This window comes from Aythya fuligula, chromosome 19 (assembly GCF_009819795.1).
Source record: "Aythya fuligula isolate bAytFul2 chromosome 19, bAytFul2.pri, whole genome shotgun sequence".
In the NCBI taxonomy this organism is placed as follows: Eukaryota; Metazoa; Chordata; class Aves; order Anseriformes; family Anatidae; genus Aythya; species Aythya fuligula.
The window spans coordinates 4,577,474-4,701,918 of NC_045577.1; the positions used below are offsets into that span (position 1 = coordinate 4,577,474).

At 48.0% G+C, this 124,445-nt stretch overlaps 4 protein-coding genes across 12 annotated transcripts; 2 read left to right on the forward strand and 2 right to left on the reverse strand.

The window, feature by feature from the left end:
• The first annotated feature begins 3,972 nt into the window (after positions 1-3,972).
• Positions 3,973-17,494, forward strand: POMT1 (protein O-mannosyltransferase 1). 2 transcript variants are annotated; one of them, XM_032200467.1, is made up of 21 exons: positions 3,973-4,001; positions 4,533-4,653; positions 5,312-5,455; positions 5,743-5,849; positions 6,454-6,504; positions 6,853-6,999; positions 7,904-8,015; positions 8,616-8,681; positions 9,257-9,350; positions 9,816-9,971; positions 10,577-10,707; positions 10,956-11,051; positions 12,413-12,505; positions 13,556-13,652; positions 13,744-13,836; positions 14,331-14,451; positions 14,811-14,908; positions 15,417-15,530; positions 16,044-16,170; positions 16,812-16,989; positions 17,219-17,494. In XM_032200467.1, the coding sequence occupies exons 3-21, from the start codon at positions 5,334-5,336 to the stop codon at positions 17,391-17,393; spliced, it is 2,178 nt and encodes a 725-aa protein (XP_032056358.1). In that variant the 5' UTR covers positions 3,973-4,001; positions 4,533-4,653; positions 5,312-5,333; the 3' UTR covers positions 17,394-17,494. The 2 variants fall into 2 exon arrangements, with proteins under 2 accessions (XP_032056358.1, XP_032056357.1); XM_032200466.1 differs by having other exon boundaries at positions 3,997-4,114; positions 4,529-4,653.
• A 1,610-nt stretch (positions 17,495-19,104) lies between these two features.
• Positions 19,105-23,911, reverse strand: UCK1 (uridine-cytidine kinase 1). Its single transcript, XM_032200464.1, has 7 exons — positions 23,795-23,911; positions 23,552-23,711; positions 22,558-22,654; positions 22,292-22,434; positions 22,095-22,189; positions 21,040-21,088; positions 19,105-20,628 (listed from the first exon to the last, which is right to left on the reverse strand). The coding sequence occupies exons 1-7, from the start codon at positions 23,909-23,911 to the stop codon at positions 20,441-20,443; spliced, it is 849 nt and encodes a 282-aa protein (XP_032056355.1). The 3' UTR covers positions 19,105-20,440.
• Positions 23,912-24,201: 290 nt separating this feature from the next.
• On the forward strand, positions 24,202-25,578 carry PRRT1B (proline rich transmembrane protein 1B). The gene is made up of 3 exons (XM_032200511.1): positions 24,202-24,429; positions 24,541-24,675; positions 24,769-25,578. The coding sequence occupies exons 1-3, from the start codon at positions 24,202-24,204 to the stop codon at positions 24,913-24,915; spliced, it is 510 nt and encodes a 169-aa protein (XP_032056402.1). The 3' UTR covers positions 24,916-25,578.
• Positions 25,579-27,995: 2,417 nt separating this feature from the next.
• Positions 27,996-113,615, reverse strand: RAPGEF1 (Rap guanine nucleotide exchange factor 1). Of its 8 annotated transcripts, XM_032200272.1 has the most exons (27): positions 113,475-113,615; positions 111,638-111,877; positions 81,239-81,378; positions 76,407-76,585; positions 73,099-73,255; positions 67,813-67,901; positions 67,268-67,420; positions 65,656-65,779; positions 64,163-64,346; positions 63,086-63,589; positions 56,515-56,717; positions 53,586-53,744; positions 44,067-44,348; positions 42,711-42,803; positions 41,075-41,163; positions 39,607-39,718; positions 37,965-38,040; positions 34,856-34,940; positions 33,475-33,567; positions 32,906-33,091; positions 32,663-32,747; positions 32,356-32,450; positions 31,805-31,883; positions 31,560-31,661; positions 31,064-31,161; positions 29,911-30,039; positions 27,996-29,419 (listed from the first exon to the last, which is right to left on the reverse strand). In XM_032200272.1, the coding sequence occupies exons 2-27, from the start codon at positions 111,654-111,656 to the stop codon at positions 29,269-29,271; spliced, it is 3,666 nt and encodes a 1,221-aa protein (XP_032056163.1). In that variant the 5' UTR covers positions 111,657-111,877; positions 113,475-113,615; the 3' UTR covers positions 27,996-29,268. The 8 variants fall into 8 exon arrangements, with proteins under 8 accessions (XP_032056163.1, XP_032056162.1, XP_032056161.1 ...); XM_032200271.1 differs by lacking the exon at positions 111,638-111,877 and having other exon boundaries at positions 53,586-53,741; XM_032200270.1 differs by lacking the exon at positions 111,638-111,877.
• Positions 113,616-124,445: the final 10,830 nt, after the last annotated feature.

Consider the following 124,445-nt stretch of genomic DNA (forward strand, 5'->3'; position numbering starts at 1 on the left):
GTTTGTTTCGGATTTTATTTTAGTGACTGCCAAACACGCAGTGAAATGTAAATCATGGATTTACAAAATGTAAAATCTTCTAAGCGAAATCTCCTCATCGCACATGGGTCAGAAGAGTTGGCTAGCACCAACGGGTTTGTTTGGACTACTTTTTGTAGTTGTGATGCTCTCTTATGCTCCCTACCTTGGCCGCTCTAATTCTTCGTGTCTCCTGAGACTTGTTCTATATTGAGCTCATCCCTTGGGGCTGCTCTCCTAAGCTTTGTTCTTCTCCCTCTTCCCTTGGTCGGTCTTTCTGTTCCTGTCATGGCCTCTTGTAAAATTTGCATAGAAACGCATTAGTAAGGGAGCCCCTCTGCAAGGCAGCCTTTTTAGCACACTTGGAACCTCCTTTTTTCGGTTGGAAGCGCATGGTTACAGAGCCAGTTTGGAATCATCCTTTTGATCTCCTTCCCCAGGTGAACAGCAAAGGGTTCTTTAGTTTTGATGTAATTGCATATAGCACATACACGGTGTCACAACCTTACACTTCCTCGCCAGTATTTGATGGTATATGAAAGGAGGGTCCCAGTGGGAGTGGGTTGGGTTTTTATTTCTTCGGTTATTTGGTTTTCGGTTTGTGTGCTGCGTGTGTGTGCGCGTGTGTATGTAGATTTTAGGATGGACTTGCAAGTTCCTGAAAGTGCTTGGAGTCCTTCAGCTGATCGTAGTCTTAAGTATCAGCTACTTTCAGCTAACCTGGTTTGTGTTGTTTAGCTCTTTCAAAATGTGAAGTAGGCTGGTCACTCTGAAATGATGGAAAGAAAACTTAATTTCCACAGTAGGTGATAGCTTGCTAACTGGTTGTGCCGTCAGCATCTGCTAGATGGCAGCAAGTCATTTGGTGGTTCCAAAGAAGATATTTTGAACAAAGAATGTATTTGGGAAGGGATCTGAAAGGTGTTCTTGTTTCTTTTCTTGTTGCTTTTTTCCCCCTTTCTTGGAAAGATCCTTCATAACTTTCTAGGGATGCATTTGAAGTTTTAAGCTAGGTATAAATAAGAATTTTATACAGTAGCTTTAAAAAGAGCTTAGAAACCTAAACTAACTTAGAAATAGTATGTTCCCTCTCCACAGGTGTCCCCGTTGACTGTGGCAGAGAACCTGAAGGGAAAGGGATAGGATGGTACTTTTAAGGAAAAGTAAGAGCTCTTTTTTTGTTCCTCATGTTTTATGGATTTTTAACTTCAGAGCAGTGTGTGCCAGAGTACCTCCCTAGAGTACAGGGTTTGAGATTAAGCGACAAATATTTCCTTAGCTTTCAAACATCTCCCAGACCTGCTTCCTCATCTGCTAGTCCTGCTCCCGACATTTTCCAAAGATTGCTCCACTAGTAAGTCATCCCACCCCCCTTTTTTATTTTCTTCCTTGGAATATCATGAACAACAGAGTTGTCTTTAATTCTTTTTTTTTTATTATCCTCCTGCCCAGCTGGCCCTAGCTAATATCAGCTCAGAATCTAACTGTAATGGCTAAAGAGACTTATCCAGGCTCCCTTCTTCTCATCTCTTTCCTACCCTAAACACACTACTTAAGCTTTACAAAGACACTAACCTCTTTCCTCCCACCTATATGACTTTAAAATGGTCAAATGTGTTGGAGAAACTGGGTTATTGATAGATGCAAGATATTGCAGTCCCTCTGGTGTAAATGCCATCAGAACTACGATACTTCCTGTTGAAAAAGGTCACCCTTCTTTCTAACTCCCCCCATCCTTCCCCCAACAGAATAAAACACTAGAATTTATTTATACGTATTTGATGTTGTAGGTCTAGGTGAAAAAGTAATTGTTTCACTGCTCTATTTATATATTATGTCTGAATTATTCTGTGCAGGAAAGGCCAAGAAATGCATGTGAGCTTCATTCCATTCCTCTCCTTTGCGTGACTGTCAGCTGCAGTTGGCAAGACGCTCTTTCACTTAATGGAGTTTTGTGTGTTGGAAAGCAGTTTTAGAGCCCAAATTTCTAAGGTGCAATATCCTTCTCTGGCATGTATTTTTGTTTAAAGCTAGCTTGAGGTTACTGCATTTTGCAGTGCTCTCAAGTCGCAAGGAAGGTCTCTGATCCTCAACATGCAGAAATGCCAGGGGTGCTGGTGCACTGATTAAAAGGTCAGCTTGGGGAAGAGGAGAATGGAGATGTACTGAATGTTGAGATGGTTTATAGGGGGATACTTCTGCTTGCCGTCTATATTGCTGAAGGGTAGGGTCCTGATGATTTATTCCTTTGCGAGTTGCTTTTGCTTTTACTGGAAATCTGGTACTAAATTGCAGGCTCCTGCTGGAAAGGTGCAGTGTGCAGTGGGAGGGAGAGGTGGGATCCATATTTCAGCAAAAATGGGTGAGGCAGAAATATTCAGAGACTGACTTTGCTGCTTTTTGTGCAGATGAAGGCCTGAAGCACGTGCGTAACCAGCTCTGTATGCAGTGATTCACGGCCTAGCAGCTGCGTTCAGTGCTGCTTTCCTCTCAGCTCAGCCTGCTTTTGGCTCTTGAGAGAGAAAAAAAAAAAAAAGGTTAGGGGAAAAAAGCAAATGACAGGTGGAAGCAGCACAGTCACCAGTGAAACAGGTATTGTTGATCTCTCATAATTCACTCCTGGCTCTGCCAGGTGACAGCTCTACAGTCAGTAGTCAGTCCCTCTGAATGTGTTTGCAGCCCATTGAACTCCACATGTGTTCGTGCTCATGCAGAGAGGCACTCCATTTAACAGTTTCCTTGCAAGAATGCTGCAAAGCTACAAGCTGCCCTGTGGTTCCTGTGTATTTATAGATATATATGAAAAAACGAGCTTAGCATTTTTGCTATGTCTCACCTTCTGGCAGGCTACTATATTCACTTTGAAGCGAGCACCACTGCATGCGAAGGTCTTGTTCTGTTGCGTTTTGTTAACCTTCTGTTTTGCTTCTGGCTAGTTAAGCACAGGTTAATTCCTTGTAGCGTGGGTTATTTTCGATATACAGCAGCCTAGTTTCCTTACAAGAGAGATGCACTTGTAAGAATTACCTTACAACAGGCATTGGGATACTTGGTTGTGGCCCGGCAGTAGGAAACAAGAATTTTGCTGAAGCAGACTGCTGCCTGTGATGCGACAGCAGCAATCCACCGACATTTATTTGTTTTATTGTTGTTTTGATCCAAAGACCACCACATTTTCCTAGCGGCTGCGGGCACCCACTTGTGTTTGCTGTGTCCCCGCCAGCTCAGGAGGGCTGCGGCCGCCCCCGTGACCCTGGAATCACAGCAGCAGCAGCGAGGCGCTCCCCCCTTAGCATGTCTCAAGGCGTCGTCCTTAGCTGGAATCCTTCCTCTGGTTCTGTATAAATTGCATTTGTTGTTTCTCAAGGGGATATTGTACTCCTTACAGCTTTTAACCTCATGACCTGTATAGTAAATCTTTTTTGGCCTTTCCTCTCTTTGTCTTTTCATGTAGACCAGATATTTGAAAGGGCAGACGATGGATAATTGTGTAACGTGCAACCTGTTTATATTTTTTGGAAACTTTTACTTGGACCGGAACTCGAATCACGGCATCACCAGGCCAGTTGCGGCACACTCTTTATTGCCCTTTTTCCTCGTTTCAGTACCTATTGTTTCTCCTTTCAAATATGTGATTGTATTAGCTCTTTCCATATGAAAGAATTCTCCTTATTTAAATAAAAAAATTAAAAAAAAATAAAGCAGGTTATGCTTTTCTCAAATTCTTAAGGCCTTCCTCTCGTTCTTTTAGTTAAAGGTTTTAAGGCAAACGGGGTTATTTTTAAGATTTTTGAAGAAAACTACGTAGCCCTGCCAGGACCCAGCGCCGTGTCCCGGCGTGCTTGTACCCTGCCAGGACCCAGCGAAGAGCCGCCATGACAGCGCGGTCCCTTCCCCGTGGGCAGGCGTTGCCATGGCAACGCGCCCGGCCGCCTTCCTGCTGCGTCTGACGTCACATCCGGCGGCGCGGCACCGCCCCTTAGGTGCGGAGGAGGGGGCGGGTGAGGGGGGCGTCGTCTTCTCGGGCCCGGCTCCCGGTGCCGCCGCCGCCTCCCCTTGGGGCTGGGGGCCGGGCTCCTGCTGCCCCCACAGCTCCGTAAGGCTCGGGGGGGCTGGGGGCGAGGCCTGGTGAGGGCAGTGGCCCCGCTCCCCACGGCTCGAGGCTGGGTCCCGTTGGCCCCATAGAGCTCAAGGGCTGCGTGTGGGGGGGGTCAGGGGTCCCGTTCACTCAAGGGGGGGGGGGCGAGGCCTGGGGCCCGCTGCCCCCCTCAGTCACAGGGCAGCGCCCCTCACAGGGCTGCGGGAGGTGCAGGGGCCTGGTGGGGACGGTGCTGTGCTCCTGCGGGGAGCGGGGAACTGGCCCAGAGCAGGGGCGTCCCCATCAGGGAGTCTTTGGGGTGCCAGCGCCTGCCCTTGGCCAGGGGCGGGCAGGGGGAGAGCCCAGCTTGGCAGGGGGCTTCTCACCGCTCCCCAGGGCGATGCAGAGCTGACCAGCGCTTGTGTTTTGTAGGCAGCGAGGAACCAGGACAGTGGCACCGCATCTGGTGGTGGCGATGTGCTCACGTCCTGCTTTGTTGGCCCCCCCACCAAAGCCATACAGAAGGATTCATTCCAGTAACGTGCAGTGACGGTGAGGTGAGGACGTGCAGCACTGCTTCCTTACAGTTCCTGACAGTATTCCTCGCTTCCAGCAGTTCTGCCCGTACAACAGTTCCCTCCTGCGCCCTGCAGCACTCCCCCACTAGGCTGTGCTACACTCCTGCAGCACCCTTGCAGGTAGCCTGCTTTTTTAGCTAGAGGATGTTTGTGGGCTCTACTCCCCACCCACCAAGCAAATACACTCAATTTGTAAAGAAGTAACCATTTTTTTTCTTTTTAAAGTTACCCAAGCAGTCTGGTGTGTGAGCATGTGGCTTGCCTCTCAGTAACATCAGTGGGCATGAAGTTTTGCCTAGCACAAACAGTAGAGTATAGGTTTGAGTTAATCTCTTGTGTTTCTGCAGAAGCAATGTAGGAATACACAAAATTTCCAGCTTACTGTTGATGACAGAAAACTATATGAATGTAGAAGTAGGGCAAGTGAAAAGTTAGGTGTATGTGGGCAGACAGTAGTTTAGTAACTTTGTTTTCAAAGTTGCTACTGTAGATATAGCAGAAAACACATAATTGTGAAAAAAAAGAACTTCAGAAGATCAGTTGCCATGAGCTGCTAGTAGCAGAGTTGTGCATGCTGGTTGTCAACCAGGTTTTGAGCCAAATGGTGACTGCTGTGCTTCTCTGCTTGTCCTTGAAGGTTTGGACAGACCTTTGACAGGATGTTGGGATTTCTGAAGAACCCAGTTGTGGTTACGGCGGAGATAAATGTGAACCTTGTGGTGCTGACTGTGATGGGGTTAATAAGCCGTCTCTGGGGGCTTTCCTATCCCCGTGCTGTGGTGTGAGTAAAACAGTCTGCTTCCTACTTGACCAACGCAACTTTTTTAACTATTTGTGAGTAAGAATGCAGGAGTGGCAGAGCAGAGCTGATCTGTCAGTCCCTGTGTGTAAAGTGATAATGTCTCCCTAATAGAAACCCCTGAGGGGAAGGTAAGGGGGCCAAAGCTATGGTGCTTCCTTATATTCTTAGCCTTCTGCCAGTGGATCAGTGTTTTCTGCCCTAATCTCTCTGTAACCAGCAGGATACTTCTAGTTGGACTTAATGTGTTTCTGTCTCTTGTGTTCCAGTTTTGATGAAGTTTATTATGGCCAATTTGTTTCCCTCTACATGAAGAGAATCTTCTTCGTCGATGACAGCGGCCCACCTTTTGGCCATATGCTGCTGGCTTTGGGAGGTAGGGCGCCTTCTGAAACTGAGAACTCTCTAGTGCCTGCTGCTCTGGTAGGGAGAAGTGCTGGTTAGAAATGAGGTATCAGATCCTCTCACTGGGGAAAAAGCACAGGGCAGCTGAGAGATCCTGAAGCAGAGAGAATTAGGATTTCACTTACTTAGTATTGTCACAGGGCTATTGCATGAGGACTAGGGAAGTGATGGAGCCATGTATCCATTACCTCACTGCTATCCAGTCCTTTGGATAAAGAGGAAAGTAAGATGAGAATTGCTAGTGACCAGAAAGAGTAGAAAACAAGCAGAGTTTCAGGCCTGAGTTCCTTTCTGTAGCTGAGATATGCACAACATAAGAGTGTCTGTATGGGAAGGAGGGATTAAATATATATATATCACTGTGTCAGTGAGAATTTGTCGTTCCCTGTTTATGTTTCTCATGCTATTCTTCATCAAGCTCTGCTGCAGGCAAAACAGTACAAAAGAGGATCCTTTTGGATCTTCTTTTGGGGCTTTTATGACCAGTGTTTAAGAAATGGTTCCAGAACTAGTTTAGCACTCATTTTTATACTTGTTTGGACACTGAAAATTCTGAATTGTTGCTTATGTTGCAGGTTACCTAGGAGGATTTGATGGAAACTTCTTATGGAACAGGATTGGAGCTGGTAAGAACTGATCTTCACTGCCTAATTCTTTTGGGGAAGAAAGCAGTATTTCAGCGGCTGGCAGACTACTTTTGCCTGAGTAGTGGAAATAATAATTTATGTGATTCCTTCAGTTACTCTTAAAGTAGTGTTATGCTGGTTTCTAGCAGAAGTTTAAGACATTATGATTCTATAGCACACACTTTTAAAATCAGTTTAAATAGTTTAAGCAGTACAAGCCTGTCAATAATGTACTAAAAGTAGAAATTAAATTCAACTTGTTTAATGTAGTTATAGTCGTAAGGAGTTCTGTACTGATCAGGCTTCTCTGCAATTAATATCTTCCAAATCTGCTATCTCTGATTTCAGAATATAGCATGAACGTTCCCGTTTGGTCCTTGCGACTCCTGCCGGCGCTGGCTGGTGCTCTCTGTATCCCTTTAGCATACCAGATCTTGGTAGAACTGCAGTTCTCCCACTGTGCCGCGCTTGGAGGTGCTCTGCTGATTCTCTTAGGTAAGTTTATTCCCTGGAACCCCGTTCTTCATACAGGGGGAGAACGGTCCCGACCTGTGTCAGTCTCTGCTGTGCCTCTCTCATCCTTAGAGCTCTGTGGCTGCCATTCTGGGCTGAGACTTTCTACAAGATACTGTTAGTTCCCTTCATTATTGAGCAAAGTGTGCAGCCTTAACAGCCTTGCAGAACCCACATTTCTTGCATCCAAGGAGTCCTGTACTCTGATCCTTAGAGGTTTACTGGTTTATAACAGCAGGATGACCTCACTTACAGTTGGAGCTCATCAAATTTCTTCGTCTCCAAACTGCTTGTGGCCTTTGCACCGTCATTTGACACTGTTCTGGTATCTGTGTATCTTGGTTGTTGTTTTTTTTTTTTTTTCTGAGATTTTGCTGGAAGATGCCTGAAAGGGAAAGAGCCTTTCATCAGCCCTTTAGTGCTCTGGAGGAACTAGGAGAGACTAGGAGAGCTAACTGCTGCTCTGGTTCTGGTTTGGGGAATCCTGCACAAAGCAGTTCCTTGCAGCTCCTTTTCTTAAAGATTTGTCATCATGCCTGCTTGGGTCGCTGCCTCAACTCTTGCTGCCATGAGAAGCACGTGTCTGGATCTCCCAGCATTGATTTTCTTTGCCTTTGTAGGCAAGCACAGCAGCTTTATCTGCCTCTTGACAGACTCTGCTACTTGTCCATCACTTTGTCTTTGGAGACAGTTATTGGCCATGTACTTTGTTCCTGCTGGAAGGTTTTTATTGTTTTAACCCAACACCTCCCTGTTATTGCCAGTAGAATTGCATATAAATTGGCTGTCCTTGAAGGGGCAGGCCCAAGCATAATGATGTTATTGTCCGACCTGGCACTTGCCTACAGATAAGTTTCTCTACTTTTGTCTGTCTCTTTTCCAACAGAGAACTCTTTGATCACTCAGTCAAGGTTCATGCTCCTGGAATCCATACTGATTTTTTTTATCCTACTTGCGGTTTTGTCCTACCTGAAGTTCTACAACTTGCAAAGGCACAGGTAAAGCTGGATTGCCTCCCATCGTTCTGGATAATCCTGTGGTGACTCCTTGTTACAGACTGTAACAGTTTTAACTGGTAGCAAGGTTGTCATTTTGTTATAAAAAATGAAATCGCCTGGGAGTGCTCCTTTGCCCACCCAGATCTTACATTGTAAAGTTTCCTTCTACCCACAGAAACACTGAGGATAATAGGCTATTTATGCTCCTTTGTTACTAATTACAGGCACTGAATCTAGAGATCCTTGTCTCTTCTTGTGATTTCACACATTCTCTGATCCTTGAAGAGGTTAAACTAAAGTAATCTTTAGTGAAATAAAATCTTCTGTAAGCAGAGGCCAGCAAGTGACTTAATGCATTTCTTTTATTTTTAGTATCAGAAGGCAGGTAGTGTTCAGTGTTGCTTTTCAAAATAAAGAGAGGTACATTTGAAAACATCCTGTAGGGCAGGGCTGAGAGTTTGTGGCTTGGGAGGTTCAGAATGAGATACCTCAGAGTAAGGAATAGAGGAGCTTTTTACAAGTCAAATTACCTAAATTCAGGATCCTAAGAATGTGCCCAGATGCTGCCTTAACATTGTTTTCTTTGTTCTTTTATTTAAGTTCCTTCTCTGCAAGTTGGTGGGTTTGGCTTCTGTTGACTGGAGTGGCTTGTTCTTGTGCAGTTGGGTAAGTGATGGCATGTCTGTCTGTCCTGCCTGCTTTCCTGCCTCCTATCTGAGGTATTGGTGGGGCTTCAGATTTTCAAGATTCTTTCATGGTGCTTTTCTGAGTGGACCTCTTTGTGACTTTTTACGAGTTAGACTGTTTCTATAGAGAGGATGTCAATTCACAGTGAGCAATACTGGGCATAAGGAAGTTCAGGAAAGAGCAAAATATGTTTCTTGGAGATAGCTTTATGTTTCAAGTTAGCATCAGCATTTCACCTCTCCCTCATTGTTACCTGAAGCTTCAGTAAGTCAGAATTTATAGACTCTGTGCTTTGTGATCTGCCACCTTGTTATCAAGAGGTTTCTCTGTCACTGCAGTTATTTAATGCAATGAGCAAATAAATGACATCATCTGGTGTTAAAGCCTTGAAGCTTATTTATGTTGTTGTACCACACTTATCTTGAATCTAAGCCTTTGGACTTAAATGCATCCGTTCCAAGAGAAAGTTTGAATGTTTACATCATGCGTTAAGTAATAATAGTAAATCTGTGTAGTTTTTAACCCTGTTCAGTTTTTATGTGTTCTCGTTTCAGAGTGAAATATATGGGCCTGTTTACCTACATGCTGCTCTTGGCCATTGCAGGACTCCACTTCTGGCAAATGTTAGGAAACCAGAACTTGTCAAACGTAGGTGGTGCAACATGCAAATTATATTGTGTGTAACTTTTCAGAACAGGAGCCAGCTGGATGCCCTGCAAGCCCTCAGATAACGATGCTCTCTGTAGCTGTTTTTTGCGCTAATGTTCTTTGTCATGGCCTGCAAACCCTCATGCCATAAAACAGTTCTCCAGCTCAGTTGCTGGGGAAGATGGAGTTAAGTTTAAGAAAAACATGCATATATGACTGGCTTTTCTGCTTTTATCCACCTCTTGGTGATTTTTCACTCAAAACCTGTAGTGTTTCACAGACCTCCTGCTGGCTCCAGTTCAAATCCTCAGCTGAAGTTATCCAGCTGTCCTCAGAGTTACAGCTGAAGGAGGGTGGTTAGGGAAACTTAAAAAAAGGCAAACAAAACAAGCTAAATGCACTGGGATTTTTAGGATTTTTAATATGTGGAGCATGAAACTAGTGAGTTCTCTGTGTTCTTTTTAGGTTTCTTTACTGTGCCATTTTCTAGCTAGGGGACTGGCCCTCATCATCATCCCCATGGCAATGTACCTGTCCTTCTTCTATGTTCACTTGACTTTGCTGTATCGCTCTGGGCCTCATGACCAGATTATGACAAGTGCTTTCCAAGCCAGCTTAGAGGTAAATGAACCGTGGTCGTGAAACTAATTTTTAGGGGAGATGGGAGGATGATCTGTCTTGTGTTCACATTTAGAAGAAAGGTCTGCATTCTTGTTCCTGTAATCCTGCACATTTATTCCTTTTATGTCATTTTACTGCTGGTCTAGTACTTGCTTTAAGTTGAAGCAATGAGGACTGAAATCCTAATAGCAGATGAAAGCTTTTCCCAGTGAACCAAGAGCAATATGTCCAGTCTTCTGCTGTAGGTTTGTCCTTTCCTACAGGAAACTCCACAGAAGTAGATACAGTGCTGAACTCTTAAGTGATGACTTTATAAACTAAAGGAGGATTGTATGATTTTGAGTAGAATAGTGTTTAGTCTGTCTCTTAAAATAGTATGGCTTTAGGGATATTTCCAAAGACCCTGTAGGGGTTACTTGCTTTGATGTGTTTGCTTTCTGGTGAGTATGGTGCTTCAAGAATTAATTTTCCTAGATAACACCAGATGAGAAGGCATTATACTAAGATACAACTATGTTAAAGTAAAAAGTGACTCTTAATAGAATTTATACAGCCTCTGGGTTGTTTCTGCTTCTTTCAACTTACCCTTTCATTATGCTTCTCAGGGTGGGCTGGCTCGAATCACTCAGGGTCAGCCCTTAGAGGTGGCCTATGGCTCTCAGATCACTCTCCGGAATGTGTTTGGCAAGCCCATGCAGTGTTGGCTCCATTCTCACACGAATACTTATCCCATCAGGTGAGAAATGTGGTTGGTTCTGTACTGTTAGGGTGAAAGTATGGTTCTTCATCTGACAGTGCAGGTATCTCAGTTTGGGTCCTGCAAATGGCTTCCTTAAAACTTCAGAGAACACTGGAAATGCACAGATTCTCTGTGCTGTGTAGGAGTGGAACCAGTGATCTGGTGCTGGTTTGTGTTGCAGTGACTGTTGAGCACAGAAACGTACTGTTACACACGTGTGTTTTTTTAAAAAATCTCCTGTAAAGGTATGAGAATGGCCGAGGCAGTTCCCATCAACAGCAGGTGACTTGCTATCCCTTCAAGGATGTGAACAACTGGTGGATTGTCAAAGATCCTGGAATGTGAGTATGCAAAATATTTAAATGCCAAGCTGCTGTAAGCATAGCTTCAATGCACTTCCAAAACCTAAATAGGGCACAGGTTGGACTGGACGTTAGTATTCTCTGCGTATGGATTTACAGGCCATTTGTGATCATGAACAAGTAATTTCAGCTGCAGAGTTGGTAAGGGTGCCTATTTGCACAGTTCTCAGTAAATTAGAAGCATTATTGAGCACTCAGAAATTCTGTCTGAACTGCATCTGCCAGAACATGGGCTGTGCTTTGCACGAGGGGAACTTTAAAGAGTCATGAGGCTGATGGAACTCTTTAGGTGCTTTGCATGAAAGTGAAGTTCGGCTTTTTGAAGTGTGGGAGCCATGGCAGTAGAGTGTTTTGATGAATTTCATCAAACTTGAATGGGTCTCAGAAGACAAGAGAAATCACTTTTGCAGATTCAGTATTCCTTTGTAGTGAAAGTGTGAGATAAGCTGTAGAGTCTGCCACATCAGGAGAGATTCCAAGTGGGTGTCTGTGCCTGAGAGAGCTTGGTTTGTGCTAAAGTGTTTTGGCATTGTAACTGTCAGCGAGGAGCAGGACTCTTTGTTCTTGCAGTTCTGCCAGTAAAAGCCCTTGTGTGATATCATTTTATACTGATGAAAAAGTTGCTTTTGTAGGTTTCTTATGAGAAACTGTGTAAACAGTCCCACCAAAAGGGCTGTGTGCCATTATAAATCATACCCACACTGGGGAAGTTTGTCCATAGTGCAAACCTTTCATGTGGGGACTCTCCAAGACTCCTTGTGAGATCCACAGAAACCCAGTATCTTCTTAGCTTCAAACTCTGGACTCCCATGAACCTTGGAGGATGCGAAGTTCTTCTATAGAACAACAAAGTGTAGGCAGCAGTTAGGTGAACTGCAGTGTTCCCCCTTGACAAAACATGCACTAGCCCTGTCCAGAAGCAAGATGAGAGCTTGGTCTCCGTGGTGGAAATGGTAGTCATTGATCTGTCTTGTGATCCTGCCAAAAGTGCCGTCAGCTGTAGTAAGAACACCTGTCAGACCTCACTGAGGCCACCAAACAGCTGTTGGGTGGGAATAATCTGAAGTTGCTCCTGACTGACCTAGATTCAGACCACTGACAGAATGGCTGGGGTGTCGGTATCCCAGCACTGATCCCCTGAGTCATTCTGCCCTTAACTTGCCTTTGCCACGTTGAGCTTTCTTTCCATTCTGGTACAATCTACAAATTGTCTGGATTTCCCACCTTGCTGCCTGAATGTCAGTCCCTATCTGCAGCATCTTGACCTAACGGTTTGTTCATGACAAGGTTGCATTATTTAGAAGAACGTGACCACTTCCTCTTATGTGTCACTCCACCAGGCAGCAGCTGGTGGTGAGTAACCCACCCCGTCCTGTCCGGCACGGGCACATCGTGCAGCTGGTCCACGGCATCACGACTCGGTACCTCAACACGTGAGTCCTTCCCTTATCCTTTGCTCTTCCAAAACCTGTGGCTTATTCTGCTTTATTGTGTCTCAGAATAACTGCTCAGGGGTGAAGTACAGTGACACTTGCATTCAGATATGCTGCACACACCCTTGTTATTTATGGATTCTGAAAATGGTGGGGCTAGGAAGGTCCTCGGTTAGCTAGACAAGCAATCCTTTGGCCCCAGGGAAACAATGCCCTGTGCTTTATTTATTTTTCTGCAGTTAATTTGACAACTGGATTGTCAAGTCAATTGTGTGTGTCACTGAACACACCCTGTTCAGCGCCTGCTTGCTGTTTCTGGTCTTCTGTACTGGTGGCCTTTAGAAGGGCTAATGGTGGATTCAGTCTCGTTGACAATTTGTGATAATTCTCAGATTTCTAAATACAGAGTGCCCTGGGGGAGCCATCATCCCTCCTCCTTCACTGCCTCCTCTCCAAAATAGGCAGTATTTTGGGTGACTTAACGCAAAGTCATGTAATGTCTCCACTGACTTTGGTGGCATACACCTGCACATAGGGTGCACTCTGAAAGTCAGGAGGATGTGTATGTGCAGGAATTCATTGTGCAGTGGCTCATTGGCACAGATTCTTGGCTGTTTTGCAGAGGCTGCAGCATGAAATGGTGCCCTGACTGCTGCCCAGAGGGAGTCAGCCTGTACTTGAATATCATGCACACCAGGAAGGGGGGCATCCTGAGCTTGGGCTTTTGCTATGCCCCTTCCAAACCTAGTCTGTTCATTTTTGGAAACCCAAGTGAACAGCATCTCTGTTTGTCACAATCGGTGCTTGTTCTTCAGCCCAGGATGGCAGTTGTCTGCATTGGCTTCCTCTGTGCCTGCTGCTGGCAGCTCTCAGCAGCAGGGAGTGTTCTCCTTCCGCGTAAACAGTGCAGTCTGTATGAATGGCTCACTTGGGTTATTTGCTTTACTACTGAATCTGCTCTAAGCCAATCCAAGACCTTTATGGGTTAATTTATTTTTAACAGATTTGGAAAATAGTACTGGAGGAATGTTGATTTTTCTTGTCTTACAGGCATGATGTTGCTGCCCCTCTTAGCCCCCACTCCCAAGAAGTTTCCTGCTATATTGATTATAACGTCTCCATGCCAGCACAGAACCTCTGGAGAGTGGTGAGTAGTCAAAGGGAAGGGAGGAGCTCATCGTTCTCCAGCAGAAACAGCTGAGACAAAATACTAATCAGAAGTAATCTCACTGTTGTAGGAAATCGTAAATCGGGAGTCTGACACAGATGTGTGGAAGACAATTCTGTCAGAAGTGAGGTTTGTTCATGTTAACACCTCTGCAGTGCTAAAGGTAAGTGGATTTATATTTATTTGCCTACAGCTTTTCCTCCATGCAATTCCTAATCTCATAAACTACTGATCTCACTCCTCCAAAATGCCTAAACCACATAAAACAAAGAAAACAATAAACTTGCTCAGTATGGTAAAAGGGCAGCATGTGTTTCAGGTGAGTGTACTCATGGCTTCATTCTTTCACAGCATGCAGAGCTGTCCTGCTTCTGAGAAGGCTGTGACCATTGTGTACAACTGAGCCTTAAATATTGCCTCAGAAATTGAGGCTGAGTCCGTGTAGTACGTGACAGCAGATGGAACAGTGAAGAATCTCTTCTCAAAGCTTGCCAGAATCACTGACTTTATGGCTGTAGCATTTGTTCAAACGGTATTGCATGGTGACTCTTCACATATTTCCTAGCTGTGATCAGCTGCTCAGTCAGGGCCTAGGAACTTCCAGCCTGAGGTTCAGATTGGCAGGACTGTAAGTTTAAAATCATCTTTCACTTTCAGCTCAGTGGAGCATCTTTACCTGAGTGGGGATACCGGCAGCTAGAGGTGGTTGGAGAGAAGCTGTCCAAAGGCTACCACCAGAGCATGGTGTGGAACGTGGAAGAGCACAGATATGGGAAAAGTACGTCTCAGCCGTGTTCTCTAAGCTAATTTCTGTGACTAAGGCTAGGGCTTCCTGCAGTGGGGCGTTGGCGGAAGGACTCAGTCTGGTGGAATTACCTTGGAGACAGAGCGGGGATGTTCCCAGGATCACTGACATGGGGATGTCCACACTCAGACACAGTAGTGGGTCTAGACAGCCCTTCAGTGGGCTTTGATTATACCCCGATGTCAGAATCCTTACAAGTCTCTTCAGAGAGCTCCCCCAAATGTAGTGCTGAAATCCTGGAGTGTGAGGAGCTAAGGGTATATCACATGGGTGTTCCCCTTTCTCGGTTTCTAGCTGTTATGTTATTTCTGAGACATAGTGTTTTCTTCCAGGCCAAGAGCAAAAAGAGAGGGAAGTGGAACTCCACTCTCCCACACAGATGGACATAAGTAAAAACCTCAGCTTCATGGCAAAGTTCACAGAATTACAGGTGAACTTCTATTCCCTTCATCCTTTCTTCTGCTGTAGTAACCAAAGCATTTCTGCAGACTCTGAACCTGAGAATTCCTTGGTTCTGCCTTGCTGATAGAGTAGTTTGGCTTCCTCACCAGAAAAAAATAAATAAATTATGAATGCACTTGGGCATTAGATGACAGCACAACTGTCATTACTGTTAGAACTGTGTAAAAAAAAAAAAAAAAAGGGGAGGAGGAGCAGTTGGGCATGCTAAGTTCTCTGCAGCTGAACTGCAGCATTGTGTTGTGTAAGGTCAGTAGTCTCAATGCCCCTTACTAACATTTCAGAAATTCACTAAGAAAAGTTCATTATATAAGAACAAATAAAACAGTTTTATGGATAAATATCCAGTAAGAAATATGAAAAATAATTCTCCAATCTCAGGTTAGGAACTTACCATCTTAAATCTGAAGTTGTTCATCTATGCCTGCTGTCTAGGTCATCGTTCTAATTCCGAAAGCCTTCTGTTTACTTTTTGCTAGTGGAAGATACTCACACTGAAAAATGAAGACACGGAGCATAAGTACAGCTCCTCTGCTCTTGACTGGATCACAATGGATACAAATATTGCCTACTGGCTACACCCGACCTCTGGTGTAAGTACAAGAGGTGGGAGAAAATGTGAACCTGGTGAAGGAAGCAGACTTCAGTTCATGTATGAGTGCGAGCAGGGTTGCAGTTCCAGCCAAGGAGGTGATACTGTGCCAAGAATTTTTAACGTTTCAAAGCAAACATTCTTTTTCTGAGGGGTGGGAACGTGTTTTTTGTTTGTTTGTCTTGTGATACAACTATGACTGTGATTTATTTTAATTAAACCATGTCATCTTGCACTTTTTTAAAAAAGGAAAACTGCACTTTAATAGTTTTCATTACTAATTCCATTTAGAAGATGATTTCATCTCCAGTAGTATATTTTAACTGCTGTACTTCACAAAAGAGTCTTAAAGCAGCAAAGTTTATCTGCTTGCTTCATTCCAGGAAAGATCAGACTACTAGCCAGGCACAAGCTGAAGTTTAATTTAGCAAGTATGTGTAGGTAATATCTGAACTTACCTAAAAGAACTGCAGCATATTCCTTCTTCTGGCTTAGACCATCTTCTATCCAACAGGCCCAGATCCATCTCCTTGGGAACGTTCTCACCTGGGCTTCAGCTAACGTTGCTGCTGTGATCTATGTGTGTCTGTCCCTGTGGTACTTGGTACGACGAAGGAGAAAAATTTATGACATTCCTGAAGGTCTGACTCCACTGGGGGTGGCTTTTGATCTATTAAACTTTAACAGACCCAAAACCACATTTTTTTTTTCAACTATGTGCTTGGCAATTACCTTTTCCTGCCCTTTAACTCTGACATTTTTATTTGGGACACACAAAAGTATAAAGCATCCCCTTTTTCCCCCTAAAGCCAGCATAGCATTTGAGTCATTCCCTGGACGTAAAAGAGCTCCAGGCATCAGATTTACTTTCTACTGAGATCTTTTGTGCCAGATATAAAAATAATAGAAATAAATATTGGCTGTATGGGGAGGGATTTATTTTAGATACGGTATTTCCAACGGAAGTTCCATCTCCTCCATGTGGCCAGGCAGTTTTATGCTGACCTTTCTGGCGGTATATTCTGTTGACATGCTGTGATTCTGCTTCATGTTGGCAGTACTCTGTCTTGATGGGTATGTCATAAGGGCACGGAGAAAGGATTGTAACCATTCCCTTCAGTTTAAGTGTGGTAAAGTTAAAGGTCATACTACCACAAACTATTAAAAAAAAAACAAGGCAAAAGAAAACACACTGTAAATGGATGGCCTTTTAGAAACTTTAATTTCCAGAGTCTGTGCTGTGAGATGATCCAAGTCAGAGATGTTCTCCTGTCTCCCACAGATGCATGGCAGCTGTGGGTATCAGCTGGGGAGATCTGTGTTGGAGGCTGGGCTGTGAACTACCTGCCCTTCTTCCTGATGGAGAAGACACTTTTCCTGTACCACTACTTGCCTGCCCTCACATTCCAGATTCTCCTGATTCCCATTGTATTACAGCATCTCAGCGATTATCTCTGCAGGTATTTTATTTGTACAGATAGACAAGTGACATGTCTTTTCTCCAGGGTTGGCACCTTGGCAAGCTGCTGCAGGAAAGCAGTGAGTTTTTGAGTTTTTTTGTGTGTGTTTTTTTTTTCCCCCCTTTCATTTTCCTTTAGAAAAGATAAGCCATATTTACATCTTCCTTTTGGATGGAGCATTCAGCTAGCATCGGTGTAACTTGACTGCTCTTTCCTTCTCTCGTCCCAGATCGCTGCTTCCCAAGACCATGTTCAGAGCACTGATCGTAGCCTGGTTCTCCTCAGTGTACCTCGTCTACAGCACATTCAGCCCTGTGACCTATGGGGAGCCCTCGCTGTCTGTTGCTGGACTCAAGGACTTGCGCTGGAAGGACAGCTGGAACATCCTTATCCGAAAACAGTAACACTCACAGTCTTGTTACAGGCAAAAGGAAACACACCTTTTATGCAAAACCAAGAATTTGCTGTTAGTATTGCAGGTTTTCTTTAAAGGCTGATCAAATAATTACTAGTAATCTGCATCTAATTGGGAAAAAAATCTTTTATTAAAGAATACTCTTACAGATAGTAAGAGTAGCTCCCCCTTTCCCCCATCCCTCTGTGTCTGAAGGGTGTGGATTTCAGTCAACAGCAAGTTATCAGTATCCCAGATCCTTTGCTGGGCAAAGTACATTGTAAGGGGTTTTCCTCTTTTCTGCAGGTATGGTGATGGTTTCTTGCTCTGTGTCTCACTTGGGGCCATTTTGTGTGTTTCCCACCACCTATACACTTTGGTCTGCAATTCATTGTTGCAACAGAAGTCCCTACAAACAGCCACTCCTCATCATACTGGGTACTTTCCTATTCTCTTTGTTACTCCTGGGTTTTTGCCAGCTCCAAAGTTCACATTTTTAACCATCAGTAATAGCTGCTACATTCTTCAGCACCATACCATGCCTGTATTCCTCTACAGCGTATTCTGTGCCCCCACTTTCAGTGCCTTTGCTCTCAGCTGCATGATGATACATTTCTCTACGCTAAGAACTAAGGTAAGATTGTAAATAGGTCATTTTGCAGAGGACGTGTTAATTTTCTCTATGTATAATCATGTGGCATAACCATAATTTTTATACTGTTAAGCAAAAGTAAGATAAATTGGGCATTAGAAAATTGCTGTTAAATCTAAACAAGCTAAAACAAGGTTCCAGGGCAAGCCACAAAGTCAGACAAAGCCAAATACATCCAGAGGCCTTGCAACCCTTTTATTAATGCCTATGGCCTGCTATTAGCAGCAGGGTATTAATTCTGAGCTACAGGGTTACACCTCAGATCTCACAGGGAGAACTCTGAGCAAGGTAAACTAATCATGCAGGAAACCTGCTCTAACGTGTACGTGTGTTCAGGGTGAAACGGTGCAGGTAACTCAGCCCACGCCCTAACTTGCAGCAGCAGGGGAATTCATAAAGGAGCAGAAGGTGCAAATTAAGGACTGGGGAGGCTTTTTATGGGGGATATGTAATAGCACTGGACATGCATTCACTGAGAGACAGTACTGTTGCCACAGTTGTTGGTTGTTTTTTTTCTTTTTTGGCTGCAGCAGCAGGCTCTTGCATTCGAGATCAAAGCTGACCAAGAACATCAGCCCTAGACAGACCAGGGTGCTTTTTACTGTAGAGTTACTGCCATAACAACTGCTGTTCAAGGCTGCCTTGATCTTGTCCCTGTGAAGAAGTTATGAGCAAACACCTGTCACTGGAAGTAAGATTTAGTGACTACTTAAAGCTGCAGTATCCCATGCTCTAACTGTCAGTTTGACCTAAACAGCACCCAGTAGCCATTAGGAAATAGCCTTCTCTTGAGCATTACATTTTTATAATGCTGAAGCGTGGTGCTCTCTAGCTAACCAACCTTTACTGACATCCAGCATTGACAACACCAGGACATGCTGACAGCAGTTCTTATTTTTTTTTTCTCTAAAGCTTCAGCCAATACTGAACTACAACAATCCTGAGTCAATGTGAGAAAGAACTGTTGAGTCTAAGAGCATCTCCAGAGGTGTTCCTTTTTATACCTGTCTGCTGGTGTAGTAGATGTAGCACAACAACACTTTTATATAGAATGGTTACTTCTGTTCACTGTTGATTCATTTCTTTATTAGCCAAAGTAACACATCCACAAACAAGACAGCCAGACTCTGGTTTAGAAAAAACTATAATCAAATATGAAAAAATTAGTTTTCCTAACATTTTCCCCTCAACCCATTCTTAAAATTACTCTACGTACAGATTCAAGAAGGTTACAACAAGGACATTTTCAATGGCCCACCTTTATTTCAGATTTTTTTTCCAGAAACTTTATATTGCTGCAGTATCACTTACTTGGGGTAAACTTCAGAAACTTGGCTGTCAGTGTTTACACTACCAGCTTCTTGTCTGGTTTATGTTGATGGTGGTGGTGGTGTTTTTTTTTTGTTTGTTTTGTTAGAAAACCAGAACATTTGTGAGTTTAGTCACCGTGACGGTAGAAACATGTCCAGCCAGCTGTTTGTGCCATCAGGAGGGTCTTGCAATTCACAGCTTTCCCCCTTGCCAATTTTACCACCCAGCTCTGGAAGCGGACGGATTCCGCCCAGCAGAATCTGCAACCAGCAGTACAGAAATGCCCCAAACGACACTAATACTGACAAGGCCGTTTCTGTTTCCATGAGCAACTCAATCCAGTTGGAGCTCATACATTCACTGACATTCAAGGGTACAAAAATTGAAACCTCTGCATACAGCGCAGCAAGGCTCAGGAGCTTATCCTGAAGGTATCACTTAGGAATGAGAATCACACCACCTCTCGGGCCTGTCCTCAGTGAGCTGTAAGTCTCCCTTTGTCCCAGACTGGCTCTGTTTTATCCTGGGAGAGAGATTACCCTACAGGTGACTTCCTCCCCCACATGTTACAAAGGAGGTTGGCCAGCAGGAGAGCAGTGCCAGAACTCAAGGTCCCAAGCAAGGTGGAGAAGAGTAAGGGCTGCACCTGCTTGTTTGAATTAAGAGGGTGTGATCTAGTCTGGGAAAAAGAGACTGTTTAGGCAGTTGATCTCCCTGCTAAGAACCAGCAGCATCAGGGAATGGGGGTATCTTGCTAAATACCTGGTAACATTCACCTTTCACGTGAGGCTTCAGCAACAGATTCCATTTTGAAAATTAAAAAGTAAAAAGGCAGGCAGAACCGCCTTCAGCCAGTTCATTGAGTAACAGAACAGATCAGACATCTCGGGGAGACAGGGGAGGGACTTTTGAGGGGAGAGGGGCAGTAGTCCAACTCCTTCCTCTTCTCTCCGCAAGAAGTTTTGCACCAGCAGCCCCAATGCTGCTGTGACAATTTAAAGGGCACTTCACCAACCGCTTTGTTGAAGTCTTTCTTTCCCAAAGTTGTCTTCAGTGCTGGTGTGGACCAGAGGCAAATCCTTTGGGCTGACTGGTTAGTGCGGACGGCTGCTGGACTCCAGGTGGGACCGCTTGCCAGCTGCCAGCACGGTGCTGCTCTCTGCTTGCTCAGGGAACGGGCGCTTGTAGGTCCGACCGTGGCCGTTCATTGCCCCTCGCTGCCACTTGCAGATGTCTCCGTTCAGGATGTCTTGAATGTGCTGCACGATGAGGTTTATGGCAACTGCAGAGAGGAATGGGAAATACAGGACAGGCGTAGGCTTTTTTGGCTGAACTATCTAGAAAATGTGGAGCATCCAGCCCCATCCAACTCAAGTTTTAACAACCAGCCCTTAAATGAAGGCATGCCGACCCTCTGCAGTGAGGTCAGAGCCCAGCAGGGACCAGCAATTCCAGCATCAGCTTTAGAACTGGTGTCCTGTTTTGCATCTCCAATTCCTTATCACTTGGTTCCAGCCCTCCATAGCCTGAGCAGCTGGTAATCCAGGGCAGGCTCTGAGCAGCTCTCTCCCCACCAGCAGAACACTGGATGCTTAAAAGCATGCAAACAAGGCAGGGGCGTGCCATGTGCTCTCGCCAGCCCCATACGTGGTCTCCCCAGAGAAATCAGGCAAAGAACTGGATTCCCTCTTACCCATGTTGTCAACTCCTCGGGGGATGATCACATCTGCATACTTCTTTGTCTGCAAAACAGCAAGGGTGATAGAGACCGTTACTGGGGAAAGGCAGGTTTATTCTAAGAAGAACTTGCTAAAACCAGAAATTGAGTGCAGAGATGGAGGTTTTATGCTCTGGTCTTGTAAGTTAAAGTTCTCTGTCAGTAATTTAGAAGTTATGCTGGGTACCATACAGCAGATTTAAGGCTGGGGCTTGATCTTTGTAGTTTTTAACCATGAAGAAGCAGTAGGCCAAGCGTGGAGGGTACTTGCTTTTACACTTCAGAAGAGTGTGCTGTCACATTGAGGCTGAAGTCTGTAAAGAGTTGGATCTAATCAGCATTTCACAAGCCATTGCTAAATCTCTGCTGCAAGCCAAAGGTACCCAGTGCACGTGTGAAATTCCTTCCTGCCTCTGATGGCATTTCATTGATTTTTACCATCCACGTGGCCCCTGCTTTTCAATTTTTTTCCTACTTACAAAAAGGCTGGTAAGTCCAGCATTCCTAATGAGTACTTCTACAAACCCCTGAGCTACTCTTTTCCATCTTATTTTATCTACATACAGGATTTTGTCCTCAAAGGGTTTTTACAAATCAATTTGGTTCTGTGAACACCTAAATTGGTTTTCAGCAGACTCTCAACAGGGAACAGTGGAGAAAATCAGAGGTGGACCATTATAGAGTTATAAAGTCTGCCTGCTACACCACACAATGCAAGATCCATCTCTTCTTTCTTTCTGCAAGACTTAAGAATAAACGCAGAGAGGGAGTTTTCCCAGTTGAAGGGCCCTATGCTACAATAGCTATTGCCGCGAGCAGTAATAAAACACGCAGAGGTGCCGGAGATTTCCGTGGTGCTTACAAGAAGGGACATAGATGAGGCAAAGGGCAAAGCACAGAACTCATTCATGAAATGCAAATATCAAAAGGTGTTGCAACTGCTGCTGCATCTACAGTGCAGCCAATCCCCAGGCGACCCCACTCCTTCTCTTCCCAGAAATCACAAATCAGGTTAGTGAGACATTCGGTACCGGTAAACAGAACTCCTCGAAGGCAGGTTTGACAAACGTGGTGTACTGGGTGAGGATCTGCTCAAGGTCCCTCCCCCGTTTCATATCTCGCAGAACTACAACAGAAAAATTAAAAAACAAACAAAACCACATGAGTTTTGCTACATGCACATGGAAGGATGAGGAACACCAGCAGAACACTGACAGCAGTGCAGCACCTCTGCGGGACAGCCTGACGTCAGAATCGGTGTCCACAAAGAGCCGGAGATGGAACATGTCCCGAATGTCTTGGTTGTAGAAAACCAGGATCCCCTCAAAGAGAACGACGTCAGCAGGATAAACCACAGTCGTCTCCGCCAGCCTGCCGTGACAGAAATACCCAGAGCACGCTGTTACGTGGGGCCTGCACCACACGGAGCACTCTGTCCCCGCTGTGCCTGGGGATACCAACACCAGCCAGAGAGTACACAGAACTGGCACCTACCTAGAATGGGTCACGAAGTCGTAGGTGGGTACCTCGACTGTCTTCCCCTCAACAATATTTTTCAGGGTTGTGTGCATCAAATCATTATCAAAAGCGTCTGCAAGAGGAAGGTTTGAAAGAGGAAGAAGTTCAGATGCAGCTACATCAAGTGCTCTGCTCAGATTTCCTAGTCCTGTAGGAAAAGCACGCTGTCCAGTCACACTAGGAAAAAAGGAACTCACGGCTTATTCTTCCCTACCAGCAGGGGTCTGACACCCCCACCCAAATTACAATCGTTATATTTGGTTTCAGAAATGAGGAAGAGAGAATTTGCTGTTCTTAAGGAACAACAATACAATTAGTTTAAAAATCCAAATGTAAAGTTGCTAATAGTGCAATTTTACTCAGTAATTGCATAATTTTGTGCACCTCTGTTAGCTGAAAATTGTTTACAAAACCTCAGACATTTGTAACACTTTTCCAGTGTTATCCACCCTCTTTGTAGCAGGCACTAAACTTCAGCCAAGGGCAGATCATCGTTTCACTTGCAATTAGCAGTGTGCCCCAGAGGAAGGAGAGCAGTTCTTTATGTGGACAAGAAATACCAGGAAAGAATTTGGGAGTCGCTGTGGTTTATTACAGAGCCTTTCCACAGCCACAAACGAGGCGATGAGCGCATCGAGCAGGCCTGGGTGCCCTCCACCTCCCTGACATCGCTCCCTGCACGGTGCAGTTACAGGGCAGGCGCTGCCTGCAGCAACCTCCGAGGTTTCATGAGACTGGCAGGGACACTGGAAACACAAACCAGCATTTTGGTGGGGAAAAGCCCTTTCTGTGCCCTCCCACCCCTCCAGCGCTCCTCACTGACCCCCACCCAGCTCTCGGCTCCCTTTGGGAACACCGATGCTCGGGGGCAGGCAGGAGGCAGCGGGGCTGCGGTTACAACACAACCCCGACCCCAAAACCCCCCCAGACCCACCCCAAAACCCACCCTGACCCCCACAACGGAGCTCACCGGGGTGGTCGAAGTTGTACTGCCCCTTCAGCGCCTTGGCCTTCTGCTCGGCGCTCAGCGCCTTGTAGAAGCGGTCCTGGCTGAGGATCACCACCTGCCGCTGCCGCTGCTCCACCTCGTTCTGCCCCAGCAGCTCCATGATCTTCTCGCACACTGTGGACTGAGACGGGCGGCTTGAGGCGGGGGGGGGGGGGGACTGAGGGGAGCCTCCATAACCCCCCCCCAACCTCCCCCAGCGCTCACCTTGCCGCTGGCGGTGCCGCCGCTGACGCCGATGAGGAACGGCCTCGGCTGCGGCCGCTCCGGCTCCGCGCTGCCAACACCGGGCCCCGAGCCGGGGCCGCCACCGGCGGACGCCATCACGGGGAGGGGGGGGGGGACACAAGGGAAGGGGGGGGGCACGGGGCGCGGGGCACGCCGGGAGATGTAGTCCGCGGAGGGTGTGTGGGGGGGGAACTGGGGGGGGGGAGGCGCAGGCACGGCCCCAAAGGGGGCAGCAGGAGCGGGGGGGGCGGCCCCGCTGCCAGCCCCGTGCTCGCTCCCAGCCCGGTCAATGATTAACGCCGGCGGGGCCCCATCGCGGGGCGGGCCCCGGCTGCCTCCAGGTGCGGGCCCGGGGCCGCCCGCGGTGCCCCCTCAGCGCCCCCCGCATGGAGGCGGCCGGGGCCGGGGTCGGGGTCCCTCAGGGAGCGGAGCGGGGCCCGCGGGTGGTGGCGGTGGCGGTGCTCGGCGGTGGTGGTCCCCTGGAGGGGGAGCCGCCGCCCTACTCGCCGCCCGACCCCCGCAGCGCCCACCTGCTCTGCCCGCCCTTCGCCCCGCCGCCCTCCAGCGCCTTCCAGCCCTGCCCGCAGCCCGGCGCTCCCCCGCCCTTCATCCCCGTACGTGGCCGGGTCTCGGCACCCCCCCCCCCCCCCAACACCCCTCAGGGGGTCCGAGCCCGGTGGGTGCCCCCCCACCCCACCCTTGACGCCCCCCGTTTTGCCTTCCAGTTCGAGCTGCGCCCCGGCCCCGCTTCGCCCGCTTCCAGCCAGCGGCCGCCCAAGGACTACCTGGTGGAGTCGGTGCTGGTGACCGTCTTCTGCTGCCTGCTGACTGGCGTCGTGGCGCTCGTCTACTCCCACGAGGTAAGGGTGGCGAGGGGCAGCTCGCCCCAAACCCGTCCTTCATCCCCGCCAGGGCTCCGCTGACCTCTCGCTTCCTTCTCCCCCCTGTGCCAGACCCGCGCCGCGCTGAGCCGCGGGGACCTGGCCCAGGCCAAGGCGGCGTCCAAGAAGGCGCAGTCGCTGGTGCTCTTCAGCCTGCTCTTCGGCCTCTTCGCCTCCTTCAGCTGGGTCGTCTACGTCCTGGTGGCCCTCTACCTATGACAGGGCCCCGAGCCCCAGCGGCACGGAGCGTGCGGGGGGCTCCTTGCAGCCTGGGGGGCTCCGGGTGGGCAGAGCGGCCGCGGTGCCCATGTGGTGTTGCCGGGGCTGCTGCGGGAGGAGGGTGAGCACTGGGAGGAAGGTGACAACCGGGCACCATCAGGAATCGCCCTGCCGAGGTAGCACAGGTGCTCGCTGGCTGCCCAGGAGCCACAGCCCAGGCAGGACGGACGCGGACCAAAGCAATACTGGTGCCAAGCCCTGCCTGAGCTGGCAAGGAGCTGCTCTGGCCCCGCTGCACCGCAGGATCGGGCTCTGCAGCAGGTTATTTAGTCCAGCTGCCGGGATTGTCCCTTGGAGGAGCAAAATACCCGGCAGCGGAGCTCAGGGACGCAGCAGGAGGCACGCTGGCTGCTTGGCAGGGGGAGCACCTCGCAGGTTTGGGGCTGGAAATGGAGTAAATGGCCAAGAAGTTAACGAAAGGCCAAAGCGTGCGACTGCTCCGCACAGGCAGCTGCTGCTCTGGGCGTCCAAGTGCACCCTCCCCCTCCCAGTAATTAATAATGTGAAAAAATATAAAAATACGTATTTTAGCTTTTATGATCATTCTGCACACTTAACTATGCTGTATCACCACCTTCTTGCTGCTTCCAGTTTTAAATAAAATACAGGCACAGCCAAAGCTTCTCTTTTCTGTGCACACCGCAGACCCTTGACCGTGGCTTTTGTCCACAAAATTTAGCACAAACCCTCCTGTGAGCGCCCAACCTGGCATTTCCCCCAGAAGCAGCCACTCCCTGAGCCAGGCAGGGGGGAGGCTGCCGGGAGCCTCCGGACCATCACCACTGTTCCTGGGGGGCCACCTGGGCTGGGAGCGAGCGCAGCAGCTCCTAAGCTGGAGAATTTGGGGTCACGGCGTAATGCTGCTGGGAATGGGGGCCCCAAAACCTGGCCGGGGGCACGCAGCCTGCAGCCCCCGCAGGTGCAGCTGGGACTGCTGCGAGGAGCCGGCGTTGCGGGCTCGCTCGGTGTCTGGGCATCCTCCTCCCAAGCCTGCGGATGCCGATTATTTCCAGAGGAATTTTGAACCCCTTCCAGGTCTGAAATAGCGCGGGAGCGTGTGTGGGGGCCGCCCAGGCAGCCGCAGGGATTATTTATAGCCATGGGCAGTCAGCGTGAAGCCGCTGTGCTGGCAGGGCTGTGCCACGCGTTGCGGGGAAAGGAGCCCCTGGCCCCAACAGTGGGCACATCGGTGCCCAGAGGGAGCCAGACGTCCCCCTGAGGTCCCTGGGCTGTGCCAGGGGCTTTTGCTGGGGTGACAGCAGCTTGCTGGGAGGTAAGGAAGTGATTGACAGGGGAAACTTAAAAGCAAAAAGGGCCAACAGCAGGGGAAAACCTGGGGGGGTCATGAGAAAACATGAGGCCACACCAGCTCAAGAAGCGGATTTGATTGTCACTTTAATCCACAGACTGCTGCATGCACTGTAAACAGGATCGTTAGGCGGGTTCGTTACTGGTGTTTATTTGTCTTTAATATAAAAGTTACAGGTTTGAAATGTCTGCGGGAAGATGCCACCATCAGGACCGGGTTAGTGGGAAATCTATAATACAGCCCAACAGCTGGGGGTGGGGGGAGAGGCTGGGGGCAGTGCAGGGCGCTGGGCACTGCTTCCCCACCTCCCTGCCCAGCGAGGAGCCCGAGACCCCCGTTGCCCCCCGAGGGAGGCGAGGGGCTCGCAGCTGCACCAGCCGTGGCCGCGCTCGGCGCTTTTTGCTGGCCGAGGAGCTGCGGCCGTGCCCGTCTCGTGCCTCCCGGCCCCACGCTGTGAGCCGAGCCCCTGCTGCCCCAGAGCAAGGGGCTCTGGGCTCCACACGCAGGGTGAGAACTGAAAGCAGCTCACACACGGCCAGGGGAAGGGGAGCAGCCCCCTCGGCAGCAGGGGCATCGAGCCCACGCCACGCTGCGCCTCCCCACGCAGCCCGGCACGCGGGGAACTGAACCGATGGGGTGTTTTAGTGCTATCACCACACACGATACTCCTAGGAACAGCCTATGCTACAGCACACAGCGGTGGTAGTGACGTGTTCAGAGCCAGCAGAGCCCTGTGCCAGCCAGAGATCGGATTTTGCCTTTTCACAGTCTCGTCAGGTTGTTTTTTTTTAAAATCTTATTTACAAAGCAAAACCGAAGTACTACTTCCTGCTTCAAAGGCTGCGAAGCCTTCAGGGGTTGCAAAGCCTTGACCAGACGTGGCATGCAGCTCCAGGGCTGGTAGTGCCATAAAACAAAATAAAAAGCTTTTGAAGTGTTCTGACTCAGGTGTCGTGTTTGGCACAGCGAGAGCCCTGCTCCTCCTGCTCTGGGGACTGCGAGGGCACGAAGGGGAGGGCGGGGGAAACGCTCGAGAATTTTGCTTTGCTCTCAAAACCAGACTGCAAAGCCCATGCGGACGCACGAACTGGACGTGTTGCTTCACCGCGCCGTGTCTTGCTCTCACGGGGCTGCCGCTGTCGATGCAGGTGTCTCGGTTTGGATCCCACCACGGGCGTCTTGGAGGCCACTGCAGCAGCTTGGGCAGCATGGGGCGAGGTGCTGGGAGCCCGCTGCCTGCAGCTTCAGGGGCGCGATCGAGCTGGACACAGGCCTGAGGATGGGGTAACGCCACCGGTGTGCCCTGCTGCAGGCTGGCAGCTGGAGCCAGCACGTCCAGGGAGCCGCAAAGGCTTTGCAATCTGTAGAAGGAAGTGCTCGCACCTCTGATTCACCCAGAATAAACAGAGGCTTAGCAAACATTGACCTGCTATTGAGAAACAAATCAAGGATGCTCTGCAAAACATCCTGTACGAGCCACTGCTCTAAAACTGCAGGATTTTGTGGGACGAAGGCTTAAAAACCTGTGACCACGTGCCATGGGTCTGAAAAAGGCCTTGCAAGGCTGATAAAATCTACAGCAAATGCTCAAAACCACGACCCACCCTGTAAACAACTGAATGAGGACAGAAAGGAGGGAGGGGAAAGGGCCCAGCTGGGGCTGCACTGGCAAGGACACCCTGGGAGAGGGGACAGGAGGGGACATGAGGGGACAGGGAGGGGCTGAATAAGGCACACCGGACAGACGGACAGACAGACAGATGGGTTACGCTGGGCGGGCAGTGCTCACCCCTCTCCTGTGCCGGGCAGGGCTGGGGACAGGGCCTGGCTGGGGCTGCTTCCAGAGCATGGGGCAAGGAGCTCAGCACCGGGGCTATCCGGGAGGGGAAACCCCCGAGAAAAAAAATTGGCAACGACAGGAGAGGAGAGGAGAGGAGCGAGGCGGTGGGGCCAGCGGGCTGGGCTCCGTCCCTGCTGGCTGTCACCACCCCAGAGGGTCCCCAACTCCCCTAGCCCCACAGCCGGCCCCGAGCCTCCTTCCTTCCTTCCAGTACTTGAACGCCGTTGTCATGGGGTGGGAGTTTTATACATAATGTTTTGCACTTTTTCTTTCCTTTTCCTATAAACCCACGGGTTTTTTCGGACATGCATCAAAAAAAAAAAAATTCCTCACTGGATTCTACACACTAATATTTACAGTCGTATACTACAGAACTTACTGTGCAAAAGCTAGTACCGTCACTAACAGACACGGGTCCACGCACGGGTGGACCGCAGTACCTCGGGAAGTCTCTGGTTCAGGGTTTGGAGGGATGACCGTTTAAATAACGAGATCTAAGAGGAGGAGGGGGGGGTACGATGACTGGAGACGGCGGGTCCCTGCCCACGTTTTCAGTGCCTCTTCTGTATCTACAACCGGTGCCTTCCTCCCAGAAAGGAGGCGAGAGAGATCTGGGGTAAACCGAAGACCCCTGTAAACAAATGCAAGCTCTCCGAAAGCAGAGCTCCCCTGGCAGACAGCGGAGGCTCTTCCATCCTCGTCTCCTAGGGACAAACACGTTGCGAGGTGGCGGCGTGGGCGAGACTCAAAAACCTCTCCTGCCACGGCTGCTTGCGCTGCCGCGACCGGCCCGTGGGCGCCGAGCTCTTGCCGATTCCTCCACGGATGAAACCAAAAGCCCGGCTCTCTCCCAACACCACCTGTAACACGCTTTGCCTGGGACCCTCCTTCCACGAAGCTCTCTCCTCGGGGTTAAAGCTGCTTGATGGCACAGAGGGACGGGAGGAGGAGGAAGGCGAGTGCAGCGAGCGCTGGCTGATCTCTGCCCTCAGCGGCCCGACGCTCGCACGCCCAGCGATCGCTGCCAGCCGGGAGGGAGGGTGCGTCACCCAGTAACAGGTACAAATACTGAACTCCAGTCTCATAGCTGCCCTCTGCGCATCTGCCGAGCAATTCTCCTCGCTCGCACAGCCCCCCCCTCCTCCTAGGTTTTCTCCTCCCGGTCCGTTTTCCGCCTCGTGATGTTCCGAGGTTTGATTTTGAGGGACAGTTCCCACAGGGCCTCTTCCGCCAGGTGGTCGCTGAAGTCATTGAAGAAGGACACGATGTCGTCGTTCCTTTTGATGTCGTAATGTCTGCGGGACACAGAGAGAGGCTGCAGTCAACCACGGGGCTGCCAGGGACCTCCCCAGCCCGGTGCCACCCCCACCCGGCTCCAGCACAGACCCAGCACCGCGCTCTGCATGGCCTGAGCCCACTGCTTGTGGCAGGGGTGTGACACAGAGAAGGGAAAAACCATCACGCTCGCTGCTGAAGTGGGGATAAAGACCCCCAGCACTGAAGCTGGCAGTTGGATCCGCTGTGAGATGCCCTTTAGGAAAACCCTTCATAACCCGGAGAAGAACCAGCCATGGCACAGCCTGGAGCAGGAACTGTCGTGTGAAAAGGGAGAACAGGAACTATGCTGCTACGCTGGGACTCCAAGAAAAATGCCACCACACCTTTGTAGCCTTATCTAACCCAGAGAGGGAAGGAGACCACGACCAGAGCCAGTCTCCCTTCTTCTCTATCACGATGCCTCCACCCCCAGCAGTGCCCCCAGCTCCGCTCCCCCCGCTGCACTTACACTTGCTGGAAGCACCTCATGCTGTCCAGGATGTTAAACTGCTGCCAGCGCTTAGAGAAGTTGACTTTGCTGTCAATGTAATCTGGGTTTCCCAGATGAACAAAGGTCAGGTCCTGCAGAATCAGGCCTCTGAAAGAGAGAAAGGGGCAGCGGGCCAGGGATTAGGCAAACAAGTTGAGGTGTTTGTCACACACAGGCAGGAGAGCTGGCCAAAGGCAGCGCCACATCTAACTACCTCCTCCTGCTGCTGCCGGCAGCGTTGCAATTCTAAACTAGAGGGAAAAGTCTTCCCAGCAGCAGACATGAAGGTGTTCAGGTGCTAAGAACCTTTCATCACATGCAGAGCTGAGAGCGAGAGGGTCTGTGCTCCCTCCTCCCTCTGCCTCCCCAGCTCCTCTGCATCCCTCCTGTGGTCCCCAGACAGAGAGAAGCTGTGTATGTGCACAGCATCTTCCTACAGGACTTTTATGATGGAAGAAAGCAAGACTAGAAATTTTACTGGCATAAACACAGAGCAAATCTGAGCTCTAGATCAGAGGGCCCTTATGGAGAAGGGCAAGGGCTTCAAGCCTTCATCTAGAAACACGACGAAGCAGTCTGTGTTTGACAAGGAAGCTTCCTATTTTATCAGCTCTTAAGTCATCAGAATCAGAGCTGTTGCAGGGGAACACGAAGCAGCTTGAAGCTGTGGGATCCATTTCTCCTCACTGGAATATTTATTTCACAGTGCACAAGCCCCAAGTTGAAAGGCATCACCTAAAGATCCAGCCACTTGGTCTTCCCTTTGCCACAGCCAGATCACCTTTACAAAAAGGAAGCTGAGACACGGAGTGAAGCATCTGAAACAGCAGCAGGTGGTCTGAGCTTTGACTGATGGTTACAAAAGGGAATGAGATGTTTGGTGGTGACTGGAGAAATCCAGCCATCCTGTACCAGGAACGCAGTGTCAGTGGAGGAGGAGCCGTGCCAAGGGATGTCCCTGCTAGGGGACACATTGCTCAGAGCGGGCACAGGGGTCTGACGTGGCACACTGATGGGTTGTTTTACATGTAGGCCAAAAGAGGAGTGCTGAGCTGAGCAGAAGCTGCTGAGAAATTGTTGAAGGAACCACTTGAGTGTGCAGAAGAGCAGAGGAAAGGAACAACCAACTCACAGGTAAGGTATGCAGGGAGGCTCCACATCAGCCAGAGCTGCTCGGTAGGCTCGGAAGGACGAGGAGCTGTCGATCAGCGTGCAGTACTCAGCCAGGCCCTAGCAGAACACAAAGCCCCGGTCACTGCCGCAAACCCATCCTTGTAACCTCTCCCCCAAGGGTGTTAAGGCCGTCCTGCAAACACCTCTTCACCAAGCCTTCAATTTGCAGGGAGGAAGCAGGAGGCTGTTCTCGCAGCCTGTGACAGCGCTGGCACTTTGGCAGCTGTCAGGAAGCCCAGCAGCACTGCAGGCTGCCAGCACAGAATATTTGGGTTATGTGACAATTTCCCAGTCTTTTCCCACTGTGGCATTATTTCCACTGGAGAGCATTCATCCACCGTCTCTCCATCCTGGGATGTCCCTGAGCTCTTAACACCCACCCAGCTGTTTCACACTGCGACCACAGTTAGCTTTTTTCCCCCAATTAAGAGAGCCCGTGCTGTGCTGCTCCTCACCTCTGAGGTTTGTTTCTGCCACTCCAGCCTTCGGATGGGTGCAGAATCCAGTGCAGAAAGAATTGCCAGATAGGAATTAAAATTATTCAGCTTTCGTAAGTGCTGTAAAGAAGGAGAACATACCAATTACTCCAGAAATCTGGAAAGGCTTGGAGCATCAAACAGCTCTACCAACTGTCATGTCCCACTCTCCTGTTCTTTTAATGAACAGCATGTGTGATGCATAGCAAGAAACAAGCTGGTACCTTCATAATCTTTATAAATTTAAGGAGCAGCCTCTCTCGGTCTTGGGCTTTCTCTTGTAACATTATTATTGAACGGACCCTGGAAAATCAGACAGAAAAAAAACAAAACACAGAAAGATAAACCTATTTCAGCAGATCTCAGATTTCTTGCTGTTTCATTTACAAAACCAGTAGCTAATGAGGAAGGACCAACAATATTAAAAAGTTCATGGTATCTCCAACTTAAATGGAGCACTCTAATTCACAACAAAGACAGAATAATTCCAAGGATGAGAACAATAATCCTTCACAGACTGCATTCATTTGCAAGGGGAAAGTTTGTTTGAAGAGCTCAATACTAACAGTAATTCCTTCAGGTTACAGGGCCTTCCAAAACCCTCATGATTTTGTTTCTCTTGTGTTCTGGGGTCTCTGAGAGCCTGGCATCTAGTTCCTGGCCAAAAACATGTAGATGTATACTTAAGGGAACCCAACTCTGCAAGCATTGTCTTGAACTCTAGGACACTGGACGCTAAGCACAATTCATGCCTTGGTTGCCCTGAGCTCCTTACCAGTAGGACATGTTATTAAAGTGCTCTGTGAACTGTGTCAGGTTGGGGCTCTTCTCTTCATTTTGCTCTTTCGCCCAAAGCAAAACTTCTGGTATCTGCCAAGGAAGAAGAGAGGGGTGGGAGAATACCACACATTAGCACGGGATTTCTGCCTTAAGATTCCCAGTCACAGCCTCTGCTCGCAGTCTTTTGCTGACACGAGTTCAGCTGTCTCCTACAATGCAGCAGGTGTGCTGGGAATACCAGAGATTGCAGAGATTGTGTTCAAATCCTTCCCTTTGCCCTCACCCCATCTTTATCTCCGTACCTCGATTTTATAGAAGAGTTCAGCGTCTAGCAGGGTCAGCTGCTCAGCTATCTCGTGACTGTGGAAATCATGCAGGGTCCCCGGCCTGTAGGAGAGAAGGATGAAAAATAAAGGATAAGAAAATGTGACCTGATTTCTTCCCTTTCTTATGTTTTGGACTGAGAATAAACGTTGTGTCCACAACGAAGGGACACCTCGTCTCTCAGACAGAACCAAAATATGGTTATGTGCACACTTCCTCACCTGGCTGCTACCCCACGGGCTGCAAGAGGTTTGGTGGAATTGGCAAACCTTAGCATTTTCTTCTGATCTACTTTATCGAGGATATTTTTGCGTAACACTCTGGCAAGGCTCAGCTCCCCGTTGCAGACCAGCCGGAACACCAGGTCCATCAGCAGCTTGAGAATTTCCTCTGTCAGCTCCACCAAGCTGAAAGATGGAAAACCAATGGAAGGCATCAGCGCTACAGCTCCAAGCTCCGAGAGAATTTGTATCTGTGCACAGTCTCCTTGTCCCTTCCCACAAGCAGAACAGAGTGAATGAATTTCCTCCCCTTCCCAGCTCTTCCTTTCTTGAAGATTCCCCTTTCAAGGGTTATTTTAAAATCCTTGACCCAGACAGGACACACCCAACAAGAGGGTTCCCTGGGTATACTACGGGTATCTTGTTGGTCAGGGTAGGGGATTTCAGCTGTCATCATCTATAGGGTTTAAAACACACACATACACACAGAGATACATTTTTTAACTGGTAGGCTTCTGTATGGTTACTGACCATTCATTTCCCACCCCAAAACAAAGAAGGCAACTCACCACAGCTCATCCACCACTCTCACCAGCACGAAGAAGGTGTTCTTACTGACTCGCTTCTTGAACGTGTCTGGGAAGTGGCAAAACTTCTCATATGTGGGTTGCAAATTAAAGAATCAACTTATGGCAGTCAGAGCACAATGAACAGCTGCCTCGAGGAACATCAGAACAGAAACTGTTCGGTCTTGACCAAAATTGGTGTTCAGTTTCTAGGAGATAAGGGCCACCAATCTGGCTCTAATTAGCACGGTATTAATCTGCCCCCAGCTGCAGGTAGCAGGGATGTGAGGAGGTACTGGGGCCTCGCAGGATTGATGCTGGCAGAGCAGGTGTACCCTCAGGCTCTAATCTCTAAGGTGGAATTTAATGAGCAGCACTGCTACGCTGTCATCTCCCCCACTGGTCTGAGACATCTGGTCTGATAACAGCTCTCAGGTGTCACCTCTGCCTCTCTCATTGCCCAGTTTTCTGCGAGGGGAAGAGCAGTGAGGGAGACAGCAAAGGGTGGAAGAGCTTCCACCAGGTGCACAAAGGCAGAGAGAAACAGGGTGCCAGTAAGTCAAATATCAAGAAGGGCCGGCAGGAATGACCCAGCCAATATTTTCACTGACACCTGCTCTCCAGTGAGATTTTGCTGCGTCCTTGGCAGGATCCACTGATCCCAGCAGGAGCCAGGGGAGCAGCGGCTCTGCTGCAGATGGCAGTGATGAGCCGTGCCTTAGGACAGGCTGACGTCAGGCTCCCTTTGACCTGGGCGTACAGGAGCAAAGCCCACGAGGTCTTTGCACTGCCTGAACCGAGCTACTGAGCCACGCAGCTGATGGCAAAGGGAGCCACGAGGACAGAGCCAAGGGGAAGGAACCACAGGCAGGGGGCTCAGCAAGAAGCCTTCCCCATGTCCTGCCAGAAACACAAACGTTCACGCTGCCACGTACGAGCCCCGGCCTCATCAGCACTTACAAGCTCAGCTCTGAGCTGGGGTGCTAAGAGGACTGTGCTGTATTTCTTGTAGGAAGAGGGAAAAGGTGTCTTGGCAGTGTTAACCTACAGCTGCCCCACCGCCTGTCTGGAAGGCAGAACACACGATCCCCATTCTACAAACAAGATGTCCCAAACAAAAGAGCTCTTCCCCAGTTCTGTATGGAAAATCTGAACTGCTCTTCTCCCCTGCCAGGGTCCCCTGGTGACTACACTCAGATCCAGTGCTCCACTCCACGTGGATGTGCCCTGCAGCATCTCCCACCTGCAGGCTGCAGAATGGAGGGGGTGCAGGGCAAGCACGTTCCTGACTGCATCCTCCAAACTTGTCACCAACTCCCTCCATGATGCTCATGCTGCTCAGCCATGGTCCCTGGGGCAAGCTGCCTTTCATGCAAAAGGATATCTGTACTGCAGCTTCTTGATGAGCTCTTCAGGGGTAATGAATGTCCTGTATGTAGTCAGAAAGGCTTCACAGTACAGCACCAGATCTGTGGAGAGAGACAAGGAAGCCTCAGTCAAACATGCTTTCAGAAAAGTAAGCTTTGTACGAGGTTGAATCCAGCCTTGCAGAAAGAGGACACAGACACGGGCACATTTTGACCAGAATTCACTTCACAGAGAAGCTGTGCTGTTGTTTCTTACCAGCAGATGGACCCTACGGCACAAGAGCAGAAGTGACACTGCCCCGTTCCCCCTGGCCTGGCTCCCATCTGCAGCGCTCCCATTTGCTTCCTAGCTTGTGTGACCACCAAAGGGGCTGGTGGAAAACACCTGCTCGTGGGACAGGAGCTTTTAATAACAGGGCAAATTAAAACGTGCTGACAATGCTGGGGATAATTTAAAGATGAGAGGCGGGTGCCCTTATTGCTCAGGCAGCAGAGAGCCCTGCAAATGAATGTGGTCGTTTCCCTCATGATCAGATTTTTTTTTTTTTTATGTTTTGATATGTTACATGTTTTGATATGATGATATGGTGCTGCAGATCCTCTGCCCTTGCTGTGTTCCAGGAAACCTGCCCCAGGAGAGTGTAAATATAAATTATTTTCAGCCAAAAGAATAAATTGCACTGCAAAAACTGACCATGACCTGCCATGGCACAAACACTGACACAGTGCACGCTGCCGACTTCTGTTTATTGATCTGCAGCAGTGCTACAGGCCCCAGAACCACAAAGCTTTGGCTGCTGGTACAGAGGACGGCATCTGAAAAAGCAGGAACTCCAAATGCGAAAGATTTCAGGCCAGGACTGCAGCACACCCGCAGCCTAGGCAAGGCTTGGCCACCGTGGGCAGCAGTGGTCAAACTGGGAGTTTTATAGCCCCAATATTCAACCTCTCGGTGCTGCAGTCAGCATCTGCAGCAGGATGGCACGCTGCCCTTGCCTGGCCCGCTGCAACTGCTGGCAGAGGCTCGTTAGCACCGAGGGGAGAAAAAGCTCCTGCTGTGCCTGCTCGGGCCTGGCCCTACACGCAGAGCTGGCTGCGGGCAGGACGAGGAGCGCCCCACACCCTGTGCCGTAACACCAGCCCTTTGTGCGGGGAGGGTGGGAAGCAGCAGGGATCGCTGCGAGAGCCGTGCCTCTCCTCTACCTGCGGTGTTTCTCTTGGCAGCAGCCTCGTGGAGACGCTTCTTCCTCCTGCTCCTAAATCACAGAGCGCTGCTGGCTCCTGGCTAAGGACAGCTCTAAAGGCTGGGTGGTCACGTCGGGGTGAGCCCCAGGCCGTGTCCGGCTGTAATCCTGCGCTGGCGGCAAGCGCACGCGGCTGCGAGCACTTAACTGACCGTGGGTTTTGCTCGTAAAGATCCCATGTTCTCCTTTTATCCCTTATTCCATTTAGCTCCTTTAGAGAAGTCAGAAGGACAAGAAGCATCATGCAGCAGGGCGTGGAGTTACGTTTATTCTGGGTTCCCATCTGCCCAAAAGGCGATGTGAGGTAATACAGCTGGTCTGCTCTGGCACTCGAAGCTGCCAAGAAATTCATCTTTAAAGGAAAGCCTCTTAACTATACCCCTCTGTGCCGTTTGGCTGATTGATTTACAAGCCCTGAATTCTTCTCATTGTAAGCTTAATTCATTAACCCTCGCAGTCACCCAAACACTGGGTTAGCATAGCACAAATTCCTCCGTGCTCCATTCAGATCAGCGGCTTGGCAGAGTGTGTCAGGCTAAGCTCTGTGACTATTCTGAGACACGCACCGCGCAGATCCCCCCTCCGCCCATCCGCTCTCCCTGGCCGTGCTGCTGTGTATTTAAAATCCTGCTCTGGTTTTCCCCAGTCTTGAGAGGTTCTCCAGAGCTTTCGCCTCACTGCTTGCAGCCTCCTGTGAGCTCCCTGTTCGTGAGCCGGTGCTCTAACACACACCCCTTTATCCAGTGGCTGTCTTTAAGAGGGAAATTCTTCCAGTATGATGCTTGTTTTGGAGAATGGCAAGAGTAAATCAGAGATTCTCTATTTCAGTTTCAGCTTTTCCAGAAGGGGTATTTCCACCATCTCATTTCAACATATATATTTTTTTACATATACACACCTAAACATAGTGCAATGAACTGCCTGCTTTTCTCTAATATGTTCCTATCTTTGGTCCTTTGTGCCTGGATTTGCTGCCTGACGTAAACACAGACATATATCTGCCAGGGGAAGGATTTTCTCGCCAGCTGAATGGTGCTGGTAAGTAATTGAAAACACCTTATGCTACAGTAAAAAGGCAGCCATTTAAAAATGCACATGAAAGATATTTCCCCTTTGACTATCAAACCTCTGAAATATGAGAGCTGAGTGGCTCAGTGGGTTAGTGCATTCTGCCTTGCATCCCAGGAGATGAGGAGATCAATTCTGGTTAAGGCCATCAGCACAAATGCATTTGGCAGGTTCAGAATCACTCGCTGGAAATGCTGCAAGGGCTGTCTTTGTCACAGCGCTCGGGAAGGAGCTGCTTCGTGTGGGCGGTGTCTGGGTTTGGAGAGATGGCGGGGTTTTAACAAATATATAGCTAGGGGTTGCCACCCCCTGCTTCCCTCCCCCACGTCTCACTTCAAGTACTGTGGATTCCCTCCCTGAATGGGTCTGGGTGGCCACCAGCAGGCAAGCAGTACAGAGCTGCACTAGGCAGTGAGGCAGCAGGGAAACGAGGGGTGTCAGTAGCACCTGGGTAGCCTGCCCGATCCCACGGGCACTGCTTCAGACCCAAACCATCTCTCACTTTGATGCAGCACTGTCACCAACTCCACCGCTGCGCCTCGCCTCCCAGATCGGGGCAAGGCTGTGAGGATTTAACACCAGCCTGCTGTGAAATGGAAGGAGCAGGCGCTCATCCAGCTTACCTCCGTTCCACCAAAGCTAAGCATGACCCCCCCCAAAACTTGGGGGATCATCACTGCAGTCCTCCCCAGCCTGGCCCAGCTGTGGCAGTCACATCAGCACTGCTCACACTACAGGGACTTGGAAGAACAGCAGCAGCAGGAGCCCACACCAGGCTGAACTCCTCAGCTTTGCTCTGGTGCATCCACTGTACCTTTCCTGTCGGTCTCTGTCGCGTGCACTAACAAAATATCTCCAGATCCACCACGGACGTCTGGGCCGTCATCTCCCTGCAATGAGAGCGGAGAGGCGTTACGCGTGGTCCAAGCTCCCTTCGGCCTGGTTCACCACCTCGGGGGTTCAAACTTTGTGCTGACTGGCAGAGCACACAATGTTCCTGGCACCGCTCGCAGCGCAAGCCGGGACACGGTCTTAAAAGTGCTGGGCTAATCCGGGAATTTTAGGAAAACATTTGGTGTCCCAGATGAGGATCTGGGCTGATCTGCGCTCAGGGCCTCTGACTTTGTGAAGCCAGGCTGGGAAGCGCAGCGAATGCTGAACCTTCTGCCCACAGAAGAATGAACCCAAATGTCCCAGACTCCCAAACGCTCCCAGAAGACCATTAATGGAGCAGTAGCTCTGTGTAAACTGTCTCAAAGTGCAGGATCACGGACCACAGCTGCTGTGGGGTGAGAGGTTGTGCATTCAACTCGCATGTTTCCTGGAACATCATAACCTAGCGAGTTCACTCCCTGATCTGGAACCGCTTGGCTGGAGGTCACCTGAAGCAATCCGATGAGCAGGAGCAGAAAACAGCTCTGCTAATACTTGACCCCTGCCTTACCACTTTCTGACAACATCTTTCTTTTAGCTACTGCTGTTCACAACTGAAAATATGCAAAACTGATCTGCCACTCGGCCAGGGGTTCCCACACTGCAGGAGACGGTGCACAGAGTGGCTCTGTATTGTTTTCAACGCGTAGACCATAAAGCAAAAAGTTAGGGGCTGACACGAAGCTGCTACTCCCAAACGTTCAGAAATCACAGGTTAAAAAAAAAAAAAAAAGTTAATGGAGATATTCCTGCAGGGAAAACTGGAGTCATGCCAGGCTTTCTTTATAAAGGTCTGTCATTTCAATATGCAAAACACTGAAAAAAACCATGGATTTACAGTCATGGAGCAGCTATGTCTAAAATGTGAATTTTTCAGGTGACCCTCTGGCAAGATTCAGGAACTGCTACTTACAGAATGACTAATGGCTTCTCACTTTCTCCCCTGCATCTTCGCTCACCAAAGACCACTCCTAAAGTGCCAGTAAATGATAAATTCTTTCTGTTTTTCAAGCTAGCCCCCTGACAGGCTGAAAGGTTCAAAAACTTGCATATTCCCTCAAGCCGCACGTCAAAGGCAGCTTGGTTCAAAAGCACAGTGAGCAAAGCTGTCTGGGAGCGCACCCAAGGCTAGAAACAAAGCTGTTTCTCCAGCACAGAGCACTGCTTTGGCTGCTCTTGCATGTCAGTAATATAATGTCCTGCTCAGGAAATCTGCTGAACGTGCCTCCGGACCGAAAGGGCAGTGCCACAAACCTGCACCTGGATTACTTGTGCTTCATTTCGGACTGGAACAGGCTGACGACGTGGGAAGGAGCGGGCTGGGGAAAGGGCACAGGACGAACGGGTTCTTAGAGAGCATCTCACGCTTTCACAACACTGCACACACAAAGCTGCACACCACTTGTGCTGCAACCTAGTTTTGCTATCAAAGAAAAGCCGATACCTTGCTTGTGCACACAGAGAACCAGATCTCAGTGGAATATAAACCAAGGGGTATGGAAGCACACCCTGCAGGAACCTACCTCTTGCTTCAGCGTTAACCTAGCCATAATTTCACTGTGGTCAATAAGGGAGAGCTCATCTACTTCTTCCTCCAACTGTGACGATTCCAAAGCATCCGGTGACTGCTGCTGCCTGTAAAAACCACAGGCAACAACCATCAGTGCCATCGCCAACCAAGAGAAGAGACGCTGGGTCCAACCCAAGCTCTCAGTACACAGACCCTGGTTAACAGCAGTAAGTACACAGAAAGCCTGGAGGTAAATCTTTTGCAAACAAGCCCAAACGTCTAGCTTGAATTCTGTTGCTTTGCTCACCTCTTGAAAAGCAGAAGATGAACCTTTAGGACCTGAACACTCGCGTGCCTGGATTTCTGGCAGAAAGGATTTTACTGTGCCTTGCATGAGTGCACACTTCCACATCTCTTTAATTCACCACATTTTTCGTGCACACAAACCTAAGCCCTTCCTCAAATGCAGAGAGCCTGAACATCCTCTGCCTGTGTACACCTTTTAGGCAGCTCACAGCCCATTGTGCTGCTGCAAGGGGAAATGGCAGGCTCTCTCTGCAGGAAGCTTTAGCACTCTGACCCCTTTTTTAGTGTACATTCACAACCCTAGTACTCTTACCCCAAAGGCAGGTACTCTTACACCTGGACACGTGCTCTTTGTGCTTGGATTCCTAAAAAAAAATGAAAAAAGTGCCTGTCCTGAACAGTTTTCCCCAGGCACAGGTCAGAATCCAGCACATCAGTCTGTGCTCTCCCCTGACATGGGGCTTTGCAGAGCACTGCTGCATTGTCTCCTTCACTGCAGGGATTAAAACCCTGAGACCAACTGCAAGAAAATGGGGGAGGGAAGTTGACTATCACGCACCAAACAATGCTGTTCTCTATTTTTGCTTTAGAAATGCAATTGAAGAGCAATCTCAAGCAGCAGGGAAGCACTCACTCCACTCCTCCTGAAGCCCATCTGTTACAGCCTGCACCTCTTCATTTACATAGACAAATGATAGCTAAGAGCATTAGGAGGGATATAAAGCCTCCTGCTCTGGGGCCTCAGCCAGCCTCTAACTAGCAGCGTTAGGAAGAAATTCCCTTCTGGAAGACGATTTCCCAGCAGCAATACAGACTTTTTTTGCACGTTTCCCTGGAAGCAGGAGGGAGCAGCCAGCGTCTATGACAGGACTGCCAATTAGATGGACTTGCGATGACGACCACAGGCTGCATTAACCCCTGCAGGCTCACTGAGTTAAGTACTGATATCTTGCCTGGATCCTGATATCCTGCCTCCTCCTGCAGTAGCATCCTACCACTCATCCATTGTAGGAAAAAAAAAAAAAAAAAAAAAGGCTTAAAATCTGAAGGGCTTTGGGACGGTTGAGGGCCGAAGAGGCAGCCACAAGGACTGATTGCCAGGGGGTGGACAGAAAGGATGATGCTCTGTACACCCCGAGGTTGGGAAGCGTGTGCTCTGTGGGATTTGGGCTTACCTTTCAGCTCCATCTTTGCCTTCCTTCCCCATGGCACTGCTGTTTGAACCGGAGTCTTTGGAGTGGCCTTCTTTGACGGAGGGAGATTCCTGCAAAGAGAACAAGTTTCTCATTATTGCCTGGGGTCCTACAGCACTGCTAGGCTTGCATTTACAGTCTTACTGCCTCTAAACGGCCCTTTACTGTAAATTCCTACGGAGCGGTTAAAGATTGATGCAAGTTAATGCCAAATGCCAGGAAAACACAGAAGTTAATTAGACAGGAAATTTGGGACCATCTCTGGAGACTGGTGTAATTAGTATTGTTTGCTTTTAACATTGTGAAATGATGCTGAAAGTTACAACACAAGTCAGCTGTTGTCTTGGATTTTAACCCTCTCGCCACTTTTTTTTCAGCCCTTATTGTTGGATACACTCGTCCTTGCCTTCAATCAGAAGGGGCAAAGCCAGCTCCAGGCTCCCGTTTCAGTTCCCCTCTCAGATCCAGCCCCCAAAAGACCAGACCATCAGGGGGTGAGTGCAGACTGCCCTTCCTGCTCCCCTCGTGCCCATTAGAAGAGCTTCCACAGCGACAAAACGTTCCCACTTCACAACTCACGGCTGGGAAACGAGGCTAACGCAAGAAGCAGAGCCATCCAAACCCAGCCTGGGAGAGCAAATCATGTGGCATTTCAAATTAGCCATTTCAAGAGGAAAAGAGCCATGAATGGCAAATGGGAACATTGATCTCATGGTGCTGGAGGTCAGAGTCATTTAACGCCACGCAGAGTGGAACCTGAAGACTCAACCTGCTGAACACACGGGACTGAAACCACCTGCACTCAGATCCAGCCTGCAAAACGCAGCAGCGAGGTGAGGTGTGTCAGTGGCTGCAGATTTGTCCCGGACTGTGTCTGTAAAGCCCTTTTTCACAGTTCAGGACCAAACAGCGACTGCCCGAAGTGCCGGGCTTGCCTCGTTGTGTCTCCTAAGGGAAGTGATGGGAGCCCTATCTCTTCGGCCATGTAACGCCAGCACAGATAAAGGTCTTGGAGACATCCTGCAGGAGAAATGCCTTCCTAGGCGGGCACGGGACCAGCACAGACCTCTGCCGCCGTTGGCTCTGACACAACAGGAAGATGGCACCTCCCTGGCGTGGAGCACACCCTGCCCCCTCTAGGAAATTCCTAAGATAGGAGGCGTGAGGAAAGGAAGAAACAGCCCTAAATCAGTCCAGCACTTCGTACCCAGATGGGGCAGTAAAAGATTAACAAAAAAAAAGAGGAGTAGAAGGCTTTATTTATTGACACAGGAAAGCCAAAGCGGTTACAGGAGTGAGCCCGGACACAGGACCGTGCTGGTGAGAGCGCAGCTTTCTGAAGGGGAACCTCACGCAAGCAGCTCCAAACAAACAGCGAAGCGCAGGTGAGAGAGGGAGGAAGGAGAAGCCACCCCTCCATCCTGCCAGGGCATCCTGACAGCCTGCTCTCTACCCGAACCAGGAGGCCACCAAAGCCAGCAAGCCAGGAGAGGGCAAGCAAAGGGACAGCCGGCGAGGGGACAGGGCACCCCGGGGTGCGCGGGGCCGGTACCAAGCGCGAGCTCAGCATGCACCAGGCAGCCCCTTCCCGGTGCGTGGCCCTCTCCAGGTTACTTACTCCTGCAGGGTGAGGGACCTCCCCGTTGCTCTGGCCAGAGGAATACAGATTGACGTATTCACCCTCACCAGCCTCCTCGCTGGCGTTTTCGCTCTAGGGGAGACAGGACGAAAGGAGATAGGTGACGGTGCCCCTCGCCAGCTGGTAGCGAGCGCCCATGCCCATGCCTGGGAGGAGCGGTGCCCTGCGGCCGCTGCCACCTAGCCAGAAGCCCTGCCTCTGGCTCAGCTGGTGTTTTCTGGGTCTCCAGGAGTATCCAGAGGGCCCCGAGCTGCAGCAGGCACTGCGTGGCAAGAGGGGACTGCGCAGGTGCCAAGCGCGCACGAGGGCTGAAGGCTGCGGCTGCTGAGCGGTCAGAGCCTGGAGCACACACACCCGCCCTGCTGACACCAGGCCTGCTGCTAGGTGCAGAGCAGCCCCAAAGAGCCAAGTGTGTCCTAAAACTGCTTCACAGCACAGCCTACAGCCATCATGCCAGGCTGAGCCAAGCTCAAGGGCAACTGGGCTGTAGCAAGGACCCAAAGCAAGGAAGATGCAACAGCGAGGTCAGGTCCAAAGGGTGAAAAATGCTCATTGCTTCTGCCGTCTGTGTCCCTCTTCCAAGCCTTGTGAAGAGGCACCACCACCATGCACCCAGCTCAGGCTCTAATCCCGTCACCTCTGGGTTTTGCAGCGAAGAGGAGAGACGCTGCCCTGTACACGAGGTGCTCAACGAAGCAACCTGCCAGCTGCCTGCAAAAACTGCCTGGGACTTGGAGCTCACGGCAGCGCCCGCCAGCGAGGGAACTGCTTTAGTCCCACTCGACCGACAGCGATGCTTTGCACCGACTCTGCCACCACGTGCACAGCCGGTGCTGCTGGAAGAGCAGGAGCCTGGAGGAAGCTGCAGGAGAGCACGAGCTGAACCAAACCCACAGCCCCAGGGGCTCCCCAGGGGGAAGGGAGCAGGACAGCACTCACCAATTCCTGCCGCAGCAGCAGCTGCGGGACAGAACCCCTGCTGGGAGCCTGTGTTCAGAAACTACCAACCTCACACCACCCCTTTACCTTCCTCTGGCTTGTATCACAATTGCAGGAAGCTAGAGCAACTTCTCTTCCTCTCCCCTTCACCAGCATTTGACATTTTACGTTTCCAACACAGGCATTAACATTTTCTCAAACCCATGAGGTTGTTCAGGTTTTTTTTTGTAGCAATCTCTGTATGAAATTACCTCTCTGCATTCCCACACGAGTTTGGAAGCCAGGCTAGATCACATCGAGCTTAAGCACGTATTAATACAAGCGACATTTCTTTCAAACAAAACCAACCCCCAGCCTTGCATTAAGGTGCATTACAATCCCTTTGGATAGTCTCACCGAAGCCGTCTGGAGAGAATCAGTGAAAGAGGTTTCAGAAGGAAGGCAGACAGGAGCATTCCCGTTAAAGCTGCTCTCCTGCGAAGAGGAGTTTGGCACATCCCCAGCGCTGGGAGACTGGCTGGCCGTGGCTGGCACCGCTAGGTCAGAGCTCTGAGACGGGTGGACGGGGGGGAAAGGCGGGGTGGAGCAGGACGAGGAGGTAGAAGACAGGAAAGGAGGTATGGAGACTTGGTTGTGAGGCACAAAGTCCTGGGAGTAGGACCTAAACACGGACTTGTACTACAGGACGCGGAGATGGACGACACACAAACGAGGAAGATGGGAAAAGGAAGGAGACAGACAAAAGAAAAAGAGATTAGATCAGCAGCAGCTCAGCAGTGACAGCACAAGGCAATTCCAACAATGGTCGAGAGGCGAACCCCAGCAGAGGGAGCGTTATTTGATCATCCCCCCATTCCTGCAGGAACTGCTGCCTGGGCTGGCAGGCGGCTTTTTCATGGTGAGGAGAGCCCTGACACCAGCAGCAGCCGGGCAGGGGAGGTGGGCAGTGGTGTTTGTCTGCAGGAACCCAGCTTCTGCTGGGCAGCGGGGAAAGCCTGGGTTTAGCACTTAGTGACAACGTGCACCTGGAAGGCGCTTGGGTAGCTGAAAGGATGTGAAGCCATACAGAAACCAGGACTGCGAGCACGCTGGAAGCGTCTCAACAGAGAGAAGTACGCTGGGGATGGTTGCTTTTCTGGGATTTTCCACAGGATCCAAAATTAAGATGCCACTTGCTCCAGCCCTGTAATTTAACAGCTCCTGTGTCAAGTCTGTTCCAGAACACACAGCTCCCAGGGAGAGGTGACTGGATCCCATCTTCAAAGCTACGCTGAAGGATAAAGGAGATTACAACAGGAGATGCTTTTACTCCTTCCCATCTGAGAAACGTTGGGAGCAAAACCGATAATTGCCCTCCGGAGCAATGAATTCCTCATCAAACCAATCCTTTAATGCAGTGGCTCTAAAAGTCAGTTGAAGAGATGAAAAGAGATCATCTACAGAAAGCTTTATTCCACTATCTCTCCTAATCATCAGATTACTGTTCAGATAATATTAAGCAGGGTGCAGTGGGAGTATGTTGTGCCAAGAAAAACACGAGCAATCCTCTGTCTTTTAACATCTGGTGCTAGTAAGATTTACCACCAGGGTATCTCCAAAACAAGAAGAGAGCAAAGCCGACACCCACCAGAGAGAGAGAGAGAGGGGAAAAAAAAAGAAAGAAAAAAAAAAAAGACAACAATGCTAAACCTGCTGGAGAGGAGCTTTAGGAAGCATCACGTCACCCAAAAACACCATGCTGAAATGAAGCTGAGGTGGTTGCCTGCTCGAGCAACCTGCTGCAGGACAGCGCGCTGCAGAGCTCTCAGGAAGCACACGCACACCCTGCTGTGATGGTAAAAGGAAAAAAAAAGGAAACAAAGGCATGAGTTGGAAAATTCAGGCTACGTTTTTTATGGGGAATTAAGCAGGTGATGAAATCAAAGCTCCGTCCATCACCTCGGTGGTGTTTGTTGGTTTCCTTTTCCTACCTCTGAAATAGGCAATAGCTTAAAAATCTGAACGGAGAACTGTCTCAGGCTCGAAGCCCGGGCAAAGAAGTTTTTCCACTACAAGCTGGAAAGGAAACAAAGGTCCACGGCTAGACTTTACCTTCCACCACCCCAGTCCTCCAGCGGCTGCCCTCCGCCGTGCCTCGAGTCCGGCTGTGCTCTGGGTGCTGTCTAGGGGCCCCAAACGAATCGCGGGCCATAATACAGAGGAGCAGAGGGAGATGCTTTGGAAAGAGAGCTTAAAAGACTACTGAAGAATAATCAAAATGCAAATCCCTACCACATGCCCGTGGCTGAAAGGAGCCTGGCTCTAGGACAGGCTCCTCTCCCTTCCTGCTCGTCTCTTCACGGGTGAGCAGCCCCGGCTCCAAGGCCACCGTCCGCTCGTGGTGCTGCCTCGTAACAATGACAAGTCTAATCTCTCTATTTGCTTTCTGCCCAGATAAATGCTCTACATTTATTCATTTTCACTTGCATGGCACAAAACGCTAAATCCCTCGTAAGACTCCAGGCTCATGACATCACCTTGGCTCAGCAGATTCATTGTGCCTGCCCCGTCCCCCCGCTATTCCATGATCTCACCGCCGCTAACGCGCCAACTAATGCCCCGAGTCCCGGGCCAGTCCCCACAGATAGAATTGGAGCAGAGCACAAAGAACATGGACCTCCCACCACTCCTGTGATGGCTCGAGAAGGCAAACTGCTGCCCCAATGGTGAGATATAACACTGCCATAAGGGAAATGATTTTCTCCAAAACGGGTTGCGTCCCAGTGCCTCCGCTGCTGGGCTTCCTGCACCCTAGCAGGCACCCTGCTGTCCTTTACTTTGCAGCTGATGGGCATCTTCCACCGAGGTCCCCCCCAAAAGTTACCATCTCCGACTTGCTGAACCTGGAGAAAAAGTCAAGGTTTTGCAGGGAAGCAGCAGAGCTCCTTCAGACCATGAGCAAGGGGAACTCCTGGCCTCAACCGCATCGCCTGGGGACAGGCAGGCGTCCTCGAAGGGCTCACGCCGTGCCAGGGCAGCAGCAGGGTTAGTTCAGGCCAAACGGGGGCCGGAGGCTCGGCAGCTGGTGGGCTGCGTGGTGTGCAGCCTGCAGGCTCAGGGAGATGAATTACTGCTGCTAGGGAAGGAAAATCTGCACAGCTTCTGACTTGCAGAATTTCGGAGACATTAATGCCAATTCGAAGGCAATTTAGGCCTAAATATAGCACGACTTTGCATCAATTTTAAAACTCTGAATGTGGATACGTTACTACTGACAATCTGTACACATTCATCTCCCCTTGGCCTTGCCAGTGCGCCTTTCAAAACAATATCTTGGCACGAGGTGCGTAGAAAGTACCAGCTTAAGGCCCAGGTAGCCAGGAAAACGCATTCATCTTCATGATGGGATCCGTGATCCATCACTTCACGGTGCAGACACGCTCTCAGCATGCTTTTAACAAAGGGAACGGCCCAGGGAAGCCTTTGGTGAGCTGGCATTCATTAACCAGGCTGCTCTCAGCTCCCGGTCCCGTACAGCTGCAGCTCGGAGCAGGCAGCCAGGAAGAGCCCTCCTTCCTCCCCTCCTTCCTCCCCGGCAAGCAGCTCGGGAATTCCAGCTATGCAGCCATGCTGGGACAAGAGCCAAGAATGCAGCATAGTTGGAAAGTGGAAAAACACCCTGCGGTGGAGATGATGTCCATATGGCACCCATTCCTGCTGCGCCCCTTGGCCAGCCCGGCCCAGCCCAGCCGGCAGCTGCAGCAGGAATTGCTGCGATGGTTTCCGCAGGGTTTGGGCGGTGTTCGGCTCTGGGAAGCCGTCATCCTGTAAAATCCACGCTTATTTTGGGAGGGGAGAGGCCATTCAAGACAACTGTCATAAGCAAATTCGTCCTCCCCTGGCCCCACAAAATCACAGGCAGCGGTTTATCTTGGAAACTTATCAGTGCTGTTGTTTTTTTTTTTCATTCTGCTTCTTGGTGATTTTATTTTTTTGGGGGGTCAGTAAGGCCTCAGTGATGGCTGTACTGACCAAACCTCCTGCTCCATGGCTTTGCTTTAGGTGAAATAATTTGAAATAATTTTGGGGAAGCTAGAAAGCAACCAGATCCTTTGAGAACCGATGTTTTCCTCTTTCCAAACGCAGAGTATGCTGCCAGGCTCCTAGCAAGGGACCAGAGGACGGTCTCCCGCTGCGGGGGATTCTGACCTGCAACAGCAAATGGCCAACACAGGGAGCAAAGAGAGCAAAGAGAGATCCCTCTCCCCTTACCAGTAAAGTATATTTATAAAAAGCTCTCTGTCACTTGGGAAGCATTCCCACGAAGCGTGCTCTCAGCGAGAAGCAATCTCCTGAGAGCAGCAGGAGCCGACTTGCCCAGACCTGACAGTTTACGCACACTGACACCAGCGCGGCACACGGGGCTGCCAGGGATGGCACCTTTCAACATCCCCAAGCTGCTGCCTTTGATTTTTAGTTTTAGAACAGCTTTCCATCGTTAACAGGGGAGTCACAGGATGTCCCAAAGGTCAGTGACATTAGAGACGTTTATTTGGATTAGCTGGCAGGAGATAAACACTAACAGAAAACTTCTTATTTCAAGAGTGATGCTTCTCAACACCCCCTAGGCACGGCTGACCAAGTAACAGGGAGGAAGGGTGTTTATGGCAGTCACTGACTGCCAGCAACAGCAATCTCCATCCTAAATTCGGAGCTGAATTCAATTAAATGGCTGTCAGAGCATCTGCAGCATCAGCAGCCCCCGTCTTTACCTTTTAAGCAAAGCCTTCTCAGTCGCCCTACCGACTTCTGCCAAATTAATCTGCAATCTTGCCAGACACTCCCAGATCAGATAGAGCATCAGAATTCCAAAACACGACGCTATCAGAGGAAAGGATCAATCTTTTAGATCTCCTCTGCTAAGGCTATTAAGAGAGAAACGTGGGCACCGCGCCAGAACTGGATGCCCAGATTCTAACAGCGGAGAACTGTGCTCGCAAAACCCTGGGCGTTGCACAAACCCGAAGAATATAATTACACAGACAACTATTGGAAAACACTTCCTATCTCATGACACAATGCTGGACTTCCAGGTACTTTTGCTAATGAGGAAGGAAATGCTCCTACAATGAATGGCTGGAAACACAGGCTGCCAACAGACCGGCTTCAAGCACTGCCACAGGAAAGGCAGGAACCCCTCGTGCCTGAATGCTTCGCGGCGAAGCCTCTGACCCGGCTGCACGGCTGACCTCGCTATTTTTAAATAGTGGTCAGCACAGCAGATGGATGGACGGGGTTTCGGTTCCCTTGGGAAAGGGTCTCCTGGCTTCTGCTTCAAAAGCGCAACATCTGAACCCTCCTTAAGGGAGAATTTCTTAAGGGAAGGCTTCTTGTACAACCTTGCAGTGAGAATGGCTGGGGGGATGAGAAGGTTTGCAAGACTCAGTAACCATGCTATCGTGTATCTCTCTTGAAACTATCAGGAGAACTCAATCTGATCACAAACACAGCATCAGCTCCTGGCTGTCCTGTGAACAATACCACCACATCTGGCAGACAGATCTTTCAAAGGCAGAGCGTGGAGATGGAGACTCCCAAAGCCAGCCACATAAAAACGTGGCATGTGGCCTGTGAAACCAGCAGGCTGACTGTTTAGAGACCTATGCAGAGACAGAGAGTGCAAGATAAATGTAAGCACCCGGAGGAAGTGCCTTTCTGAAGCAGGATTCAGCAATGCTGGCATACAACAGCACTCTTAATACTGCCATGCAGGCTTGCTGCGGGCAGTGGAAATGAACAGAAATGCAAAAGGAACATGAAACAGGAAAGGCAAAACAATACTGAGCACTCAACAGCTGCTTAAATGGACGCAAACCTTGTTTCCCCTTTCCCTCTGCTCCAAACTAAGGAGCCAAATCCTGCTTAGGACAGAAAGGAACTAACACAGGGATCTCACGGTCCTGGTTTCGTAGTGGCTCCCACCATCAGAGCACCATATGGATCCAAAAAAACGCAGTCTCTGCCAAGGATCGGAGCTGAAGTCTGGGTTGCAGACTGGAACTGAGCTACACAAATAGGAGCAAGGTGGGGAAAACATGCAAAGCACATGTCGGCATTGCGTGCGCCTTTAAACGCTTATCTGACCCTCCTTTTCCTGAACATACATTAACACGCACACAAGAAAGAGAAACAGTTGCTGTGAATTTTCTGAGCATTTTCTCAATTTGCAAAAGAACTGTGGGAGCAAGTGAAAACAGAAGCGCTGAACTAGAGTTTTCATAAGGAAATCACTTATGCTTTCTGGTGGAAGCAGGCAGCCAATTTGGTTCCTTGGCAGTTACTGGAAATGGTTTTTAATTAAGAAGAAAACACAAGGCAAAACAGCATTTAGAGAAAGGTAAGACATTTCTCCATAGTGGAGAACACAGCCAAATTTCCACTAGTGCTATTTGCAGGACTCAGAGAAAACAACTGCATCCCTTGTTTCAACAAAGAAAACTTCCTAGCTGTGAGTGAATGCAAGTCTCTCTGCGGTCTTTGGTGGAAAATACGTAGACAGAGAGCAGTGTATCTTGTCTCCTCAATGATTTCTTCCATCAGTGCAGAGTTCCCCCACTGCCAGGAAGCCGTGAGATTTGATTCCTGCCATTTGGAAATCTGCTCACCCATTTCCAGTCAACAGCACAACGAGATGGAAAAGGCAGCATCTCTGTCTCACAATGGGAAGGGAGGGAGGAGATCTGCTGGGGAAAAACTTCTGCAAACCAAGTTTAGGATAGGAAGGAGGATGCATTCTTACTGCATACCTCCTTCCCCACTGTCTGGCAACAGAGAGTTGCTTTCAAAAGAGAGGGGAATCCCTAAAATGACTCTTGACATTATGATCCAGTTGTCCCGGCAATGTGAGATTTCACGGTGTAACAGCGAGGACGATGATGCTGTGTTTCCTTCCAGCATCGGCCCACACTACAAACATGACCCTTGCTGGCACAGAGGCTAGACACGAATCAGACTCGGTGAAAAACAGACCCAACTTGCCAAACCTATGAGGTTTGATCCAGTTGCTTAAGATCTGCCTCTATCCAGTAAAAGCTATTACTTCTGACACAATTTCCTGCAAAGAAGGGAAAAGCGCGATTAGTGGGTTCGCAGAGCGCTGGTGGCTTCTGGACTGCAGCAGCGTCTGCAGCTCTGAGGGGAAAGAAAAAAAGAGTCAGGATTCTGGAAAAGAAATTCACGAATCACAAATTAAGAGAGTAAAGATGGTCTGAACTACTTCACTTTTTTTTTTTTTTTCCTCCTTCCTTCAAAGCACCGTCTGAAAAGAACTTTTTTAAGCCCTATAAATTAGTAGTAAGGATGCAGTTGTTACTCCTTTGTGCATAGGCATAGTAAGCTACATGCAAAACATGGTATAGGCTTGGCTTTCCTGATGCCTTCACATGAATAGATTGGTACGGGGCTAGGTGTTCTCCTGGGACTGACTCTTGTCCATCCCAGGCCAGTCTCATGGGAAAAACAAAAGCACGGGGCACTTTCTGGCACTTGGCTATGATTGGAAATCTGCAGAGCACTGCTCACGTTGTGGTAATGCACAGCCATTTGGTTTATTAGCTCCGACTTCCTGGTATTGACCTAAGGAGGGTTTTTCTTCATGTACAGAAGGGATAAAGATTAACGCAGGAGACGTATCGTTTTGATGATCTCCACTGATTCTTTGGGTACGTAGGAGGCCAACCCCTCAGCTGGCTGGTGCACAAAAGGTGTGCTCTTCCTCGAATTAATTCCCCTGCTGGGACCGGTGGATTGCTAATGCTTAGCTCTTAACAGGTTTATTGCTCACCACAGTGCTCATCTGAGTGAAAGAGTGCAGAAAACGAAGGCATGAGAATGACAGGAGAGGAGAGCAATGCACACGAAGTGCTCCTGGTGCAGCTTGGAGCATCCCCCACGTGAGAGGCAGTCTTGCCAGGCAATGCTCAGGAGCAGACTGCAAGAAGGGCTCCGAGGTCCTTCTGAGTGCTGGAATGCAGGGTGTCACCCTGGGAGCCATCCAAACCTTGACAGCTGTTTCACTTCTCTGTCTCATTAGGGAGAGGGAAAATGGGATAAACCGTGGCTGTGATATTATATGGGTCAGCTCCGAAGCATGTAAGGACATTGGTATTTTGCAGCTCTGAGACAAAGAGTCACTGTCAAAGGTGAAAATCTCATTTTTGCCTGTGAAAAAATAAACCAGCTAAAGTCATGAGCGACCACGAGATTACCATAAATTAAAGGCATTAATGGAAAAGTCACCACTTTTAATTCAGTTATTTCCTTTGTGCATTTGACAGTGCATTGCCCAACTGTTCTCATTGTTCCTCATGCTTCATTCATTTTCCCTTTACCAAATCCTTGCAAAAATGAGTGAGGATTTTTTAATGAAGTTTTAACATTTCATAAAATAATCTATTCAGAATAATGTAGTCCAAAGCAAGATTAGAACAGGTCAAAATAATTAAGTATGCAGTAACCATTTCCATCTAACCAGGACACTTTTTAAAGTGAACGTGCCCACACATTTTTAGAATGTTATAGCATCATATTTATAGGCTCTCAATTAAATCAAAAATAGTGAAGTGCTTTTACCTGGTCTTACAGTTCTATTTTCAAGGACTGCTATCAAACAGAAAGCTGTACAATTCAGAACTTTTGCATTATTTCAAATTTTAAAACTGTTTTCCACAGACTCATGCAAGCAGTAACCTTACCAGACCTCAGCCTTTAACTATGCAGCCAAATGATGATACTGCTCTCTCTCCTACAAGTGGAAGCTGAAAGCTTTAATTTAGGGCTTGTGAAGTTAACTCTACTTGAATACTTTCTTCTTCAGACCCAGCTAATACCATCATTGCCATTCATTTTTAGAGAACGAGCAAGCGTTGAAATGCAAAGACGGCAGTGACAGCGTGAGGACACGGCTTTCAAACATTTAGCATTAAACTAATTGAAACACTCTTGGTTTTTCTTAACTCTTGCCTGATAATTTCTCCAGAATAAATCTAATTTACTAAATATCCAAGTTACTGTTAAAAAATAATCCATTCTCAGTTGTCATGAGGCAGACAATCAGCACATAACCACACAGCCCTACGTGCAAGCGCTCCTCACGCTGTTGAGCTGCTGGAATCCCATGGTTCGATTTAATTTCATTACATTAACACTTTGTTATTGCTACCATTTAATTTAAGCAGCTGATCACAGATTTAAGCGGTACTTTCAGATTATTATTTCAATTTCAATCATTTTCAGCTCCTCCTGTGGTTCTCTTTTCAGACCAGAGCTGTAGGAGAAGAAACCCTGCTCGTTCGCCAGCAAACCATACAAGCTTACTGGGATTGTTTGGGATCAGGGGATGCGAAGGGAAGCGGACAAGCAAATACGAGATGAAAGATGTGGGAGAGGCCATCTAGAGGAAAAAAAAATTAAGGAGCTGCAGCCACTGTTCCATGCATTTGCCTAAATCCGTGTACTTCAGGGATGGCAGCTCGTTATTTCTCCAAGGGCCAGATTCACGCAGCAGCATTTAATCGACTCATCCACATCGCTGACATTCTGCAGCAGAACAAAAAGACTTGGCAGTTTCAGCGTGCAGCCTGGGGAACATGTAGGTCATGGGAGTGTGCCTTCACACACAGGCCTGATCTCCTCTGCCAGTCCCTCTCCACAGATGTCACTCCAGATGTGGATAGACAGTAATGAAAGCTGCATCTGCCCCGCATTTCATTTAATGAGATTTACACACCAGTTTTATCACCTGGCTGCTTGCTACTGAGTCCCGTAGCCCCCCAAGAGCTTTTCTCTTTACCCAGAACATCAGCACAGGTTGGCACACGAGCATTTAACCACTGGCACAAATACACACACATTACAGAAGTGCAGAAAGCAACTCACCGAGTGCACAGGAAAGGAGCTGTGCCGGTTGAGAAAGGAGTTAGAGACTGACATAGTGAGGCCCTGAGTGGCACCGGTGTCCTCGGGGGTGAAGGGCACTTTAGTTTGCTGGACACAGTAGGAGACAGAAGGGAAAGAAGAGGCAGCATAGGAGGCCTGCTGAAGAGGGGGAAGAAAGCGAGAGACAGAAGAAACAAAGAAAGAAAGCACAGAAAAAGCGATGAATAAAGGCTAAGAAATTGCTAACTGTAAAACAATGAATACAATGGCCTGCTGAGCAAACAGCTATTTGTACAGTTCATCAGCACCAGACACACCGATACCCCCTTCCTGAACTCAGGGGGCACAACAAAAATGACAGTATGAATAATCTTTTTTTCACAAACCTCTTAAAAACAAACGCCCACCTCCCCCTCCCAGTTCACCTGTGGGCAGCTGCTGGCAGGCAGGCTGCTCCACGCGCCCTTTTCTCCCCATAACGCTGGGGACAGATGCCCAAAGGAGCAGGTATGGGCACGAACTGCTGCCCAGCAGGGACCTGGGTCTTCCTCCTGGCTGTTAAGCAGCCATCCCTTGCAGACTACTAGTTTTTTTGGCAATCTGTGGGCTGGAAACTCGGGACTCTCCGGTGGTCTACGGGCCTTCACGGATGCTGCAGGGATACTGGATAAAAACAATGCCCACTGAGTTTTCAGTCCAGCCCATATTATACATTGTTTGCACAAGAGGGAGATATTACGCAGTAAATAATAAATACTATCAGGAATTTCACCTGAATTCACTGCTGTAAGGGGCTGGGGGAGGCTAAGCTGGACCTAGGCTTTCTCAGCCCTGCCTTGTCAAATGTAACATGCAAATATTTCATATACAAGATACGAAACTTGCAAGAAAGGACTTCCTAATTATTATTTTAGGGAGAAGTCCGTCCAGCAAACCTTCCCTGCTGCTGGAGCAGCTGATGTCCACGTGATCTGCTGTTTCAGGATCTCCCTGGGCAGCAGGACCAGAGGAACAATGGAGTCTGATGGCTTTTACAGGGATTGCTGAATGAGCCATTGTCTGCTCACACCACTTTCCCAGCTGAGAGATGAAGGTAGGGGCACAAGGTTGCATTTTAAGAAACTTCTGCTTCAGGCAGAGCATCACCTTGATAATATCAAGCCTGCAAGACTACAAGAATGCCTGCAAGGCAAAGCAGTGACATTTTGGCTGCCCAGGTAATGATTAAAGGGCAGCACAGAAAAGCTTTGCTTCAGCTGACACACTCTAAAAAGGAGCTAGATTTCCCTTCTGCACAATAATGAGCACAGTAATAAACAATTATTAGGACCCAGCTTGAAATCTGTGCGTTGCTACTTACCCTACATGACCATGCAGAGACCATGCTATCATTAGGAACTGTCACTAGGGCATGGTCACCTCTAAGAGGAGGTAGGGCAAGGGACTACAAGGGACCGTGCAAGGATCTCTCTGACAAGGGGACCAGAGCCCCTGGGGAAGTGCCTGATCCTTCAGAGAGGAGTCCTGAAGAGCCTTCTGTATCCCTAAAAATTGGATGGGTCGGGACGTTTAAGGTCTCACCCCCACAAAATAATAATGCGTAATACTCAGTTTACTTAACATTTGGCCAGGAATGTTCATTTTTTAGGACTCCTATCTGTGTCAGAGGAATGTAGTTATGTGAATTCCCGCACTAGAACTCTGTGTAGCTTTTCCCAATTCCTTAAAAAGTAGCTCTCTGGGACAGTCCAACTTTAGCACAGATAAGGGCAGCACATATTGCAACAGTTGCCCTGATGATGGTAAGAGCATGGCTCTGCTCCAGCATCTCCTCCTGTTTTATTAAAGCCATGGCCGATGTCAGTCAGATAGCATTGACAAAAACGATGCATTTTAAAAACATTTTAGCTGTTCTTTAAAAAAAGGTAATATGAAGAAAAATATAAACAAGCCCTCTGAGGTTGGAGTCAAAAATGAGAAAGGAAAAAAAGGTCCGTAAAAAGAAATAGGACAAAATCTATTTTATTTCAGCCACTGAGGCTGGAAATAAAGCTGCTGCTGCTGCCATTGCTGAGGCCAGGACTTCATCCCCCACGTGGAAAATGGGGCTCATGTAGTGTTCAACTCTATGCACATACACTTGTGGACGTGCCTTTATGTGCCAGTAGGCTGAAATGGCCAGAAGATCACTGTGAAAATCCATTTTTCAGAAGGCAATTAACATTCTTGTTAAATGGCAATAAATGAAACAATTTCACCAAACAAGCCAAACCAAACCAAGCTAAAAAAGCACCACCAAAGCCCTGGGGCACACAAAGGCAGGGGTGCCACTGGTTCCTACGGCCACAGAACTGCAGAAAACAGGTAAAATCCTGAATCTCAGAAGGGGGCTGATGTGTGGAAAACAAGCACGAGTTAAATAATGGCTGGACCAAAGTTCTGTGGCTCTGGCAAAGATTGAGCCATAAAAGCAGTGATTATGTTTAAATGGTTATTATTAGTGGCATCCTTGACAACAAATTCAAAACAACATTGGGAACAACAGTGCAGCAATCTCTCGAAAATTGTGTCGCCCAGCGTGTCAAAATCTTCAAAGCACTCATCATTAAAAAAGCCTCCAGTCTGGCACAGATTCAGCTGTGCCATGTGGAAGGCTAACATCTCATTTTCAGGGCATTTCAGGACTTTGAGAGCTGACGGGGAATAGTCTGAACGCGGGGTTAAGAAAGGAGCACAGGAGCTCAAAGCAGATGATGCAAAACGCCTGAAAACGTGTTAACAAGATGGCAAGGAACACGGGGTGGGTAACACCACTGAGACATCCATCCTCCCACAACCACAGCCTGTCAGGAGGAGGAGCAGCAAACCCAGAGCTGCTCCCACCAGGCTGCTGCGCCCTGCTGGGGAGGGCACCGCGGGTGTCACTCACCAGCTGCCGCTGCTTCGGGGGGAGAGCGGGTGGAGGTGCCAGGTCTTGAGAGGGTTCTAAGCTGATGAAGGAGTCGTTGATGCCATAGACTTCCCTGAGGTGCTTGTTCTTCTGCTGGTAGATGTGCTCGTTCTGCGGGGTCTGGTAGAACATGGATGGCTGCGGCTCCGAGTAGTCTTCCACGAACTGCATGTAGGCCAGCACTGCAACACAAAAGGGTCACGCTCACTGCTTCTGGTCTGCGTGCTGCAGCCTGTCCTGCCCCAAGCAGGCACGGTGCCCACCCTCGGAATAAACAGGAGTGATGCCATGCTGCTCTTGCAGCTGGGCCTTGCTTCAGGGCAGCAGCAGCAAGGCTTCTGCGGTGCCTCGCACAGCAGGTTGCAGATCACCTTGGAGGAAAGAATCTGTGAGCTTCCCATCCTGCAAGCCAGCACACAGTGAAAATTGTCACAGGCCACAAACAAATTTGGCACCGGTTTTGCTTAAACCAGTGATGTCTCCAAATAGCTACCTGAGGGGTTTGACTCTCCAAGTCTCAGACCGAACCCCTTCCTCATGTAACCTGGGGCAATCTGGGGAATGTTCCTCAACAGCTGATGCCCCAGGTCACCAAAAGAAAGAGAACGACTTCAGGCTGCTTTGTAGGAGACACAAATCACCTCGCACCTATGCAACCTTGACAGTAAAGCTGTAATAATTCCTGTGCTGTAACAATTTTCCTATCTGTAGTTAGCATGATTTCTAGAATGAGAGGGCTCGCAGTGCTTCCCCAACCTAGCAGCTGATCGAACTTACTGGAAAACACCTGCCTGCACGACCTGTCCCTCAGCTGTTCGTGTGCCACTGCTGGCACAAGAGCCTGGTCTTTTAGAAGTGCCACTGACCTCGCCTTCCTCCTCCACGAGCTCAAATCCAATATCCTTCGCTCCCATCCCTCTCTGAAGCATCCTTGCATCTCTAAATTTGCAACTGAATCCAGCTGATTCTAAAGCATTTCTGAGATGCTGTTTGATGGAAGTTTTAAATGGGATCAGATCTCATTCGGGGCACTTTTGCATCTGTAAAATATCCTTCAAAAATATGTGAAAAAGCACACAGGTCTGCCTGCGTAGCTCTGACAAAAGATTAGCTCCTGCTGCAATATTTTAGTGTGGAAGAGGGAGAAAGACACCCAGGAGCATAGGAAGACTATTACAAAACCCCAGAACTATTATGTACGTAATAAATGGAAATCAAATAACTTTAATCTACGTACCTGCAAACTGGAGCAACAGTTGTAGTTAAGTGTCATAGGAAGAACTAACTAGGGCCTTCTTGCAAATATGCTGTCAAGCACAACACCCTCTGATCATTCATCCCCACCCCGATAAATGTGCACTTGTCATTTTCTGTAACTTTGGTCATTAGGAGGCAATCATTCAGCTTCTGCTAGCATTTTCCTTGTACAGCTGAACTGCATGGATGGCTTCAGTGAGAGCTATAAATGCAGTGATCCCAGCGCAGTATTTGCACATCATGAAGCTGGTTCCCATGCTAGCTCCAAGGCAACCCCCCTGTTCACCTGTAAGTGGAGAGACACAGACCAGCCTGCTTCAAACAGGATGCAGCCGTGCGAATGTGTCGGCAGGAAGGAGTCGCTTTGCACCTGTCTTTTGCTCCTTTTTTCAGATTTCCTCCAGTATTTTAAATTCTGCTTAGAAATGGAGCTGACGCAGCTGCCCCTTCCCACAGAATGACATCCCTCCTCCAGAAAATAGAATAAAGAAGAAAAAAAAAAAACACAACAGAGTGCAGGAAAGCTCAGCTGGTACATTTCAATCCCAACCGGCAACACCTGCTGTCCCTGTCCTGTGACCCCACACGGGGCTGCCAGCAGACAACCTGTCCGTGTCCCGCAGTTCTGCCAGCTCCCGCAGAGCTCTGCCAAGGCTGCTGCAATCCTGACCTTCGGCACCCCTGCTGTGTGTTCCTTGCTCCTCTTCCTCCCCCGGCCACCTTCCTGGCTTCCCAGCACTGCACCAAGATGACAGTCGCCATCCTTGCTGGTTTAAACCATTCCTCTTGGAATGGAGTCTTGGTACAGAAAATACCGAATTACTGAAATAATGAGTGTTTTGGAGTACCTGCAATTCCGTTGACTCGGGTGTTCCCATTAATACCTGCACCCCAAAAATGCATTTAGATATTTAAACAACTTCAGAGGGTAAGTTCCGAGATATTTCTATAGCAGCAAAAGTGAACTAAGGATCCAGACTCCTTGGAGAAGGGTGGAGGACAAGAGCTTCAGGGAAAAGGCCACATTCTGAGAGCTCATCAACTGATTAGGACAAAAGCCAAGAACTTGGGCTTGGCAGTCCTGGTATAATGCAGCTGAAATTGCTCAATTGAGACCAAGCCTTCATGCAGTTACCTACAAAAACAGCGCTACACTTGGTGCTCAGATCCCAAGACCGGGATCAATAGCTGAGTTCCTGGGCTCAGCAGCCTGTTTGGCAGTAGGGACTTGGGAAGTGTTGGTGAAAAGGGTAACACATTAGATACTTGCGTAAAATTGAATTACTGTAATTCAAGGTAGGAAGCCTGAATGCTGCTGAGAGCCTTAACTCAATCTGTAAGGGAATAATGAAGAGCTCTTTTATCTCGGCTCTTTATTAGGCTAATGCATCCTATTGCCAGGGCAGCTCCCATGCCCTGCTTGTTACTACTCGTCTGAGGCGGGCGAGCATGTCTCTGCCTCTGCTTTGTCTTCATCTCCGTTTTTAGGTGAAGCAAAAAACAGTTGGGATGGTGAAATACAAACCTGGCTCAGAAGTAGGGACTGCAGAGCGTAAATGAAAACAGGCATCGTTAAACCGCTGCCCATCTTCAGCAGGGTACTAAGGCAGCGGGACCACTCCTGAGGCTGCTGTTTGCCAAGGGTCTTTTCTCTCCCCTCCCCTCCCTGGTGTGGTTTTTAACAAGGCAGAAATTTAAAAAGCAGATGGGAAATTACATCACCGGCTCAGATCGGGCCGCACGCCCTGCAGCGGCTCTGTGAAGAGGGAGGGGATGGGGGCTGCAACCTCACCCGTCAGCAGCCGGGTGGAGTGACACGGTCTGAAAGCAGCACCCGGGAGAGAAGGGAGGAGTGAGACACAGAGAACCTCTCCCACCACAGCACCATGCCCAGCTTATGTCAGTTCTGAACCAAGGCAGAAAATATTTGAAAGAGGAGAAAGAAAAAAAAATAAAATAAAAACAACCAACGACTGACTGTGGCTACTGTGGCTAGGAACACCTTGCCTGCAGTGCCTCGGCTGTCGTTTCTGGACAAGCTAAAGCTGCTCAGGGATCGGTGGCGTACACCAGCTCTGCCCACATGGTTAAAACTCACGGGTACTGCTCACGCTGTGCCAGGCGGCCGCTAACGGTGCTGGGGGAGCTCCGCAGCCGGCAGGAGCAGCTGCTGGTCCAGGAAGCAGGGAGAAAATAGGCAGCAAACCATTTGGTGTCACAAGAACACCCGTGGACCTGCGGTTCCTGGGGCCTGCAAGGAATTCCTAGAAGATTATGAGCAGTAAGGTGCATCTGCAATACAATAAGGCACAGCAGTACCTGATGAAGAGAACCCCCCAGGGTTGTGGTGCTGTGTCAGCAGGCTGCGCTACAACCAGCCCCGCACAGCAGTGACAGAGCCACGAGCATAGGCAAAAGCCAAAATAATGGAAATTTTAAAGTTACATCACACATCAGTGCAGAAGTCAAGGTCAAAGAAGCCAGTCTTTGTCACCTCTGGGAGGAGAGCTGTTTTTCAGAGCTCCCATTACACGCTGGCTCAGCCCAGAATGCCCCCAGCACGGCTCCTGCAGTTAAGTACCAGCTGCTTGCGGGGCACCAGGCTGCATTTTGTTCCCAGTGACAGGGAAGGAAACATGAATAAGTGCCTCGCCACCAGTCTGCAAGCTGGCTGGGGGGAGGATCTTGCTATTTCTGACTCCAGGCTCTTCAAGGCAGAAGCTGTTCCCTGTCTGTGCCTTGTACAGCAGGAGCGCGAGCGGTGCTCAAGCAGAAGGCTGGAGTCATTTGCCCCTAGCACAGTAGCATGTACAGCACAGTAAAAGCACAATTCATGCCAGTCTAAAAGGCTTACCACTCCCCTGTTTAAATTATAGAGAAGTCAACTCTTGGAGGTCCCTCTGAGCATAGCTCCCAGCAGTACACATGGTGGACTCAAGCTGGATTTGCTGTTCATTATTAATAGACCATCAAAGTCTCTGCTGCAACATTTCCTGCCAACCACCAAAGGACGACCCACAACAAAGGGACTAAAACCAAGTCGCATTTGTGACAGCTCTAGATCTTTAACAAATTCATGCATCTCTTCAGGATTCCAGGAGTTTGCTGGGGCTGTGCAAGCAGCACCGCCTCATCCGTGCTACTACACAAGAATATCTACAGAAATCAGCCTCTGGGCCCCCAACCCTGGGTGCTACTATACGGCCTGAGTAATGCTTCCTTGCCCTTTTTATGTTGAAAATAAAAGTAAAACTAACAACCACAGATCTGTGGTGTGATAATCGGCGAAGGAAACAAGTTTAGTGTCACATGAATGCAGCTAAAGACCTGCAGCAGTCAGGTATCACCCAGGCACCACTACAAGCTCTGCACCAAGGAGGCTTTATCAGGCCAGCAGAGCTGTCAACACATTAGATAACAGCTTCTGCTTTTCCTAACAATGCAATCTGATCAATCCCCCGAGCTTCTGATAGTGCCAGATGACAGTTAGCTCTGTTCTAACATCAAAGAAAATTCACGTACGAGGCCTTGCTATTGAGGTTAAAAGTGTGCGCGGGCAATAAATGAGAAGAGAGCTTTTAAAATCGGTTTTAAAGTAACCCCTTGACATCTTATATGATAAGAGAAAACAAAGACATGGGGCTTAGAGAGAAAAGCAAACAGCCCAGGTCTCTCTTTCAACTGTCCAACTGCCTTTTAGCCACGGCCCATCCCGGCGCCTCTCCCCACTAAAGCTGTCTACGTGTACAGAGGCGCGTGGCCCTGCGTCCATCCCTGCCTGCCTGATGTCAAACCATCCTGGCCCAGCCCTCGGTATTCATATGCAGAGCCCACACGGCCTGACCCTACGGCGAGGAGGTTCTGTACCCATCCCCTTGCAGCTGATGCTGCATGCAAGTATTTAGAGCAGCAGGAACCGTAACAAGCAGCCCTGGCTGTGCACCGTGCCAGCATTTATTTCCTTTCTGTCATTTGCAAACCAGCATCTCAGCTCCTTTTTACTTGCTTTCTGTGTCTTTTAACTGTTTGCTTACCAGAGAGAGACAGAAGAGCTTTTCTGTGTATGGGGACACTCAACTACAACCAGACTACTACAACCTGACCACCACTTTCAGGTGGATCAGGCTTTGTGATCTGATTAAGATCCCAGGTTTGTACATGGAGCAGTCACTTAAACATCCTGTAGATGCTTTAAGCCAATGCACTTTTCATTTCTTTTTTATTTTTTCTTTTAAAAATTGCCTGTCACAGTAAGCTACAAAGGAATGGACAAACCACGGATGCTGTAGCACAGCACACCAATCTCACTTCCACCTTATTCCCAGTGAAAACGCTATTAACTACAGAAATGAGCCAGAAGGCCAGTTCAGCGCTTTTCCATCAGCTCTTCACTTGGGCTGCAAACCATACAGCTTAACGCTGCTGATCCAGAAGTTGCACACCCGACCTTCTGATGCAGTGCATAACTGCACAGCTAGCCAGTGACCAGTAAAATAACATCCACTGGATCTCCCTGTATAGTCCACCGCTGCCTTGTCAGATCAGTATGGCTGCTTTTCTGCCAAGAGGTTTCACATTTATGTGGCCATGAACTAACAAAATTAGAATAAGGTCACGAGCTTGAACTGCAGTCGGCACTGGTGTGCCAGGAGCCTGGCTGGGGATGGCGAGTCTTTGCGTTTAGAGGCTGCTCATTTTAATGATGTGGGAAACTCTTAGGTGTCCAAAGGAAATGAAATCCTGTAGCAGAACAGCAGTGTTGGACACGAGGTTAACAGGGTTGTCTTGCACAGCTATGTGGGTGACTATGTTCTTATTGCCAAATAACTGCACTGGCAGTGCTCAGTTTTGGACAGAAAAGCAGCCCTTTCTCTGAGCTCTTGGAAGGTACCCAATTCTTTTCTGCACTGGGAAAACATTTATAAAATGGGGGAAGGGATGGACATAAAAAGGGAAGACAAACCAGGAAGATTTGGAAGACAGAGTGTCTCAGAGCTTCACACGTAAGTAATGAAGACAATCTTCATTACTTCAGAGCAGAAGTAATGAAGATGCTGTGTGTTGCCATCTCCTCTGGGCCTGGACCATTCCAGGCTCAGTCATTCCCTGTCCACCAAAGACGGGCACTTCCCTGCCATGCCTTTGACACTGACCATGAGTGATTTTGACACTTATCCCCATGTGAGCAAGGGCTTGGGGTCACCATTACTTAGTGGTCATCAGAAATATGGCAACGGCAAGAAAAGGGAAAGGTAAAAATAAAAGTAATACCCAAACACAAGAACTTGCTTACTGTGTTTGTTTTTCTTCTCCGGCAGAGGTGGTGGCTTCTCTGGGTCACTGTTAGAAAAGTCAGCCATTAATTCGACCGGTGCTGAAGAGTTTCCTTGCTGGAAGGGCAAAACAGCAGCAAGTGGTGTGAAGGGTATTGATGCGACAGACCCTGCGTTCTGCATGTCGTCCTCTGAGATGTTATCATATTGTGAAGGGTGTCTTTCATACGAGATCCTGCAGCCTGAGTTATCTGAAGTCTGAGAGGCTGCGCTCCTCCTCTTCTTTTCTGGTAAAGCTGGAGGAGTCTCTGTTGGCTGCGCAGCTCCTGAGAGGCTGCAAAATTCCAGCGGAGGAGAGCTGCCCTGTGGGAGCTGGAAAGTATGTCCATGGAAAGGGGAGCCAGACTCGCCCAGGGACTCTGGCAAGGGGCTGAGGATACCTGGCACCTGCTGAGGTATCTGATCAGCATTCGAGAGGTCCTGCTGCAGGAATTCATAGTCCGGGTCATAGTGATCAGATTGATCTGGTTAAACAGGGAGGAAAGGAGAATCATCCATCAGTTTCTCTCTTTTACCGTTCAGCCCATCCCATTCCATCAGTTAATTAAGCTGTTCACTTAATCAGAGCGCACTATTCTCTTAATCTCCTTGCAACGGGGACCATCTTGCTACACCTTCAGTAAAGCCCAGACTAAATAAAACTCTTACCTTAATTCTTCATGCTAGCAAACAAACAACACAAATTCAATAGGTAGGTCACTGCAGACATCACTATATTTCATATTTACATTTTTGTTTTATTTCCTAGAAGTCTAGCAGGGCTGCTACTTCCTACTGATGTCTGCAGGCAAGGTTGAAATCAACCAAACATTCCCCTTGAGAGCTGAATTGAGTTTGAACACAATCATCTATAGCTAGGGAACACATTCCCCTGGGCTTTTTCCTATCCAACGGGATGTAATTCTGCACAGAACCGCCTGCAGTAACTGCAGGCTGACAGTTACAAGCACAATCTATTTACTGCGTCATGGCTATGACAGCTCCCAAACGGGAGTGATGGGGGCTCCTTCGGCAGCCCTGGCCACGTCCCTGCTTACCTAACGTTTCACAGCTTGTGTTGCGAGAGCACTGACCGCTGTCGCGGTCCAGAGAGGAGAGCTGCTCGTCTGACTTGCTGAGTTTGCCGATGCTGCTGCACGGTGAGAGGCGAGGAGATTCCCCCCCATAGGAGTGGCTTCCACCTGACAACCTTCTCTGGGCATAGCAGTCAACATCAAAATCCTGAGGCAGAGCAAACAAAAAACCAAAACAACAAATCATCAGCATTCCTGGCGGCTTGCTAGTTTTAAGGACCAACCCAAGGAACAAACACCTGACAGCTGTGGTAAGAAAACCAGGGAGGGAGAGGATCAGTGCTGCTCGCCCTCCCTATTTAGACACCAGAACCCCAGAAAAACTCTGATTAAAGGGCACGTGGCAGAGCAAGCCTGTGTAGGGAGCTCTGTGTGCATTTGCAGGGCGTGCTGTGATCCACAGAGGACATCACCAGCTGCTGAGGTGAGTGAGTTCCTCACCGCCACACACAGCTGACGGCTGTTCATCAAGGCACTGATACGAGGTAACTGGATGGCAAGAATTCTCATTAAATAACGGGCTTCATCAAATATTTGGTTAGTTTTTGTGTATGCAAAGGGTAAATAAGAGATAGTGGGATGCAGCTAACGTCAGCTCTCTGTGCCTATGACTACATTTCTATTTCAGAAATTACCTCAGGCCAACCTCTCAGGTATTCCCACCCCTGCAAACCAGTGTAAGTGTGATCGTACCAGTAACTGAGGCACTGCCACGGCTTTAGCTGGGTCAGCCAGCTGACAGCAGAGGCTCCCTCCCTAAGCCAGAGCTGAGGAGGACAAGATTCGATTTTGCTGCACTTTTAACATGATTCAAGTCCTCACTGCTGAGTCAATCAGTTTCTGAAGGTGTGAAGAAAAATGATTCATTTACAATCCTGTAAACCCCACATTAGCATAAGCGATAGGCTATGACTAACACACACAGCCCGAAGTTTTCCATGCTTCTACCAGAAAATTTGCAAATCTCCCCAAAGCACCTGTAGCCGTCAGAGCAGATGCTTACATTACTGCTTAGGTTAAAAGATGTCTTAAACTGAGACTGGATGGATACAGACCTCTGATGTCAATCTGCTACAGGATCCCTGGCCTGTAAGTAAGCCTTGGTAATATCCTGTAAGTTCAGCCAACCGCCCTACACCCTGGTCTATTTGACACAGCACCACTCTACCTTTCTGATTTTCACATTCTGCTACACCTCAAGGCAACAAAGTTTGTAGAAATTCATTATTCAAGTACAACAGCAATGTAAAAAAAAAACTCAGCTCCTTCCCATGATTTCTTACATCAACGTTCCTGCCACTAAAGCTCCCGTTGCAGCACTCCTCAGTATGGGGCTGCCTGGGACGAGCAGGGGCGTGTTGGGAACCGCACGGCTGCAGGACCCAGCATTTCTCTGAGCTTCTGCTCCGCTCCGCAGCACGTCCCCCTTGGCTTTCACAAAGGGGTGATGCAATTACCTGTCTGTTGATTCCAACGGGTAAACTGGACCCACTGGTGGCTCGACTCATGGGGGCCACAACTGCCACTCTGGTTGGGGAAGGTGCTGATTGCCGCTTTTTAGGGGGCAAGGCTGGAGGAGGGCTGCAAGACACAAGAGGCATTAATGCTTCCATTACTCAACCATCAGAAAGACTTTCAGAGGCTTCAGGAGCTGGCTTTGCAGAAAGCCTTTGCCTTGCTAGGCTCAAACCTCACAGTTTCTTGTCCAAAGCTGGCCAGAAGCTATTCAACGAAGTGGTGACAAACACCGATTTAAGAACACTCTCACAGGGAAGGTCCTGTGCAATGATTTATTTTTTTAAGCTTGGAAAAGAGTTAGTGTTTCAGAAACAAAAATAATTGCTGTTTGAAAAATTATTTTTAATGAAGCTAATTAGCACAGCAATTATTTTTAAATGAAAGTGGTGGAAGTCCAAATGAAATGTTTTGGTTGACCTGAACAAGCTTTCATTTCACACAAGTCTCTTCTTCCTCCTCCTCAAACCTTCCAGGTTTGAAAGGGGTTCAAAGTTGCAAAAATTTACAGGTCAGGAAAATTCCGTCTGCCTTTTTCCACTCCTGGTGAACTTGAGGCAACAGGTCAGTCAGTATTGTCATGCATATATGCAGCATGGGCCCACGTTTTGGCATTAATCGGTGTGGATACACACATTATTAAACACCCACTAGTAGTAACCAGTGAGATTTCAACCACTGTACATTTAGGTTTTGCTTCTAATGACAAATAATTCTGGCAGTTACCAAACCTACGAGGTTCCCAAGAGCACACATATTCTGTTCCTGGATCATAATGGGAAATTTTTATAATATAACCCATGAGAATTCATAATACACATTGAAATGGGATTTTTTTTTTCTGCTAACCACAGCCCTCAATGCTGTATTTTCAAATTAGCACACGACACGCATTTTCACACCATCCATTAGCACCAGTACTAGAGAAGAAAAACATCATACACACACACACCAAAAAGCTGTAAATTGGGGGTTTTCTTTTCCGTCCCAAAATAGAACGTAGAAACTTTCATGTGGTTACTCGCAGAACAGGGTAAGAACAGCAGAGTAAAAGATTTTTTTCACACAGTAGTGACTCCTTTCACTCTTAGGCTGACAACCAACGCAGAACCCCCTGGATGTGCAGGACAGGCTGGTAATTTCCAGCCGAGGTTAAGAGAACATTTCCCACTGGATATAAAAGCACACACCACAACTAAAACTGCACAGGAAACTGCTGCGCAGTGCTGTGCAGAACACGGTGTGCATTTACATGGCTTTAAATAAAAGATTTGATGCATTTAGGCAATGCCTCTCATCTGAGAGGCTCAAGCATTACTATCCTCACATAAAAAAAAAAAAAGCAAGGAAAACACAATGAAGGGTACTGCTCAAAACAAGACAAAGAACATAAAGTCATGAACAGACTGCAGGAGCTGCGAAGAATTACCATGGAGGGCTAGAAATGCAGAGGCATTACTAACACTCACAATGACCTCTCATACACATTTTGACAAGAATATTGAAAAAAAAACAAGAGGCTGGTAAGAGGCACTGCTAGTTGGCCAGCATTACCTGTTTTCTGCCACACGAATGCAAGGCAGAGGGGGTTTAGGAGGTGCAACCTCTTCATCCATGGAGTCAGTCAGTAGCTCATTTGACTGAGTCATATTGGTCGTTTTGTTTAGGATCTCCATTTCTCGGTCTGTAAGAGGAAGTTCTGATGGGCTGTAACAAGCAAAATACAGATTGTAGATCATAAAACACCGCTGGAATGCAGCATGCTGACAGATTAATACGTACTTTAAATCATATGCCATGAGAGAAACCTACAGCAGAAGGCAGAATTCACATCTGCAAGTAGAATTAGATGTATGTACAGAATACAACGTGCACACCATGGCCAAGTGATGCTTCATTGCCAGATTTTGGTAACTTCCCTATTATGGCATATTGTTCTTTCAAGTTGTCCCACTGTAATGCATAAGACTATGTTAAAAAGCACTATGCTATCCATTGTGAAAAATATTTGAGTGCTTTAATCCAATTATCAGTAGCCAGAAATAATTGCAGCTACTGCATTAGATTGCATGCATGACACATGTTTGTCAGTGACCCACCTGTCAGATTTACATGCTGGTAAACTGGGTTTAACTGGGCTGGTGGGAGAGGGATGCTCCTGCTTTTCAATCGTGAGTCTGACCAGCTCCTGATGGGTGGAGGGGAGAGAAGAAAAAGGCAAGAATTATTACACATGTAACACTCAAACCTTCTAGGACAAAAAGGGATGCCACTGCAATGCACTCTTGGTTACCAGGTATGGATTAACATTGGCATGGACACCAAGAAAGCTGTGAGCTGGGTGTAAATCTGATACCACAAATGAGGTGGTGCAGGGAACAGCCTGCACCCAGCAGCAGTTTAGCCATATTTAAGCATTTTAGCCACAAATCGTGGCCTTATGGGGATTCTGCACAAAGCCACATACGTGTCTTTTTGCTGTGCTTCCTCTTCCCTCTGTCATCACAAGCATGTTTCCCACAATACTCTAGACAATGGCAAGCTGACTTTACATAAAGCACAGAAATACCTTCTGCAGTTAAGTATTTCATTTACCCAGTAAAAGAGTCAACTAATTGCTTTATATTCCATAAACAAGTCTTTCATGCATTCATTAAAAAAAAAAAAGGTTTTCTGTAAGATGCCCAACAACAAATTAAATAGTGAACACCTTTACTAAAAGGCCAGCTTCCCCCAAAGCCAACTTTTAACATGCTAGCAGTGGAAGTCTCAGTAATTCAGGGAACTATCACAGTGTATCTGCTATAGACAGATAAGGCTGCAGATAAAGAGATAAGGGCTGATAATCCTGAACTACCGGTCTGTCAGCAGTCAAAACCACAATCACTCACAGCAGAAGGATGGAGAGAACATTTTACAGGTGTCTGAGGCCAACAAAGAGATCTACTGCTCACAAACACGTGCCCTCTTACAGCTAGGCTGGATAACTGGCAGCGCCTCCTGACTGTACTGGCTTCCCAGCATATTATGCAAAGGAAATTATATGGGATCAATTTTTTATTCTGTATATTTTTTAAAGCAGCCTGAAGTACAGTGTCATCATTCCGTTATCATCGTCACATTCACGCCTGTTGAGGTCAGAAACTGTCACTGCCTCTTCCTTCTGAGGAATGAGAATATTCTAGCCCACGTATTTCTGTATAAGGCTCTATTTAAAGCTGAACTTCCACAAGACAGCAGATGTACAACAACAGGAACAAAGTACTGCCCTGGATGTGCGAGGGATGGAAAGCACAGGCCATATCAAGTGTACACCCCAACTGATTTGGGTTTAGACATCACACTCAGAATCTCGGTGGGAGCTTGGGCACAGAAATAATTTACACCGTGTCCCCCCGGCACACAACAAAACGCTCAGCTGTAAAGAAGCTGTCTTGGAAAATCCCCCACACATTGGGGAGGAAGAGAGCACCCAAATGTCCGTTTGGGCTAAGGCTATGAACCTGTTCCTGTCTGGGGCAGACAGAGAAGAGCCCTGGCCAGGAACAGCATTTTCTGAGAAGCCTCGATAAGAAAAAGCCCAGCACTAGGCTGACCACAGCCGAGCACCTCACCAACACCACCTCCAAACAGGGCCACATCTGCCAACAGGTAAACGCTGGGCAAAGACGGACACAACACTGTCAGGGCTTCTGATAACCTCTAATGTTCCTGTGGTAAGGTACATCACACACTACATAGAAAAGTAAAATAATTAAGGCTCTTTTATCACAGAAGAACCACACAAGCAAAGCAGATACTGAATTGACCTCAGATTTCTCTGATGAATGTCCCCAGGTCCCCAGCTCTCATAGGAGAAACTGATTTTTGAAGATGGACTTTCCACTGTTTCATTCTCTCTTTCAGAATGATGTTTAATCAAAAACTTGCTATTCCTTTTCGACTTCCAAATTCCCCTATAAAGGTTACAGAGCATCACAGGAATGGGAGCCTACAATCCCCAAACAAGGCTTTTCTGTGAATTGTGCAATTTGGAAACCCGAGTGACACCGCTTGATGCCTCTGGCTGCAGCCGGCCCCACGCTCTGAGTCAGTGTCAGGAGTGAGTGGTGACCCAGGGGATTGTCACCTCCTGCCTTCGGGACAAACCCCCACTGCTGAAGAGGTTTCTGGAGACTTCCCTGGGCTCAAACCTACCCTGCAGGACCACCAGGTGCTCCCGAGCAAGAGCAGCCACACAGTGCGTGATAAGGGAAATAAAACACTTGGGCATTCAGACCTAAAGCCAAAATGCTCCATAGATGCTCCTGGCCACAGAAAGGGCTATGGAAGGAAAAATGCCCCCATCATTTGTCATCGTTACTGACACCCAGGGCCAAAGGGCTCGGGAAGCTTCCCTGTTACACCGGCTGCTGTGGCTGCACGCCTGCCCACCACATGGGAGCGTGTGTTACAAGGTGAAACAGGCACGTTTGGCTCTAAAGTGTCTTCAGAATTATTCAGCACATGGCTGCTGTGGAGACGAACAAATAATAAAACCACACACCAGAGACACTGAGACAACAAATGACTGACAACACCTGAGGGGACCACTTCTTCCTCTAAACTTAGACAAACACCACCGGATTGCCCAGACCCTGGCTTTTTCTCCTCTCCCCTAGCCCCAGAAGAAGAACTGGTGTTTGGAAACCAAGCCAGGACCTTCAGCGTGCACACCGAGGTAATCAGCATGCGCCTGAGCCAGATGCACGTTGCGCTGTTCGTTATCAGCAAGCAGAGATACCTGCAGCAGTAATTAGAGCTAATTAAAGCCTCTCCACAAACTTACGCTACTTCAGCAAACTGGAAATTCCAAATGAGGCGCTTTTTAAAGAAGTTATGTAATCAAAACAAGGATTTTTTCTTTCCTGTTATACACAGCTAGCAAGGCGCTAAAACCTGAGATGAAAACAGCAAATAACACAAGCGAAGCAGAGACTCGTTCGTGCTCAGTTCTGAAAGTAAAGGGGGAAGTAAGCACTGAAATGTGGAAGTGGAGCTGTGTGATCTGCCAGAAAAACAAGAAAAGCTCCCCACAGCAGAGAAGTGTCCAACTTCTCAGTTCTGCTTCCAGATACGAAGGCTGCCTTGGCCCTTCTAAAATAAGCCTCGCTCCTTGCTAGGCAGCAGGAGATGAGCTCGAGCCACTTCCAAACGCTGACCCGAGGATGGGCAGACACATCCATATCTGCCCAGACGGCCTCACATCTGCTCTAATCACGCTCCGAGCTGACCAGACACGAGCCAGCTCCAAGTGGACGGCCAAAATAACTTTTAGTCCAACGGCAAGAGGAGACTGCTACATCCACGCTGCTCAGCAGGGCTTAACAGCTCAGGCGTAGCGGTGCACGGACATCCCTGCATCACTTCCAGCAGACGTCCCAGAGCTTCCCCCTCCGACAGGCACGGTGCTTTGGCTGGGAAGCCACAGGAACCAGGTGTTTAAATCTTGCTTGAAGTGAAAGGACAGCCGGTGTCCGAGTCTGATGCAACGAGACCGCACCACTGTAGCCTGGATCCTGTGCTAACACGGGACCCTACAGGTTCATTAAGTGAACCTGTTCATTAAGCTGGGTGAACTGTCTCACTGTTTACTGGGGTCCTGAAGTTCAGCTACCACGGTGCAGATTTCCACGTACTACAAATTGCTGCTGAATTCCAACGCTAACAGAAGCTGGGATGTGACGCTCAACTCTTCTTCTCCACCCTGCTGTGCAAATTTAATACTGGCTTTACCTTCCAAATCTGGAGCTTAAAGTTGAAGGGCATATTGTGCAAAATAATCCTGGAAAATCTGTCATCTTTTGGTGATGGAAATGTTTTGTTTGAAAGATGTTTGTTTTAATGGCTCAGCAAGTCACACTAGGGTTTAGTAGCTGTGCTTAAGTAACGTTACAGAGATATTCAGAGCACGCAAACAACACACCAAGACTCCTGAAAACGTGACAGGCAAAGCTTGGGAGATCCATTTGATTTTTACATTTAACTCTGGGTAACAGAAACTAAACTGAGTTTGAGTACAGTGAAAGATAATTGCTCCTGATATACCAATCCAATTGAAAAACCTGCTGCAGATCTTCAAAATCTACCCCAAATGTCCTACTGTGCTTCCTTTAAACATTCCTCTTTCAATTCAGCCCTGCTTAACTTTCTCTACAGTTTTCAGAATAAGATTTCTAGGAGATATGATGGTCTCTCCACCAGTGTCCTGAGCCTGTGTCAAGCAAACTTTTAACTGCAGTGCCAGGACAGCTGAACGCACAACTTCTGTGGCCATCAGCAGAGGGAAAACAGTAAGGGACAGTAAGAAATAATAGGTACCAAAAACTTACTGGGAGGTAGAAGAGAAGCCAACAGATTTTCCTGGGTAGGGCAGGGAGGGAATACTGTAAGCAGGTCTCACAAAGGATACAAAGGTTTCTGTTAAACGTTTCCATTAGTTATGCAAAATTAATCTCCAGAAAACTGAGCTTAGCTCATCACCGGTCCCACACCCTAATCCAACTGCTGAAAGCGGTGACGTATCACTGACAAATACCTTGAACCTTACGTTAAAAGATGAAGTTGGAATCTTTGTTTCTCTGTAGGCATTGACAGGAAGCATTTCCGTTAAATTTTGTCTAGACATAAAATATACAAACTCTGACCTGTAATCTGCATGGGAGATGGGGAGAATGGCTTGCTGAAAAATTAATAGAATCACAGAATCACAGAATTTTCTAGGTTGGAAGAGACCTCAAGGTCATCAAGTCCAACCTCCAACCTAACGCTAACAGCCCTCCACTAAACCATATCCCTAAGCTCTACATCTAAACGTCTTTTGAAGACTTCCAAGGATGGTGACTCCACCACTTCCCTGGGCAGCCTGTTCCAATGCCTCACAACCCTTTCAGTGAAGAAGTTCTTCCTAACATCTAGCCTAAAACTCCCCTGGCTCAACTTAAACCCATTCCCCCTCGTCCTGTCACCAGGCACGTGGGAGAACAGGCCAACCCCCACCTCGCTACAGCGAGGAAGGAAAACTATATTGAGCAATAGGAAAAAACTAGAAAAAACTAGATTGAGCAATACAATGCTCAATAAAGAATTAGGGCTTCTTGCAAGCCATCCAAATGCCAGGGTAAACATTTTAGAAGTGCACACTAATGGTGAAGCCATTTATGCTAGTCTTTAAACAGCACACCAAGCAGGATCATTTCACTTACTGAGCTGTTGATCTGAAGTAAGTTTACTGAAGCCAAGAATAGATCTTACCTGCACTTCAAAACTTCAGATTTTCACCTAGATCTTTTCTAAAACACAGACACTGTATACTTTCTATAATGTACAGTACTTGTCTCACGTACCTTAACTCCATCCAGAACAGCTTTTATGACATCCTTAACTGTTGTCACCATCTCCTTGTCTTCCGAATTCACACCCTCCAGCATCACTTGATCAGACCAGCGAATGAGATTGGCCAGACTCTGGTACACACGGCTGTAGCAGGATGAGATGGCAGAACTGGACGGCATGGAAGGAAATAGACAAGAAAAATAAATAAAATGAAATTGTGGAGATAATACCAGAAGTTTCTACAAAGTGCTTGACTTAAAGTGTATTTCATACTGTTAAAATTTTGATTGTGTCCTCTGTTGTTCTCTTTTTAACTCTGACATTCATCATTTGTGTTTAGCAGGTGACAAAGCCAGGGTTTCGACTCCGTTTCTGTTGCTCTCCTGTTCACCAGTACCAAATGGAACAACAGCATGAAAGTACAACCAACCCATTATCTGGGCTGCAAGTCAACACAGCAATGCTCAGAAGAATGCTCTTCCCCTTTTAATTTATACCTCCATCCTATGCCTTAACTTCAAAGGTAACTACTGTATCCTGTAGTTAAGTCTAATTGATATTATTTCAGCATTAACTATGCTTTTCTTCCTCCTTATTAACTCTCCCAAAAACGTCTTAGATAATTGAGAGATGACTATTCATTCTTTTACAAATCATTTTCTCACTGTTTATAACGCCTGAAAACATGTAATTAAAACTTGCTTCTTAACAGAAATTGAACTGAATGAATTTCAGGTCTGGAAGAGGAAGGGTGTTGCTTTGTTTTGCTTTTAATGAGAAACAGAACTGAAGCTATTGTTCTGAAGGAAAAAAAAAAAAGAATTTTGGAAGGATGACAACTCCAAATAAAAGTTAACTGTAACAACAGTGCTTGCAGGCATTTTCCTGGCTATTCTGAAAACACTTACTTCATTACTAAACAAGGTGTGCTAACAGGACTGCTGATGGCAATGCTTCAACAATTCTTTGTAAAGTTAAATCAATTTCAAACTGCATCAAAACCATAAAGAGATAAGAGAAGGTGCAATCTTGCCATCATTACTGATAAGAGTGTTCTGAACCTTCCCGTTTCTGTCTGGTATCCATTTTACACTGGCTTAACTCCAGTAATTTCATTATCTGTGAGAAGAGAATCAAGCCCACAAACTTCAATGAGATTATTGAGGTGAACCAGGTTTGCAGAACCAGGGATAAAACTATTGTCAAGTTACAACCAGAGGGATACAAACAATGGCAAGTGCTTTTCTGTTTGTTTGTTTTAAAAGCATGGTGCTTGCCAGTTGTTCTAATTTTAAACGAAATTATCTTCGTAGGAGATATTTCCCAAATAGGGCCCTCCCCCATCTCTTTCTATGGCTTTGATTTCTTTGCCATTAATCTTCAGCCTGCTTCCTCCTAAAGAGGCAGTAATTGAAAGCCCATTCTGTGCTAGATTTAATTACTTTTTTCCTTGATGCAAATGCTTCCCCTCAAGCAAAAAGAAGTCCAACAGTAATTGTAGGGCTTTCTTCCACACTGACACAAGCCTTGCTTGCTTTTCTTGAGGGGGATTTACCATCAAAACCACCCCTTTATGCCCTGCCACGACTCAAAATAAAGCGTACAGGTAGGCATGAAAGGACATGGCTTTCTGAGAATGTCAAATCCCCTTTTTATCTGTGAAGTCAAACAAGGCAGAACATACACACAGGATCCGTGCTGTAATGCATGCCATTTCCAGAGTGTACAGACTGCTCCACTGACAACTAGCCATAAAAGTTCTGTTCACGGGCTAACTGAGGATATCCAATTGTCGAGGCTACACTACCCTACTACTAAGAGAGAGGTTATAAGGGATTTGAAGAATAGAACCGTCTGAAATATTGCTGCTGCTGCTGCTAAAGACCATGTAGTTGGTATTTATTTCCAAATATATTATTGGAAGAAAAGATCGCCCAGCAAACACCCAGTAGATACACAAATCAAAGCGAGTGACTACAAAGATGACATTTTCTATCTATCCTAAAAATATTTGCTGACATTTTACATGTTCTCCTGATGTAAGGGGAAAGTTTGTTCTTTCTTTTATTAAGTGAAAGCAGGTGCTTGTCAGAAATTTAATGACTGTGGGAAACCTGATAGCAAGGGAAGAAACTTCTGTGTCTGAACCCAGAAGCCTGGTGAATGCTCCAATTCTAACAGCTATTGCTCTTTGTACTTCTACAAACCTAACCTAAATTGCACGTCTCCCGTCCCAGCCACAGCTCTTAGTCACCCATTGTGTCCTTCCATTTGTACTGTCACAGAAAACCAGGCCCTATGCATCAGGACCAAAAAGCACTAAGCATCTGTTTATGAAATATCAGCACCCTACAGCTAGCTGTCTTAGCCATACCATAAACCTTTCCTGCATCAGAACTGAAATAAACATCTCAAACAAGAAATTTGGAGATGCTTACTGGGAAAACAAACAGGAACAGTGCAAAAACTGGCAGGATTCAGAAACCAAAAATCTGTGCATTTCTTGCTTAATTTTGTGCTTTTGTCTGTGTGTGCTAGTTCTGCTCATTCTTTATTATTCAGCGATGTTTGCTTGCTTTGTTTAAATCAATTGCTCCAGCATCTATGAACAGCAGCTGTATCTCCGTGGCTTGATGACTCCACAGACTCTTATAATGCATGCTGAGCTTTGTTTTGGCAAATTTCTACATCTTTTTTGGCTTCAAACTCATTGCCTAACTGGTTAAAACATAATACAGTAGGCATCAGAGCAAACCTATAAATAATCTGTTGAGAGCACACAGGAATGAACTTGAACTGGCTAATCTACTGAAATACATCTGTTTACTTCTGTTCTGTATCTGGTCCAGTAAATTCAAAACCAAAGCAGCAAACAGTACAGGCTGACTTCTCTAATATCGGGACAGATAAACTGAACTCAGAAAGGGATTACCCTGAAGATAAGCTGTTTTTCAGGTAGAAGCTATTGGACTTTGCTAGCTTTTAGCATACTACCATGGACTTCAGAAACCGTACAGAATTTAGAGAATAAGATAGCTAGTAAATGATGAATTTCTACATTCATGCTAAGAATCAGTCTTTCCTCCTCTCTGAATCCATTCTAACTTGTTTTATCTTTCCATAGCATGGGCTTCTTCACAGCAGGGAGTTTGCTTTTAAATTACGTTTAAAAACTACCGCATAATTAATAAAAATGGTAGTCAATTTATTAGCTACTACAGCATTTTTTCTGTCTCCTGTGTGATATAATTCTTCAGACTTAAGAAACAAAGAAGCTTGCAGATCTGTCATATTTCCAAAACCAAAGAAGGAAAGTTACCTTTGTTGGATGCGTGGATCAGTCTGCACCAAGGGGAGGATGGCTTCCAGCACTTTGCTTGCTGAACCTGGCAGCATCTCTAAAACTTTCTTATCAATTGCCATTTTGTCCACAATAGTCTTAAAGTAGCGCAATGCACTGACAACCTCCTTCTCCTTTTCCTCTAGCCACGATACGTTCTAGAGAAGAAAGGGAGAGAAATATTAAAACCTCAGCATTTTTAAGGGCAAAGTTACTTTAACTTACCTGAAGGACAGCGAAACTCAAGAGAAATACTCTGCTTCAGAAGACTGGAGAAAACCCCTTCCACCACAAACACTTCAAATTTAATTCTTACTCTTTCAAGAAAATAGTGCAAAATTGAACCAACATTTTGACTTTCTGAATTACAAGATGCACGTTCCAAATTGAAGGCTAATCGAGATCAGTTTTTGGCTAAGATTCACACTACTGATGACTTCTAGGGCATTACTTTGAAACCAATGCACCAATCTGGGAGAGTGAAAGAAAAAATCTACTAAGTGCAGATACGTAATGATAATGAAAGACAAGAGGCAACGACTACCTGTTTTAATAAAGCTGTCCTCCTGAAAAGAACCCGTACAAATCTCAGACTCCAAAACAATCCCGACAAGATGCCTCCAACCTTGACAGTGACACGTACGGTGTTCACCTTTATCATCCTGAGTAGTTCAGCTGATTGCTATATGCCTACTCATTTGAAACAAGTCTTGTCTCTCCGTTTCCAAATAAAAACCTCCTTTCCAGTCTCCAGTCTAATTCATTTTGTGCTGCTGCTGTAACAAGGGAACTCGCACACTTTCCACAGGACAGACTGTGAAAGCCAAGTTTTGGCACCGGTGAGGGAATGCTAAAGAAGAGAAAAATTTATTGGAATAAAGCTGAGCTGTGGTCACCAACCTCCGTGCCATTGCCAACATTAAAAAAAGAAATTCATAAATGATATATGATATCCTAATGGCAATCTGGACAGGGATATATATTTTAAAAGTTTAACAGAGTATGCCTGGAGGACTTCTAGTGCCGCAAGTAGTTCCTAAGTGAGATTTAAATTAACTACTGAACACTGCTAGGAAAGGAGCCGAGAGCTTAGCAGAGTCAGGTTTCATCCATTATCTCTTCAGTAAATTCAGCCTCAAGAATTAATGACTTATGGGCATTGTGTGCTCCCCATACTCTTGTCAGCTGTTAAAATGCTGCTTTTCTCCAAAATCAGGCCAGCAGCCTGAAAGGTTTAAGGAAGAACAATTTATAGGCAGCATTGGTCAGTAATTTGGGGCCAGTTCCATAAGAGACTTAATCTCAAGTCCCATCTAGCTCTGATTTTAGAAGCCCAAGTCCAAATCCAAGACCTGCAAGCCACTCTATCATGTTCCATCTCTTCTGGGAAGTGCCCAAACTCTGCTGATGCTTCAGCTTCTGATGATGATGCCCACCAGGCACCTCAATCCCTGCTCCAAGTCGCCTGAACTCCACTGCTGAGGAGCATCCTGGCAAGCTGCTGATGTCAAAAATCCCATCTCCCATTCTTCAGGTGTGTGCCCTCACCAGTGCACAGACCATTCCAGGATATGGCGAGGCACTTCGTGTGAAATGACTGCAGATTTGAGGGATGGGAGAGGCTGTATAGTCCATGAGCTGCCTGACTGTGGGCCAGTGGTCAGAGCTCTCAAACAGAAGTGAAAAAATGGGGATCGCAGTTCCTGCTCTGATTAATGTTTATGCATTCATTCAACAACTGTTTCCTGCAGAAAGGCTTGTGACTTAATAGCTTAAACACTCTCCTAGAGCATAGCAGGGATGGGCCTGGCTCTTGATAGTTCAGGGCTGCGAACGACAAGTGGAAACACAAAGCGTTCTGCTGAGCGCATCAAGGCGTGCAACTCCAGCCACCGGACACTGCTCGGGGGACAGCCCATTTTTCATGACTCCCCTGCTAGCTTTTTTTGTTAACAAGCCTATAGGAGTGCTTTTTATGAATCCCCTTCTGAGGTCCAAAGGCCTCATATGTCTGTGTGAATACACACACACACACACAATCATACAAAAAGCCGGCATACCCTACTCAGAACTGCAGCTTCTGTTACAGAGCTCAGCAAAATCAATGTGTATTTATCTTTGAGGCTGAAGTTTCTGGTGTTCAGCGCTGTTCAGGCTCACCAAGGCCTGAGAATAACAGCAATAACTCTAGAAACGGGAACAGTAAGCCACCGGGATGGGAGTATCTCACAAGGGTAATGATACCAAGATCTTCCACCAAACATTGCAGTGTGCCCCTAAAGCCAAAGTAAACGTGGGATGGAATCCTTCTGGGTCGGTGAGAAAACCCGGGATGATCTCTTGTTTAATTCCCCAGCAGAGATGAGCTTGCCTCAGTAGCTAACTTATCGCCACGACAGAGCAGCTCTGTAACTGTGGGAGCCATGTGGGATTCAGCAATGACCCTCTGGGGAATTAAATGAGATAAATGTAATGTTCAGGCAAAGCAGCATCTCCTCCCCACTTCCCTGCCTGTCTGACACAGTTAGGTATTTCTGCCTGATTTTGAAAGGTTTCCCTTAAAAAAACATTACAAATGCATCGGGGATGAGATACAGAAGGGTTACAGTGAGCCGTATGGAATGCAACTGCTTATAAAAGCAGGAAAAGTCCATTTTTTCCCTAGACTTTGGCAGTGAAAATCCTATTATAACTTTGTATGTAGTGTTGAAGGACACTACTGTTCCTCCAGTATGCCCTCAGATAAGAATCAAAGACATGGCCCAAAAAAGGAGGGTCTGGAAAAAAATCCCTTTATTTTCCCCATGTAGAGGTATAAAGGGGAAGAGGAGAAGAGGTGTGTGTGTGCTGAGCATAACCTTCACGTTACAAGTAGTGATTTTACATTAATTTTTAGTATTGCTATTTCTAGAGTGATTATCTACTTCAGGAGTATAAAAATAGCACCTAGCACTCAAGAGGGAGGAAAGGATGATTATTTAGCGTACCAAGTGTGTCTTCTGACACAAAATCTCCTATTTATCAACCAATCTTTGTACACAAGTGAGAGACCCTGGTGACAATCCAGGCATATCCTCTTCCCCACTCCCTCCACACAAAGCTAATGAGCTGACTATTTCCAGCTAACTGATTAGCTGGACAGTGGCTATTAAAATAGATATGGAATAAGCCAGGAATCAACAATATTTCACAGGACAAAGTGTATACAGCTTAAATAATTGTCTGCAATAATAAAAATTATTTCAAGTGTTTTATTTTCCAATTAAAAAATCCCATTCTGTACATTAAAAAAAGGCTCTACATATTCAGCATGCTTTATTAGTCATCTATCTTACACTGTTTATTACAGGAAAGAAAGAAAAGCAAAAGCTTTGCCTTTAATTAACACGCCACTACATATTTGCTATAGAATCGCATTTTGAAAACAGTATTTAATTTAAATTTATTTCATTTTTGATCACACATAAATTTAGAGGAAAAAAAAACAATGCATCCTCCACAAGCATTTCAGTGAATCAATCAATAAAAAGAACACTGGGAGAAAACTTCCCAGTAAAACAGTACAACACATTGGCAGAACAGAAATATGTTCTACATCATCCCTGGAAGTCTTCAAAAGACGTTTAGATGTAGAGCTTAGGGATATGGTTTAGTGGGGACTGCTAGCGTTAGGTCAGAGGTTGGACTCGATGATCTTGAGGTCTCTTCCAACCTAGAAATTCTGTGATTCTATGGTACGCCTCTGAACTGATCTCAACATACTGTCCTGAAATATTGTTGGACTTAAAAGCCTTCAAACAGAACTCACAGATTTTTTTAAATGTTTCTTGGCAGGAGTTCAGTGGGGCAAAGCAAGGTGCTCAGCTACCTGGAAAGCATATCTGTTGCCTCCTGGGGTACAAACTACAGCGTGGAAAATCAAAGCCTCATCATCTCCCCTATGATGGAGCAGAATAGGGCTGGGAAGCCCTGCAGCCATTCCACTGGGTGTTAAGCACATCGCACAGTGTCAGATAACTGTATCTTGCTGACTGCTCGCAACAGCACTACAACAATCCTCAGCAGAGATAAACTAAAAAAGTTTGCACGTCTGGCGCTGCACATTGGATGAGGCTTTCAACAACAACTGGGAAAGATCCTGAATTATCATAAATAACCTCGACTGTTCTTAACTTTTGGCTTAGATTTATGCTTGAAAACTGACTGCAACAGTACTGTTACGGAGAGAGCCTCCAGTCTACGCAATCGGGTCACAACGGCAGAGGAGATAACGCTGATAGGTTTGTGCTGGGAAGGAGTGCTCAGCCCTCAGCTCCTACAGGGCGTGAAGTATGTTGGACGTGAGGACCAGCGTGCTGGAATCAGCTGCTGCTTCAATGCGCCTGGTTGACTCTCCCTGCTAACGTCATCAGAGATTGCGCACGTCTCTGGACGAGCTTCAAGGATTTGCTCACCTAGGTTTGGGGTTTTTTAAAGGATCACGCCCCAAAACCAGGCAGTCATTTGGAAGCTGTAAGAATAATCATAGGGTGTGCATGCTGGGAGGATGTCAGGCATTAAGCTGCATTCCATAAGGAGATGTTTAAATAATGATGGAAGGAGGTCTCGTCAGCATCTCAAAAAAGGAAAATACGTCTCTTATTGCATAGTTTGTAACTAACCGTAAAGTAACCCTGAAGTTCCCCGACATATCTGCAGAATTCTGCATGGGACAGTCACACGCTGAAAGCAGGGCTGCAGATTTTGATAAACTGAGTATCAGCAAGCAAGAAACCAGCAAGGCTAACAGAACATGTCCTTCATCTGCTTACTTTGTTCGCTGACTTCTCTGGTGTTTTCACTGTCAGGTCAGCTTGCTTTCCTTTCTTTGAAGGGGTCCTCTTTATCTTTGGTGAATGAAACTTGCCCTTCAACTTCATAGTGAACGAGGAGAGATGGGAACGCTCAGAATCTAGAAAGACACAGAAATGCGTTACTGGATTAGGGTGAAGTTGTTGAAAACAGGGAAATTGTGCTACAGCATTATCTGGGAAACCAGCCTACGAAAAACATTGCAACCATGTAAATTTATTGAGTGGAACAGGATAAAAAAAAATAATTGTGGCTCTTTATTATGTTTCCAACCACAATATCACCACCATTTCCTGCTTCCCCTCGGAGGCAGCAAGGCTGAAGTGCCAAGGCAGGAACAGCAGGCTTGCTATTGCTCTGCGCCTTGGAGAGAGAAGGAAAAACTCCTCTCTGAACAGCACTTATCTCCAGCAGGTCCCAGAGTACTTCACAAAGGAGGTAATCACTGTCCTTCTTTTGCAGATGAGGATGCTAAGTCAAGGGGATGAAGTGGCTTGTTGACACAGCAGGGGAAGAACCTGGGCTGCCTGAGCTCCTGCTCGCGGGGTCAGGAACCACCCTGGCCACACAGGCAGCTTCAGGAAAGGAAAGCACCGTCCGACCTCACACCCTTCCCAGGCTGCTGGTCCCTAGCTCCACCCGCTTGGTAGCACTGTTTGGTTGGGGCTCGATGAAATATCTGAGCAAAAACACCAGCCCCTGTCACTCACGGTGGATTTTGCACCAGAAGTACCCGCACAAACCACGAGAACAGAAGGAAGCACTTTGGCGCTGGTGCATCCCCGAAGAAGCTTAATTACAGGACTACTCAGAGCTTCTGAAGATCCTATTTTCAAGGGTTTCTGATCATCTGAAAGCAGAAGTCTCAAAGGTTCGCAGTCGTGCCACATGCAGGCTTACTGTTGCAATGTATTTTTATCTGTTCAGCCAGCAAGCTAAATAAAACCATGCTGCCTTGGACAGAGCAATTGCAAATGTATTTTAAGCAAACAGCACTTTAATAAATGAAGGTTTAAATTGCTCTCTAGTGACCCAGATAATTCAACAGAACTGAACTTATCTTTAACTACATTATCGAGAAAAGTAAGCAGTTTTGCTGCACGTTTCATTTTTCTTTTTGCATTATTTGGGAATTGACTGTGCTGCCCGTACTGAGTCAAAGCAGCAGAGCCGCTGGACGCAGCACTGCACCACCTCGTTAGCATGCAGCCTGCAAGCAGAGAAGGCTGCTGAGTCAAACCTAGCACCCAGCAGCTAAATACCACACCAGCGCGAGCACCACTCCTAATACTCAGAATTTACCTAACCACAGCTTGAAGGAAGGAACCGGCGCTTGTCTCCCTTTAAACGTGTTTTCCCGATAGGGTGTTAAGACCCTACTATTAACACCCTCACTGCAGCCAAAACTCCAGTCAGTCGGCTCCTCTGCATCAAACTTTTTCAGCCGTGCTATTAATGGAAAGCTGCATCAGCACCATTTATAACCCAGTCTGGCTGCAGACCTGCTCTCCATTTACAGGGTTCTCCAAGTTTTCTTTGTACCATAAAGTCCCGTTTAATGCACCGGGGAGGGAGGCACTAAAAACCTTGGTCACTGCAGATAAACCCAGACGTATCAATTGGCCTCTGAAGAATCACGGGCAGCAGCTGGCACCCTAACTTAGCAACGATTTACGTCATTGCTTTACATCCTCAAGGGGATCTCCAAACCTTTAAAACCTCTCTGGCTCCACAGTGTTGAAGGTCACCACTGAAAACAGCCCCTGGCTGCTGCGGTAATGCTCTCGTGCTCCATAATAAAAAAGGATTTATTTGGTACGTCATGTGAGAATTGCTATACACGTGCAGGTATGCATGCTTGCCAAAAGTAGTCATGGCTCAGACTTTATTTTTAAAAGGACTGGCAATTACAATAATTAATCTACAGGGAAAAGACAACAAATTGTGTCTGGCTCCTCCACGGACAGCAGTGAGCTCCAAACTGTCTGAGTAAGACAATGCTCAGTACCTACAAAACCCTTGGTTGCTTACGGTGATAATTTAGCCTTGGAGAGACAAGAAATTAGGAAGGGAGGAAGATTTCAGAAGGCTGCAATTTCCATTTCTCTTTGCCACCAGACATCTCTCCCCAGTTTTGGCAGCACATGAGCAGTTGAAGCAGTAAGAGTGCACGGTGAGGCACCTCAAAAAGGCAACGTCTTGTCAGTGAAGAAAGTTTCTCTTCTGCTGACAGCAGCCTGACCACTGCCCTTAGCCCTCTTTACTTTTCTGCCACATCCAGTGCTGAATCATTTGCATGGCTGTGCTCCGAGGGGACACAGATCTACAGAGCAAGGACAGGAACAAGTGGCTGGAGCAGAATGGGAACTTCCTAAAATAGTACTAATGAAGTAAAACAGCTGACATTTGTGAAATAATAAAGGTTATTGTGTGAACAGCCCTATGAAGACCTGCTTCGACGATCACACGTTCACACAGCTTTTTACTACTGTCTTTCCATCTACAATAGGCATTTTCCAGATCTCATCTGCTCATAAGTTTCTGATGCACTTGTAGTTAAACAAATGAGTCACAACCAATATGCTCTTACACTCAATTGCACATAGCACTTAAAATAGCGCTCTTCTTGTTCCAAGCACATTGCAAACGTATCTATTTCACCCTCAAACAGTTGGGTCTTAACCTTATTCTGCAGATGGGAAGCAGGCGCAAAGGTGAAGCAACTTGTCTAAACAGAGCACAGAGTGAGTCAGTGACTCTGGCGCAGAATCTCTCCATTTCCAAACATCAAAATCACGCCGCAGTCCCTGGTCCCTCTTCCGATATTCAAGAGCCAAGCTGCGGAGCTCCTGTGATGATATTCACTGAATGCCAACAGACATTCAGCGTGATGGGCTTTAAGGCTTTCAAGCAGATACATCATTCAAGCACTAGGAACAGAATTTGCATTTTAATGAAATTGGATGAAGCGGTATAAAAGAGAAGTCACGCTGAAATAAGAATGTATTCTAGATTAAAGGTGAAAGTGACCAAAGCTTTTACAGATGAAGAAAAGCAAAAAGCACAGCTGTGCAAGACTTCTTAGATTGGTTACCATTGCACTGGTTTGCTCTGAGAAGCTCACTTTCTGTGCACCACGTCCCATTTAAGTATGTAACATGTCCTACGTCTGCCCAGTGAAAAGTTCAAGCAGCACAGCCTGCCTTCACTGATCCAAAAATGTGATAACGTACACAGAGAAGAAACCAGAGCCATGGCAGTGCTCAAAATGCTTGTCCTGTCCCTCTGCACCTTCCTGCCAGCCTGCAAGAAGCAGGCTGTCAATGCAGCCTTGAGGTTGCTCATGAGCTCGGCAGCCTGCCCGTCAGAAATCACTGTTGTACTACTCCCTTCTCCTGTTGATGGATACCCAGCAGCGTTTCACTGAATTCCAGCACCACCTTCTGAGCTCCTCTTTCTCCTTTCTGGGCTGCAGAAGTAGGGTACCCGTACTTCTCTGAAAAGTCCAAACATTGGTAAGATGAATGGGAAGAGACAGGGTAATAAGCTGGATGCGGTGATTTCAGCTGGAATAGGGGAAAAAAAAGAAAATGCTGCATCAAAGCCTTTCTGTCTCAAAGCAACCGCTGACTTCCCATCCCCTCGTATGTCATGTCTGGATGCTTTGCTGCCACACACCAATGGAGAATAAAAATCCCTTCAAAATCACTTTACTACGGATTTGAGTGTCTTATTTCTGACCGGGAGTTTTCATACGTCACCCATTTCACGGCTAATTCCACCTCCCTGTTAATGAGGCTCCTGCTCTGCTGGGTTTGAACGCGCTCCAGCTGTTGAGTCACGGCCTCGCTGGGCTCAAAGCTCGTGTCCCCGAGGTGGGCACACACACCAGACACGAGAAGCCTTGCTCCATGCCTCGGCTCGACGTGGCCTTCCCACGAAGGGAAGGCAGGGAAGCGCTGCTCCATCCGCCACAATGCAGCCGTGCTGCCCCTTGGTTTGCTGAGAGCTTGGCCTGAGGATGAATAACCAGAGATTTCAAGCGGTAGGGGGTTAAGGGGCACGAGGGAAGGTGGATGAACCAGCTTACGTGTGAAGAAACCGGAGTGCTTAGGGGAAGGCTGGCAGGTCAAAGCCCAACGGCTACACCACCGCCACCATGGCGAAGTGGTTGTTTCCCACTTGGGTTCGAAAGAACACCAAAATGAAGACAAAACACTCATGGTGAATTCCACCAGCCTGGCCTGGCAGCGTATTACTTACTTTGAAGTCAAACTGAAAGTTCAGCGCCGTGCAGAGCTCAGGCACTGCAGACTTTCCCGGCCACCTCCTGCTCGAGCTGCGAGCGCTGCCCCATCTGATCGGAGCTTGCAGAGGTGGACGAGCGAAGCCCCTCGTCTGCTTCTGGGCTTCTTGGTAAGGTTTGTGTTACTACAGCACTGCTCGATGACAGGCAGGCTGCACCTGCATGGATGTGCCTTTTAACAGCTCAACTTGGGTGGTGTTGGCATTGCATTGAATACATAGAAAATGCAGTGTTTTTCTTAAACTACAGAATACAGGATCATAGCTATCCCTCACCTAAAAAACAAAACCCTCCACCATCTCTCTCTCTTTATGTGCTCACATACAGAAATTGTGAGGCTTTAGAGGACACAAAACCTTAAAAAAGGGTTAAAGTTCATTTTCCATCTTGCACTGATTCTCCAGGCTCGTTGGAAAGAACGAAGTAGTCTAAAATCTTATCCCACAAATGGTTCCCTTTTTAAAGGCCATTTGGGTCTCTGCTGGATGCACATATTTAAAAGCTATCAGATTAAAAATAACAGAGAACATCTCTCCCAGTGTCGTAACGAAGCTATTGTGCACATTTTTAATCAAGCGCTCCTGCCATTTGTGCCACGAGTCCTTTGAACACAGAGGTGACTTACGTAATGAATTACACAACAATGCCCATTAAAATGGCATTTGTTCCCCTGGGCACAGCTCGATCATTTGTGGAAGACAAAAGGCAAGTTGCAAGGCTTCAACTAAACCCTCGCTGACTGGGACTTTAAGGGTTCAGAAGCAAAAGGGAAAAATAATTAGAGAGAGTTGAAAATGACCTTTCTGCTGAGCCTGCCCACTTGGTGCTGCGGCGCTACCGAACGAGGCAGCAGCGATGGGAACGGGTTCCTGCCCCTCCAGACCCAATTCTGCTGCCAGGAAAACAAGAGGACAACCAGTTCACAACAGACAGATAAGAGCTACTGACCGTAAATGCAAAATATACTGCAAAGCATGGATCTGTAAAGATCTTAGATGAGTATCACTGGATTTCCCAGCCACCTTCCTTCCACCTTCGCTCTAAGCAAAGGGCTTATCTAATGGGCACTTGTAAGTACACAGAGCTGTGGGGCCTTTGCCCTAACTGAAAGCTCTCCAGTAATGCAAACACTAAAATAAGAACAAATAAAGGAAACCCGAAGCCTCTGAGCTGTGCAGAAATGTTGCTCTAACCAGAAACTCCTCAAGCATCCTCCGCAGAGGAACTGGCAGAAGGATGGACCCGAAGCTCATCGGCGTGCTGTGGACAAGGCAGGGCTATGGCAGGGGCCCTTTTCCAGTCCTTTCGTGGTGGAGGGCATCTCTGTCTTTCTTGAGACAAGAAGTTCCAGCCTGTCACCACGTGTGTACGATGACGGAGAGGAAGCACGAGGCCTCCAAGGGTGAAAGGAGCAGAAAAGGAGGGGAACCCCAGGCACGCTCTTGGCTTTCGCACCTGCCCCGCGCAGCTCAGTCCTCCATCAGCAGCTTTCTGCCTCATTTCACGCCCCCTTTCTCAGAAGTCCTAGGGATGGATTAGAAGCCTAAAGATGCTGATACGCAGCACTTGTGTAATGCTGTGCGCTCTCAAAAGGATGAGCTGAGATCCTGAACACAGAGAAGACAGAAGAGAATTTCAATATTCTGTTAGAGAATTTATCTGGAGACAAAAAAAAGACCTGGTAAGGGATTCAGAAAGAAAAAAAAGAAAAAAAAGGGAGGGTCCCGTGTCAATCAGGAAGCGTGCCCACCCTAACCTTTGTACCCTAGGTGGAGCTGGCCGTGAGCTGCTCCAAGGCCCCCTCCAGGGAATTTGTTTGCTAGGAGAGCGGCCAGGTTTTAGAGGAAAACGGCAGAGGAGGGGCAGCCTGAGAATCAAACAATGGCTCTCGAGTGCTGGAGAAACTTTTCCTTTAACATCACGTCACCTTTGAAGCAGCCAGCGTTTGGAAGCGGAAAGACCGACTGCCCTTTTTTCTTTTTTGGCAACATTACAGTGAATGAGCATAAACCAGCGAGCATTAATGATGTGCAATGACAGCACACAAACTTCTATGGAAAAGGGAGGCTCAGTTCCCTCTCAGCTGGCCAGGCTCTGCTCAGTGACTCACAGCCTTCATTATTTTTTATGCCGCCCTCTGGGGCCTCCAGAGGAAGCAAAACATTTTTATTTGTCAGAGAGCACATTTTTATTTTGATTTTTTTTTTTTTTCTTTCTAAGCAACCATGAATGAGACATCTCCAGCTGCAGCAACCTCATGTGGAAAGAGCTCGCAGTGTTTGCAAGGGAATTGGGAGGCTCGCAGGGCAGCTTATCAATTCAGCCACGTTTCCCGACTGCAGCAGAAAGGATTGGATCAGTCAACGACAGGAATTTTATGGTGTGCCAGTGGTACGGCTCTTCTTCCTTCCAGCTGCATGTTTGGAAGCAAATCTTCAGTGAGGAAGAGAGGGTGCACAACACCGAGCAGCAAGTTTGGAGCAGCTCGTGGGGTTACCTCCTCGTCCTCTTTTAGCTCTTTTAGCCTGAAATATTTCAGAACAGAGGAATCACCTTGCATGCGGATGCACAAACCAGGAATCCTTCAGCTGCTGGAAACATTGTAGCTACCCAACTGGTTTGCAGGAAAAAAGAAAAGGAAAAAAAAAGGACAAAGCGACGATTAATTGAACAAGGAAGGAATTTATGGGAACGGAACTTTGCTGCTCTAGTTCAGTTTCCTCCAGCACGCCAAAGCTTCGAGACTTCTTTCTGAAAGATGCTGTAATGCATTGATAAGCAGCAGTCAGGGCTTCTGCTCTGCTTTATCTGAAAGAGTCGCTGCAGCAGACGGGTTCCCTATCAGCTCGCAAGCAGAAACGCTGCCGGTTACCGAATCACTAGCAAACCTTTGTGCAGCATCTGGCGAGTCGCTGGTAATTTCCCATTTAAGTACTGATTTTGCACAGCCCTGCGAGCCCGAGAGAGCTAATGGGATTACAGCACTGGTAACACGACTCGTGGCTCCCCTGTGCCAGCAACACTGAAACAACACCAGAGTCGAGCGGCCTCCAACATCAACAGGACCGCTGGGGTCCACGCTCACCATGGTCTGTGCAGAAAAACCACTGAGGCTGCTAACTAAACATTTAAATCGGAAAAAAAAAAAAAAAAAAAAAAAAAAAAGAAAAGAGAGAGAAACCACAAACAGGGCATAGATTCTGCATTACTTCAGCAAGCAGCTCTGAACGCAGAAATCACAACGGTTGCAAGGGAGTCTGTGTTCACCAAACATGCCTTAATATGGGGGCCGTGGGCATCCCCACTCGTCTCACGGCTTTATGAGGCTGTAGTCATGACAGTGATTCAGCCAGCTAAAAATAAAGCCCTGCAGGCTCAAGTATGTGTGCAGTACCTGAGTCACTCCATGCTGCAGGGAGCGTGTGAGCCACAGCTACATCCTTCCATTCAGCTGCTGCCACGGCCCAGCAAAAAGCCCTGCAACCCATCCCAGCTTCAGCTCTGCCTCCCCTCTTCTTGTTTTACATTTAGACTCTTCCCCACATTGAAAAAAACCTTCGCTAGACTTGTGTTACAGCCGGGCGGCTGCTAGCTTTGAAACTCAGACCTGAAAAGCTGTAAGGCCGTGTTGCTGGAGCTGTTTATCCATCTCCAAGGTGACAAAATGTCGTCACCCGCGCTCTCCAGGACAGCGAGAACCACCGTGGTATTTTAGATGCTTTAGGGAAAAGCCTAATTGCTCACAACCTGCCTGCAGGTTCAAAAGCAGAAAAACAGGGTAGTAAATGAGTCCTGAGTTCGCATCGGTCCCACAGCACCAGTTTTGAATGGGAAACTACTCAGCCTTCTTTCATCCTTGGAGAGAAACCTCAGCTCCCATTCATTAGGCGATGGAAAAGAAAAGCTGGCTCGGATCTGCCTGACACAATTTCCAGTTGCTTTGGACACTGCTAATTATAGACATTTTATTTTTGACCTCTGATTACACACTCTTTACACATTCGGTCTGAACTGCAAAGCTAACCCTTGTTTTCTAGTAGGCTTGGGAGTAACCTTATCCACTGCCCAAAAGGCACTCCCCACGCTCCTCTGGGCTGCGCTCAAGAAGTAAGATCAAAACATGGAAAATATGTGCTTAAACACGCTCGATTTTATTTCCTTCTTTAGCGAGTGCCATAGATTAAGGGCAGCAGTCCAGGTGAGAATGTGATGTAAGCTCTTTTCCATGAACGCTAGGAGATGAGCTAACTCCTCGTTTCTCCCTGTCCTGACTGGCGCCGTGTCCCCGGGGCTCAGATGCTGAAAGGCAGATATTGGGTTCTGGGAGATTAAACAAGTCTGCACAACTCCGCCGCACCACGCTGGGGGCTCACATTTCTGCGAGGGAAAGGCAGAGAGAAGTTTCAGGAACCGAGCCAGCACCACCTCCTGAAGCAGCGCTGCGAGACCAGTGTGAACTTCCCTCATATTGCTTACCCCACAAAAGCATCGCAGGAGGGCTATGCAAATCCCTCGCCTTTGAAGTGCTCCGTGCTGCTGCCCCAAAGGGCCAGCTCTCCGTCTCCACACAGAGAGGCAAGCCTGTGTGCAAAGTGACAGAGCAGGGCTGCAGGTGTGAGATTTCGGCTGCAATGGGGTCAGAAGCTGCCCTCGCACCGTTGTAGTGCTGCTGCCACAAAGGGTTAAGGAGCTGCAGGCCACAGCCTCGGTTCTGCACCTGATAGGATCTGCAAACAAACCACGGCTTTTATTGCCTGCCTACAGGCAGTAGGAAATTTTAGTCTTCTATAAGCACAATTTGAAACATCAGTGCCTCCAGCAAAGGGAAACCGAGATGTTAATTGAACTGAGCAGCCCAGGAGGAAGAGGAAATACTAACCCTCATCTTTGTCAGCTGCAGGATTAGCACATACCTAGGCCGTGGTGGCAGGAAACATAAGGGAGCTTAAGCAGTCTAAGCGAGGTGTCCATCTTTCACACCACTGCACATAAACATTAAAAGGTTCTTCAGCAGTAAACAATTCTTGGTGGCAATTCCATTTCGTCCTACCTCCCCCTGCCTGAATTAAAACTGCCTGCTCACATCACTCCCACAGATAACAGGTTTCAAAGCGAAGGCTACAAATACCTGCAGCTCTCCTCAGTCTTCTCCGCAAATCCAGACTTTAAAACAAGAAAAATATATTTTTTTAAAAAGATAAGAGAACAACGAGCTTGTGCAGAGGCAAACCCTTACAGATCCGTACAAGTGCCAGCAGCAGCACTGCAGGAATCTGAAGAAATACATGCCGACTACAACGCAATCAAGCCTTTTGAAGCCTTGAGGCCTCACTAGCATGGAAACACTCGCTAGAATTTTACTTGTTAATTCAGTGCTGAAGAAAAAGCAGCTATTTCCCAGCTATTTCTGAGTATTACGTTGCCTAATGCAGTGATGAGTCTGAAAACCCACTTAAGAAGGGGACAGCTGAGCTTAACTCTTTGCTCCAGCGCAACCTTATTTCTTGGAATCACCCTGGCTGCATTTAAGCAGTTCCTGGAAATTACCAAAAGTGGGCCCTACTAAGAACCAGTTTCTAATTTTTAATGAGCTTCCAGTTTACTGATACAGGAAGTCAGCTTGCATTTCGAGAAGAAACGCCTTTAATGCTAACATACAGCAAGGAGGGTGATAGGTAAAGGGAGCTAAAAGAAGAGCCGTATTTTATCAGAGACAAAGTTGAACCTTATCTCAGCATCTCTTCACACTCCACGCTGAAACAATTCATTTATCACTGAATAAATCTTGAATTCCCAGCTCGGCTATCACATCCCATGCAGAGCAGGGCATTACGTTTCAGAAGCGAGCTCCTGCCCGTGGGACGTACCTGTTGTGGGGCCACAGGGCGAACGCGTTCAAAGGCCACGATCCAGTGAAAAAGCATGTTTCAAAGTCCCCTGCCCACATTATGCGGCAGGGAGGCTTTAGGAATCTATAAATAAGAAATAACTTTCTACGGTACTTAGATTTAATGTTGGTTTTGACAAAGCAGCAAAACCACAACTGCCAAAGCTATTTATGTCTCTGCAAAACAAACGGGCGATCGTCTGGCGATCCTGCTGACCAGAGCCGAAAGGTGAATCGATACTGATTTCAGCAAAATAAGCAATATTTTGGGAGCTCACTCGGTCTATTTGGCAAGCGAGGAGCGGTCTGCCAGGAGAAATTTCAGCCCACGAGGCCCCAGGACGTGCGCGAGGTCTGGCAGCCCCAGGTCAGGCCGGGCTACGCTCCAGTGCGTCCAGAGAGCGCTTGCCTTTCCGTCGGGGTAAGCCTGGTGCTTTGTCAGAGCTTTAGCCTGATTAACTTCGTGCTCTTTCGGTGTCAAACCCATTCAGTGACATACTGACTTCTGCAGCGGATTTAGCGTTTCGTGGCAGCTGGGCTCCAAAAGACACAAAGGCGTGTTTACAAAAACATCCCTGGTGCCGTTCTTACCGGGGTAAATACCTCCCAGACCTTCTGCGTTTAACCTCACCATCTGATAACGCACGACCACCCTGCGCAAGCTGCAGCTCTGTCCCAAGGGAAGCCGTACTTCCCCTGTCAGAAACCAGCAGCCTTCAACTGGGCCCAGCCAACAAGCCAAAAAAAAATAAGTATCAAAAATCACGCTGCAGCGTGGCAACAAGAAACCCTGTAAACCACACGCCAACCACCACCTATAATGCTGCAAGAACTGACTTGGTAGGATCCATGTTTAATAATTCCATTTTGCAGTGTATGAAGCATCTAGGACTAAGCTTTGTGGCAGCCTAGCTAAATCTTACAGCTTTATAATGGCTACCTAATATCAGATGAATTAAAAAGTACTTATGCATGGGATAGTATCTCCCTAGGACACTGCAATAAGGGAAAAGGGGGGGGCAGTGCTAGCCCACAGACCTTGACATTTTCTCTGTTCTTATCTGACGATTCACGGTGTGCACACGAAGAGGAATAAAGGAGGAGGAAGAGGAGGAGATGGGGTGCTGCTCGGCAGTAGTCCTGTACTGTGGGAGAGGGGTGTAAGCAGCCAAACACTGCAACCAGTGACTGCAGGGCCTCAGCAAACACCTGCACCCCGCAAGGAGCACTCGCCCGCTACGCCCTGCATGGTCTCACAGCAAGATTTCAGATCTGAGCTCAGACCTCGTTTATTTTAGTATACATTTTGGGGAAGCTCCCCTTTCCTCTCTGCCCTATTTACAGACTTATCCTACAAAATCAACTTGTCTCCCTCCCCATTTAGGAGATAAGTGTCCCCCTGTCGCTCTCCGTGTACTCATTAACCTTGCTCTGATGCTCAGCAAGTAACGCTCAGCTGCATCCACTTCTGAACTGCCGATTTCTGTAGAAGAATGACAGATGGAAGGTATCTTTCCCACTCCGTTTCTGGCAACTCTGCACTCAGGAAAGTCTTTGAAAGCACTCAATGTGCCATCATTCTTCATTAACCTGAAAACCAGCGATGTATCTTACACAGCATTGCAAAACACGAAAATGTCTCAAAAAAAATCTGAAAGAAGCACATTGACTTGGGAAGACCTGCTGCATAAAAATACATCAGGAGCCCTGAGTTCCTCCAGAGAAGACTCCTCCAGCCTCTGTGACTTTGAACAACACAGAGCATTTCCACATCCATCCTGAGCATTGTATTATACACAAGCCATAGATCCCAAAAGCTCTCAACAAAACTGCCTGATTGCTATTTTATTTAAAAAACCTAAACGAAACACTGTATATAGCAGTCACAACATTAAATTGTGAAGCTGAACCCATTCATACGGAAACCTTGAAAGAAGCCCCTCAAAGAAGATGTTTTCAACAGGGCTTCCATCACTTATAAAAGAGAATTAAAAATCTATAGAAAATGCTTCCTTGACTTCAATACTTCAAGCACAGTGAGGATAATTTGCTATTCGCTGGCAGAGAATGAAGCAGGAGAAGAGCTGAGCTGTTTTTCTGGCAGCTGTAAGAATCTATACTTTAAGGGAGATCACTTGAAACCATAATACACCAGTAATTTATCATGATAAAATGTAATAATGCTCAAAGCCACAAGAACCTCACAATTTAGACTTCCAAATGAAAGGGTTTTTCCACCCAGGTAAGTCGATTCAAATCGAGGTGAGCGTTGGGAACACAAGCGTCATATTCCCAATCAACTTCCTGTAAACACTGTACACTTGCAAAGTGGATTAAGCTAATTAGGATCCAAATTGGCAATAAAAGAAAATATTTGGGATAATTCTCACATATATGCGAAGCTGTTTCTTAAAGATTAAAAGATAAAGTCCAGCTCTGCTGAACAAAAGTAGCTGAGAAACCTCCAAGGAGATTTTCTTGCAGGCACTCTCCCTAACACCCCGTGGACCATTCACAACATTTTTGCACTGAAAATTTGCTCTCCCTTAAGAACCATGTCTAAATTTGCAAAACCATCCAACCAAGAAGCACCAGCTCTACTGAAATACTTTGCCCATTCACACACCCAGTGGAAGGCAAACCAACTGCAGAGCTAGCAGCAGAGCTCTAGGCTTTCATTAGGACTTCAGGCTGAACTAAGCCTAACCTGCCACCAAACAGGCACCTAGGAATTTACACAGGAATTTGCAGAATGTTTCTGTCACCCCTTTAATGTCAAATCCGCCACCTCTGTGCCTCTGAAATGACCGCGTGGTGGTTTTTCATTTTAGGCAGCCATAAATTCATGGCATAAAAGGATAAGCTGTGGGTAGCCAGAGCAACTGACGCTTGCCATCAGTCACACGAAGAGCTAATGCAGAACAGATGTAAAAACATGTCGCTGTTGGTGGGAGACCTACCTGGAGGATGGCAGCTCCATTCCCGATGTCACCCTAACTGACAACAAAGGACAAAAGGACTAACCACGATCCCGAAGCCGTGTAATATTCCTATAATCTGCTGGAAGCGTGCACTGCCAGTCACCAGCAGCAGGTAGTAAACAGTTTGGCAAAGCTGGCCAAGCAATAATCAGGTTACTGGAAGGAAACAACCGATGCTCGCAGCAAATGAGCCTGCACAATCAATCTCGCCATCCGTAACAAGCTCTCCAGATGTAACAGAATGAATGCTTACAGTCGTTTTCAACATTTTGAACCAAGAAACCATTCCCTTATAGTCTTAATTAGCTCCCACAGCAAGACGGATTGGGATTTGGTGTCTCCATAAATTCTTACTGGCAGAGGATAAAGAAACATTAGTTTTCCAACCTTACATTTACCAGGCTTATTTCGTAAAATTAGTAGCCAAACCAGAGTGTAATAATGAGAGCTCTATCTGGAAACAGTATTTTGTCTGGAGAAAAAACCACCATTTTCATTATAATACCCATAAATCACTTTATTTACAGATTACAGCTTGGGGACTTGGGGCCGATCTGGTGATAGGATTTCTCTTCTATTTGCATCATATCAGCATCTGCTCTCTTCAAGTGAAAACAAAAAGCTTCCCAAGGACATCACAGCACTTTCACTGCACCACCCATATCCCCCAAAGTCTGCCTGGTTTGGTTAGTTATAAATACAACACATTTTGCAGCACTTCCTATCGTTTTAGTATTGAAAGTATTCAGCTGAATATCTTCAGCGCTGACCGGTGGAGCAGCTCTTGTTCAACACACGTAAAACGCTTCTTTATTGGAAAAGCTGAAGTCAAATGCTCCAGGATTTCCTTCAGAAGGTGATCACGAGGCAAAGTGATGGGCACGCAAGGTGACGAGGAGCAAGTAGAGTCAAAGGCTCACCTTCCTCCCACTAGACTTGTTTCTGCTGTTCAATCGTACTGTGGCAGACATCATTAGTTAAAGGATTTGCACACACCTAAGGAGCCGAGTCTGGCAGTGATTTGTAACATAACCATTTTACTCCTATACACACAGTGCTTTTAAAGAGAAGATCTGCTTGTGCTGTGGTACTGTATCATGAAACAATCACCTCCAAGATAAAAGGTAACAGCCAAGCATGAGAAAAATCACAACAGGAAGGAATTAGAGTCCAGATATGAGAAGAAAGGGCAGTGCCTGCAGAGCATGCTAGGGGGTACACAGACCCCACTTCCTGCAAACAAGATTTCAGATTGAATTTTGCAGGTCTAGTCTGAAATACAGAGTCATAATATTCCTGGGGGTAAACAGCTCCAGAGAGCATCACTGGTTCAGGAGGAAGTGGCTTCCACCAAATCACCATCACCTTAATTCTATGTCTATTAAAACAAAAATCTTTTATTATCTTAACGTCAGTCTTCCCATTTTATCTCCATAGAAGCACAACCCAGAAAGGGAATTCCACAGTTCAAGCCCATGCTCCTGCTGCATCTTGAAAACCACAGCACAACCAGTATGCAAAAGATCACCCATTGAGACCCGATGAAAAACATGGGAAAACAAAACAAGGAAACCAAAGAAGGAAACAAAACAGACAAGGAAAATCCTTAAACAAACAGGGAGCATCTTTGAAATCCACTCAATCCGTCTACTTAAGTGCTGTTCATTCATGATAATCTCGATTTTCTATCTAGTTTTACATTTTCAACAAAGTAAGCATCATTTCGTTTAAAAAATGACCTACATTTGAATTTCTATGTAACAGCACAGATGTACACGACGCTTTGCATGTTAAATACGTGGCTTTATAGCCGCTTAAATTTCACACGTGCCCCCTTTTTCAATAGTAAATCTGTTCTGACATTGCTTATTGTTACAGGATCTAAAAACCACTGAGATACAGAGGGTGCCCGACATGAGAGTTTCGATAGCAAACAGGCTATCTACAGAGAAGCTCAACAGACAGGGGAGGAAAAAAAAGGCCGCTCAGCTGTCACTCAGACTTTTTAATCAGGCTGAAACGCTTTGCTGCAGCCAGGGGGGCTCAATCTCTCCAGACCACATTGCCATCGCTCATGCTGCTTTCTTAATTAGCAGCGAGTGGACAACAGCTGTCAGTAGCCTGGAGGACAGAAAGTTATCAGCAAAAAGGGACGTGTGGTAAGGAGGGAGCCACGGTGCAGGTCTGTTAAACGTGTGAGTGGACAACATACCCAACAGCTCCGGCCGCAGCCCCATAAAGCATCACCGAGAGGATGCTCTTCCTACTGGCTTTCGTCTGGTTGTTTTAACATATGACTAATTGCATTTTTCTTCTTTTTTCTTTTTTTTTGTATTCCCATAACAGGAAAAGTTAAACTGAGAATAGGAGGAAATGGGAAGGCCATCCTAATGTCTCGATGGAAATATGTGGGGGTCACCGCAAAGGCACAGCATAATGAAGTCTTCAAGCCTGCTTCTGAGGTTTTGAGCACAAAAGTTTTAACTCTGGGGAGGGTTGAAAAGGGCAGGATTTCTAAATTAACAGAGAGAAATCTTAGCAGAAGACACAAATTTTATCAGAGTCAACTGGAAGCTATGACCTCAAATAGCATGAAACAGAAAACCTCTGCCTTGTCGTTATCATTTCTGTATCAGATTCCCATGAGCCTAAGTCACTGGTTACGACCTTCTTATGACACACGTTACTCCAACGTGGATCAAAACCAGACTTGTGTCCTAAAGAGGAAATACTGTCTGGTCAAGCCTGCCACATGGTTACCTGACAATTCCCTGGCTTGCTGGATGATCACAACATTGGATGGTGGCCTGGCTTGGGCTAGGAGACCACAGAAAGGAACACACGGTGGAAATCATCAAATTACTGCACTGTAGAGTTACTGTTCCTGACTATATACAAGCTCCTCGTCCCTGACTGCAAGAAAAATTAGCTCAGCCCACGCAGGAAAACCTCGCCACCATATTCCAGCACCTGAAGTTCAGCAGGGCACGTGAGCAGAGTTTGGAGAGTGCCCTTCTGGGCTGCCGAAGCACTGCTCATACTGCACATGAGGTGCATCAAAGCTGGACCTGGACCACTCCTCCCAAACCTCCACCACCGCCCCTCGTGCTGCAGGACCGGCACAAGCTACCGTCCCTTTCTGGCTTTCAGCAGTTCACTGACCACAGAAACCATTGCATGGGAGTCCCACGAAGAGCAGAGCTTACCAGCACGACACCATGAAACCTTTCCTCCTCCGACGACAGCCCGGTTAGAGCAGCTGACTCTGTGCTTCTGGCTCTCGGGGAAACTACCTTGCTAGTAGAGGCAAGATGCAGGCTCAGCTCACAAAGAACAGAGGATGGTAAACACGAACTAAAAAAGAAACGTGTTTTCATTTCAAAGAAATAAAATAATAGCTTCCCTCTTGGATGGAATGATTGCTGCAATTTGTGGAAATGGGGGAGCTCGGCATAATTTGTAAGCAATCAGATGCATTATTAAAATTGCTCACTGCCCAGGCGTTAATGGAAATCTGCCATCTCCCTAACGATCACTTGAGCTTCTTCAAAGAAGGTGGACTTCTTTCAAATCTGGCTTTAACCCATCCAGAAAGCATGAATTTGGAGCAATTTTCTGAGGCCTGTCTGGTAGGCTCAAGTTCTGGCACTTCTAAATATACATCGGCTTTGTGAGCTTGAACCCACACGAGGGAAGCTGGGCTGCAGATGGAACCATTTCCCCAAGCTGCCAGCAGACCAGCAACACATTTAAAAAACCTCATCAAATTAAGTGCTTAATTACAACTCAGACTTTGAGACTTTGGAAATTAGGATAATCTTCTGGGAAATTTATTAGTCTCCTGCAAAAGAAATTGCAACATACAAGCCAAAAAAAGCACAGAGCTTAGAGAGCATTATCCCATCAACTCACACCTTGTGCTAGATTCCTCACCCTAATTCCCAGAAAATATCTGAGGTGAGATCCTCCACTTAATTTCAGATTCTCGAGGCTCAGTGAAAGATGAGGATCAACGTAAGTAGAATGCTAAATCATCAACAGGAACCTCAGGTAAAAAGTTGTGAAGCTTTTTTTTGACGAGCTGATGGAAAGCTGGCTGTGCAGAGACCTTCGTACCAGAGGCAGGGCCACAACGTGCACTGCACGGAGAAGGTCTCGACACAGCCACTCTCACAGCCACCTTTGTTTTGCCAGCAAAGCGTGGCTCTGTCCAGCCTTGCCAGCTCCATTCCTCTAGGTGGCATGCTCCGTGCACACCTGCACTTCCTACAAACAAGTGGTGCCACCCCTACACAGTTTGCTGCTCTCCCTGCCTGGTGAGATCTGAAATGCGTTAAAACACGACTTACCAACCCGCTGGGAGGGCACGCAGCTCTAGCGATGAAGTGAACAGCCAGCAGAAGCTTATGGAGAAGTAGACATCATCTGACCAGAGCAACAGCTTAAACCTTAGCAGTAAATGAGGCAGGGGCAGAAGCTGTACTTACTGGTCTCACCTCGCTACAGACAGCACGGGGTCAAAGGGACAGAATAAATGATTGCACGATGCTCTGAAAATATAACGCTCTAAATAATCCTTAATGTTTATTACTCATTTCCCTTTTTGATTCATGAAATTATTACATTAAAGGAAACTGAAGCTTGTTTTCCAAATGAGCCAGAACACCCCCTGTAACCACCCCTGTGAAGCATCCCCTGACACATCACACTCAGCACCAAGAGCGGCCCTATTGCTTGTGCAAGATCTGCGTGTACTGCCCTTGGCTGTGACACGTCCCGCTATTTGGGGCACATCCCTCTACATCTCCAGGACAACCCTGCTGAACCAAAACTTCATGACCCAAGCTCTCTGCCAGGATGCAGTACAAAAAACAATACACGCATCAAAAAATTACACACAGGGAAAAACTACAGGCGGGAAGAGGTGACAAAGAAGAAATCACATCCTGGTGTCACAGACAACGAGGAACAATACGAAATAAAAAGCAATCAAACGCAGAGTTCAAGTGTAGGATGAAGGAAGTAACCCAACCACGGGCTGGAAATCCCGCAGAAGCTGAGCAAGGAAGGCATCACGTCGGGTCTGCTTGTGCACCAGGGCGGCTGCAGGCGGAAGGGTTTCCCACCAGCGCTGCATGCTCAGCCTCTGGAGGGTTCACGCCTGCAGCACAGCATTTCTTGCACACTTTTCTTTTTCACAAGCTGAAGGTCAGTGGCGATGCTGCAGCCACCCGTACCCAGAGGGGGCCCCGCTGCTCACGGCTGGCACAGGGCGAAGCTTTCAGACCAAAATCACAATGTTTTTCCTGAAATTGGCAGTTACAGAAATGATCCAAAATGTTCATTAATTCAAAACCGACTTGCTGGTGGAAAGCTGTCAGCATCAACCAAAGTCAGCTCCGTGATTAAGAACAGCGACAGGCCATACCAAAAAAAAAAAAACAGCTTATCGATTAGGAAGCTCAGGACACGGAGGAAACTGCATTACAAGCACGTGCCCTGTCCTAACACAAGTCCTAATACAGAACTTGGCAGAAACCCAGTGTAAGTAACACCAGTGCTACGATGTTAGGAAATCCTAGAAGCCACAGAGCCAGGAGAGATACCCTTACAGAGACAGAAGCTGCTCCATCAACTCACCTGGGTTAAATCAAATAAATTCATACCCTGGAGCAAGATACAGGGAGCGTCCAGGCAAGCCTTTACAACCATCAACGAGCCTGAAGTTAGAAACCTCCCTGTAAACTACCCTACAGACTTTGCCACCGTAAGAACCAGAAACTTTTTCCAATGTAAAATTCCAAGCAAGCGAAAATATGAAAGCAGCTACTGCCACGGCTCTGCCACACTCGAGTGGCGATCATTTAAGCTCGCGCTGCTTCCTACTGATATTGAGGCTTTCACAAGATTTTTCATATGGCTTACCCATAATGAACAGCTGCTCCGGCAACTGCTGGAGTCAGCGTGTACTTACTGCCCTGAGAAAAGCCATCGATACATCTCAGCACAGAAAATCGCGCTCTCTTTAAAACAATTCATGATAGGGTTTGCATATCAACTGGCTCCGTGCCACCGACACTCCCTTAAACAATGGTTACACCCTGTATGCAGCTAAAAATGAAACAGCTGAAAGGGAAGACGTTTTATGCAAGTTCCCAGGGTAAAACGCATCCGAGAAGCACTGGTTTGGGACTGGCATTGTTCTCATGTGAGAATAAAGCTCCGAGTCCAAACTGTATTTCCTTCGCCACCACCCCGCATCCATTCACACCGAACAAAACCAATCTGAGCCTTCCTTTTACGCTTCTGCTGCTCCGTAATGCAGAAATCCCAGCATTTCATAAACCCATCCACTAAATCAGAAGCGCTGCAGATTGCGTTTCAACCTTTCATTAACGCTGCCTGTAGCACCAGGGAGGCCCCTTGCCAGCTATGGATCAGTCTGAAGCTCTTTCACTGTTCATCTTCTGCTCAACACAAACGTTTCGTGCTCTGCTCGTACAGTGAGGCCCCGGCCACAGAGATCTCCTTGTCTGGCAACGCTGCCCACAATGCAGTCCCAGCGAGACTGGGTGGCAGCACAAACATTATTGTATTAATTGCATCTGTTGATTAAACCGGCTCAAGAACAGCCTTGTTTCAACCTTCGGCTTTATAATGCAGTACTGAAGTGCTACTACAAGTGCTGGATGGATGAGTCAACAGAAAAAACACAAAAGCATTTGTAAAGAGAGTCTCACTGCTGGAATTTGATAGGCTGCACAGCTACACAAAACAATGGAATTTATATACGATGCTTGCTCATACACTCCATAGCTTGTGCCTTTTTTATCCATTTCTTTTTTTTTTTTTTTCCAAACTTCACAGTCAAAGCTGGCTAAACACACGCACTGACACCTGTGCACAGATTAAAGATGTGCGAAGATGCATAAGCAAGCTGAAAATAGTTTAAAAAGTCATGTTAGATACTAACTCTTCTCACTTGGGGAGTTTACAATGGCTCTGCTCCACATTTTGGAAGCTATCTTTGTCATTACAGAGCAAAAAACCTTTCAAATCAGCAGAATACAGTATTGGGTGGGGATCAGACCAACACGCTTACCACTGCGCTGTGCAGATCTTTTCTTCCTTTCTCCCTCAATTGAACTATTTTCCACTGTTTCACATCAGGTCAGCAGATTAAGGCTACTGAAAGAGTGGGATTTCGAAATTCAGAGACTCACAGAATATCCCGAGTTGGAAAGGACTCACAAGGATCATCGAGTCCAAGTCCTTATCTCTCTCATTCAAATCAATCTGCAATGCATCCACTTAACGCTGAGATTGCTCATTCTGGGGGAAGCCCATGGAAATACCCGCTGGCCAGTTTTTATCTCCAAACAAGGTCCTCACGCTTGCAGCTAATCAAGAGCTCAGCCTGGCAGAGATTTTGGTTCCCTCCGCTCCCGCTGCAGGCTGGGGTAACACAGCACAGCCTCGCACAGGAGAGGCTTTCAAACACTTCTGCAACTCCAGCGCAGAAGGCAGCTCTGCACTACGGAAATTGGCACCCATTTACCTGCAAACACCTCATGTGGTCAAGGTACAAAGGCACACAGCAAGGCTTCCACTTATCAGCTTCCTTAACTAGGCTGTGCCTCAGCTCTGTCTGGGTCTTCTTGCACCAGGAACTGCTGCACATGCTTTTTTCCCCACCGTGTTTTGCAAAGTTGGACGAAAACAAAGCAAAACCAGGTGGCACAACAGGGAAAGGGGGCAAGGACTCCAGTACTTTCCCCAAAATGCAAACGCACAGAAGGCGATCAGCACTAAATTTGGGCTCCCGAGTCCGCTTGTTCACTAGCCCGGCTGCTCCTCTGTTAAACATTTGTCACAGTCAAGTGTGAGACTCGAGAGCAGCATGTGGATGAGTCAGTGCCCTCGGATCCTTGAGTCCACTCCCTCATCCTCCTGCTGCAGCCTTGCCCCATGCCTGCAAGGTGCAGCGCAGCGACCACGTGCCTGCTGCAGAAAATGTCAGTGCCCTGTGCTCTCCCACACTACGTACCAACACGAAAACCAGCTGCATTTCTGTCTCTCGGAGCAGGTATCCCTCTTCTGGAGGGGTTTTGAAGTAAGACATCCTTTGTTTCCAATCAGCATGCAAAAAAAGAAATCCAGGCAGATAAATTGCCTCCTACATTTCGCCCAGAAGCCGAGACAATTATTGCAAAACCTGCAGCTTGCTTCAGTAGACAAAGCAATCATTGTGGTTTATTCCATTTTCAGTTTTATGGAATATGTATAAAAAAAAAATAAAATAATCTCAACTGGACTTCTCCTGACAAGCACAATGTCAAACCACTGGCCAGAAATCCCATTTTGCCCATTGCAAAAGAGAAAACTGGCAATTCTTCAGCGGGTCTGATTCAGGATAAAGGGCATTTACAGCTGTACGAGTTAGAATATTTTGGGAAAGAGAGATGTTTTCAATTCCTTCTGGTTCATTTACTAAAATCTAAACATCATTGCTTAAAATAATCCCGACAGACAAAGCAGGCCAGACCTTCCTATCCAGCACAGCACTACCACGCACTGCACCAAGAACTGTCTGTACGGTCTCCCTCAGTAAAAGAGATGGAGGGAGAAAAATAAACTGGAGCATTTACCCAGAAGAGCAGAAGCCTCTCTACCTAGACCCATTTGTTTCACTCTGCAAGTATTGACAGATGAGTAATGAAAACCCTGCTGCAGACACAGGCTCTTCTTCAAGGCAGCATCAGTTAATAAACCACAACCACAGCTGCAAAAATATTAAGGAATTTAACCAAATGACTCCTTCAAGGGCACAGGAGGACAGAAGGAGGAGCCAGTCTCTGTGTTTTGTTATCATCCCCAGACCCAAGATCTCAGTGTGCAGCAGCACCACAGGAGAGTTACAGCTCTGGGCACACCACCCAGCAACAACTTCCCCAAACGGGCGCTGCTGAGCCGTGATATTTCACCTGTGATTTTGTTTCCCCGTTGTGATAACACTTGAAACATTACACCGGGCTGCCAAAGCTTGTAGATGTGAAGCACCTCATCTGAGAAGAGTTAAAAGATAAAAACAAACGAAAATAATAATAAAAAACCCACAGCCTGTTAGCTCTCCCCACAGGGCAAGCCACAACACCGGTAACCTCGCAGCGAATGCTGTTTTGCATAAGTCATCAACTTTGGATACCAGATTCAGATCCGGGCCTCAATCAACAGCCATGTTCACACAACAATCGCGCTGAGAGCGATTTGGGGATCGGTTACGCTTTCACTTGATGTGGGAATTCTTTGGCTATTGCCAGTAGACCGAGTGACCCATGGCAGCAAGCTTACACGTTATTATTTACAGCAGCCGTGAGTATGCAGAGAACTCGAGAGGTATCAAAACAATGACATCAGCGATCAACACCCTTCAGACGTGGCTGTGGTTGCTGCTAACACGATCCCACACCTTGCTGCCAGCGCCGTGCAGGCAAACCCACCTGCCCCGCTGCCAGGAATAATCCCTCGGATGCTCCCTCGGCTTCTCCTCCCGCATCACGTCGCCTTCAGCCCGAACACGAGGTGTAAAACACCCTCTCAGGTGGGAACTCTGGACACAGCCAACAAGGAGTGACTGCCAGGTCTGTGTTTTTATTCTTTACGTGGCTGCACATGGGAAAAAGCCACAACCCAGACAGCCCCGGGCAATGACGCACGTTGCGCCAGCGCCTGGTCAGGGGGATGGTTTTGATCCCTTCCACCTTGGCACTTCCCAGGCTGCCAGCCAAGAGAAAGCTCAGGGAAAGTTTCACGTCTATCACTTGCGGTCTCCCTGATGTCTCCAAGGAGCCCTGGACGTACTGCAGTGAAATGTACACCAAAGATTTGAGGTCTCCTGAACAAGGCTGCAATTCAGGAGAGAACCTAGGAGTAAGAGCTGCCAATGCATATTGAAAGAATTTGTGTAAACGCTTTCACCTGAGACAGACAGGAGCAAAACCATCTTTGTTTGAAGTCTATACAGAAATACACAGGCAGTCACAAGACCTTAAGTCTCTCTGTTCTTGCCCTGCCATTTTTACTGCGATATTCAGCTTTGAACAGCAACCCAGTGTCCTTGATCACCTCCTCCGACCCATCCCCAGAAGAGACACACAGACACACGTTTCCTTTGTTCCAAAGGATTTTGCTTTTCCTTGGCATTCCCCACTCCAGGCCAACCAGTTCACAATTCGAGCAGTCTTTGTTCTAGCAGCAACGGAAACCATGTTTATCAGTGTTTTTACCTTTCAGCCTGATGCCAAATCATCTCAGCTGAAGGAACGTGATACTCCGCATCTCCCTAGGCTGAGCAGCACAAGGGAATCCAAAGAAATTTAAAGGTCTAGCATCTGTTTCACCTTCAGGAAGCTGCAGCAAATTAGATAAAAACTTCGCTAGCTCACAGATCTGCCACCAGCAGCAGGGGGAAGACTAAGGGAGCTCCTGCAGGCCTCCCCTTGTGGTGCACGGGTTTGCTCTTAGCTCTCTCAGTTTGCACAGGACAGGATTTTCTAGGGGCAAGGGGTCTTCTTGTCTTTGGGGGCAAGGTTTGGCAGCCTCGTCACACACGCAGCACACAGTTCACTAAGGCAGAGTGCCTTGCTTTGTGTAACTGTAGGACCAAGGAAGGTGCAGAACAACTTCCCAACGTGACAGAAACCTGCCGGAGGATGGCACTCATCCCCCCCGAAATGAGCTGGGAATGTTCAGCGTTATGGTTTGCACTACTCACGGTCTCATGGGCTCTTCCTACAGCTGGTGGCAAAACAATGTAATCAACATTAAAACGTTTTGACAATTGCAGGAATCCTTGAGGGACTAGAAGCTATGGGAACAAAAGTTATATTCAAAATAAATTATTTAAAAAAATATTTAAAAAAAAATGTTTTACACTTGATCTAAGCCAAACAGTATTTCAGCATTTCAGCATAGGTGCGACTTTAAGCCAGCTTTGCCAAAACTGCAATTCTCACCATAAATCTCTCTTTTATGACTTTATCAGACTTTCATACACTTAGAAGCAAAAGCTTACTCACTAACACAGGTGTGCTGGTACCAGAAGTCAGGAAAAAAGGAGAAGTTTCTACGCTGTAAAGAACCTATACCCTACCATGCTCAGACCTTGCTTATACACAAAGGCTGCATCAACTAACTCAGCAGAGGTTAAACAGAGTAACTGCACAATTCCCTCATTTTCTGAGGATAGTCAGATCTGTCTTGTGCTTGTGAATTTAAAATGCAAGATCAGCTGAGACGTGTTTAGATTGACAGAATGCCTGAGCAACAGAGCATAAAATCACAACCTTAGTTCAATCATCAAACAGCAAACTGCACCATCCAGGCCTTAAAAAAGACTTTTTTTTTTTTTTTTTTTTTTTTTTTTTTTAAATATGAGCACCAAAGCTAGCAAACTGTCTATTCTTCTTCCAAAACAAGAAACCCAGCTTCCTTGCATCTTCCTTGGCATTCCTCTGAACAAGCAGCACATGGTAGCAATTCTGAAATGACACACTTGGATGCTGGATGGCCAAACTGGCCATAGGACAGCTGCATTTCCCTTTTGCAGTAATAAAAGCACAATGATGGATGAGCAACCACATTTCCATAGGAAAAGAGGTTATCATTTAAGAAGGGTACACAGGTAAGAAGGAAGCTCACCTTTGAGCAGACTCAGCAAGTTCTGAGTTGAGACTCGGTGCTTCTTTAAAAGGACACAGACCAGCTGAGTCTCACAACATTGGCCATGTTCAAGAGAGCCACCTCGTTGTAAACAACATACTCTAAATAGCATTTCGTAATTTAATTGAAGACATCTGAACAGGGTGCTTCCCCAGCCTTCCTAAGTGTCTCTCCTGGAAACTGCAACAGACCAGGCTGACAGAGCAGGAGACTGAAGTGCTGCTGGTCTGAGGGGTGAAGAGCAAACAGCTATCCATAGAGCACACACAAAATTAAGCCAAAAACAGAGAAACCCCAATTCTGCCGGTTATGTTCTCTTAGGTATCGCTCACAAAGCTTGAAGAAGAGGTTTCAGTGTCATAGGACTTTCAGACACACAATGCTTTTTGGGTGCAGCAAGCTTCTCCCCTGTAGGAGCCTTGGAGGAGCAATCCCAAGCTGTAAGAGTCAACTCAAACCATCACCATGGCAGGCATGCTCCAGAAAAAAGCTGGCATCAAACTGAACATATAATTCCGTGTGCTCTTTCTGAGGACATTTATATGGACAAGCCACCTCCTGCTCCAATGCTCTATATTTTCTGTAGGTCCCTGTAAATTCACAGCTGAGCTCTAACCAAACCTGGTGGTAGACCTTCCTAATTCCTCAAATCAACTACTCTTGTGTGTTCATAATTTAGTTTAAAGCATCTTCGAATTAGAAAAACAGAATCCACACACAAAAAAAGTCATTTAAGTGATAAAAACATATCCAAAAAGGAATATTTAATTTCCTTATTTATAGAGTTGCAGCACTCATTACTGCTGAAGTTGCATTGGAAGTTAAGCAAAGAGTGGCTGGGAACCACCTGCCCTTCCCCGTACTCAAACCGACCAACTTATGTTAATAAAGTTAGAACACAAATAAAAACGTAATATATCACCCAGTGAAAGCTGTGTTTTAAGCAGTATTGCCTGCTTTCTGAGCCCGCCATCAGAAGGACTGACTGAACACAGCTATGTTGGAACGTACTATGCAACCAGAACGAAAATATTGATTTCCCTGGGTGCCCTTTATTACATGACATTTGGTTCGTAAAGGAAACTTTCTAAATATGGAATTAATTCCTGCGGCTATTTTACCTCCTCATGGGCTGTAAGGACAGGACAAGCTGGTAGACTGAGAAACAGAATTAAAAAAAATAATATCAAAAGGTAGGGGATGGAACAACGCATGCTGTACACTGCGAACACATTCCTTTGCCACCAATTACAGCCTACCTGCAAACTACGATTTAACAGCTCTAGAACTGCGTACTTGGTCTATTGGGAAAATTCTGTCAAGGTTTAATCATCCAACCAAGTTGCAGAACCTTTTTCCACCAACATTTACCAGCTGTCGGCAACTATTCCTTGACTTTAAACCCCCTTTTTTTTTCTTCTTCCTTTCTTTCCAGAAGCCTAAGAAGGAAAATCTCACCTGTTCTCTTTCAATACAGAATTATCCAATATTTTTGTACATAAAAGGGATGAAATAAAAGCTCTTACTTATCCTAAGTGCATATGTTAGGTACGCAACAAAGAGCACCCCCACATGAAGCCTTCAGAGAGCGAGAGCATCAGAGTAGAAGTAAGCTTTAAACTTTCACCCTCCCCAGAAAAATTAATAAATACTTAAGAGACACTGACAGCAACACCGCGATGTTAACTTGACTCACCAAATGCACAGTATTTTCATGACACCCAAAAAGCTCTACACACAGCAGCAGAGACCAGATAAAGTAGGATCATGGAAAACACCCATCTGCTTGACCCACAGAGCCTCAGCCCTGTCTTTCAGTGAAATATGCAACACAAACAGAAGTGGACCAAGAACCTTACCCAGCAACTGTCTTGGGATGCCTCAAGCCACATAAGCATCCCCATGTATGTGGGGACCTGGTCTCTCTCTCACATAGATGAAATAGTTTCCTCTAGGAGCACCAGTGCCACCAGAAGAGCTCAGCAATGTGTTTTTAAGAATGGATGCTATGGGTCAGGTACTATAGCAGGAACTTTGTCATGCTGCAGGAACGTGAATAGCAGAAATGCAGCACATTCCTGCAGCAGCACGTCCCAACCTGCAGGATTCCTGCAGCTTTTCAGGATGGCTGCAATTCATCTTCTGTCTCTTTGCCTTGGAACAAGGTGCCATGAAAGCCACCAGTTGCCTCCTCCTTGCCAGTCTCCTTTTATCGCAGCACAGAGTCCTAGTGCTGCAGATTACAACTTGCAAAGGTGAATAAACCTCAGTTTCCTCCAACCAGCTCTCCCTTTCCATCTAATCCCTGTTAAAGCTCTGCGAATGACACGCTGTTCTCTCTTACCATCCCGCCAATCTAGTATCTTCTCCGGTATTTCTCAACTGTACAACATGAAATCCAAGCTTCAGTTACTCAGACAGAAGCAACAAACAAAGCAAATATTCCTGCAATAACTGGGTGAATTTAATACCGCTTCCACGCTGCTATCACAATGGCTGAATGCTCCAATCTGCTAATGGTAATAAAGAAAAGAAGACAGACATCACACCAAAGTACAATCTCACAAAGAAATACCTCGTTTCTTCCACTCATGCTATGCAGAGCAACAACTGAAGCCATGCTGACAGATTACAGGTCCCTGACTAAAACAAAATATTCTCTGCAAGCGAAACAAGGACCCAGGCGAGGGACATTTGTGTGACGTTCTGGCTGAAGCAACCTTCCACTCATCTCTCTGCTTGCCAGGAGGTCAGCAAGAGCCAGTAAGAGTTACCACCGCAGAAAATCACACAAACAGATATATTTAGTCATTGTGGTTCAAGGAAAACGACTGCTTGCGCTGAAAATAAATTTAGCAATTGTTTCCAGTTTCTGCTTTTTCATTGACTAAGGCACAACCCAGCTGCTTTGCATTCCAGGAGCCTTCAGCTGTCTTTTTTTCCACACTGGTTGTCCACTTCCTTCTTCAAACTGCTACGACCATCTCGGCCTTGCACCAGCCGTCCTGCAGGCGACATTTCTGAACACGCCAGCGCTGAAGCTGTGCAACACAACACAACACCTGTCAAGCCGTGATGACTTATCAAAACGTAAAATTACACTCTTTGTGCCATTTTCTTGGAAGCAGTAAGTAATGATCATCTTGCATTGGCCTCTACACGAAACTACGCAGCATTATTGATGCTTTTGAAACAAGTTACAGGAAAATTCAGCTGTGATGCCACTGTCTGAGGGGTCTGTAATAGGAAACGCAGTACATGATAAAAGCGTGTAAAGCATTTCACAGAAAATTATTACTTGGTTTAAAAAACCTCAGTAGAAAAACCACTTATACCGGTCAACTGCAACACTTCTAAGTGACTGACATGAAAGCCTTCACTTAAACTCAAGCACACGGTGTAGAGGTATGGCCACAACTGAACCAAGAGAGCTGGGCCTGCTAACTCACCCACACTTAAGTTGGAAAAAGAGAAACTGCAGAAAACTGCACAGGTGTAAAAAAAATAAAAATAAAAATAAAAAAAAAGAGAAGACTACAGTTCAAATATACACGTTTTCCAGAAAGAAGAGCCCAGCAAACTTCATCTCAGAACAAAAACACAGACCGATGCACAGTTCAGAGTGATGTAAATCAGCACAGAGGACTCTGGACACACAGGAAAGTTCCTCTCAACACAGGAATGATCTGGCCCCCGGAACTGTTCTACTTTGCCATGTGCTTTAAGAACAGAGGTCTCTCTCCTAGGATTACCACTCCACGCTGATATCACCAATACTAAAGGAGGAAACTTCAGAGATGAATTTGCTTATCAGGCAAATGCTTATCAGAAAAAGGTGAAGACAACAGCATTTTCAGTCTGCGGGGAATAAACACCTCCAGTTGAGTCCTGAGCTGAACAGAGATAACTGACTGCGCTCCATGCAGCTGAACGCTTGAAACAGTGCTCTCCAACAACCTTTAGCAGACAGCTATTGAAAAGGCAAGCTTACAAGGGATATGAAAAACCTTCAGGAAAGTACAAGATTAAGATTGAAAACTTCAAGTAGAATAAGCCTTCAAAGTACAGCATCCATACGTTCCTTGGCTTTAATAAAGGGCATTATTGAATGGACTTTCTTCACTGAAAAGCTTGTATTTTTAGACCTGATGGTGTCTTACTGCTCCCTTATTCTCCCTGAATGATGCAGAATAGTTCAACTCCCTGGAGCGTGTAATCCATCAGGTAAATAAATACAGGAATTCATGTATTGCCATGGTAACAGGAAAACCAAGCAGAATCTACGGCCTTCTCTGCTTTCCTGGCATCCCTGCTTCGGATTTTATATCAAAACTACACAACTAAGCAGGGTGAGAGCGAGTATCTTCTGTAAGTAGAGACAAGAAGTACAAACACATCACCTCTAGAGTAAAGAAAAACCAAGGCTGGATGCTGTTCTTGCTCCTCAAGTCAAAGGGAGATCTGCTTTCAGAAAACACTCGGAGCTCTTCCTGACTGGAGCCTAAAGAAATGGGGATTCTACAAGAAGTAAAAACGAGATGTCCCGTCCTGCTTGACATTACCAGATGGCTCCCCTGCGCTCCAAAGCAGTGCTGTGAATCAGCCTACAGTAGCCCTTCTGGTGATTAAATAGCAGTACTGAGAGGCTCCAGAGGGAGCCTCGTCCTTCCTTCCTTGGTGGACAAGATGGTAGCTATTATCTACTATCTTTTATTTATTTTTTCTATTATTAAGTGTTGACAATGTGTTTTGTTTTAAAGAACCAGGGAGTAGAGATACATGTAAGATCTCTAGGGATCTCACCCTTAAAACATTCTTTCTAGTCCCACAGCCTGCCCCGATGAACATTTTCTCCTTCATGCAGAGTCAAACCAAAGCCCAAAACAATTCTGAAGCTATTCACGATAACTCATTATCGGGCAACTGTCTATTTTATTTACAACGTAATGAGCCTTGCATGCATTTCCGTTCCCATAAGGAAAAAACAAATACAAATGTACACAAATAGGCAGACCTTAGACCTCACAGGATTTGTTTCATGACTCTGTATCCTTTGTTCTGCTACTGTATACATTTCAACAAATATTATTCCAGTATTGCTGCAGTATTACAGACTCTGTTTATTCGGTGACGTTATTATCTGAACTGTTTGTGTCAATCACAAGTTCAAACACTCAGGAACAGTGATCAAGAGCATCCTGTACAGAAACAGCTGGCTTCCAGCCCTCCTTCCCTCCCCTTCCCCATCTCTTCTCCTCCAGTTTGTTTGGACTGGATTTTTTTTTTTTTTTTTAAATAACACCCGTCTTAAAGAAATTAAAGCAGCTCGAAGAGGACAGTTTCCCAAATTTACAGTTTCTCTCATTCGGCAAATCATCACCACGATACACACCCACTAGAAAGAACGCCTCCGCATCAAGCCTTCACCCATTGCATCTTCAAACTGTACATTTACAGCACTGACCTGGGGACGGATCCTGCATGATGTCTTGAGTTCTTCAATGGGAGTTCAGTGTGTTGCAAGGTCGGGTCTCTAGGTTGCGCAGCGTATGATTTTTGTATGGTATTTTTGGCCTTTCTGTTCTATTGTTTATGGAACCGCGCTGCATTTGTGTGTGTCTACAGAGTCATCTTCCCGTGTTTGAACTCTTCACGCTGCTTCGCTGGTGTGGAGTTATATTTACTATTCTCACAGGGTTATTTACTGCACGCGAATAAACAAAACGTGATCACTTATTTATACATCTGCAATTACTGTCTATAGCGCTATCAGCATTTACTAAAACCCCAAGCCAAATTCACCTCTAACGTTAACAGGTGGCAATTGTTTTAGAGCTGGCCCCGGGTCTCTAAAGGCCGCTAGCCCCTTCCTTAAGCAGTTACCTGCTTCCAGGAGAAAAAGCGGCAGCGATATACCAGTAAGCATCGGAAAGAGAGAGCCAGAACCCCAAAGCAAAGCATGACATTGCGATACTGTGTCAGGGCTGGTGCATCGGATTAACCTGTGATATTTCTGGAATAACATTTGTCCCGTGATGCGATGCACACTTGTGAGACAGAGACTTAGTGCTGAGGGCTGGAAACGTGCCTATGTGCTGCGCTTCAAAGCCGGCTGCCAGGCAGCCAGTCTGCTCATCCCTTGAGGCTGCTCCAGAACCGTAGCACAAGAGAACGTATTCTCGTAGAGCGCAGCACGGAAGCCAGAACAAACCGGGATCGAATGATCAAAACCAGAGAAGGGCTGCTCCCAACTCTACTCCTTTGAAATAGGAATCTTCCTAAATCAGCGGCTGCTGTCCTGGGAAGCCTGAATGCTGTACTTCACACATCCTGACTCACGCTGCTACCGCGCGGTCCCCAGTAGGAAAGTGTCTAGCTGCTCCTTACGATTAAAAAAAAATAAATACAAAACAGCATTGTTGTTTTTTTTTTTTTCTCCGCTAATTAAATGCAACGTAATTAGACTAAATAACCTCAGCGCTTGCTTTGCGAAACGCTAATTGAATCTTTAAGCGTACTGCTCCCGCTACACGGAAGAAACAGGGGCTTTCAGCCACCCCAAGTGCCAGCTGAGAACCAGACACGACTCCAGAAGCACAGCGGGACGACACGGCCGGGCTCAGCGCTCCCTGGGCCAGCAGGAGACAGCTCAGCAGCCTCCCCCGGCCCCCGCTGGAAGGCAAGCGCCCCAGGCTGAGGGAGAGCCTTGCAAGAAAAGAGGAAAAAATGAGCAAGTTCCCTCTGCCCTCTGCCCACGGACTCGTCCTTTTCTGATCTCGCACAAACCCCCAGAAGAGGAAAAGTTGGAGAAGTTGCGATGAATCGCTGCGGGTAGGCCCCAAAGCGTTGCAGCGCCCTGGCTTTGCTGATGCTTTGCTACATTGAAAGGACGATAGGGGAAGAAAGAAGAAGGAGGAGAAAAAAATAAATAAATAAAATAATAAAGAGGACAGAAACACAAAGGGAAAAGGGAAACAAAAAGGACAAAAACGGACCAGAAGAAGACACAAAGCCTGACAAAAACCAGCGTGCGAGCCGGGCAGCGCGGCGGGGGGCTGAGGGCGGCAGCGGGGGCAGAGCATCCCCGCCGCTCCCCCGGCCCCGGCCGCCGTGACAGGAGCCTCGGGGCGGCCCGGGGAGCCGCAGGGTGCCGGGCCCTGCCCGCTTCCCCCCCCTCCGGGCCGAGCCGGGCCTCGCCAGGCCCTCGGCGAGCGGCTCCTCCGGGCCGCACCGTGAGGGGAGGCCGGCGAGCGCCGCCTCCCCGCCGGGCTCCCCCCCGGGAGCCTCCCCGGCCGCCTCACCTGCTTTCTCCAGCTTGCCGGACATGTCGCAGCCGGGCTCCGGCGCTCAGGCCCGGCCGTGCAGGAGGAGCCACCTCCTCCTCCTCCTTCTTCTCCTCCTCCTCCTTCTCCTTCTGCTTGCTGCCGGCTGCGATCCGGGAGAGAGGCGCTGCTGCTGCTGCTGCGGCGGCGGAGCAGGGCAGCGCTGCCCGCCCGCACCGCCCAGCCTGCCTGCCTATACCCCCCCCCCACCCCACCACCCACCCTCTTCCCCGTTAAGCCCAGCTCCGCCGGGCCGCTGAGGGGAAGAGGCGGCCCGGGGGCTCCCGCCGCACACGCACACACACGCGCCGGGGCCGAGCCGGGCCGGGCCGGGCCGCAGCTCCGCCTGCCGGCACCGCCGGGGAAGCGCCGGCACCGGGCGGGGCCGGGCCCGGCCTGGCGGGAGGCGCCTCGGGGAGGGCCCCTCAGGGGCTGGGCTGCACTGGGAGGGAGCCTCGGGGTGCTGGGGGTTGGGGGAGGTGGGTGTGGGGGGACCCCGAGGGGTCTTCTTGGGTGTGGGGGGGCTCCGAGGGGTCTTCTTGGGGTGTCAGTGGGGCCGGGGAGGTGCGGGGCTCTGAGGAGTGCTGTGAGGGCAGCAGGGGATGGTGGAGTGTGGAGATGTGCCTCAGGGTCCTGGGGCTCTCAGGGGAGCTTCGTCCTGAACATAACCTTAGAGTTGTACCACAATCACAGAATCATAAAGTCATCAGGATTGGAAAAAGCCACCACAATACCTAATCCAACCATCACCCGACTAGCAATGTCAGCCACTAAACCATGTCCCTAAGCACCACGTCCCTAAGCACCATGTTCCTAAGCACCACGTCCAACCAAGAATCCTGAAGTCCTTCAAAAGCTCAGTGGGCCTACCGAGCACTCTGCCTTTTTCACAAATTGGGGTAGAATCTTGCTTTTAGAGGTGCTGGCAGTGAAGTTAATGAACAGGGAGCGAGGGTGGGATTTGCACAAACCTCACCCTAGTTTTTAGCCAGTTGGACAGCAGTGCTCAGCATCCTCGTGGCATCACACGGACACCTCGACTTCTACACACGCAGCTCGCTGTGAACAAACCCGGGGGCACTCATCACCACCATCAGCAGCCCCACAGAGGCTGTAGACAGCAACACGCTCCAGCTCTTGGCTTCTATAAACCCCATAGCTCCGTGTTTGCTGTCCTCACATCTGTGCTGGCTGCAAATTGTGCTCAGGAAGCACTGAGAGCTCTTGGTGGCAGGACACGAGCGTGGCGACGTGCAGGAGAGAAGTGGGTTCTGCCTAGTGGAAAACGACAGCAGTTGGTGGCGATGGCCCTAGGCCACAATAAAAGGATTATGGGCCTATTTGAAAATGAACTCGTTTCTATGACTTAATTAGGGATAAACATCACAGCAGTACCTTGACTTGCAGGTGGTGTGCTGTGCTACAGGCCAATAAATCTCCGGCGCTTGTTGAGGCAGCAGAGGCTGTTTACTTCCCCCTCTATCAAAATAATCATTCACGAGGCTGGTATTTTCGTAAGCTTTACACATGATGTTTGAAGTGACTTCATCAGCTTTTTTTAAACACCTCACACACGTGGGGCTGGCACAGACTATAGGAGAACACCTCTGGGAAGGAGAGCGTGCATTCTTCACCCATTAATTTTTTTGAGACTTGTGCCTGCTCCAACAAAACTCCATTCCTGAGCAGAGAGTTCCTGACTGCGCCTTTTTTTTTTTTTTTTTTTAAACAAACTTGAAGAAAAATAGATTAAGGACAGATTCTTCTCTCACTTACACGGGTGTAAGAGGCAGCTGGTGTGGCTGTACTGAGCTGTTTTGACTCGCTTGTGCCAGTGAAAGAAAGTAGGAGCCGTGGCAGGTGATGCTAATGTGAGCAGAGTCGAGCGCGAGCACACACAGGAAGCAGCCAGATGAAGTAAGAAGCTGCTATTCTTACACGCTCTGTTGTCAGACTTGTGCAAGGAAGAAGGCGAACGTGTGCGATAACGTGTGATACAAACAGAACAGCTACTGAATTGGAAGGGCTTTTCATAGCCACTGATATAAAAAGCCCCGCTCCTCCTGTGTTGTATTGCCGGTGGGGGAAGCTGAAGCTTCCCTTGCCTTCTGCATTAAGATGCAATTTGCAATGCTGGGAGAACCCAATGCTTCTAAATATCCCAGTGAGCAGGCTGGGGAAAAACACCCTGGATTTGATTGTGTGGGTGTGAATGTGCTGGTGTGGGCAGAGTTGGGCTGGGGTGGCGGGAGGAGGGCTGGGAGGGGAGGCAAGGCTTTTCACAGCGGTACAGAGTGGTGCAAGCTCCTGTGAGGATGTTTCTTGATGAAGGCTCAGGAGAGAGGAAAGGGGATGATGGCTTCTGGTCGCCTTTAAGAGAAAGCAACGCTGAGGTGTCCTGCAAAGAACCAATTTTTCAGGCGCCACTGCCACATCAGGCAGAAGTTATCAGGCCTTGGTACCGGTACTGATGCTCACCCAGCAGCACGAGGTATGCAAGGGGAGCTACCAACCTCAGTCTCCTTTCTGTGACTTTTCTTTGCTGAGGGAAACTACCCGGCAGCAGAAGTGCCAGCGGCACTCAGGCAGGCAGTTGGCCTCGGAGCCCAAAGCTCTCCTAGGCATTCTGCTTCTGCCCTGGCCCGCAGGCAGACTGCACCCCACAGGGTCACTGGAGGCCCTGAACTTTGCAGCTGACCCACTGAGCAGGGGAAGTTGAGCAAGAAGTGCCAACACTATTGCTGCAATTAGAGAAGAGCACTCCTGCCCTCTAGTGCCATTCCCTTCTCCCGAGCTGCTTCCTCCCGCCCCAATCCCTCACCTGGGTCTGCTCCTCTCCACTTGCAGGGTTAGGGTTGGGCTGATGCAGGGTCTTTCCCTCAGAAATGCCAGGAGATAGCAGCTGGTCACCCCCAAACCCTGCTAAATGGGCCTCAGTAGCAGGAATAACTGGGAATGCGCAGGGAAAAGCAGTTCAGCCAACAGCCATCTTGCACGGTGCTTCTGTACCAGCGCTGGCCTTGCTAAATGATTTGGGTGAGACATGAGCAGCTCCCTGTAAAGGCCTTATTCAATATACGTGATGAACCCCAAGTGACAGACACATCACTGTGACCCGATATTGCTCCTGCCACACAAACGCATTCCGCAGGGTGAGCAGCATTGCTGCTTGAAAGAGGTGAAGATATTTTAGAGGAAGCAAACTGAAGCACAAGGACAAGATTCTCAGTGCCTGTTAACACAACTCCTCTGAGGTCTGCGGTGGCAGAATAAAGTCTGGGGAGATGGGGAGGAGAGGAATTGCTCAGGGAAGGAGAGATGGATGGGATGGGTAAGAGGCTCAGAGGAGCACTGCAGAAGGAGACAGATCCAGGAGCCAAGGCCGAGAAGCAGGCAAGGACAGAGCATCTGTAACAGCCCCTGGAAAGGCACATGTGTGCTGTGGGCTGCATCAAACTTGACACAAGCAAAAAGACCTTGATTTAGAGTGCATCCCCAGTTTCACCCTCAGCATTCTGCATTATTATTTTTTTTTTCAGTTCAATGGCTGCTGCCTGGCTGCTGGTCCTGGCTGCAGGATGGCCCCAGAGCCTGATGCACTGGAGCAAGACACAAGCTGCTGCGTAGAAAGCTGGTGGCCAGGGCTGGGCAAGGAGTGGGTTCCCCAGCTGGGAGCTTGCGGATCTCATCCTGCACCCGCTGGGACTTCTCCCTGGCCCAGGCAGATGTGCCCCATCCTGCCCCATCACTGACAGGACTTGCTTTTCCTGCCGGCTTTTTTTTAGAAAAATTAAAAAAATAAATTAAAAAAAAAAAAAATGCCGTTTGGGTGCGGGCTCTAGAGGGCGGCAGATGCCGGCGGATGGGCAGCGCAGCCCCTGGGAGCACAGAGCCAGGGGCCGGGGCAGTGGGCTCGTCCCTGCCTGTCCCCCCCAAAAAGAAAGAAAGAAAAAAAAAAAAAAAATCTCCCAAAGGAATGAGCCACCAGAACCGCAGGGGAAGGCTGAGAAAAACTCCGTGCCCCAGGATCCTTAAAAACAAAAACCGAAAAAGAAGGAGATTACAAATTTTTGTCAGCTCTCTTGTATATTTAAAGTAATTAGGAAGGTAGGAAGGTGAGGGGGGAAAGGGAGAGGCTATAAAGGTTCTTTGGATTAACCTTAGCCCTCTGCTGGGGTTTGTACTTCCCGGTGGAAGTAAGCATGTGAATCACCACGAAACATAGGTAAATTGGGTAAGAGCAAAGGGAAAGGCCAACACGCTGCCCGATCCTGCAGGGTGCTGCTGCCAGCACTGACTCCATGTTCGATGTCTGACCACCCTTCCACCAAGAGCTCGTCCTCTCAGAGGTTACTGAGGCGGTGGCAGGTAATTCTGTGAAGGCCTCTGCTGTGCAAGGCAGGATCCTGGCTGCTGGCTTTGCTGAGCGGGTGGCCTGTCCTCCCCGCTGTCCCCAGAGAGCAGCAGCTCCAAGCAGAGCCGATGCAGCCAGACCTCAGTCCTGGGTTGTGGCCTGGCCCTGGAGTTTCTGCTGCTGAGGAGGGGGAAGGTGGAAAGAGCCCTCCCAGCTTTCAGTCAGTGCTTGCAGCTGTTTCGCTTGCAAACTCTGAGTATATCTTCTCAGAGACACACACAGTCCCCATCCATGTGCAAGCACAGCTTGCACATCAGCTGCTGCCATTCCGCATCACAGGGGCCATGGACAGGCACTGGAGCTGGAGCTATAAAATTTAAAGGGAAATAAAATAATAAACAATAAATGAAAACATGCAGAATTTTCTCCGACCACCAACTGCTGCTGTTCCCACAGGGTTGGGGTGGCAGCACTGCCCTTGTCTTGCAGTCATTGGGTCTGGGGGGAATTTACCTTAGGCCCTGCCTGGCAGAACTGAGTTTTTCCTTCTGAAGCATCGTTACAGGGTGCTGCTGGAGATGGAGGGACACAAGGAAGCTGGACACGACTCCATGGCAAACCCTTTCAATCAGGAGCTGGTTTGGAGAAGCGATGGGTCCGAATGACAACGCTGGTGCTGCTGTGCATGGAGATGGGGCACTCCATGTCCAGCTCTGCTCCATTGCTCTAAGATTCATGTTTGCCTCATGAAGGAGCTCCTGGAGGGGGAGACGAGTGGCTGGGTGGCCTGGGGGACTCATGGAGATTCAGGGGGCTCAGCAGCTCTCCAGGGAGTGCATGGAGGGGCCTGATTCAGGGCCTCAGACACAAACACAGCCCTAGGTCCCATGACTGCTCCATACGCAAGCGCTCTCTAAATCCTGGCTTTTCTGCCAGGCCATTTCCCTTGGACAAGTGACCCCGCCTGCCTCCCGCTACAGAAGCTGAAGGTGACCCAAATCCCTCCCTGCAGGAAAGAGTGAAACCAAAACAAATAAAAAAAAGGAAATCAAAATCAATATTCCAAAGTCAAATAATAAAAATCGCGTTATGGAAGCAGAGGTCACCCAGAGAGAAACGTAATTGGAGGTGACAGCCCAGCTTCTGCCTCCCTCTCTCTGCCAGCCCCGTGCCTCAGTTTCCCCGTTTGTAAAAGGGCTCTGTCACCTCTACAGCTAGAAGAGAAAGGCACAGACTCCTCTGGACTGCAGTTCCGAGAAAGCAGCCGCTGGGCAGCCAGCACCACGCTTATCCAACGAGCCTCCCCCAGCCCCTCTGAGGTCCTCACAGCAATGCACGGGATAGTGAGCTGAAATGGCTCGAGCCAGTCTGGATTTTGGTTGTCCTGTCCCCAAAGTAGGGACTGGCCAGCCCCCATGCTGGTGCAGTGACACCACAAATCCCAGCTTGCATACATTTCAGACAGCATTGCAAATGTGGGGCACGTAGCCCTGATAATGATGCGAACTTCAAACCATTATTTCTCAGCCCAGAGCGCTTCTCTTTGTCGTCAAGCCAGCACCAAGGGTTTGTTTAGTGTCATTTCCCCTCCTCCTTTTCATTTTTTTTTAAACTTGACCTCTGATTCTGTCTGAGACTTTATGTTGGAATACTCTTCTTCTTCTTATTTTTTTTTTTTTTTGCATGAAGTTAGAAGCAGAGAAAGAAACTTTCTGTTAAGTCCACTTAAAGACAAAGCTTTCTTTAGCAGACAGAGAGTGGACAAGCAAAAACAATGCTCTGGCTGGATGCAGCGCTTGCAGCACCCCAGTGACCGTGCTGGCTGCTTTCTGTCCCCTGCAGCTGGCCTGGGGGTGACCCTTGGCTCCACGAAGAGCGGCTTTCCTTGCCCAAGGTGTGTCAAGGAGCCCCCCTGCAGGATCTGGAGCATCTCAGCACCCACCTCTCCAGTTTGTTACTGTCTTTGTTCTCATCTTTTTCTTCTTCTGGTCCTCAGTGCTTCAGCCTGCATGGGGAGATGGGACCAGACGCAGCACTTTGGGTGGACATCGAGGCTCAACTCCTTGCAGCTGGGACGGGAGGAAAACAAAACTTCTCAGCAGCCCTTCCAGCAGGTTGGAAAGGCAGCACAAGCCAAACCCTACCCTAACGGAGACCCAGGGGGTAAATCAGGGCATCACAGACCTACCTGTACCAAGAAAATTAACTGATTTAACTAACGAAGCACCCAGGTGAGCACAAAGAGCAGGGACACCCCACAAGCTCAACGAACAGGCAGGTGGCACCATCTGCAAGGGCCCCAGATGAGCTGGGTGTGAATTTGGCCATCTCCTGGCTGAGCTGGTGCCTGTGTGCTGCCTGCCACCCCCTGCCCAGGGGACGCTGCCTCAGCACCCACGCCAGCCCAAACCCAGCCCCACCGTGACCGTGGATATCACCTAACTCCAACACAAGCACCCAGGGAATAAAACTGAGCTCCTGCTGCTCATGGATGGGGTCTAAGCTCGCAGCAAGCTCACAGGGAAGAGCTTGGGATCGCTGCTGACAGGTTCAGGGACACAACACAATGAGCAGAAGCTGCCCCTTCCCCAAAGCCAGCGGGATTTGGCAGTGAGGGAGAGGCAGCAAAGCTGAAAACGCCGCCGTGACTCTGTGACTCTGTCAACTTCACCTTCAGCAGGAGTCAGCTCTCATCACCCTGCCTCAGCACAGCTACAGCAGGAATGGAAAAGATCCAAAGGAGTGCAACAAATAGTATCAATAATCCATGAGAAGAGATTAAAAAGCTTTAGGACTATTTAGTTTAAGAGGGGATGGGATGGAGGTGACGATAAGGAGGGCACGGCAGAGGCATACAAAGCAACGGCTGGCGTGGAGAGGGGAGCAGCTGTGCCCTTGTGGCACCGAGACGAGAGATGTCAACGTGGTGAGAGGACAACACCTCCCAAACTGGGAACAGGGAACCCCAACGGGCAGAGCCACAGGACTCGTGGCCACGAGGCCGTATAGCTTCAGGAGGACCTGCACTGCTGGGACTTAAATCAGAGTAACACTAGCACCCGCTGAGGGGGGTACAGGCTGTCCTGCCCAGGAGCTTGTACCTTCGTTGGGGTTTCTGAGGTGGGCTCTGCTGGACACGGGACATCAAGGCAGGGAAACAAATCTCCGGGGGAAATTCCTGCAGCTCCCAGCCGGCGGGTTGGGATGTCGGGGCTGGATTTCAGCATCTGCCTGGAACAGATCCCTCGGCGTCCTTGAGGGACTCGGCCGTGAGATGAGAGAAAGGCACCTGAGGAGCCATAAAAAAAGCAGCAGTGAATAAAAATAGTTGGCACCAGCGTCGTGCCCTTCAGCTCTGGCCCTCACCGAGAGTGCCCGTAGCTGTCTCCATGTGTGCCCTGAGAAACTGAGGCACGGTGAAGGGCGCTGCTTTCCTGGTGGTGAGCTCTGGAAAGAGGAGCCTGAGTAAAAAGGGAGCCAGGCCACCAACTCAGGGCGAGGCGGCGCAGGGATGCTGGCATGGGGACGGTGGAACAGGTGGGAGGAGGGACGCGGGTTGTTTGGAGGGTTTTGCTGTAAGAGGCTGAAGAAAAGGATTATAGAGGAGCCTGTCAGGAGGCCAGTGACATTTATAAAGTATTAATCCCTGCAGTGTGTCGCTCGCCAGCATGCTCGATAGCTGCTGCTTGCTGGCTCCTGGGGTCTCTTGCCTCGCTGGCACTCAGCAGTGGTTCTGACTCACTTTGGGGACTTGCTGGCTATTTTTTCTCCTAGTCTCTTTTCCTAGAAGGAATTCAGCCCCTATCCCATGACCAGCCTCTCCTGCGGGCTTCCTTTGATCCTCTGCTCCCCCCGCTCCAGGCGCCCCAAATTCTCCCCAAACACAATCCCGAGTGCCATCTCCGTCAGCTCAGCCCCCTTGCATCTTTAAATGAGGCTTAAAAGGCTCTTTGTGGGGCTGAGGGAGGAGGGAACAACCACCACCCTGCCTCACATCCCCATCAATCCCAGCCCGCAGGCTGGGAGCATCGCTGGGCAGAGCCGTGCCGGGAGGACTTCTGCAGCTCGTCCACCCTCGGGGGAGAGAAAACGAGCAACTGTAGCTTTAAAACAAAGATTAGATGCATTTTTTTTTTCCCTCTCTCCCTCCCTTTCTCTCTCCTTTTTTTTAAAGGGAACTTGTCAAGGTTTCCATCAATAATAGATAATGGTGCATCACTCTGGCAGGTTACACCCTCCGGCTGTTTTGATATTTTCCAGAGAATTTGTCAGCAATCTCACTGCAAAGGAGGGCTGGGGGAGGGGGCGGGGAGGGGGGGAGAGGCCTCATTAATTTTTTGTCATTTGCATTCCCGCTGTTAAATAATGTATTGATTGCTCTTTCTCTCTCCCTCTTTTAATTCTCTCCCTTCCGTGGCATCTCGCAGCCGCTGGCCCTGCTCCGTGACGGATGAGTTGTCAGAGGCAGCAGACAGCTCCCGCTGCCCGCTGCGGGGCCGGGAGGGCTCAATGTGACCCCGGCATCGCCGCACGAGTGACAGCTCCGGGGCTGGTGGCACCGGGTCCTCACGTGGGGACGGGGTGGCTGCGGGACACCTGGGAATGTCCAGCAGGGAGAGGGGTTCCTGCCAAACGTCAGCCAGGAACGGTGCTGGGATGGGATCCCACTGCCCAGAAGGTGCAGCCCACCTGAGCGGTGGCTGGCTGGGTGCTGAGGTCTCCCTTTGGACGTTTGCTTGGGTGCTGAGCTCTCCCCCGGGCCATTTTCTAAGACGTCGCAGTCCCTGATTTAAAGATTCACCTCCTGGGGATCAGGGTGCCAAAACCAGCAGGGCGCTGGCCCCAGCACTCTTGGATCACAGAACTACCCAGGCTGGAAAAGACCTTCAGGATCACCAAGTGCCATCACTAAGCCACGTCCCTTAGTGCCACGTCCACACCGTTCTTAAATACCTTCAGGGATGGGGGCTCCACCAACCACCCTGGGCAGCCCGTTCCAACGTCTGACCGCCCTCTCCACAAAATTGCTTCCAAATATTTAATCTGATCATCCCCCCGTGCGATATACAATGATCGAATCATCCATGTTGGGAAAGACCTTCAGGAGATGTCATAAAATAAGTAGGAACCGTCCCCAGCAGAACCTGTGAGGCCAAGCACCGGAGCTGACAGCCCTGTCCCTTCTTGCTGCCCCACTGCTGAGCAGGGATGGTGTGCTGCTGGACACCCCAAACGGCAGGAAAAATGGGGCCGTTAAGGGGATTTTTCCCCTTCTACGTTCACTGGGAATCTGCTTCCCGGTCCCAAGGTCTCAGGGAGCCAGGTCGAGGTCTGGGTCCCAGCTCTGCTGAACGGGCAGCTGAGCTAAACAAGAATTTGCGCATGATTAGGGCTGTGCTCAGCTTAATGCGGCTGGCTTCCTTTTTAATTAATAAATACTTAATTACATAGTTAATATTTTAATATTTCCTTTTAAAATGCCTGATTTAATGGAGTTACTGCCAGCTATTTGTTTTGTGTGACTTTTATGTTTATCTTCCTCTTTCATTTCTCGTTTCCCCCTCCACCCACCGCTCTAATCCCCGAAGCTCCCGGTTGATCTTTGCAACTGGAAATGAGCAGTCGGGCTTGCAGCCGAAATTGAATCTGGCCCTCGGCGCTGACGTCCATCAGCCAAAAGGTGCTAATGGGAGTTATTAGTGCTCAGGTTCTTCACCACAACTACACCAGCCCCTGGGGACCACGCGAGGATGGAGAGGAGCAGCCCGTGGAAGGGAGGCGGTGGAGGAGCGGGTCCAGGGCTGCCACCAAGGTCACCCTGAAGGTGGGAGAGCCACGAAGCTGGGCTTGCCCTCCAGCCAAACCTCACCTACGCCTTGTCTGGGCAGCAAAGGGGTGTCCAGCAGCACATGTGCCCAGGGGAGGCTGGAGGAGAGCCCCAGCAGCGAGGACAGAGGGGATGGATGTGACCTCCTGCAGCGGTGCCAGCTCCACACCTCCTCTCCTAAGCCCTTGGCTCCTTGCACACGGGCAGGAGGACGCATCGAGACGGATGCCAGACAAAAGCAGTCACAATTTCCCCCACACACACATCCCCAGCTGCCTCCCCCCTGCCTGCAGAGCATCCTGCAGTGCTCAGGGCACCCAGCTGGACCCCACACACCACAGCCTGCACCTCTCCTGGGGTGGGATCCCTGCCCCAGCCTCTCCGGAGGGGCTCGTGGTGGGGACAGCGGGTGTCTTCGCAGAAACCTCCAGGAGCAGCCTGTTAGGATAATAAAACAAATAAACAGAAGAGTTATAGCTGAGGCACTTGGGGCACTGTAAAACAGGCTAAAAGCAAATACAGCATCGTTAATCCATCATAAAATAACAGCCTCTTACGATCCTGAATGCATCAAAATGAATGGGAGACCAGCGGGGTCACCATGTAAATAGGGAATGCTGACTGTGAAGCAGGGCTGGGGGAGGTGGGGAGGCAACAAACCCACACCCATGAGGCAGGCGAGAAGCAGGAGAGGGCCCCGGGAACGCCAGGCTGGGGGGGCTTCACGGAGACATCTCCCTGTGCATGGAGGTGGCTCTTAACCAGTACC

Bases quoted from the DNA above. Each gene is read 5' to 3' on its own strand.
- POMT1 (XM_032200467.1), top strand. From the start codon at position 5,334: ATGTTGGGATTTCTGAAGAACCCAGTTGTGGTTACGGCGGAGATAAAT. The intron at 15,531-16,043 runs GTAAGTACAAGA...TCTATCCAACAG, and splicing joins GGCTACACCCGACCTCTGGT to GCCCAGATCCATCTCCTTGG. The intron at 16,171-16,811 runs GTCTGACTCCAC...TGTCTCCCACAG, and splicing joins AATTTATGACATTCCTGAAG to ATGCATGGCAGCTGTGGGTA.
- PRRT1B (XM_032200511.1), top strand. From the start codon at position 24,202: ATGGAGGCGGCCGGGGCCGGGGTCGGGGTCCCTCAGGGAGCGGAGCGG. The intron at 24,430-24,540 runs GTACGTGGCCGG...TTTGCCTTCCAG, and splicing joins CTCCCCCGCCCTTCATCCCC to TTCGAGCTGCGCCCCGGCCC. The intron at 24,676-24,768 runs GTAAGGGTGGCG...CCCCTGTGCCAG, and splicing joins CGCTCGTCTACTCCCACGAG to ACCCGCGCCGCGCTGAGCCG.
- RAPGEF1 (XM_032200270.1), bottom strand. From the start codon at position 113,499: ATGTCCGGCAAGCTGGAGAAAGCAG. The intron at 64,347-65,655 runs GTAATTGCATCA...GCTCTGCCTCAG, and splicing joins CCGTTGGAATCAACAGACAG to GATTTTGATGTTGACTGCTA. The intron at 31,662-31,804 runs GTACCAGCTTGT...CCTTCTTTACAG, and splicing joins AATTTATAAAGATTATGAAG to CACTTACGAAAGCTGAATAA.
- UCK1 (XM_032200464.1), bottom strand. From the start codon at position 23,911: ATGGCGTCCGCCGGTGGCGGCCCCGGCTCGGGGCCCGGTGTTGGCAGC. The intron at 23,712-23,794 runs GTGAGCGCTGGG...CGCCCGTCTCAG, and splicing joins GCGGCACCGCCAGCGGCAAG to TCCACAGTGTGCGAGAAGAT. The intron at 22,655-23,551 runs GTGAGCTCCGTT...TTCCTCTTGCAG, and splicing joins GTACAACTTCGACCACCCCG to ACGCTTTTGATAATGATTTG.